This window comes from Solanum lycopersicum, chromosome 11, assembly GCF_036512215.1.
Source record: "Solanum lycopersicum chromosome 11, SLM_r2.1".
Taxonomy (NCBI): Eukaryota; Viridiplantae; Streptophyta; class Magnoliopsida; order Solanales; family Solanaceae; genus Solanum; species Solanum lycopersicum.
The window spans coordinates 5,265,242-5,393,669 of NC_090810.1; the positions used below are offsets into that span (position 1 = coordinate 5,265,242).

At 31.2% G+C, this 128,428-nt stretch overlaps 30 protein-coding genes, 2 long non-coding RNA genes and 1 pseudogene across 33 annotated transcripts; 17 read left to right on the plus strand and 16 right to left on the minus strand.

Annotated features, from left to right (window-relative positions):
• Nucleotides 1-8,976: 8,976 nt before the first annotated feature.
• On the minus strand, nt 8,977-10,665 carry LOC101266179 (putative GEM-like protein 8). The gene is made up of 4 exons (XM_004250164.5): nt 10,311-10,665; nt 10,150-10,224; nt 9,439-9,713; nt 8,977-9,355 (listed from the first exon to the last, which is right to left on the minus strand). Exons 1-4 carry the CDS (start codon nt 10,462-10,464, stop codon nt 9,173-9,175), a joined length of 687 nt encoding a protein of 228 aa, XP_004250212.1. The 5' UTR covers nt 10,465-10,665; the 3' UTR covers nt 8,977-9,172.
• A 1,760-nt stretch (nt 10,666-12,425) lies between these two features.
• On the minus strand, nt 12,426-14,186 carry LOC138337003 (putative GEM-like protein 8). Its single transcript, XM_010314419.4, has 4 exons — nt 13,822-14,186; nt 13,638-13,712; nt 12,924-13,198; nt 12,426-12,840 (listed from the first exon to the last, which is right to left on the minus strand). The coding sequence occupies exons 1-4, from the start codon at nt 13,973-13,975 to the stop codon at nt 12,658-12,660; spliced, it is 687 nt and encodes a 228-aa protein (XP_010312721.2). The 5' UTR covers nt 13,976-14,186; the 3' UTR covers nt 12,426-12,657.
• Nucleotides 14,187-16,117: 1,931 nt separating this feature from the next.
• LOC101245420 (putative GEM-like protein 8) lies at nt 16,118-17,022 on the minus strand (annotated as a pseudogene).
• A 3,369-nt stretch (nt 17,023-20,391) lies between these two features.
• LOC138339669 (auxin-responsive protein SAUR21-like) lies at nt 20,392-29,728 on the minus strand. Its single transcript, XM_069291539.1, has 2 exons — nt 29,543-29,728; nt 20,392-20,490 (listed from the first exon to the last, which is right to left on the minus strand). Exons 1-2 carry the CDS (start codon nt 29,726-29,728, stop codon nt 20,392-20,394), a joined length of 285 nt encoding a protein of 94 aa, XP_069147640.1.
• A 132-nt stretch (nt 29,729-29,860) lies between these two features.
• LOC138339670 (auxin-responsive protein SAUR68-like) lies at nt 29,861-30,276 on the plus strand. The gene is made up of 2 exons (XM_069291540.1): nt 29,861-29,972; nt 30,023-30,276. The coding sequence occupies exons 1-2, from the start codon at nt 29,861-29,863 to the stop codon at nt 30,274-30,276; spliced, it is 366 nt and encodes a 121-aa protein (XP_069147641.1).
• Nucleotides 30,273-34,839, minus strand: LOC101266473 (peroxynitrite isomerase Rv2717c). The gene is made up of 5 exons (XM_069291141.1): nt 34,112-34,839; nt 32,640-33,458; nt 31,685-31,825; nt 31,017-31,085; nt 30,273-30,651 (listed from the first exon to the last, which is right to left on the minus strand). The coding sequence occupies exons 2-5, from the start codon at nt 32,802-32,804 to the stop codon at nt 30,532-30,534; spliced, it is 495 nt and encodes a 164-aa protein (XP_069147242.1). The 5' UTR covers nt 32,805-33,458; nt 34,112-34,839; the 3' UTR covers nt 30,273-30,531.
• Nucleotides 34,840-35,983: 1,144 nt separating this feature from the next.
• On the minus strand, nt 35,984-41,953 carry LOC101266781 (peroxynitrite isomerase Rv2717c-like). Its single transcript, XM_004250166.5, has 4 exons — nt 41,507-41,953; nt 37,020-37,160; nt 36,688-36,756; nt 35,984-36,316 (listed from the first exon to the last, which is right to left on the minus strand). The coding sequence occupies exons 1-4, from the start codon at nt 41,669-41,671 to the stop codon at nt 36,014-36,016; spliced, it is 678 nt and encodes a 225-aa protein (XP_004250214.2). The 5' UTR covers nt 41,672-41,953; the 3' UTR covers nt 35,984-36,013.
• Nucleotides 41,954-43,204: 1,251 nt separating this feature from the next.
• LOC101267078 (auxin-responsive protein SAUR68-like) lies at nt 43,205-43,651 on the plus strand. Its single transcript, XM_004250167.5, has one exon. It carries the CDS (start codon nt 43,205-43,207, stop codon nt 43,649-43,651), a length of 447 nt encoding a protein of 148 aa, XP_004250215.1.
• A 1,239-nt stretch (nt 43,652-44,890) lies between these two features.
• LOC101267371 (auxin-responsive protein SAUR68-like) lies at nt 44,891-45,551 on the plus strand. Its single transcript, XM_004250168.5, has one exon. The coding sequence runs from the start codon at nt 44,989-44,991 to the stop codon at nt 45,433-45,435; it is 447 nt and encodes a 148-aa protein (XP_004250216.2). The 5' UTR covers nt 44,891-44,988; the 3' UTR covers nt 45,436-45,551.
• Nucleotides 45,552-46,214: 663 nt separating this feature from the next.
• LOC101267669 (auxin-responsive protein SAUR21-like) lies at nt 46,215-46,810 on the minus strand. The gene has a single exon (XM_004250169.5). The coding sequence runs from the start codon at nt 46,783-46,785 to the stop codon at nt 46,387-46,389; it is 399 nt and encodes a 132-aa protein (XP_004250217.3). The 5' UTR covers nt 46,786-46,810; the 3' UTR covers nt 46,215-46,386.
• A 380-nt stretch (nt 46,811-47,190) lies between these two features.
• Nucleotides 47,191-47,637, plus strand: LOC101267955 (auxin-responsive protein SAUR68-like). The gene has a single exon (XM_004250170.3). It carries the CDS (start codon nt 47,191-47,193, stop codon nt 47,635-47,637), a length of 447 nt encoding a protein of 148 aa, XP_004250218.1.
• An 864-nt stretch (nt 47,638-48,501) lies between these two features.
• LOC138339498 (auxin-responsive protein SAUR21-like) lies at nt 48,502-49,060 on the minus strand. Its single transcript, XM_069291142.1, has one exon. It carries the CDS (start codon nt 49,054-49,056, stop codon nt 48,679-48,681), a length of 378 nt encoding a protein of 125 aa, XP_069147243.1. The 5' UTR covers nt 49,057-49,060; the 3' UTR covers nt 48,502-48,678.
• A 392-nt stretch (nt 49,061-49,452) lies between these two features.
• Nucleotides 49,453-50,104, plus strand: LOC101244143 (auxin-responsive protein SAUR68-like). The gene has a single exon (XM_019210976.3). It carries the CDS (start codon nt 49,540-49,542, stop codon nt 49,984-49,986), a length of 447 nt encoding a protein of 148 aa, XP_019066521.2. The 5' UTR covers nt 49,453-49,539; the 3' UTR covers nt 49,987-50,104.
• An 846-nt stretch (nt 50,105-50,950) lies between these two features.
• Nucleotides 50,951-51,635, minus strand: LOC138339499 (auxin-responsive protein SAUR21-like). The gene has a single exon (XM_069291143.1). It carries the CDS (start codon nt 51,588-51,590, stop codon nt 51,114-51,116), a length of 477 nt encoding a protein of 158 aa, XP_069147244.1. The 5' UTR covers nt 51,591-51,635; the 3' UTR covers nt 50,951-51,113.
• Nucleotides 51,636-51,898: 263 nt separating this feature from the next.
• On the plus strand, nt 51,899-52,576 carry LOC101268825 (auxin-responsive protein SAUR68-like). Its single transcript, XM_004250173.5, has one exon. It carries the CDS (start codon nt 52,010-52,012, stop codon nt 52,454-52,456), a length of 447 nt encoding a protein of 148 aa, XP_004250221.2. The 5' UTR covers nt 51,899-52,009; the 3' UTR covers nt 52,457-52,576.
• Nucleotides 52,577-54,135: 1,559 nt separating this feature from the next.
• Nucleotides 54,136-54,570, plus strand: LOC101268244 (auxin-responsive protein SAUR68-like). The gene has a single exon (XM_004250171.5). It carries the CDS (start codon nt 54,136-54,138, stop codon nt 54,568-54,570), a length of 435 nt encoding a protein of 144 aa, XP_004250219.1.
• Nucleotides 54,571-55,782: 1,212 nt separating this feature from the next.
• Nucleotides 55,783-56,427, minus strand: LOC138339502 (auxin-responsive protein SAUR68-like). Its single transcript, XM_069291146.1, has one exon. It carries the CDS (start codon nt 56,344-56,346, stop codon nt 55,900-55,902), a length of 447 nt encoding a protein of 148 aa, XP_069147247.1. The 5' UTR covers nt 56,347-56,427; the 3' UTR covers nt 55,783-55,899.
• Nucleotides 56,428-56,926: 499 nt separating this feature from the next.
• LOC138339672 (auxin-responsive protein SAUR21-like) lies at nt 56,927-57,205 on the plus strand. Its single transcript, XM_069291543.1, has one exon. It carries the CDS (start codon nt 56,927-56,929, stop codon nt 57,203-57,205), a length of 279 nt encoding a protein of 92 aa, XP_069147644.1.
• Nucleotides 57,206-58,233: 1,028 nt separating this feature from the next.
• LOC138339673 (auxin-responsive protein SAUR68-like) lies at nt 58,234-58,668 on the minus strand. The gene has a single exon (XM_069291544.1). It carries the CDS (start codon nt 58,666-58,668, stop codon nt 58,234-58,236), a length of 435 nt encoding a protein of 144 aa, XP_069147645.1.
• A 1,559-nt stretch (nt 58,669-60,227) lies between these two features.
• LOC138339501 (auxin-responsive protein SAUR68-like) lies at nt 60,228-60,900 on the minus strand. Its single transcript, XM_069291145.1, has one exon. The coding sequence runs from the start codon at nt 60,792-60,794 to the stop codon at nt 60,348-60,350; it is 447 nt and encodes a 148-aa protein (XP_069147246.1). The 5' UTR covers nt 60,795-60,900; the 3' UTR covers nt 60,228-60,347.
• Nucleotides 60,901-61,168: 268 nt separating this feature from the next.
• On the plus strand, nt 61,169-61,853 carry LOC101243847 (auxin-responsive protein SAUR21-like). Its single transcript, XM_010314421.4, has one exon. It carries the CDS (start codon nt 61,214-61,216, stop codon nt 61,688-61,690), a length of 477 nt encoding a protein of 158 aa, XP_010312723.3. The 5' UTR covers nt 61,169-61,213; the 3' UTR covers nt 61,691-61,853.
• Nucleotides 61,854-62,699: 846 nt separating this feature from the next.
• LOC138339500 (auxin-responsive protein SAUR68-like) lies at nt 62,700-63,331 on the minus strand. The gene has a single exon (XM_069291144.1). It carries the CDS (start codon nt 63,262-63,264, stop codon nt 62,818-62,820), a length of 447 nt encoding a protein of 148 aa, XP_069147245.1. The 5' UTR covers nt 63,265-63,331; the 3' UTR covers nt 62,700-62,817.
• Nucleotides 63,332-63,731: 400 nt separating this feature from the next.
• On the plus strand, nt 63,732-64,297 carry LOC101244440 (auxin-responsive protein SAUR21-like). The gene has a single exon (XM_004250176.5). The coding sequence runs from the start codon at nt 63,748-63,750 to the stop codon at nt 64,123-64,125; it is 378 nt and encodes a 125-aa protein (XP_004250224.3). The 5' UTR covers nt 63,732-63,747; the 3' UTR covers nt 64,126-64,297.
• Nucleotides 64,298-64,952: 655 nt separating this feature from the next.
• Nucleotides 64,953-65,577, minus strand: LOC101244732 (auxin-responsive protein SAUR68). The gene has a single exon (XM_004250177.5). The coding sequence runs from the start codon at nt 65,514-65,516 to the stop codon at nt 65,070-65,072; it is 447 nt and encodes a 148-aa protein (XP_004250225.2). The 5' UTR covers nt 65,517-65,577; the 3' UTR covers nt 64,953-65,069.
• A 519-nt stretch (nt 65,578-66,096) lies between these two features.
• On the plus strand, nt 66,097-66,375 carry LOC112940306 (auxin-responsive protein SAUR21-like). Its single transcript, XM_069291545.1, has one exon. The coding sequence runs from the start codon at nt 66,097-66,099 to the stop codon at nt 66,373-66,375; it is 279 nt and encodes a 92-aa protein (XP_069147646.1).
• Nucleotides 66,376-67,197: 822 nt separating this feature from the next.
• LOC101245313 (auxin-responsive protein SAUR68-like) lies at nt 67,198-67,880 on the minus strand. Its single transcript, XM_004250179.5, has one exon. It carries the CDS (start codon nt 67,779-67,781, stop codon nt 67,335-67,337), a length of 447 nt encoding a protein of 148 aa, XP_004250227.2. The 5' UTR covers nt 67,782-67,880; the 3' UTR covers nt 67,198-67,334.
• A 3,577-nt stretch (nt 67,881-71,457) lies between these two features.
• ERF-C7 (ethylene response factor C.7) lies at nt 71,458-71,988 on the plus strand. Its single transcript, NM_001368227.1, is given in 1 exon segment — nt 71,458-71,988. A coding segment is annotated over 1 exon segment (531 nt).
• Nucleotides 71,989-75,608: 3,620 nt separating this feature from the next.
• On the plus strand, nt 75,609-76,127 carry LOC101246590 (ethylene-response factor C3-like). Its single transcript, XM_004250498.4, has one exon. The coding sequence runs from the start codon at nt 75,609-75,611 to the stop codon at nt 76,125-76,127; it is 519 nt and encodes a 172-aa protein (XP_004250546.2).
• A 1,064-nt stretch (nt 76,128-77,191) lies between these two features.
• LOC138339504 (uncharacterized) lies at nt 77,192-77,936 on the plus strand. Its single transcript, XR_011212286.1, has 2 exons — nt 77,192-77,305; nt 77,563-77,936. It is a non-coding gene; the product is annotated as an uncharacterized lncRNA (long non-coding RNA).
• Nucleotides 77,937-84,172: 6,236 nt separating this feature from the next.
• Nucleotides 84,173-85,521, plus strand: ERF-C8 (ethylene response factor C.8). The gene has a single exon (XM_004250181.5). It carries the CDS (start codon nt 84,683-84,685, stop codon nt 85,181-85,183), a length of 501 nt encoding a protein of 166 aa, XP_004250229.1. The 5' UTR covers nt 84,173-84,682; the 3' UTR covers nt 85,184-85,521.
• A 1,888-nt stretch (nt 85,522-87,409) lies between these two features.
• LOC138339503 (uncharacterized) lies at nt 87,410-87,932 on the plus strand. The gene is made up of 3 exons (XR_011212285.1): nt 87,410-87,549; nt 87,649-87,737; nt 87,844-87,932. It is a non-coding gene; the product is annotated as an uncharacterized lncRNA (long non-coding RNA).
• A 15,981-nt stretch (nt 87,933-103,913) lies between these two features.
• On the plus strand, nt 103,914-109,920 carry LOC101246202 (uncharacterized). Its single transcript, XM_069291147.1, has 3 exons — nt 103,914-104,354; nt 108,199-108,436; nt 109,387-109,920. Exons 1-3 carry the CDS (start codon nt 104,022-104,024, stop codon nt 109,524-109,526), a joined length of 711 nt encoding a protein of 236 aa, XP_069147248.1. The 5' UTR covers nt 103,914-104,021; the 3' UTR covers nt 109,527-109,920.
• Nucleotides 109,921-112,386: 2,466 nt separating this feature from the next.
• On the minus strand, nt 112,387-119,263 carry LOC101246493 (transcription repressor KAN1). Of its 2 annotated transcripts, none has more exons than XM_004250183.5 (6): nt 117,865-119,263; nt 117,522-117,598; nt 116,392-116,437; nt 115,630-115,804; nt 113,015-113,114; nt 112,387-112,829 (listed from the first exon to the last, which is right to left on the minus strand). In XM_004250183.5, the coding sequence occupies exons 1-6, from the start codon at nt 118,733-118,735 to the stop codon at nt 112,710-112,712; spliced, it is 1,389 nt and encodes a 462-aa protein (XP_004250231.2). In that variant the 5' UTR covers nt 118,736-119,263; the 3' UTR covers nt 112,387-112,709. The 2 variants fall into 2 exon arrangements, with proteins under 2 accessions (XP_004250231.2, XP_010312726.2); XM_010314424.4 differs by having other exon boundaries at nt 115,630-115,795; nt 117,865-119,224.
• Nucleotides 119,264-128,428: the final 9,165 nt, after the last annotated feature.

Below are 128,428 nucleotides of genomic sequence, written 5' to 3' on the forward strand. Positions count from 1 at the left end.
GCAATACTTATCCATTGGCCTCGCCTGCATTCTGTTATTTCTTATAAAAGTAAACCTCAAGGAGAACATCGAAGATGACAACAAAAGAAACATCAATATCGCATCAACATTTATTTATTTATTTTAGCATCAAATGAAGAATACACTGAAGATTTTATTTACAAAGCACAAGGCATAAGCTTTATTTGCTAAACGTCAGACCGATCGAGTCGACGTCAAGTATGGAGGAGAACAATGAAGTGTTGACATGGTAAAAGACACTGTCTCCCATCCTAATTGCATTTTAAACTGACGAGTTTTATCTCAGTCTTTGTCGAGAGCATCCGAAAAGGATGAATTCTCCAAAACCACAGGTGCGGACGACATCAAAAAGGATGCAGCACAACGTGGAACTTTTCTAAGCAGCGAACTGGGGCATAGTCCGGAGAGGAATGTCAAACTCTTAGGACGCGAGCAGAGGAGCGACTTCCACCACGATCGAACCACCCTCTCGAGGCATGTAAGTCTTTCTTTAAGTTCCGTCAGTTTCCATCTCGCATCCGGAAGTTTCGAGCTAGCGAAAGCAAGTTTCCAATCTGAGTGACAATGCGCCAAGAGCTTTGAAAATTATGTCTGTGTAAGTTCTTACCTATGGATATGAAGAGCTCCACATTCATGGCTAAGAGGTTACAAGCCTCCGTTTCATACTCGTTAATTTGTCACTTGTCCAAAACCAAAGGTTATCTAGCATAATAGATTTCCTGTTCCGCCGATCGAGTCGAACTACACACAGCCTGATTCCGAAGGTCTAAGGATATGTAGGCGGATTCTATGTCAAAAACTCGGCTATATTCCAACATTCGCTCTCAAATTATATTCTCGAGCATTTCGATACCTTCATAATTCGGTATCGAGGTGGCTCTTGATCCCTTCAAACCGTGCGGCAAATCAAGCTTATCGAACTACAAGTGGCCTGAATTCTCATATAGCCTGAGATATGTAGGAGACCCGTGTTCAAGGGTTCGGCCATGGTTCCTAAACCCTTTGTCGAATCCTTCCTTTAAAACGAATGAGGTTGGTCAAAATTGGTTTGGTCAATTTCATTTTCCTTGAGTTGCTTGCATCAACCCAAGAAAAATGAGGGACAGTTGTTGACACCCAATTTTTGACCCACGTTGGTAAATTAGTTATCGAACTTCGTGAGTTTTTCAAATTACTTTAAGTTAATTAGTTTTAAATCTTGCGAATATATATATATCCTAACGTTGGATAGTATATATATTATGTAATTGTGTATATAGTTTGTATAATATATATATATATATATATATATATATATATACACACACATATTATACATATATGTATATGTATACATGTATATCCTAAGTCTACTCCTAATTTCCTGGCGGCCCGTTTCTCTCCTTCTTTCTAATCTCAACCCCTTTTTACTCCAGCCCAACACCTAGGCCCACTCCATTTTAGACAACCATCCAATTTCCCAGCCCAACACGAATTGATCCCAAGCCCATTCTGTTAACCCAATTCCTTTCCCTACCCAACCCACTAACTTAAAATACCCGCCCAATACTTGACCCGACCCAATACCCTCTCCCTTCTTCCCCTCACCCACGCCATTCCCAAAACGAAAAACCTCCAGACACACCAGAAAACGCAGAAAAAGCAAAAACAGACCTCCCAAAACGGAAACCTCCCTCCCCAGACGCGACCTCTCCCAGCGTCTCCCCCTTACGCTCTCTCCCTTCCTCTATCCCCTACTCGTTTTCCCTCCCCCACGCAATGCCCCCAACGTTCCCAGGAAAGAACGAACAATTCCCAGAAACAGAAAAAATGCAGAGAAACAGACACCCCCGAAGCAGAAATCCCTTCCCTTCACGCGACCCCATCCCCCAAGCGCGACCCCTCTCCCTCTCTCCCCACGCTACTTCTGCCTCCCCCAACGTCTCTTTCTTCAACACTGTACCGTGTACAGTGCTTTTCGGCAAGCAGACCTGCATTTTCGTCCTTGAGACGGGAGATGAGGACACGTCGCATCGCCTAGGACACCCAACTGATCTCGACCATCTCTCCTTCCTTCCTCGTTCGGAACGGAGTCGAATTTGCAGGAAAAGTGTGTTTCTCCTTTAAGGGAAAGGATTCGAATTTCAAATTCGAATCCGAAATGGGTCAAGAAATTCGTAATCCCTCCCTCCCTCTTCCGAAAACCCTAATATCCCCCTATATAAACCCCTTCATTCCTCGAGAAAAGGGGTTAGAGATTTTCATCGAAAAATTCGGAAAAGCAGAACTTAGGTTGGACATTTTTCGGTTTAAGAAATTTTCAAAGGGTTAGAAATTTTAGTGAGAATTTTGAGCCTTGGGATTCCTGAAAGGAAAATTTTCTAAAAAAAAAAAAGAGGAAGCTTTTTGTGTTTGTTTTTTGTCTGTTATAGCAGAGCAGTCGAGATTTCTTGGAGGATTTTTCTAAAATTTGGAGAGTGCTATCAAAGGCTTAAGACGAATTCGGGGAAGATATTTTGTCTCCCTTTCTGTTTTGTCGAAGAAGGACAGTTGGGTTAGAACTTTTGTCGAGAATTTTAGACGAGAACAGAGGAGAAGTGAGAGTAGAACGCAGACCTGCGTTTCAGCTTCGACCGCGATATCGGTTTTCTCGTTCCGGCGACGCTAGTCCCTTTAGGCAACTGTTCGAAACATTAAGTTCGTGGTGGAATAGCCCGCACCAGCTCGTCCTCGTCTCGTTCGCTGCCTCTAAAAGGTAATGTCTACCCCCCTTTATGTCTCGTTTTCGATTTTAAATCTTTGTGTGTGCGTGAAGAACTTTGTGTGTTTAGTGTTATTTCATTCACAGCATGTTTTGATGCATATATATATGTATGTATACTTCCCATAATCCTCCTGCTCCTCGTGATTTATTTTTTTGTTTTTTTGTTGTTCTGTTTCGAAAATGATGTCTCCTGTTGCATCGAAGATCTGTAGCGCTGTAAGTTACGAAGTTTCGAACAGATGTTTGATGCAACTGGCACGTTAACCCCCCCTTATCAGTGTCCGTCCGTTAGAATATGCCTAGATTGTTCGTGTTTTGTATGTTCAAAGATGATTTTCTCATGCTTTCATTTACCTCATCTTAAGCTCATTTTGCTGTCTCACTTGTTTGTGCTCAGTCTAGATTGAACTGGTAGATATTATAAGGTGTTTGCTCTGACTGTATAGTCTGTTTCTTTAGCACCTTGGAATGGTTTCGTTTCTTTCTTTTCCTCTATTTTCTTTTCGTTTTATCTTCGAAGACAAACCACTGTTTCTTTTGAATATAATCCAGCGTCATTTATCAAAACTCTCGCTAAATCTATAGTTTAAGGGGTCGTGCTCCTCTTGTAGCAGTATTTATAGTTGGTTTGCCGGATGTTAAGATGACAATGCGATCTATTTTGTTTGTCCGATGTAACTGCTTACTCAGGAATAACTTTAGTTCAGTTTCAAATGATTGTGTGTTGCTTCACATGGTGTAATCCCTTCAAAGTTAAGTGAGGGATGTTCAAATGTTTGAAGCACAAATGATTAGTTGATATTTAATCGTAGGATGTTTTCAATGGCGTTTCGTTCTCTATTCCTTGCTAAAGTGTTAGAGTTGCGTGTTGTTTGTTTCTCTTCTGACATATGCCTACTATTAAGTTTAAGTAACTACAAAGTATGTCTTGCTTATTTTATTCTCTTTGTTTACGTTAGCTGGATCATGTATTAATTCCATTGATATATTCTGTTGCATGTGAAACACGTTCGAGGTCATTGTGGACCTCCGCATACCCTCTCTTTGCATTTTCGAGAAAGCCATAAAGGCTTAATTCCCTCTATCAAGTCAAGCCACAAATTAGGAGGACAGATTCTCGAAGTGGAGCTAGTTTAAAGAAGTGAAGGATTCGAAGATGTTTTTTGCTTTATTTTTATATTTTGTATTTTATTTTGTAATGGGCATAAGCCCTCTTGTCGTTTTTATTTTCTTATTTTATTTTGTGCGTTTAGATTAGGACAGGTACAAAAATGGGTTGAAACCCAAAAGCAAGTGGGTCCGAGTTTCGGTCAAGGCGAACAGAACCGAAGTCGGACCCAAATCTCTCCCCCCCCCCTCTCTCTCTCTCTCCTTTACTCTTTGTTTACGTGCTTTTGCTCGAATATCGTTAGTCTAGGATTAGAAACTCCAAACCCCGTCGACGCCTTTTTTGTTTTATCAAACTTGGAAATTTTAAAATCAAGCTTAGAAGCGATAATATTTCAAAATTCATAAAGTTTGTTTAGATAAAACTTCAAGGAAGTTAAGTTTCGAATAGCTTCACAAAAGTTGCAAAATAAACTATGAATATTTCCAACCTTGAAAATTTGCCTAAGTAAATGTCTAATAAGTTTAATAACAAAAGATTCGCAAAAGTTAAAACAAAATAGTCAAATAAGTTAATCGTTGGAAAACCGTAAGTTAGCGGAGTGTCTTAGGTGCCTTAAATATTTTCAAAACGATTTTTTCTGTTTAAATTGTTTTGAGAATGAGTTTTCTTAATTCTTCTTAAAAATTAAGTGGCGACTCCTAAAAGTCGAAAATACTTCTAAAAATAAACAAACTCTTTTCGAAATCACATTTTTCGATAAACAATTTGTATCATTTGAAAATGTTTCATATTGAATAGCATGAAATATCATTTGAAAATGTTTCATATTGAATAACATGAAATGCACGTGCAACATACATGTTCGAGAACTAATATTATTAAAAATACAAAGCTCTAACATGTAAAATTGAATTATCGTTTTGCCCCTATATTAAACTAATAATATTACAAATTATTTAACCAATCATTAAATAATAAATCATGTATCATGTTACAAGTGGAAAAGCCTCAAGGAAAAGTTACATTACAATAAAATGATCAATAATAATTTCACATTTTTTGTATTTTTTTCACAATTTTTATTATGAATATTTATTGCCTACATGACTAAATAAAATCCTCACAGCATAAATGTTAGAAGTAAATTCCACATAGCCTCCGAGACAAAAGAACAAATAACCACTTAATATCACATATAATACTAATTAAATTGGTTTGTATATAAATTCAATTAGGAGTTTTTTTTCTTGGGAAAAGGGTCTGATATATCCCTCAACTTTGTCATTTGGAGCTGATATACCCCTCGTTATAAAAGTGGCTCATATATGCCCTTACCATTATACAAACAGCTCACATATACCCCTGCCGTTACAAAATGGCTCACATCTAACCTTCATTTAACGGAAGTTAAAAAATTAGTTTTAAATTTATATTTATTACTTCTAATTTTCTTAAAAAAATTATTTAGGGGTATATATGATTCTTCTAATCAAAGTTCAAGGTATATTTTAATTTTTTTCATACATAAATTATTTTTTGACTTCTTTTATTATAATTATTTGAATTTCTTATTCTTATTTTATTTTTTTCTTTCATGTGTATTGTAATTTAATTTCGTATTCAAAGAAAAAATTTGGTCATCTACAATAAGTTTTACAAGAATATTAGCGAAACATAAATAAATTTGATTATCAAAATAATAATTATAAATTAGTCATTGAAACAAAAAAAGTCAAAAAAAAAAATGTTTGACGAGGATTAAATTTACTCATATGGGATTATATTTTTTAGAAAAAAATAATAAAAATTTAGATTAAATTTATCATTTTTTTCATTTTCGTTAGAGGAAAAGGGTATATGTGAGCCATTTGTTTACAAGTAGGGGTATATATGAGTCACTTTCATAACAAGGGTATATCAGCTCTAAATGACAAAGTTGAGGGGTATATCAGCTCTAAATGACAAAGTTGAGGGGTATATCAGACCCTTTTCCCTAAAAAAAAATATTGTTTTCTCTCACGAGCAGATGTGTTTGTTCAATTTAAGCCATTCAAATGTTAGAAACTAACTGGAATGACATTTTGTGTGGACAAGAGACGCTCATACATGCTTTTCCTGTATTATATAGTGTTGTTCATCTTATATTCCAAACACATTTAGAACAAAACTTTGAACATCTTTGTAAGACAACAAAGTTTAAGAACATTTTCACAACTAGAGAATTAAAACTAGTTGCGAAACTAGAATCAGAAACAGATTTAAAAAAGTAGGGAAAAGAGTCTGATATACCTCTCAACTTTGTAATTTGGAGCTGATACACCTCTCGTTATAAAAGTGGCTCATATATGCCCTTACCGTTATACAAACGGCTCACATATACCCCTGCCGTTACAAAATGGCTCACATATACCCTTCATTTAACGGAATTTTAAATAATTAGTTTTAATTTTATATTTATTACTTATAATTTTTTAAAAAAAATTATTTAGTGGTTTATATGATTCTTCTATAAAAGTTCAAGGTATATTTTAATTTTTTTCATACATAAATTATTTTTTGACTTCTTTTATTATAATTATTTGAGTTTCTTATTCTTATTTTATTTTTTTCTTTCATTCCTTTGTTTAAAGAGAAAAAATTAAACTATCTTTTTGTGTGTATTGTAATTTAATTTCGTATTCGAAAAAAAATTTGGTCATCTACAATAAGTTTTACAAGAATATTAGTGAAACATAAATAAATTTGATTATCAAAATAATAACTATAAATAAGTCATTGAAACAAAAAATAATCAAAAAAATATGTTTAACGAGGACTAAATTTACTCATATGGGATTATATTTTTTAGAAAAAATTAATAAAAATTTAGATTGAAAATTATTATTTTTTTCATTTCCGTTAGAGGAAAATGGTATATGTGAGTCATTTGTTTACAAATAGGGGTATATACGAGTTACTTTCGTAACAAGGGGTATATCAGCTCTAAATGACAAAGTTGAGGGGTATATCAGACCCTTTTCCCAAAAAAGTATATGAACTATTTTTCTTAATGAAGAATTGTTGTTAATGTGTCTAAAGAATCTTACTGATTCTAATAAACTTTGCAGAAACACGAATTTATCAAGTTTAATGAACCAGTGAAGAACAAAAGAATAGAAGAACTGAAATTGATTCACAAATCTAAAATTTGTAAAACACGTACCAGAATCTAGAAAATTTTTAATAGGAAAAAGATCAAGTTCACTGAACTTACAGTGTCCCCTTAAGGAATTTATTCCCCTCTAGTATCCGAGGTTTGATTTGGAATATGACCTCCCAGGGTAAAATGATCTCAATCACCAGAATATAGATACCAAAAACTCTGGTGTCAGCGAACCACTCAACGACAGTAAAGTACACTTAGAATACTAGATTTAGTAGTTGAAGAAGAAGTCTATGAATTCTTTTTTATATTAAAATGAGAGGAAATCCTTCAATTTATAGAAAACAAATGATAGTGTGAAAAGGTTAGTATTGTGCCTTACCGGAAAGGTCACAAACCTTTAGAAAAGTCACAATCTTTCAGAAAGGTCGTCAACTTTCATAAAAGTCACAACTTTCCATAAAAATCACAATCTTTCATAAAAGGCGCAACTTTTCTTAAAAGTCACAACTTTTCATAATAGTCGCAACATTTCATAAAAGTCACAACTCTTTCATTTTCCATTCACACCTTTTTTAAAACCCAACGGCAGAATTAACCTGTCTCTGAGAAGGAAACTAAATGATTGGGAAATGACAACATAGCAAGATTTCTTTGACACGATGAATATGGCTACCGTTCTGATAGAAGAGGAAGATAGACTATAGTGTGGAAGGGGAGAATTCACAGTAAAATCTGCATACAGAGAACTCAATTCTTCTGAAGTACAGCAAGCAGGATAGCCCTGGAGGATGGTTTGGAGAACGGAAGTTCCCTACAAGGTTAATTACTTCAGATGGATTTTGGCAAAGGAGGCAATCTTGACACATGAGAACTTGAACAAGAGGAAATTCAGTCTACATTCAAGATGCTATCTATGTGAAGAACCGGCGGAGACGACTCCATCTTGTTTTACACTTCAAATGGACAGATCAATTGTGACAGATGTTCATCCATAAGAGGAAGATCAAGTGGATGAAATCTAAAAGAATTATAGAAGTCCTACAATGCTGAACAAGGATGGAAATGCAAGAAAAAAGGAGAAGAGATGGCTGATTGCCTCAACTTGCATTTGGTCGACAATTTGGAAGGAAAGGAATCAAAGATGTTTTGAAGGAAACAGAACAATATTCATAAGATAAAGACAAACCGCCTACGGCTTTACTATTTTTGGTGTAAACAAGTAGTGATAGGAGATACTGAAGACGTGTTTAATGTTATTGATTGGCTGTAATTAGAAGATCTTAGGAACGATGTAAGTAAAACTTTTTGGAGGGGGACTACACTTTGATATGGTATACCTGTGGATATATAGAAGTAAACTTTACCTTTCTCAAGAAGAAAAAAAAACAAATCCCCCAATAATTTGTCATATATCTTGTAAAATCATACATTGTATAGATTTGAACTTTCCATTAGTGTAAAACTTTTAAAGATTGACTTAGTAGATGGTATCCTAAGATTTGAATGTTTTATCTTATCAAGCTGGGAGTATCACAAGCGTAATAATATTTAGTAGCGGACTAACCAGCATTTGCTCTTAGCACTTTTAAGACCATCTACTCAATCTTGATCCCGTTAATTTTTACAAAACCGACCTTTTAGATCTTATTTGAAGCGGTACTACTTCAATATTTATATAAGTGGAGTTAGTTATTATGTCCCCCGCTACTCTAGACATTTACTAATCCTTTACCAACTTTTTCTGGTAACAGTTTGCATTATAGAGTTTGTCACTTATTTAACAATACCTTAGCTCCTTACAGTCATTTTCTATCAGAGGGATAAGTTCTTTAACAACAAAAAGTACCTTATAATTAGTCATTGAACTTGTTATGTTAGACTGTACACTACCTCATTTGGGTTCCCGTAATGATCTGCTACTCAAATGGTCAAATAGGAAGTGATGGCTATGCCAAGTCCCAAAAGATGAATCTGACTGCATTAATGTTACAATAAGTTTATACATTTGTGTTGGCAGCTATGACTCAAAAAGCCTAAAAACTCTAAAGCATCAATTAAGGAATGGAGCTAGTTACATGTTTGAAGAGATCTGTACATTCATTGATGAATGGGCGTATTAGGAAACAAAATGAAAAAAAAAAGTTTTATCGTCTTAGCTGCTTGAAGTGCTTGAAATTGCGTGGTGCAGATATCTCAGAGTCTTTTGATGATTAAGGAATCCCATGAACCAGAACTCAAAATCATCCTCTGTAATTACTTGTATATACTTCTGTGATGGCTTTTCTCTATTTTCACTCTCTTTTGCTTTCATTGTTTTACTTATTGGGATCGATACCTGCAATTGTGAACCATCTTATTAGATTATGCTTACGTGGATACAGAATTAAGAGTTGGAAGAAAAATGGAGCAGAGTGGTACCTTATAGTACATTCTAAGAAACTTTCCAGTTGGAGATAAGAACTTTATTGATCTCTCACTGCAGAAAGCAATCTTATCGGTAGAGATGAAGAGGAGGCCTGCTATTGGACCAGCGGTAGTTGATAAATAGCATTGACAAACACTCAATAGCTTTTCATCATCGTTAACACTAAATTTCTGCTTGAATATTTTCTCCAACCCTCCTACTTGAAGAATTTTCGCTCCAAGGCTTAATTTTCCCTTCACAGTTTCTGTTATTTTCGGGCTAAGGCTCACTGCACAATTTAAGTTGAAACATTAAGGACTTCACATCAGTACTTTCTTTCATACATATTATTAGTGCTTATTGCACAAAATTTTGTACATCTAGACTCCCTTTATCTGTTGTTCATGAGATTTACACTTGTGTATGGCCATGATTTGGCTTGCCAAAACTGATGTCATTATTTTCAAATTGATGTTTGGCGCCATATTTATAACTATTGAACTTCAGTATTTGAAATAGCGATGAAAGTAATAAAAAAAACTTGTGTAAGGAGTTTTTCTAGTGGGATGATGGTTTTCATTCACAATACTTCAACTTTTTTCGTTTCCTCCTTATTCCGTACACAATTTTAACTTCGAAATACTAATTTTCGACTTAAACAAATGATTGTTTCTGTAAATTTTTTTTGTTATTTTTAAGTGTTCATCATGAATATAAGTGCTCACCATGCTCACGGATCCCTTGTGCAAGACAGTCCATCCTTTCTCCAAGTTTGTTCATCTTACTAATTACAGATTTTCCTGCATATTCAACAATATTTAATTTTAATGATCTCTTCTAACAAATAAAAGAACAAGTCGATTACTCTTCGAGGGAAGATACTCACTTTGCTTTATTTTAGGTAAGTGTTTTGAAGTTGCACATGTAAGATGGTCTTGGCAGGCAGATAGAGACAGTAGTCTTTTTGGCTGCCGTTCAAATGAGTATACTGCTGAACTCATGGGAACACTCACCTCGTTTCTACCGAGTAAGTTCTTCATTGTGACTTGTGATTTTGAAGAGAATTGATGTATTGTGAAGGTAACTGAGATATTATTATGTTTTCGGTTGATCGATTAAGAACATTCCTTGCAGCATTTTATATAGACACACAGCAGTTTGGGACAAGTTGATGATCTTTTAACTACTAGTGGTGCATGAGTCAGCTAGGGTCATCAAAGTAGAATATTTCTCAATTTGCTGCAGAGGTTTTTAAAATGTCTTCTTTTATTTGTCTTTTTAATTACAGTAAACTATCTCATGCTGTCTTATTTTATTATCAAGATTTGGGTGCACATGTGGTGTTGTCAACTTTTGAGTCAGAAGATTTGCTTTCTGATGTAAGCTACTTTTACAAGTTGAGTAAAAGTAAGAGAAGGCTTTTGGTGCATAGTAAAATTATCCCAAGTTAGCTTTATTAGTCTTGTATGATCAAGGTTGACAAGATAATAACACGGATTTATGACATTAAAGTTTAAGTAGTGGTTGTTGATCATGAATGAGTTATCTATGAACTTTGATTTGTTGCTTAATATATCAGGCAAAAGGGAAAAGTAGACATTCAAATATTTCAACCTGTTGCATAGGTCCAAATCTTCTAGATTATATTAATTTCTCTTTTATGCAGTTACATTAGCTTACCCTTTTTTTTTTCCATCTCATCGTCTTGAGCTGTAAAGGCAGGTTTTGTAGGCCATTTCTGATTTTATGAGGAACACACTATACATGCATGACAAATGATATAATTTTTTTTTTGAGTAATTTAACCTATCTTCTTCTTGACCAACTGTTGCCTTTGAAAAATCATGAAAGAAACGTCAAGTATATTTTAGAAGGTATATTTAAGAACAGAAAGTGCTTGTATTTTCTGTTTAGAGAAATAAGAAACAACATTGAAAAAGAAAGTGCCTAGTATGTTGCAATCTATTTTACAAGAACTTTCTGGAAAAGTTATTCTCTTAATAGAGAAATGTGTGTTCAGTTTAAGCCCTTCACGTATTACCAACTTACTCAGAAGCCATTCATCTTGTGAGTTGACTAGAGGAGAAGTATTGGAACGGAGAGGGACTTACATATGGTGTCTATTGACCTAGAAAAGGACCAAGACTAAGTCCCGAGGGAAGTCATGTGTAGATGTTGGGAGGCTAAAAGTGTCTTGGGGGATTACATTAAGGCGATGAAGGACATGTTTATTAGAGCCAAGACTCGGGTAAGAAAAGTGGGAGACACGTCGCTTAAAGTTGAATTTCCATGCTTTTATCGGATATCTTGTCAAAGGGAGGAGGTAGCCAACAGATGTCCCCGGGGACAAGCAGAATAATATTTTGGGATTTGAGGTTCAGGAGAGCTTTCCAGGATTGGGAGGTGAATGAGTTTGAAAGGATGCTACTGTTACTCTGTCAGCATTGTGAGGCAGTTGACTGAACCCATTCGATAAGATGGAGGTGGGGAAACAATGGTGTTTTTCCTATCATGTCTTCGGTGAGAGGCTTTTAGTGAGGGTTGAGGAGGGTTTTCCTGTTAAGTCTAGACGGGTGATCTTGACGACAAAGAACCTTCAGGAAAACAAAAGTTATTTGCATCAGCTGGTATAACTTATGCAATGAGGTGGGACGAAGACGTAGATGATTTTCTGCTACATTGTAGCTTGGCCACGAGACCCTGGTAAGACATGTTAAGCTGGTTTACTGGAAAGCTGGAAGAAGCAGGGCCTAGAATGTTGTTCCTAGGGCGTTGATGTGGATCGTCTGAGAGAGAAATTTGAGGTCTTTCAAAGGTGAAGAAATGAGTTTTTGGTGCGGGTTGTATAGAGGATTGGATGTCCCTTGTAAAGAACCATATCTTTGTGTAGGTCCTTTACTGGTTGGTATACCTCTTGTATATGGCCTTTTTCGGCCTTGTTAATAATGAAAATATTTACCTGATAAAATGAATAAAATTTATATCAAATCACAATGCCAAGTCCCAAAAATTGAAATAGCCTTCGACTGCATTACTTTTACAATAAGCCTATATATACATTCGTGTTAACAGCTACAGTTCAAAGCCTAAAACACCTAATCTCTCCTTTGAGCGATGGAGCTAATTACAAGATTGAACAAATCTGTACATTGGTTTTGCATCAACATTTTACATTGATGAATGGGTATAATAAGAAAAAAAAATTAAAAAAGAAAGATAAATATGCTGTCTTCTTAGCTGCTTGAAGTACTTGAAATTGCATGGTGCAGATATCTCAACGTCTTTTGATGATTAAGGAATCCCATAAACCAGAACTCAAAATCATCCTCTGTGATTACTTGTATATACTTCTGTGATGGCTTTTCCCTATTTTCACTCTCTTTTGCTTTCATCGTCTTACTTATTGGGATCGATACCTGCAATTGTGAACCGGCTTATTCTATTATTGTTTATGTGGACACAAAATTAAGAAATCGAAGAAAATGGAGCAGAGTAGTACCTTATAGTACATTCTAAGCAACTTTCCAGTTGGAGATAAGAACTTTATTGATCTCTCACTGCAGAAAGCAATCTTATCGGTAGAGATGAAGAGAAGGCCTGCTATTGGACCAGCTGTCGTTGATAAATAGCATTGAGAAACATTCAATAGCTTTTCATCATCTCTAACACTGAACTTCTGCCTGAATATTTTCTCCAACCCTCCTAGTTGAAGGATTTTTGCTCCAAGGCTCAATTTTCCCTTCACAGTTTCCGTTAGCTTCGGACTAAGGCTCACTGCAGAATTAAAGTTAAAAATTAAGGACTTTACGATCGGTACTTTTTGTCATACATATTAATAGTGCTTATTGCACAAAATTTTGTACATCTAGACTCCCTTTATCTGTTGTTCATGAGATTTACACTTGTGTATGGCCATGATTTGGTTTTGCCAAAACTGATGTCATTATTTGCAACTTGATGTTTGGCGCCATATTTATAAATATTGAACTTCAGTATTTGAAGCAGTCTTAAATTATTTAAAAACTTATTTTTGGAGTTTTTCTAGAGAGATAATGGTTTTCATTCACAGTACTTCAACTTAGTCTTTTCTAAGTAAACTCATGTCTGCACTCAATTTCAACTTCAAAATAGTAGTTTTTAACTTAAATAAAATTTGTCTTGGTAAATTTTTTATTGTTCTTTTTAAGTCTTCATCATGAATAGAAGTGCTCACCGTGCTCGCGGATGCCTTGTGCAAGACAGTCCATCCTTTCTCCAAGTTTGTTCATCTTACTAATTACAGATTTTCCTGCATATTCAACAATATTTGATTTAATGATCTTTTCGTAGAGGGTCATTAATATTCTTTATAACTAATAAAAGAACAGGTCGATTATTCTTCGAGGAAAAATACTCACTTTGCTTTATTTTAGGCAAATGTTTTGAAGTTGCAGATGGAAGATGGTCTTGGCAAGCAGATAGAGACAGTAGCCTTTTTGGCTGCCGTCCGAATGAGTATACCACTGAACTCATGGAAACACCAACCTCATTTCTACCGAGTAAGTTCTTCATTGTGACTTCTGATTTTAGAGAGAATTGCTATATTGTGAAGGTAACTGAGATATTATTATGTTTTGGTTAATGGTTTAATAACATTCCTTGCTGCACTATATATATATATATATATACACAGCAGTTTGGGCAAAGTTGATAAATCTTTTAACTACCAACTGTTGCATGAGTCAGCTGTGGGTCATCAATATAGAATATTTCTCAATTTTCTGCAGATCTTTTCAAAATGTCTTCTTTTATCTGTCGTTTTAATTACAGTAAACTATGTCATGCCGTCTTAGTTTATTTTCAAGATTTGTGTTGCACATGTGGTGTTGTCAACTTTTGAGTTGGCAGATTTGCTTTCTGATGTAAGCTGCTTTTACAAGTTGAGTAAAAGTAAGAGAAGCTTTTGGTGCATAGTAAAATTATCTCAAGTTAGCTTTATTAGTCTTGTATGATCAAGGTTGACAACATAATGACACGGATTTATATATGACATTAAAGTTAAGTAGTGGTTGTTGATCATGAATGAGTCATCCGTGAACTTTGATTTGTTGCCTAATAAATCAGGCAAGAGTGAAAAAGTAGCCATTCAAATATTTCAACCTGTTACCTTATCTTACCTTTTTTTTTTACTCATCTTGAGGTGTAAAGACAGAATTTGTAGGCCATATCTCTGACTTTATGTATAACATACCATACATGCATACATTTTTTTTAGTGAATTAACTTATTTCTTCTTGACCAACTTTTTCCTTCGAAAAATCATGAGAGAAATGTCAAGTATTTTTAGAAGGTAATTTAAGAATAAAAAGTGATTGTATTTTCTGTGAGAAAAATAGGAAGCAACATTGAAAAATGAAAGAGTGCTAACTTTTCGGAGAAGTCAATCTTCTTCTCAGACAAATGTTTTTTCAATTTAAGCCCTCCAAATATTACAAACTTACTCAGAAACCATTCATCTTATGAGTTGACTAGTGGAGAAGTACAGAGAATGGTAACGGGACTTACATATGGTGTCTACTAACTTAGAAAAGACATAAGATAAAATCTCGAGGGAAGTCCTATGTAGATGTCGGGAGGCCAAAAGTGTACTAGTGACTTTACATTAGGGTGATGGAGGACATAAATAATAGAGCCAAGATTCGGGTAAGAACAGTGGGAGCAGTCTCAGAGCACTTTCAAGTCGAGATGGCGTTGCACCAGGGATCAACACTTTAACTCGTTTCTATTTTCCTTGGTGACTGATGAATTGATGCAGCATATTCATGGTGAGGTGTGATGATGTATATTATTGGTATATGACATAGTACTGATATGAGACTCGTGGCCGAGTAAACATTTGGTTGGAGGTGTAGGGACAAACTCTGGAGTGTTAAGGGCCCATGTTGTTGGAACAAAATTGAATATTTCGGGTGTGAATTCAGTGATGCAGCGCATTAGGCAAGCACGGAACTGAGGCTTGATATACAGGCTATCCCCAAGAGAGAGAAATTTGAAGTATTTTGGGTCTTTTATTTAAGGAAACGGGGAGATCGACAATGATGTCACACATCATACTGATGCGATGGGGAAGATATTGAGGTTTGCCTCCAGAGACTTGTGTGATGAAAAGGTACAATCAAAACTTAAAGGTAAGTTCTATAGAGTGGTGGTTAGACTGACTTTGTTGTATGGGTAGCTTTTTGGTCAGTCAAGAACTCTCATGCTAAGAAGATGCAAGTTGCGGAAATGAGAATGTTGAGATGGATGTGTGAGAATATTATGAGAAGTTGGATATAGTGGGTTTGAAAAGAGGTAGAGGTAGATCAAAGAAGTATTAGGGAGAGGTGATCAGATAGAACATAGTGCAACTTCAACTTACTGAAAACACGACCTTAGATAGAAGGGTATGAAGGTCGCAGATTAGGGTTAAAGGTTAGTAGGTAGTGGAGTGTTATTTTGATATTCGATAGGATTAGGCTTGGTGATGGTCTGGAGCACCATGTCCGTCGTAGTATTAGTCTTATTCATGTAGATTGTTGCTTTTGTTATCTGTTATTTATTGTGTTCGTATTATCAAGGGGCACTCCCTTTGTTGGGAACTTGCCATAATATTTTAAATATTTCTTTCGAGGAGCATTACGATCTGCTAGGAAGTGATGACTATGCCAAGTACAAAAAGATGAATTAGCCTTCTGACTGCGTTACTATTACAATAAGTATATACATTTGTGTTAACAACTATGGCTCAAACACTTAGAAACCTAAAATCTCCTTTGAACAATGAAACTAATTAAAAGTTTGAAGAGATCTGTACATTCATTTTGCATCAACATTTGACATTGATGAACGGGTGTAATAAGAAAAAAAAATGAAAAAAGAAAGTAAAATATGTGGTCTTCTTAGCTGCTTGAAGTACTTGAAATTGCGTGGTGCAGATATCTCAGAGTCTTTTGATGATTAAGGAATCCCATAAACCAGAACTCAAAATCATCCTCTGTGATAACTTGTATATACTTTTGTGATGGCTTTTCCCTATTTTCACTCTCTTTTGCTTTCATCGTCTTACTTATTGGGATCGATACCTGCAATTGTGAACCGGCTTATTAGATTATGCTTTATGTGGACACAAAATTAAGAATTGGAAGAAAAATGGAGCAGAGTAGTACCTTATAGTACATTCTAAGCAACTTTCCAGTTGGAGATGAGAACTTTATTGATCTCTCACTGCAGAAAGCAATTTTTTCGGTAGAGATGAAGAGGAGGCCTGCTATTGGACCAGCTGTCGTTGATAAATAGCATTGACAAACATTCAATAGCTTTTCATCATCTTAAGTACTAAACTTCTGCTTGAATATTTTCTCCAACCCTCCTAGTTGAAGCATTTTTGCTCCAAGGCTCAATTTTCCCTTCACAGTTTCCGTTAGCTTTGGACTAAGGCTCACCGCATAATTAAAAGTGGAAACATTAAGGACTTTACAATCAGTACTTCCTGTCATACATATTAATAGTGCTTATTGCACAAAATTTTGTACATCTAGACTCCCTTTCTCTGTTGTTCATGAGATTTACACTTGTGTATGCCCATGATTTGACTTGCAAAAACTATTGTCACTATTTGCAAGTTGATTTTTTGGCGCCATATTTGTAAATATTGAACTTCTGTATTTTAAATAGTCATGAACTTAAGTCCATCCTTTCTCCAAGTTTGTTCATCTTACTAATTACAGATTTTCCTGCATAATCAGACATATTTAATTTTAATGATCTCTTCTTAGTGGTCATTAATACTCTTTGTAACTAATACAAGAACAAGTCGATTATTCCTCGAGGAAAATACTCACTTTGCTTTATTTTAGACAAGAAGTGTTTTGAAGTTGCAGATGGAAGATGGTCTTGGCAAGCAGATAGAGACAGTAGTCTTTTTGGCTGCCGTTCAAATGAGTATACCGCTGAACTCATGGAAACACCAACCTCAGTAAGTTCTTCATTGTGACTTCTGGTTTTGAAGAGAATTGATATAGATATTATGATGCTTGGGTTTGATGGTTTAAGAACATTCCTTGCAGCACTATATATATATATGCATAGCAGTTTGTGACAAGTTGATGAATCTTTTAACAACTAACTGGTGCATGAGTCAGCTATGGGTCATCAAAATAGAATATTTCTCAATTTTCTGCAAAGATTTTTGAAAGTTTCTTCTTTTTTCAGTCTTTTTAATTAGAGTAAACTGCCTTATTTTATTATCAAGATTTGTGTGCACATATGTGATGTAGTCAAACGGCTCACATATATATCCCTGCCGTTACAAAATGGCTCACATATACCTTTCATTTAACGGAAGTTAAAAGATTAGTTTTAAATTTACTTCTAATTTTTATAAAAAAATTATTTAGGGGTATATATGATTCTTCTATCAAAGCTCAAGGTATATTTTAATTTTTTCATACATAAATTATTTTTTGACTTCTTTTATTATAATTATTTGAGTTTCTTATTCTTATTTTGTTTTTTTCTTTCATTCCTTAGTTTAAAGAAAAAGAAATTAAACTATTTTTTTGTGTGTATTGTAATTTAATTTCGTATTCGAAGAAAAAATTTGGTCATCTACAATAAGTTTTACAAGAACATAAATAAATTTGATTATCAAAATAATAATTACAAATTAGTCATTGAAACAAAAAAAAAGTCAAAAAATATGTTTGACGAGGATTAAATTTACTCATATGAGATTATATTTTTTAGAAAGAAAATAATAAAAATTTAGATTAAAATTATTATTTTTTTCATTTCCGTTAGAGGAAAAGGATATATGTGAGCCATTTGTTTACAAGTAGGGGTATATCAGACCCTTTTCCCTTTTTTCTTTTGATACAAAATGAAAATTTTGCATGTGCAGTAAAAGAATTGTATCGTATGATTTTAGTTATTCTATTTAATCATACAATTTGGTATATTAATCCTTTTATTTATATTATATCATATTATATTATGTGCAACTTATTTTTTCATCGATATATTAATTTGATATTTTATTTTACCCATCAAGTTATTCAAATAATCAAAATTTTAGACTAAATATAGAAGCTACAATTATACTCTCATAATTTAGTTTAGAGTACATCAGATTGCCACATCTGATGTAGGTTGTGAAAATAAAAAATTTCATCAAAGTATATTTTTGGGTTCATATATGTATTTTGATCAAAGAAATTTATTATAAGTAGTATCAAAATTTCGTTAATTAATATTTCAACAAAATTGTATTTTTAATGTACTTCAATTTCTAAAATATACTTAATATAAAACTGTTATTTATTTTTTGAGATAATGCAATCTATGCCTGAAATCTCAGAGACACACTTATACTATACTATTACCGTGAATTTATTTTATTAATAAGATATACGTGTGTGCACAAAATTTGTGTAAGAAAAAGAAATTCTCCTAGATTCAAAGCACCTTGAAATTATAAACTTGTTGAATTCAATTAAATTACAGCAGTTGTATTGAAAACAACTTCTCATGGTGTTGGCAAGTCATAGCGGCAAATAGGGCAATAATGGCTGGTGTCTAACCATCTTTATGAAACCTATGAGAGCAAGGCATGCAAATGATCGTGCGAGTTGCTCAAGACAGATAACACATTCAATATCCTTTAAACATTGATCATCATCGATCTCCATTCTCTGTGGCAACTCCATTACTGAAGTCTTAGTAGCAGGCACCATACCCCATTCAAGCGCCACGGTATTCCTCACATCCTCTCATCCAAAACATATTCCAATTTCAGAGGAATATCAAGAAAAAACTACAAGTATTTACAATTAGTATTACCACCCCTTTTCGATACACATTCATTAATTTTATCTATCTGAAGTATTATTCGTTTAATGACATAGTCATCAGAAACCTATCCCAATTTGTGAGATGTTCTTTAAGAACGCTGAAAAAACACGTCGTGTGACTTGTATTGAGAAGGGCATAGTTTAACCTCACATGATCTTGTCTCAAATTTATAAAATTCATTCAAATATATGAGCTATGAGGGTTGATTTACAGGTGATTTACGCCAAGCCTCTTGGCGAGCAAAAAGAGTAAACTGAAGCACTAAAGTAGGTAAATCACTCTTGATATTACCATTTCTATTACTATAGTGATGCAAGTTTAATTTTGGTCGAGAACGGAAGATAACTTTGAGATGCGAACTGGTCGCTTCTCTCCGAAATTAACCATTGAAACTGAAATTAAATCAAACAAGGTTTTTTTAGAAACAAAGTATACACCACTGAGGAACATGTAGATAAAGTTCTAAGGACTCTTCTTAGATCATGGGAAATAAAAGTTACTGCAATCAGAGAAGCCAAGGATCAAATCAACATGACTTTGGATGAATTAGTAGGAAATCTCAAAACTTATGAGATGACAAAAGAGGTGAAGAAAACAAAGAGAAAAATCTTGGATCTAAAGCAACTGAAAGTGATGAATCAGATATAGATAATGATGATTTGACACAGATAAGAAGAAACTTCAAGAAATTCTTAAAAAGGGGATTGAATTCTAGAAAGAAAACGTCACCTACGAAAGAAAAAATTGTTGAGAGACCACAAGACGGAGGTTGTATCAAATGTGGTAAAATAGATCATCAGATTAAGGATTATCCTATGTGGGAAGTAGAATGGAAAAAGGAAAGAGCCGAAAAAGAGAAGAAGAAACTTCTCAACAAAAAGAATTATTTTATTGTGTTGTTTGAATTGATTATCGTTAAGTTTCAAACAAACAGAAACACGTAGTCTGTACGTGTTCCTGTGAAGAATTCAGGAGGGTCGAATTCCAACAAGAACCAATGCCGCTAAAGACTTTAGGAACATATAAAAAGAGTGTTAATTGCCGCTAAAAATACATTTTTAACAGACAATTAATTCTTAATTGCCGCTAATGATAATTTTTTATGTAGTGTCATGATCTCCACAGTGGGAAGTATGATTAACAAACACATCCTCTTTGCAAGGTATTGCGAGACCACCCATTGGATGATCGAAGCCAAACTCTTCTTCAGCTCGAGTTAACAAGTCTTAAAATAAAGGCTGGCTCAAGTATGATTCTGAATCTCTCCTACATACACTGCACAATGCCCGTTTGGAACACCTTCTTAAGAACCGATTAGCCCAAATAAATGGATACCAATTGATCAAAGGCGCTTCGTGATTCCCTTGGCTTATCTTAAAAATGAGGTTATTAATTAGGCAACTTTTATTCATATCTGAACAAGAGTTTTGTCTGTCAAGTTGTGTCCCTATGACATTACCCTGTGATTCAGCCTTCATAAACTATATTGTTTCACTAATCAAGAACGGTATAGCTGCAGGAAATCTTCACAACGCGTTGCTTCTTCTGTCAATTCCTTCATGTTTTTGGTTGGATTTGGACAGTGAGTTGAAAAAATGGAGGGTCTGACAACTGGATATAGTGAACTGTAGGGGTGGTGCTCAGGATGATGACGGTGAAAGGATGGTTTCATGTGATATATGTGAGAAATGGAAGCATACCCGCTGCTGTGGCATTGATGATTCTGAGGTTGTGCCACCATTATTTGTGTGTGGGGTTTGATACACTTCACTTGCACCACCAAGAGCACAGAGCAGCTTGGAGTTTGGTCATTATTGTGTTATTTTGGCCTATGTCTGAAGTTTTGATGATTCAACAAACTCTGGACCTGATCCCAAATGAAACTGTGTGTTGCGTACAGGTAAACTACAGATGTCCTAAAGCCTGCAAAATCTGTGGTGGTTGGTATGCGACTCCCACTGCGGAACAGGCCCTCAGCCAATGAGATTGCTTTTTGTGTTTGTGCTCATTCTATAATATGTTTTAGTCTTTCTCATCACACAAGCTTTTTGAAAATCAAAATTTCACAATCACTCAAGGAAATATTCTCTCAAGATAAGCAGGAGACCTGATAGAGTTATCATGGCTTTTAGTCGTTGTTTGGGTTTATATTTCATTGCTCAATATTGTATGATCTATACCTATGTTATAAAGGAACTAGATCGTTTGTCGAAGATTCCATGTCCTAGCTAGAGTTAGGCAGGTCGGGTTGTTAAAAGTCTATATCAGCTAGAGTTAGTTGGTTTAGTAGGCAACATGGTTATTGCTTAGTGCAGTAACTTGTTCATTTTCCGATCCTTGAGATTTGAGTTGGTGGCTATAGTTCGCCTTTGGTTCTCTTGAAGTCTAGATCGGCTAGAGTTAGTTGGTTTAGTGGGTAGTAGAGTTATTGCTTAGTTCTTTTACTGTTAGTAGAGTTGCTACAGCAAGGGGAGGAAAGATTAACACTTTAATTTCTAGGTTACAAGAGGTTGTATCTGAATCTTTGCTTCGTTTAGAGTGAATAGAGTTGGGTTGGACTTCTGTAAGTACAAGTCGTGATTTTTTCTTCCCTTGAGCAAGGGGATTTCCACATAAAATTGTTGTGTGTGTTTTACTTCTAGTTGTTTACTTTTTTTTTTTCAAGGAAAAATGCACAAGTATCCCCTTAAACTATGACCGAAATCTCAGAGATATACCTCAACTAAACTAAGGTCCTATTACCTCATGAACTTATTTTTTTTCTGGTAATTTTGTGCACTTTTTAGCTTATGGGACATCCAAATATCTCCACGCGTCTCAATTGCATAGAGTCACAGAATATGTCACGTAAGACGAAAGGTGCAAAAAATTACAAAAAAAAAAATTCAGAAGTAATAGGACCTTAATTTAATTAAGGTGTGCCTCTGAAATTTCAATCTTAGTCTAGAAATAATTATGCATTTTCCTTTTTCCAAAGACAAACACAATAATCAATGTTGATACATATAGCTTGCGTGTTCCCCTACTTCTCTACACATATGTTTCAGAATTTATTGACTTTAAAAATGAGAAAAGAAACAACGCTCAACATGTAACTTTGACTTACAATCATTTGTACTTATATTTTTACTAGTAAACTTAGTCGCGCTATGCGCGGTGTCTAAAAGTTTTCATTTTTATTTAATTTTTAAATTCAAATAGATTAGTTAATAAATTTTATCATTTAATTTTATAATTTCAACTCAATATATGAATTAATTTTATCAAAAAATAAATACATGTACGGTCAAATATCTATACTTTTTTTTAGTTGAATAGTACCTATTATTTTATGTTAGTTATAATATATAATTAAGAATTTATGACTTCATTATCCATTTGAATGAGTTCTCAAAATTAAATATGGTTAACTTTGATGTTTTGCTAAAAATTTAAAGTGAGATTTTTAGTCTTTTAAATTTTTTAAAAAATATTAAAAGAATTAAAATAGTAATAAATTCAAAAACAAACTTAGAAATATGAAAAATTATTCGTAATAGATAAGCTACCTATAATTTGAAGACTTAAAAAAAGTAATTCAATATTTATATATTAAAATATAAAGTTCTCTGTATATTGATTCTCTGAAAGAAAATGGGTGATACATGATTTTAGTTTGGTAAAATAATTTTTAGTGATATAAAATTAACATAAAAATAATATATTACTGTTAAAATGCATAATAAAATAAGTAATAAATGAACAATTATAGATGAATGATAAAAGGTTTTATGTTAAGATTAAAAAAAAAACTTAGGGAAAAGGGTCTGATATACCCCTCAACTTTGTCATTTGGAGCTGATATACCCCTCGTTATAAAAGTGGCTCATATATGCCCTTACCGTTATACAAACGGCTCACATATACCTCTGCCGTTACAAAATGGCTCACATATACCCTTCATTTAACGGAAGTTAAAAAATTAGTTTTAAATTTATATTTATTACTTCTTTTTTTTTTTAGAAATTATTTAGGGGTATATATGATTCTTCTATCAAAGCTCAAGGTATATTTTAATTTTTTTCATACATAAATTATTTTTTGACTTTTTTTATTATAATTATTTGAATTTCTTATTCTTATTTTTTTTCCTTTCATTCCTTAGTTGAAAGAATAATAAATTAAACTATTTTTTTTGTGTGTATTGTAATTCAATTTCGTATTCGAAGAAAAAATTTGATCATCTATAATAAGTTTTACAAGAATATTAGTGAAACATAAATAAATTTGATTATCAAAATAATAATTATAAATTAGTCATTGAAACAAAAAAAAAAGTCAAAAAAAATATGTTTGACGAGAATTAAATTTACCCATGTGGGATTATATTTTTTAGAAAAAAATAATAAAAATTTAGACTAAAATTATTATTTTTTTCATTTCCGTTAGAGGAAAAGGGTATATGTGAGCCATTTGTTTACAAGTAGGGGTATATATAAGCCACTTTCATAACAAGGGGTATATCAGCTCTAAATGACAAAGTTGAGGGGTATATCAGACCCTTTAACTTATATATCTACTAAAAACTTATAATTAGACTCTTGAATTTTTTTGAATAAAGTAAACATAAAGAAACTGTTCACAAATAATATGAATATTTAAAATTATTAACAGTAAATAATATTTTCTTATAATTAAAGTGTAGGATAAAAAGTTAAGTAAATTTTTAGAATCATTATAATGGAGGATGAATGGTTAAGTAATAAGTATATTTGAAATGATTATCTGTACTAATTTTTTCCTTGATAAAATTTCTTCTATAATTCTAAGTTTTTTTAAAAAAAATTTATTTCAACGCTATTTTTAGTCTCCCTTTTTTCTTTTATTTTTTTATTTTTTAGTCTTTACTTATTTAATTCTATTAAGAAAACATAAACAATTAGCATCGTAATTAAGAGAATGAAGTTTGCTCGTCTTTACTATTTTTACTAATTTATATATATTTTTGTAAAACAGTAACAATTACATCAAATTTTAACATAATCAAGTTAGCTTGTCTTAAGCTTTTTATTAATTTAAGCAAAATGTTTAAATGAATTCTCTTAATTAATTTTTATTATATTTTTCATGATTCATATTTTATTTAAAATTTAAAAATAATTTCATAATAATTTTGATTATCTCCCGCCGCTAAGCGTATCTACAAATACATTTTAATGTTTTCAAGAATTGTTTTTGTCTTACTTTTAGTAATGATCTTGCTCTTATAATTTCATGCAAAAAAATAAATCAATTATTCTCTTTTATATATCTTATTTTGTATCATTCTTATTAGAAGTAAAAATAATTATACAAAGAAGTCTTTGTCGATAGATTTTGCATTACAAGATTAAAGTATAGGACAGTTAAGCTAAACATAAATATATTTGGTTAGAAATATTTTTTGATGTGATTTTAAGATGTCACAAATTTTAAAATTAAGTAATTTGGGGTTATGAAGGTATAAAGTTGGAAGTTATAGGTATTACTAATAAGTATTAATTAAGTATAGAGGTTTTGAAAGATGAAGAGGTGTGAGTTTATGATAAAAATTAAATTAAAAATAAATATATAAAAATAAGAGAAAAAGGTAAAAAAAAAAAAGTGACATTTTTTTAATAAACAAAAATATGTTTAAGGAAAATCCTCCACCATTTTTATGATTTATTTTATTGTATGACATATTTTTTTTTACCTCATTTTAGAAATTTCAAATTATTAAAAGTCTCCAAATATGCTTCTAATAACAAACATTATTTTTAGTAATTACTATTATTTTGAACAATATATACTTTTTCTCTTATTTTATATTATAGGAGAGATATCTATTAAGAGAAAAATTAATTAAAAATAAATTTGAAAAGGGACACAAAATTAAAAAGTTAGTCAAAAGGAATAGAATTTTTTTTTGAAATTATATAAAAAAAAAAAGTAATCGTACGAATGTTTTAAAATAAAATTAAAAAATATTTAATTTTTTGCTGATTAAATTCTCAAAATTATGAAATATTTGGCCTATAAATAATAATTATATATGAATAATATAAAAAATAATGCAACGTTAAAATTATGTATTTTTACCATATCATTGTTATGTGATTGTGAGATACGAAACTATAACATGAATCGATTTATTTGATTCTTAGCTATATAATATTTGAATTTAATATTTAGTATTTTATTTACTTTATATTGAGATATGATATATTACTTTTTTTATTAATTATATTCATTATATATTTGTATAACATTTTTATAGCTAGTGAGGAGGATGATATTGTTAGACGAAATCAAAAATAAGATATATTGGCGTTTTTTTCAATTAACTAATTAATCTGACAAGGAACCAATCAACTCTTGTTACATCAGTGGTTTAACCGGAGAACTATGAACAATCCTACAATAATACCAACAAACATACATAAAATTAATTAACTAATCAAGCAAAAATATTTAAAATATACGATTCTTCAAATTTTACAAAGTGAATAAAGACAATCAGTGTCAGTAGAAACTACAAGATTAAGAAAAAAAATCTCAAAAAACTACAAAGAGAAGCAAAAAAAATAAAAATGAACAAATTATTTTTTCTATAAAAAATCATGATTTGTATCATCAACAACTCAACTTAATAATATCAAATATATATATGTAATTACAACAGAACAAAGTGATAATGATAATTAGACATATTAAATCATTTTACCTCACAAAATCAAAATATGCAAAATATATAACATTTGTCATTATACATCCCTCTCTTGCAAAAATCAGATAAAAGAAGACAAAAAAAAAATTAACAAATCAAAGGTATAAAAAATGAAGAATAAGGAAAATAACAATAAAATGACCATCATGGAATATCTCAAAGTGGGTTTTTATAGGTGTAATATTTAGGAGTTATAATTTTTATATTAAATATTTTGAAGGTTATGAATATGAAAGGTTACGAGTTAGGAGGTGTGTGTGTGTGTATATATATATATATATATATATATATATAATATTATTGTGTAAAAAACAATAATCTAAAATGCCTTTTTTTAAAAAAAATATATATTTTTCTCATCATTGAGGCATGCCACATAGGCTGATTGAAGATCCTCATTTATATATATATTGATTTGTTATGTTGTATTTTTTGAAAATCGATGTGTTCAATTTTCAAAGATAACTTAGATTATGTTAATTTAATATTTTAAACAAAAAATTTAGATATTTAAAAATTATACGAAAAATAGTATATATTACACCTTTTTATATATCATTATAATGAAAAAATATATATTATAAATGTTAATCAAAATTTTTATAATTTAACTCTAACAATGAAAAGTATATATGACCTACCGGAGGGAGTAGTATATAATATTCATATGCAAATGAATTGTACAAAATAAGTAGTATATCACTCTTAGTCATGTTGTTTTTATGATTTTTTTTTAATAACAATTTAGCTTTTCATCAATACTTATAAGTATTTATGATAAGAACCAAGTGGTTGTGACTATCAACTATCTACCGGATAACGATTAAAATTTATTCTAATCTGCTAATTATTTTGCTTGACTATATCTATTTCTAGTTTTAACAAAATAAGTATAATTGTGTAGTTTTGTGCTTGACTCTATTTATACAAGGGGTTTATTCCTCGATAGCATTGGGTAAAACATAATGCACAAATACACAACCCGTTGATTAATGTTTGCTATACTCAGAAGACTACTGTCTTGTGTTCAATTTTCTTGAAATCTTTATAAACCGAAATGACAATCAATTAGTAAGAAATTGCATGTATTTTAACTTATCATCCACACACAAATATTCAAGAAATCATCTATATAGAAAATTAGAAAGAATAGTACCATTATAACTTTTTGCTCATTTTGAGAATTTTTTATACAATTTCAACTGATATGTTAGATACTAAAATAGAAATCAAAATATATGAAAATATAAATTTCTAAGCATGAAGAATTGCATTAAAAATGAAATGTAATATTTTCAGAGTTGAAATATAAATTAAAGTAATTTTGATACTATTTATAATAGTTACTTTATATTATATATGCATATATGTCACCTTATGATGTTAAAGAATACAATATTTCTTTAAAGAAATATTTTTTTAGAACATTCTATATAACTTTTATATTAGATTTGAAATGTATTTGTCTATGTAAATAATAATTTACACGTAAATGTTCCCTCCCCCCAAAAAGATAAATTTTATATCCAATCATATTTTTGCATGTGTATCAATATACATATATGAACACAAAAATATAACCTAATAAAAAAATTCATTTTCGCAACCTAGACAATCTGGTATATATACTCAACTAAATTATGAGACTATAACTATAGCTTCTACATTTAATCTCAAATTTAAAAGGGAAAAGGGTCTGGTATACCCCTCAACTTTGTCATTTAGAGTTGATATACCCCTCGTTATAAAAGTGGCTCATATATGCCCTTACCGTTATACAAACGGCTCACATATACCCCTGCCGTTACAAAATGGCTCACATAAACCCTTCATTTAACGGAAGTTAAAAAATTAGTTTTAAATTTATATTTATTACTTCTAATTTTTTTAAAAAAAATTATTTAGGGGTATATATGATTCTTCTATCAAAGTTCAAGGTATATTTTATTTTTTTCATACATAAATTATTTTTTGACTTTTTTTATTATAATTATTTGAATTTCTTATTCTTATTTTTTTTCCTTTCATTCCTTAGTTTAAAGAATAATAAATTAAACTATTTTTTTTGTGTGTATTGTAATTCAATTTCGTATTCGAAGAAAAAATTTGATCATCTATAATAAGTTTTACAAGAATATTAGTGAAACATAAATAAATTTGATTATCAAAATAATAATTATAAATTAGTCATTGAAACAAAAAAAAAGTCAAAAAAAAATATGTTTGACGAGAATTAAATTTACCCATGTGGGATTATATTTTTTAGAAAAAAATAATAAAAATTTAGACTAAAATTATTATTTTTTTCATTTCCGTTAGAGGAAAAGGGTATATGTGAGCCATTTGTTTACAAGTAGGGGTATATATAAGCCACTTTCATAACAAGGGGTATATCAGCTCTAAATGACAAAGTTGAGGGGTATATCAGACTCTTTACCCAATTTAGAATATTTGCATAATTTGATGTGTAAAATATAATACCAAATTAAAATACTGATGACGAAATAAATTGCACATATATAAAACAAAAGAAATAAAAGGATTACAATATCAAATAATTATATGGTTATATAGAATAATTAAATTATTTGGTGCAAATATCCAAAATTTTCATAAAAAATTCATAATATAGAAGTTACAAAATTATAACTATAGAAATGCTTAAATTCATTATAAAATGCATAGTCTCGATCATTATTACAAAAATAAATAAAGTGAGTATCTAAACAATGCTTAAATTTGACTATAAAACTCTGATGATTTACCAATTCTTGAACATCCCAAAAAGTGTACCTTGTTCAGCCTCTTCTTTGTAGCAAGAAAATTGAAACCTAAATGACATGAAAATTGAAAAAAAAATATGTATGGGGTCTGGTGTAAACAAGCGCGATCTAGGTAAGGTAAAGTCTAGACAATTTCCCAATTCTACCAGCGTCATACACAAGGGTTGAAATACTCGCTCAAAAGAGGATTACTAATGTAAACTGAAGTATTTATATCATACATATTAGTCTATCACAACATTGAATCCAATACATGAACCAATTATTCTAAATAGATAGGTCTTTTAGAGCGGCGATTACAAAAATCATTAAGAATTTTCAAGTTCAAGAAGTTGATTCATCAATTATTAATTGTTATAAGTAAGACTTTTTGAAAGTTTGACCAATCACAATTATAACGGGTTAGAAGTTAAGCGAGGTAATAAATTTTGAAATTAAGCATAATACATTGACCTTAGCTAGCTGACAAGTAAGTTTAATTAACTTTGAGAATGCAAATCTAAACACATTGACTTTGGGTCTGAACTAACAACTCTAAACACTCCAACTTGTCCTCGTTGTATCTCATGGACACATGATGTTGATGTGCCACACAAATTTTTAGAGGTGTTTAGATGATTGTTTGCAAGTCGGAGTGTTCAACTGGTACAGTTGAGACGAGTTGAGTTGTTTGAACGTACATATTCAAAGTTGGGGGTGTTTACTTGCCAACTGAGGCCAAACTGTTGGATGATCAAAGACAAACTCTTCTTCAGCTTGAGCTAAAAAGTCTTGAAATAAAGGCTGGCTCAGGTATGATATTGGCACGACGAATTTCTTCTTCTGGCTCTCTCCTACATATACTACACAATGCCCTTTTGGAACACCTGTTGAAAATCTCCTTAGGATTCGATTAGCTTGAATAAAAGGAGTCACTTTGATACCCATTATCTCAAGAAATATGATGTATTTCTAAATGATGAGTATAAACAACAAGAACTTTGAGAACTACACAGAAAATGAGAAGTCTTTTGAATGTCAGATACTTGTGTTTTTGTTTCCAGTTCCAGAGATACGAAGATGGTCAGTACAAAGAAACTCATCAACATGGCCAAGAGATGGCAGAACTTTGCAGCCAAGCAGAGGAAGAGGATTTCATTTCCGAGAAATGGAAGTGAAGCAAAGGGCTACAGTATATCCTCACCTCTAGAGTTGAAAGGGGTCATTTTCTGGTATATACAGCTGATCAAGCACGGTTTGTCCTTCCGTTGACTTACCTTGAAAATGAGGCTGTTGCACAACTTTTAAACATGTCTGAAGAAGAGTTTGGGCTACCGAGTGGTGGCCATATTACATTACCCTGTGATTTAGGCTTCATGAACTACATCATTTATCAAGAAAAGTGTAGCTGCTGGAGATCTTCAGAGGGCGTTGCTCCTCTCAATTCCTTCGTGTTGCAGTTCAACTTTAATTTCTCTTTGCACCAAAAAAATTAGAAACCAACAGATTCTTGTTTATTGAGTCAGGAAATGATCATGTTTTGTAAATGATAGCTCAATACAGATAGTATAGCACTTGAAAAATAGGCAACTGTAATCTTGTATTATTACAGAAGGGAATAGAGTTTCATCTTGCAATTAACATTCAATATCATACTTCTGGTAAAATGTCAATACACAAACATTAGTTAACAAGTGTGTCAGAGATGTAGTATAGATACTGACATCACCGGTCATGAACGTGCTGCCTGCCTAGAGCTTCTTAAGAGAGGCTCTGAGATGAGGCTGAAGATCAGTTAGACTGGTGGCCATCTCCACAACATATGATAGTTCACAATTCTCCACTTTAAAAACTCGAGTTATCTCCTTGACCTGTTCATCAGGTAAGCGAAGGATCACATTATTAGTCAAACTACACCAATCTCCACCAACAATCAAAGGCCTTTTTTCCCTAAACTTTAATACGATATTTAAAAGTTGAAACCATTTCGACAAACATCATCTTGCAAGATGATACTTGTAGAAAATGCTAACTTTACTTTTTCTTTGTAACTTTCTTCATGTCAAATCCGACACATATATATTATAAGAGTTCAGTTTCTACTTTAACTTTACATCCTAGAAAACATAAGGGAGATGAAAACTCGTAACTCTATTATAAAGGTGGACAAGTGCATTTAAAGGTCAAAGATGAAGGTAGAAAAAAAACCCAGATAAAACTTGCTAGAGGAGATTACCTTGGAAGCATTGCCAACCAGTTCGCTTTTAAGCTTCACAACTCCCTCTTTCATGTCAAATGTTCCTTTCTGTAGAATGAAAGTAGAAATATTATGTTTTATGGTCAACCAAAATGGATAAACAAACTTAACACGCCGACATATACAATTGACCTCCCAGATTGTCAACGAGTCTTGTTTTTTTAACATCAAATTTACTTCGAATTACCATCTCAAAATTAGAATCGCAGACTCAAACAAGGAAAAAACAAGGCATAATACATAAATATACCCTTTAACTTGGCTTCGAATTACATTTATGCCCTTCAACTTTGGGTGTGCACAAGTAGATACTTAAACTTGTATAAAGTTGAACAAATAGACACACATGTCCTACATGTCATTTTTTGTCCCACGTGTATCGTGTCATGTAGGACTCATGTGTTTATTTATTTAAAAGTTGGATAGTTAAAGTGTCTGTTCGTGCATTATGAAAGTTGGAGGTCAAAGTTAAAATTTGAAGCCAAGTTTAGGGTCCAATATATATATTATGCCAAAAAACAACATGTCCTTAGCACATCTAAAAAGCAGATAACATGAAATTCAGAGGCATGACTCTTGAATCATACACATGATTTAACTTATCATTCACTGACAATGTAAAACGTTTCTACTCATAAGTAAATCACCTGGACTTCAACAAGACCAGTGCTCTGAGCGATGACGACTTCAATGGTCCCATCGGGTTTAGGTCTCCAGTATCCGCTCTCAGAATGCATAGGTTGTCCAGATTTCAAGTTCCATGTCTTTTGAGAATAAGCTATCACAGGCTGATAAAAAGAACAAAAATTTAGGCAAAAAAGATCATCGCATGTATAGTGACAGCGCCAGTAATTCTAATAAAGGGATTCGGAAAAAAAAAATGCAAGAATGCAACACTTGGAGGTTGAACATGCCACTTAACACAATTTTGTGAACCCCATTTGTTACAAGATTCCCTTTTTTTTAGGGAGACTCAAACAATGTATATATATATATTACCCTCTCCGTCCCATTTTTATAACATCATTTGACTAGGCATAGAGTTTTAAGAAACAAATTTGAAACTTATGATCCAAACAAGCCATAAATATTTATGTGACGGTGTCAAGAGTTCATCGGGTTAAAAAGGACTCACTAAATCATTAACTAATCACGTACTAATACTAAAAGAACCATCTTTTCCGTATACTTCTCCTCCTACTCATCTAGAAATCTAAAGTTAAATTATTACTAAATATGACAATCTGCCCTTTTACATAAACATACCAAAAGGGAACCACAGAAACTAGGACAGAGGAAGTGTAATTAAAAAAAAAAGAATCACTAAAATTTCAACTAAATACCGATAAAAAGATCACTAACAAATTTTAAACAGATACTCTCTCAGTTTCAATTTATTTATCTTACTTATCTTTTTAGTTCGTTTAAAAAATACACCTTTCCTTTCTGGACAACTCTTTAATTCTAACTTTACACCTACATTCTATGTATTCGTAATTTAAAACTACAACATTCCTAAAATCTTGTTCAATTTCTTAGATTCCGTATCAAAATCAAAATCAGACAAACAAATTGAAACGGAGGAACTATTCGGAACCTAACCTTTTTCGAAGAGTGAGTAAATTGGAGTTCTTCGGAGTAATTGAAGGAAGAAATTGTAGGAAAAAAGCCTTCGCCTTCACCTTTCCATGTACCAAGCAGGTCAGATAAAGGTTTTACGGCCGGATGCACCATTTTTTCCGATAGATTTGCCGTGCCGGCGGCCATTTTTCCGATTGGTTCTTATTTTATTTCTCGTTTTTCAGCTCAATTTGAAGATTATATTTTCTTTTGACTAAAAAGTAAATACTATTTGGGCGGCTGCTTATAATCAATTACATGCGTTGACTAAGTAAATTTTTCCTTTACGATATACTTTGATTTAAGATACAATTTTTTTTAAAAAAAAAATACTATATTTTTGTAGTATTAAATTCAAATACTAGGTAAAAATATATCCGAAGCATGAGGTTTTTTTTTTGTGAATTTTTAACGTGAACTATGAAGTGTAAAAATTTTTTACTTGAATTATTTATTAAAGAAAAAAAAACAAGCCTGGTATATAATAAGTCAATTGTAATGTGGATGAAATTTTTAAGGCATAATATATAAATAAACATATCATTTAACTTAATTTTATTTTATATTTATGTCTTTCAACTTTAAATATGCGGTGTATAAAGTTAAACAAATAGACGAACATGGGTTCTGCTTCATCCAAAAAATTTAGGCCCCATATGATCATAGCCAACAGGCATCAGCACATGACTTTGTTTGACAAGCTTATTAGCTCAACTTGTATACATAAGCCCTCTTTCATGAGCCTTTTCATCATCAAGCACAAGCATTAAGTTCAGCCATCAAAAGTTTCGTGAATTAAAACTGTCGAGAAATATAATGGATAATATCATATAATTATTATTTAATATTTTATTAATTAGTTTTTCAATAATAACACTTGATCTACCAAACTCAATTTAGAATATCAGTCATTTATTTTATCTAGAAATATAATGCCATATATTAATTATTTAATATTTTACTAATTAATTTTTAAATAATATTTAAATTTAGTGAAGGGTAAAATCATAATCCAACTTTGAAGTTAAAATCTTCGCAACTATTTTTAAATTTTACAATTCCTTCTAGTTGCGAACATGGTCTTGAGCTAAAGAAGAAACAAGGAGAAAAGAAAATAAAATCTAATAAGGAACAAAATAATAAACTTTTAATTTTATTATATACTTAAAAGTTTTATTGTTTCCTATTTATTATTTTTCAGGGAGTAATATTTTTTGTAATTATTGGAAAGCCCTAATATTCTTTTTATGTTATATTACATATCCAAATTTTAGTTGGATTTGCTTCTCTTCTCACCTCTACCTCTATATAAGAGGCCGGGGTTAACAAATTTTAACAATTTCAATTTTTCGCAGAGAGGCGTCACCACTTTGCCACTAAAACAGCCTTCTTTTTTCGACCAGAATTAAGATGGTATAACGATAATAACGATGGTAATATTAGAGGTGATTTACCTAATATAGTCCTTCAGTATAACCTTTTTGCTCAACAAGACGCTTGGCGTAAATCAACCTTCAAAACTCATATATTTAGATGAATTTCATGAATTTGAGACAAGATCATTTGAACTCAAACTATGCCCTTCTCAATACACATCACACGACGTGTTTTTCAGTATTCTTAAAGAACATCTCACCAATTGGGGTGACTATTATGATGTTTGTGATGACTATCTCATCAAACGAATGATATTTTATATGGATAAAATTATTGAAGATGGATTGAAAAAGGGTCGTGCTACTAGTTGTCAGATTTTTGTTGATATGACTTTGAAAATGGAATATGTTTTGGATCGGAGAGTACCGTGGCGATTGAGTGGGGGTATGGTACCTGCTAGTAAGACATCAATAATGGAGATTGATGATGATCAAGGTTTGAAGGATATTGACTGTGTCATCTGTCTTGAACAACTTGTTTTGGAGGGTCGAAATATCGTTTGTATGCCTTGCTCTCATATGTTTCATAGAGATTGTATTATAACCTGGTTGGACAGGAGTCATTGTTGCCCTATTTGCCGCTATGACTTGCCAACACCATGAGAGCTAAATCATTTTGAATAACTCGTGTTTTTTTGTTTTTTTTTACATTAGTTGATGTAATGAATTGAATTCAACAACTTTAGAATTCCAAATTCATGACGCGTTGTTGTTTATTTATTTGATATAAACACGTCTCTTGACTTGTTCATTAATTTTCTATAGTGAAAATCTCATTATGGTCCATTGACTTTTATTTGGAAAAAAAATGCAAATTACAACTCATTTGATGAGTTTTGTTAGATTAAAATGCTTCCTTAAAAAAATTGATGAGTTAGCTACAGTGGGACAAGTATTTGGACATAATTAGACTTTTGCTACTTCCTTTGTCCCTATTATTTTACAACACGGTACATAATCTTAAGTTTATTGCAAATGAGTTGTACAAAGTAAGAAATATATCACTCTTAGGGTGTATTTAGTATGAAAGGAAAATATTTTCCTATTTTCCAACTTGACTTAAACGTTTTGGAAAATATTTTTTAAATCAACTCATTTTTCTCAAATTTAAGGAAAATGATTTTCCTTCAAAAATTAAAGAAACATTTTCCGAAACTCTCTTCCAACTTTAAATTACAATTTTTGTTACCAAAATAATCAATTTATTTTGTCTCTACCCTCAAAACCAGCTCTTCCCACAACCCCCCCCCCCCCCCTCCCTCAAAAAAAAAACTTAAAGCTTATTTTTAAAAACTATTTTTGGCTTCAACTTTTTATTTTTTTACCTCACCCGTACCCCCTAGCCCACTACCACCCCCTCTCAAAAAATAAATTAATTAAAATTTATTTTTAAATGATATTTTCAATTTCATTTTATTTTTATTTTTTTACCCCACCCTCTACTCTCGACCCCGTCAAGCCCCCCACCCCCTCCCAAAAAAAAAATTAAGTTTGTTTTCCAAAAATATTTTCAACTTCAAAATTTATTCACCCCTATTCTCAACCTACAGTACATCCTCATCCTCTAGAGTTGCAAAGGGTCATTTTGTGATATATACAGCTGATCAAGCACGGTTTATCATTCCGTTGGCTTACCTTGAAATGAGGCCATTGCACAACTTTCAAACAAGTCAGAAGAAAAGAGTTTGGGCTGGCCATATTACATTACCCTGTGATTCAGGCTTCATGAACTGCATCATTTCACTAATCAAGAAAGGTGTAGCTGCTGGAGATCTTCAGAGGGCGTTGCTCCTCTCAATTCCTTCATGTTGCAGTTCAACTTTCTCTTTGCACCAAAACAGTCGAAACCACCAGATTCTTGTTTATTGAGTCATGAAATTAATGATCATGTTTTGTAAATGATAGCTCAATATAGATATACTATAGCAAGTGAAAAATAGGAAACCGAAATCTTGTATTATTACAGAAATAGAGTTTTATCTTGCAATTAACATTCAGTATCATACTTCTGGTAAAATGTAAACACACACAAACATTTGTTAAGAAGTGCGCCTGGGATGTAGTATAGGTAGTTATATCGCCGGTTATGAGGTGACAGCCTAGAGCTTGCTTCTTAAGAGAGGCTGTGAGATGAGGCTGAAGATCAGTTAGACTGGTAGCCATCTCCACAGCATACGATAGTTCACAATTCTCCACTTTAAAAACTCGAGTTATCTCCTTGACCTGTCCATCAGGTAAGCGAAGGATCACATTATTAGTCAAACTACACCAATCTCCACCAACAATTAAAGGGCTTTTTCCCCTAAACGTAAATATGATACTTGCTTTTAAGAAAAACTTAAAAGTTGAAACCATTTCCACAAACATCATCTTGCAAGACAATACTTGTAGAATATGCTAACATTTACTTTTTCTTTGTAACTTTCTTCACGTCAAATCCGACACATATATGTTTCAAGACTTCAGTTTCTACTTTAACTTAACATCCTAGAAAACATGAAAACTTGTAACTCTATTATACAGGTGTACAAGCGCATAAAAGGGTCAAAGATGAAGGTAGAAAAAAACAGATAAAATGTTCTAGAGGAGATTACCTTGGAAGCATTGCCAACCAGTTCGCTTTTAAGCTTCACAACTCCCTCTTTCATGTCATATGTTCCTTTCTGTAAGTAGAAATATTATGTTTTATGGTGAACCAAAATGGATAAACACGCCGACATATACAATTGACCTCCCAGATTGTCAATGAGTCTTGTTTTTTTAACATCAAATTACCATCTCAACACTAGAATCGCGGACCAAAACAAGGAAAAACCAATGTAAAACTGATAACATGAAATTCAGAGGCATGACTCATGAATCATAGAAATGATTTAACTTATTGTTCACTGGTAATGTAAAACTGTTCTAATAATAAGTTGATCACCTGGACTTCAACAAGACCGGTGCTCTGAGCAATGACGACTTCAATGGTCCCATCGGGTTTAGGTCTCCAGTATCCGCTCTCAGAATGCATAGGTTGTCCAGATTTCAAGTTCCATGTCTTTTGAGAATAAGCTATCACAGGCTGATAAAAAGAAGCAAAATTTAGGCAAAAAAATCATCGCTTGTATAGTGACAGCCAGTAATTCTAATAACAGGATTCGAAAAAAGAAATGCAAGAATGCAACACTTGGAACTTGAAAATGTGAGTTAACACAATTTTACGAAGCCCATTTGTTACAAGATTCCCTTTTTTAGGGAGACTCAAACAATGTATATCATATATCATCATATATTATTATAAGCATGAAGCTCAAAACTTAAAAGTTGAATTACTATTTTATCTTACACTAAATAAAATTATTATAAAAATATTAATTAAATATTCTATCATTAATGAAGAAAATCATCATATTCAATACTACACCATAATGTCCAAATACATGGCATATTTAAATTTTAATAAAAATCAATTAAGTATTTGGGCATACAAAGAGGTGAATTAATATGCTTTCAATTGTCATTTATTTCAGCATTTTCAATACTTTAAAATAACTTTTCATCTTACTAAATTAATTCAATGTTTGTAAGGTCTTTTCAACTTCCAACTATAGTTATAGAATTTTATAAATAGTCACTTTAGTACATGAATTAACCATTTATGCACTTTTAGTCAATTTTATAATTAAGGATTTGCGTTTTTTTTATTAGGATGATATATGAACTTTCAATTGTAAAAACAATGATTTTTTTAGTAAATACCAATAAAATTGAAGTGGAGAAAATATGTCATTCACAAAACAAAATTTATATAAAATATTTGGGATAAACGTGCAACACACGTTTCTGAAACTAGTATATTATTATAAGCATGAAGCTCAAAACTTAAAAGTTGAATACTATTTTGCCCCTCTAATAAATTAAAACTTTTATAATTTTCATATATATAATCTTTTTATTCTCATTCCATAATCTTGACCTTTCAAATTTCTAACACAAACACAAATGTAAATAAAATAAAAATGAGTAATTATTCCTTATAGACAAGGAATTAAAGTAGATTCATGTATCTTTAAAATTAAATTTCATCTCTATCTTTTTTATATTTATTTTAACAAAGTAGATTCATGTATCTTTAAAATTAAATTTCATCTCTATCTTTTTTATATTTATTTTAACAATAATTCATGTGACTTTTCATGTTTCCATAATTTTGTTCTATAAATTTAACTTTTTCAAGAAAAACTTTTATTTACCACTCCTACAATTCTTGTATGTAGGAACTCTAAACATGTGAAATAATGTCCCAATTTGAGGTGAAAGTTGTGAGATTCCCTTGTGCAGTTACGAGAATAGATAAGAATTTAATTACTGAAGCATCGGAGCTTGATGTGTTAGTTTTATACTTATTTGTAGTAAGAATTATAATAAGACTTTTTTGTGTCTCTTCTATATAGTTGAATTCTTGTTTTATTAGCAAGTTGCTCTAAATTCATATTTGTATTTTGTATGCTCAAATGTTCAATTTCACTATAGAGACAAACAAAATGAAATGCCTAATTATCTTGCTCATGTGTACCTTTTTTTTCTTTCTTTTCTCCGTACTTATAATTTTTACATATACATTAATTTTCATCTTTAAGAATGAATGTGATAAAATAGGATGTTTACTCTTTTCTTTTCTTTTTATGGGAAAAAAAAAAGGTGAAACATATAATATTAGATTAATGGTAGATAAGTTATGTATGACAGAATTAAATTTTATATAAAAATAGTAGTTATTCATAAATATCCTGATTTTTAAAATATAAATGTTAAAACTTTTTACATCTTAGTTTTAAATATTTATAGTTAACTAATTAGTTTAAAGTGTTTGTGAATAAAAATTTAATACAATACTTAAACACATTCATTAAAAAAGTTAAAAGGTTTTGTTTTCCTTCACTCAAAGTTAATCTTACACTATTTAGCATTATTCTACCAATAAAACGGAACTATCAAGAAATTTAATTTAGATAGTTGTTATTTTTTCTCTTAGCTTTACAAACTTATTTTTTGAATTACAAACAAAGTTTATTTTATTAATTTCTCATATTATTATCTCGATGCATTCACTTGAAGGTTAGAAAATTGGAGTGTCACAATTAGTAGTAAAACAAAGTAAGAAATCTTAATTAGACATATTTTATTATTTAATAGTATTATCTTGTAAGAAATAATACATTCATGGGTTACACGCGCAAAGCGCGTGCCCGGAAACTAGTATTATTATAAGTGGAAGCTCCTAACCTCAAAGTTGAATTACCATTTTACCCTTATTTTACCTCTAAAATAAATTAATATTAATATCTATTTAATTAATTAAATATTAAGTAAAAGTTATATTTAAATTCATGCATCAAATAAGATCTTAATGCATCATATATTCATGTACTACATATATTCATGTACTAATTAAATGTAGATAATGAAGAGTCTAATAACCTTTCAATTTTAATTTGTAAGATAAGTGGGGTAAGTGAAGAGTTTATCAAACATACTCACACCACATTATTTATATTCCTTGTGTTATTCAAGTTTGTAATCATCTTGCATTCTACAGTAGGTTAGTCTACATCCCTTGTAAAATTTTCATTACCAAGTTTGTAATTATAAGAATTCTTACTATTTTATTTATTTGTATTCTTTAAAATTTCATGCATATTCATCTTCTTTTTGTTGAGAAATATGTAAATTATGATAGTTACAAGATGAATATACTCCAATATGAAGTTGTAAGTAAACATTTATTTTTCATATCTCCATCGTTTTGAGTTCTTAAATATAACTTCGTAGTTGATTACTGTATTTTTGTATTCAACTTTTCTTCTATTTTTAGGATATATATAGTAAAGCTAATCACATTTTGTATTTATCATTAATTATTTTGAGGGTAAACATGTTAAATCTCATAGAATAATAATTATGTTTTTTTCATTATTTTATAATCATTTATCTTTTTAAACCAACATATTTGTACTTTTTCCTTTTTATATGTAATCTCAAATGTTTAAAAATTTCATGTACTTAACAGAGAGGTAGAAAAATAAGTGCAAAAGTAAAAATAAAATAAAAAATAATGTATAGTAAAAAAATGACTAAATGATACATTGAATAATATTGTTTTAGAATTCATTCTATATATATATATAGAGAGAGAGAGAGAGAGAGAGAGAGTTTATCTTTATTCTTAACATATTCATGCCTTCTTTTCTTTTTGTCTTATTTATTATTATTATTATTATATGATTATAGTTTTTTATGCATATGGTATGTTTCGTCTAGAGTAAGTCGTGTTTTGTGTAGAGTAAGTCTACTTTTAACAAAATGTAATTCAATTAGTATGAAAATATTTGTCTATATATTTTAATGTGATGTCTTTTATTATGGATGTCATGTCTTTATTTACTTCTTCTTTTTTCGTTTGAAATTGTAATTTTTTCTATAAATTTGATGGTATACCGCCCAAATATTTTGTAATATTTTTCTTTATACGTTATCTTTTTTTATAGACAATTTCTTTTTTGATTATTAAAACTTATGTGTTTAGCTATTAATTTATATTAATTCATCTGATACAATAAAATATTTATTTTTCATGAAGTATTTAATATATCAAACCTCTAATATCTAACACAATATTTTCATGTTATATTTTGTGCAGAGTTATATTCTTATGTTAAACTTACATATGAAACGACTTAGATTTAAACTTAGCTATATAAATTAAAGTTTTCTAATATCAATTAGGGGACAAACGTGCGATGCACGTTCCGAGAACTAGTATACATATAATACTCCCTCCGTCCCATTTTTATAACACCATTTGACTAGGCATAGAGTTTTAACAAACAAATTAGAAACTTATGATCTAAAACAAGCCATAAACAATTATGTGACGGTGCCAAGAGTTCATCGGGCTAAAAAGAACTCACTAAATCATTACCTAATCACTTGCTGATACTAAAAGAACCGTCTTTTCTGTATACATTCCCCCTTCTAGTACTAAAACGAGAAATTTAAAGTTAAATTATTTCTAAATATAACAATCTTCCCTTTTCCATAAACATACGAAAACGGAACCACACAAATTAGGACATAGGAAGTGTAGATAAAAAAAAATCACTAAAATTTCTACAATATAATCACTAAAAATTTTCAATGAAATACTCTTTCGATTTTAATTTATTTTCTTTTTTCCATTTAAAAAATATATCTTTCCTTTCTTGACAACTCTTTAAATTTAACTTTACCCGCACATTCCATTATATTCTACGTAATTTTAATTTATAGACTACAAAACTCAAAAAATCTTTGTTCAATTTCTTAAATTTCGTATCAAATCAAAATCAGACAGATAAATTAAAATGGAGGAATTATTCGGAACCTAACCTTGTTCGGAGAGTGAGTAAATTGGAGTTCTTCGGAGTAATTGAAGGAAGAAATTGTAGGGAAAAAGCCTTCGCCTTCACCTTTCCAAGTACCAATCAGGTCAGATAAAGGTTTTACGGCCGGATGCACCATTTTTTCCGATAGCTTCTCTGTGCCGGCGGCCATTTTTCCGATTGCTTCTTTTTTTTTTCTCCTTTTTCAGCTCAATTTGAAGATTATATTTTCTTTTCGACTAAAAAGTAAATACTATGCATTTGGGCGGCCGCTTATAATTAATTACATGCGTTGACTAAGTAAATTTTTGCTTTACAATATAGTTTGAGTAAAGATACAAAAAAAAATACTACATAAATACAAATAATAGGTAAAGTAAAAAGTATATCTAAAGTATGATTTTTTTTTGGTGAGTTTTTAATGTGAACTATAAAGTGTTTGCATTTTCTACTTAAAATTATTTATATACATATATATATATATATATATATATATAAAAAGCCTTATATATAATAAGCAAGTTGTCACGTGGATAATTTTTTTAATAAACATATCATTTAACTTATTATTATTTTATATTTATGCTCTCCATCTTTAAATGTGCACAAATAAAGACTTAAACTTGTATTAAGTTGAACAAATAGATACATGAGTTCTATGTGTCACATAGGACATAAATTTTGTGTAGGATGTCATGTAAGATGTTTGTGACTATTTATTCAATTTTATACAAGTTTAAATGTCTAATTCTGTACACTCAAAGGTAGAGGATATTAATGTAAAATGAGGTCAAGTGCAAAGGTATATTATGTATTATGCCAATTTTTAAGGGCTAATTAAGTTTTAGCATGCCTTTTAGCAATTGTATTCAATATTTGATTTATTCAGCTTTGAGGTGTGTTTCGATAAATCGTGATGATAGTTTCAGATAGAAAACACAAACGATTAGTAATTAAAATATGTAACTCACCAAAAATATAATATTTTAAGTGTGTATTTTTATTATCATTATAGTTTTGTACTTGAAACTTTAAAGTGATGTCATGTAAGACGTTTGTGTCTATTTGTTCAATTTTATACAAGTTTAACAATTTACTTGTGCATACACAAAGTTGAAGGGCATAAATATGAAATGAGATCAAGTTAAAGAGGATATTTTTGTATTAAATAATTTTTAAGGGATAATTAAGTTGTGGCATGCCTTTTAGCAATTGTATTAAATATTTAGTTTAGTCAGCTTTGTAACTTAAAAAAATTATACAAAGACCTAAAGAAAGAATGGAGACCAGTGTGCATATATATACAAGTTTCATATCCAAATATTTAGTGGTAGTCAAAAAAATTGGTGACAAAGGCACATGCTTTTGTAGCCAAGTTGGAAATCTAAAGGTCACCTATCTACATGACAAAGATTGAGAACAGAACATGGTTTTGCTTCTATTGGCATTGCTGAGTTAGAAAGAGAAAACTTTATCATCTTTTACTTTCAAACTTAGCTTCATCCACAAAATTTAGGCCCCATATGATCATAGCCAACAGGCATCAGCACATGACTTTGTTTGACAAGCTTATTAGCTCAACTTGTATAAATAAGCCCTCTTTCATGAGCCTTTTCATCATCAAGCACAAGCATTATAAGTTCAGCCATCAAAAGTTTCTAAATTTGTTATTTACTTTCTGGTTTTCAATCTTCCGGAAAAGAAAATGGCGATAATTAGTACCAAGAAACTCATCAAAATGGCTAGGAAATGGCAGAAGTTCGCAGCAATGCAGAGGAAGAGGATTTCATTTGTAAGGAATGTTAGCGATGCAGATAGTTGTAGTACGTCTTCATCGTCTATAGTTGAAAAAGGACATTTTGTAGTATACACAGCCGATCAAACACGCTTTGTCATTCCATTGGCTTACCTTGAAAATGAAGTCATTAGGCAACTCTTGAAAATGTCCGAAGAAGAATTTGGGCTGCCGAGTGGTGGTCCTATTACATTGCCTTGTGATTCAGCCTTCATGGACTATATCATTTCGTTAATGAGCAGAGGCGTAACTGCAGGAGATCTTCACAAAGCATTGGTCCTATCAATTCCTACTAGTTGCTGTTCGACTTCTTCTTTGTACCGAGAAAGTGGAAACCAGCAGCTTCTTGTTTGTTGAGTCATAAAACATGCTATCTGTAAATAGATTTTTAGATAGGGCATACACTGATGAGCATTATTGTAAAGCACATCATACAGTTTGATGAATATTATTTAATCAGAGAAAATTTACCATATCCACAGCTTTCTCTTTTACATTTGGTTATGACAAGACTTAACAATCTAATCTTCGTTTGGTACCTCTTATGTATTAACACCACTAAGATATCGACTCTTCATTCAAAGTGGATTAATTTTGATTCTCATTCATTCAAGATATGTTCTTTTAATTCTAAATGATGAACTAAGAACATACAAAAAAAGCAATTATTTTGAGAAATACACAGAAAAGGAAAGCTTCTTGCATTGTGTTCTGCTAAAATATTTTGTATATGCTAGTTAATGGAGAATCTCACATCAAGAAGTTTATCTGTCAAGAAAAAAATTAAGTATTCAAACGTTTAACGGTGAAACTTGTTGAAGAACAATAGTAGGTGGCCTCGTTGCTTCTCGTGACTTAGAATCAAGGACACCCTTAAGTAGTTAAGCAATTTAACCATATCTACATTGTTTTCTGCTCAACTATTTAGTATATGTAATTTACTGTTAGTTAGTGCAACTGTCAATTCTTATTCCGCTAAATGACACTTTCTTGGATTGCATACAGGTGTTTAATTACTTGCCTAAAAAACTTTTTTCTGTCTCCTACATATACTGTACAATGACCTTTGGCAACATCTCCAGAATTTGAAAACCTCAAGATTCTAGTATGGGAAATCATTTTGGTACCCATAGACAGCAACCGAGACTTGTGTATTGCATAAAAACTTTCTTTATATATGTATACAAACAAATTTAGTGGTAAGTTTCATATCCAAATTTAATGATGAAGAGAATTTGGTGGCCACTGGTGAGAGACAATGGCACATGAAACTTCACATGGTTTTGCTTACTCTATCATTATCAACAGTAAATATGTAGAAGAACAACATTAGGCCCCGCGTTTATTTGAAATAAAATCCACAAGGATTGATGAAGTCACCTATCTACATGACAAAGAAGAGAGCACAACATGGTTTTTTCTAAGAAATACCAAGTAGGCCTAGTTGATTAAAGATAACAAAGGAAGAAACTTATCATCTTTTATTTTCAACTTAGATTCATCCACAAATTTAAGGCCCCATATGAACGTGGCGAACAGGCATCAGCACATGGATTTGCCTAACGAACTTATCAGTTCAACTTGTATAAATAATCCCTCTTTCTTGAACCCTTTCATCATCAAACACAAGCATTATCAATTCAGCCATCAAACGTCTCTAATTAATTTCTTGTTTTCATCTTCTAGAAAAGAAAATGACAATGATTAGTACCAAGAAACTCATCAAAATGGCTAGGAAATGGCAGAAATTTGCAGCCATGCAGAGGAAGAGGATTTCGTTTCCAAGAAATGTTAGCGATGCAGACAGTTGCAGTACGGCTTCATCTTCTACAGTTGAAAAAGGCCATTTTGTAGTATATACAGTCGATCAAGCACGATTTGTCATTCCATTGGTTTACCTTGAAAATGAGATCATTAGGCAACTCTTGAAAATGTCTGAAGAAGAATTTGGGCTGCCGAGTGGTGGTCCTATTACATTACCCTGTGATTCAGCCTTCATGGACTACATCATTTCGCTAATCAAGAAAGGCATAACTGCTGGAGATCTTCACAAAGCTTTGCTCCTATCAATTCCTTCTTCTTGCTGTTCGACTTCTTCTTTGCACCGAGAAAATGGAAACCAACAGCTTCTTGTTTGTTGAGTCATAATACATGCTAGCTGAAAATAGTTTTTTAGATAGGGCATACACTGATGAACACAATTGTAAAGCTGTTCATACAGATTGAATATTATTTTATCAAGAGAAAATTTACCATATAGACAGCTTTCACTTTTACATTTGTTCATGAGAAGACTTTAACAATCTAATCCTCCATTGGTACCTCTTATGTATTAACACTACTTTTTGTATCGCACGCATTTCACTTACTGCAGTACCTCCTTGATCCAATGAGGTCTAAATGATCAATCAATCAAATATGCCTCCTTTTATGTATATGCATTAGTATCTTAAGTATCGCAGGGCTTGTCTTCAAAGTTAGCATCCGGTGTAAAAAATTTGTTGTATTTTCAGAACCAATTAGGTGACATCCAATATGAGCTAACAAATGTTGAAATATAAAGGAAGACTCAAGTATGATATTGGAACAACTGCAGACGTTCTTTCAAGATATGATTTTTGAGAAATGCACAGAAAAGGGAAGTTTTTGCAGTGTGTATGAACAAGTTTATGAACAAGTCTTACACTATACTTGTTGAATACTAGGCCTCATTGCTTCTCAATTCTCATAACTTGGAATCAAGGACATCCTAAAAAATTTTAGAACCTCAAGTATAGATAAAGCTGATGACTTGGTTCAGCTACGTAATTTCTTGTTACTTATCACAAACGATACTTTCTAATATGTGATAGTTTGATCCACACAGTGCATTTTTAAATGAATAACAGCATTGTTTTAGAAAATGTAAACAAAATAGTGATAATAAGAAAAAACACTTCTGCTATTCATAAATTGATCATGGAAACAAATTCTATTGATTTTGTGTTTCTAAACTATACAGTAAAACTTCCACTTTAAATCTCCTATTTCTAGTATCTAAGTCTACTAATTTACAAAATTTCTATTCAAGAGACTTTGCACTTTGATACTACTCATGATCTCAAGCGGGATGTGAGATCAACAAACACGTCTTCCTTGCAAGGTATTGTTAGACCACCCATTGGATGATCGAAGCCAAACTGGTCTTCAGCTTGAGTTAACAAGTCTTGAAATAAAGGTTGGCTCAAGTAAGATATTGGCACGACGAATCTCTTCTTCTGGCTCTCTCCTACATATACTGCACAATGACCTTTAGGAACACCTAAGGAATTTGAAAATCTCCTCAAGAGTCTTGTACCTTGAATAAGGGGACTCATTTTGATACCCATAGTGAGACTCTTTTGTAACTTCAAAAGATGACTTGAAAGATTTTGAGAAATACACAGCAAGTGAAACTTTCTATGTGTGTGTATATATACGAAGAGGATTTGGTGGCCACCAGTGAGAGACATTGGCACATGAAGCTTCACATGGTTTTGCTTACTCTATTATATATCATCAAGTATTCAGACAGGAAATGTGTAGAAGAATGACATTAGGCCCCTCTTTTATTTGAAATAAAATCCACAAGAATCGATGAGTTGATGCCGAGATGGAAATCTAAAGGTCACCAATCTACATGACAAATAAGAGAGCAGAACATGGTTTTGTTTCTCAAATTATTGCCATTGCTGAGAAATACCAAGTAGGCCAACAGGCATCAGCACATGGTTTTGCTTAACAAACTTATCAGCTCAACTTGTATAAATAAGCCCTCTTTCATGAGCCTTTTCATCATCAAGCACAAGCATTATAAGTTCAGCCATCAAAAGCCTCTCTAAATAGCTTTCTTTTTTCTGATCTTCCAAACAAAAAAAATGGCAATAATCAGTACTAAGAAACTCATCAAAATGGTTAAGAAATGGCAGAAGTTTGCAGCCACGCAGAGGAAGAGGATTTCATTTCCAAGAAATAGTAGTGATGCAGACAGTTGCAGTACATCCACATCCTCTATTGTTGAAAAAGGCCATTTTGTATTATATACAGTCGATCAAGTACGCTTCGTGATTCCCTTGGCTTATCTTGAATATGAGTCCATTCAGCAACTTTTAAACATGTCCGAAGAAGAATTTGGGCTGCCGACTGGTGGTCCTATTACATTACCTTGTGATTCAGCCTTCATGGACTACATCATTTCGCTAGTTAAAAAATGTGTAACTGCAGGAGATCTTCACAAAGCGTTGCTCCTCTCAATTCCTTCATGTTGCTATTCAACTTCATATTCACACCTAGAAAGTGGAAACAAACTACTTCTTGTTTGTTGAGTCATAATCAACATGCTAGCTCAAAATAGTGTTTAGATAGGGCATAGACTGAAGAACACAATTGTTAAGCACATCATACAGATTGAATATTATTCTATCAGAAAATTTACCATATATATCCACAGTTTTCACTTTTATATTTGGTTATCAGTAGAATTAACAATCTGATCCTGAATTGGTACCACTTATGTATTACACCTCTTTGTTTATCACAAGCATTTCACTTACTGTGGTACCTCCTTCATCAAATAAGGTCTAAATGATCAATCAATCAACTATGCCTAATTTTATGTATGTTGTAATCAGGCTTTGATAAAGTATCGCGGGGCTTGTCTTCTAAGTTAGCATCCTGTGTGAACATTTTATGGTATCTTCAGAAGCAATTAGGTGATAAAACACTATGAGCTAAATTTGAAATCTAGGGGAAGACTCAAGTATGATACTGAAACAACTGTGGACGTCCTTAACGCTAACTGATGTTAAAAGAATGAATAAGTAACACATAATCTTGAGAAATGCACAGAAGAGGAAAGTTTTATGGCAAGTCTTACATCTAAAAGTTTATGGCAAGTCTTACATCTAAGAGTTTATCCAAATATACAGACACTAAACTTGTTGAACAGTAGCCCTCATTGCTTCTCAATTCTTATAACTCGGAATCAAGGACATCCTAAAAATTTAAAGCATCAAGTATTGATAAAGCTGATGACTTGGTTCCGCTACGTAATTTCTTGTTACTTATCACAGTTATCATTCTCATTCCGCTAAAACGATACTTTCTTGGATGGGCTAGTTTGCTCCACATGACAGTGCAATTCTAAATGAATAACAGCATTGTTTTAGAAAATATAAGCAAAGTAGAGATTATAAGAAAAAGCACTTCTGCTATTCATAAATGATCATGGAAACAATTTCTATTGATTTTGTGTTTCTGAACTATACAGTAAATTAAACTTCCTCTCTAAATCTCCTCTTTCTAAAATCTAAAGTCTACTAATCTACAAAATTTCTTGTGCAAGAGAATTTTCACTTTGATACGATTCATGATCTCAAACGAGATGTGAGATCAACAAACACGTCTTCCTTGCAAGGTATTGTTAGACCACCCATTGGATGATCGAAGCCAAACTGTTCTTCAGCTTGAGTTAACAAGTCTTGAAATAAAGGCTGGCTCAAGTAAGATATTGGCACGATGAATCTCTTCTTCTGGCTCTCTCCCACATATACTGCACAATGACCTTTAGGAACACCCATGGAATTTGAAAATCTCCTCAAGATTCTTGTACCTTGAATAAGGGGACTCATTTTGATACCCATAGTGAGACTCTTTTGTAACTTCAAATGATGACTTTGAAGAAAGAATGAAGGATTTTGAGAAATACACAGCAAGTGAGACTTGTGTTTTGCATAAAAAAGCATTCTATGTGTGTGTATATATACAAAGTTAGTGGTAAATTTCATATCCAAGTTTAATGGTGAAGAGGAATTGGTGGCCACTAGTGAGAGACATTGGCACATGAAGCTTCACATGGTTTTGCTTACTCTATTATCATTAAGTATTCAGACAGGAATGTGTAGAAGAATGACATTAGGCCCCTCTTTTATTTGAAATAAAATCCACAAGAATCGATGAGTTGATGCCTAGATGGAAATCTAAATGTCACCAATCTACATGACAAAGAAGAGAGAAGAACATGGTTTTGTTTCTCAAATTATTGCCATTGCTGAGAAATACCAAGTAGGCCAACAGACATCAGCACATGGCTTTGCCTAACAAACTTATCAGCTCAACTTGTATAAATAAGCCTTCTTTCTTGAGCCTTTTCATCATCAAACACAAGTGTTATCAATTCAGCCACCAAACGTCTCTAAATTTCTTATTTCCAATCTTCCGAAAAGAAAATGGCAATGATTAGTACCAAGAAACTCATCAAAATGGTTAGGAAATGGCAGAAGTTTGCAGCTATGCAGAGGAAGAGGATTTCATTTTCAAGAAATGGCAGTGAAGCAGATTATTGTGGTACGTCTTCATCGTCTATAGTTGAAAAAGGACATTTTGCAGTATATACAGCTGATCAAAAGCGTTTCATGATTCCCTTGGTTTATCTTGAAAATGAGATCATTAGGCAACTTTTAAACATGTCTGAAGAAGAATTTGGTCTTCCGAGTGGTGCTCCTATTACATTACCTTGTGACTCAGCCTTCATGGACTATATCATTTCGCTAATAAGGAAAAGCGTAACTTCCGGAGATCTTCACAAAGCATTGATCCTATCAATTCCTTCATTTTGTTGTTCGACTTCTTCTTTGCACCGAGAAAGTGGAAACCAACAGCTTCTTGTTTGTTGAGTCATAATCAACATTTAGCAAAATGTTGTTTTAGATAGGGCATAGAATGAAGAACACAATTGTAAAGCGCATCATACAGATTGAATATATTTACCATATCCATGGCTTCACTTTTCAATTTGGTTATTAGAAGTCCTAACAATGTGTATCTACTTTGTTCTAATCACATCCGTTTTATCTTTCAACTGAAATAAGTTCTCTAGAACTAGTACACTTGCTAAATCTCGCTTTTTATCTTAAAACAGTCATACAAATTTTTAACTATATAAGGACAATTGACAAAAACCAGAAGTAATGTTGAGTGTAACAACAACACAACTAAATCTTAGTCTTATCTAATCAATATTACATTATACGGATCTTTTTCGTTCATTTTTCATTTTCACGGCTAAGTTCTCCAACAGATTGTTTAATGGAAGGACCAAGCACTTCAACATCAAGTTTTATTTCTTGAGGGAAGTGCAGAAGAATGATGAAGTGGTTTTACTCTGTTGCAAATCAGAGATTTAAGCGGCGAACATTTATACCAAGTCATTTCGTATCAGCAGATTCAAATTTCTTAGAGAAAAATTGGGAGTTTGCAGCTCGTGATCTAGGAGAAGATGTTCCTTTATTTATTTAATCAGCTTGAAGATCAATAAACTGTGTTCTTCCGGTTTAGTTCATCTTGCTATTTTAATATCAAACAACAACAAGAAACAAATAATCTTGAAAAAAGAACAGAAAAGGAAATATTTTGGCACAATACATGTTATGGTAAGTCTCACATCCAAAAGTTCAGTAGTCGAGACTCGAGACAAATTAGGTGGAGCTGGTGAGAAAAAATTCAAATAACATTCTTATTCCGCTAAATGGTACTTTTTTCGATGTGCTAGTTTGTGCCACATACTGCAACTGTTGCAAGCTGGGGCTTAATTATTTTGTTTGCGCCGAATTGTTATAGAAAATACTACCACAATAGTGATTATCAGAACCAGTACTTTTTCTATTCATGAATTGATCATTGAAGAAATTTCTAGTTTCTTGTGTTTCTGAACTATACAGTGGATTTTACTCTTTCTAATATCTAAGTCCTACTACTACTTTACAAAATTTCTTGTGCAAGAGAATTTGCACTTTGATACGATTCATGATCTCAAGCGGGATGTGAGATCAACAAACACGTCTTCTTTGCAAGGTATTGTGAGACCGCCCATTGGATGATCGAAGCCAAACTGCTCTTCAGCTTGACTTAACAAGTCTTGAAATAAAGGCTTGCTCAAGTAAGATATTGGTACAACAAATCTCTTCTTCTGGCTCTCTCCTACATATACAGCACAATGTCCTTTGGGAACACCTCTGGAATTTGAAAACCTCCTCAAGATTCTAGTACCTTGAACAAGGGGACTCATTTTGATACCCATTGCGAGATACTTTTGTAACGTCAAATGATGAGTGAAAAAGAAAAGGAATGAAGTATTTTGAGTAATACTCAGCAAGTGAGACTTGTGTTTTGCATAGAAAAACTTTCTATGTGTATATACAAAATTAGTGGTAAGTTTGATATTCAAATAAAATGTGAAAGAGAATTTGGTGGCCACTGGTGATGAGAGACAATAGCACATGAAGCTTCACATGGCTTTGCTTACCATGTTATTGTCAAGTGTTCAAACAATAAATTAGGCCCCAATTTTATTTTACAGAAACCCTCAAAATAAAATCGATAAGGATTGATGAATTTGATGCAACGATGGAAATCTAAGGGTCACCTATCTACATGACAAAGAAGAGAGAAGAACATGGTTTTGCTTCTCACCAGCAATGAAGAAACTTATCGTCTTTTGTATTCAAACTTAGTTTCATCCACAAACTCAAGGCCCCATCAGCACATGGCTTTGCCTAACAAACTTATCAGCTCCTCTTGTATAAATAATCCAACTTTCATGAGCCTTTTCATCACCAAGCACAAGCAATATCAATTTAGCCATCAAAAATCTCTAAATTTGTTATTCACTTTCTTGGTTTTAATCTTCTAGAAAAGAAAATGACGATGCTTAGTACTAAGAAACTCATCAAAATGGCTAGGAAATGGCAGAAATTTGCATCCATGCAGAGGAAGAGGATTTCATTTCCAAGAAATGTTATTGACGCAGATAGTTGCAGTATGTCTTCATCGTCTACAGTTGAAAAAGGCCATTTTGTAGTATATACAGTCGATCAAGCCCGATTTGTCATTCCATTGGTTTACCTTGAAAATGAGATCATTAGGCAACTCTTGAACATGTCTGAAGAAGAATTTGGGCTGCCGAGTGGCGGTCCTATTACATTACCCTGTGATTCAGCCTTCATGGACTACATCATTTTGCTAATCAAGAAAGGCATAACTGCTGGAGATCTTCACAAAGCTTTGCTCCAATCAATTCCTTCTTCTTGCTGTTCGACTTCTTCTTTGCACCAAGAAAGTGGAATCCAACAGCTTCTTGTTTGTTGAGTCATAATCAACATGCTAGCTGAAAATAGTTTTTTAGATAGGGCATACACTGATGAACATTATTGTAAAGCACATCATACAGTTTAATGAATATTATTTTATCACAGAAAATTTACCATATCCACTGCTTTCACTTTTACATTTGGTTATGAGAAGACTTGACAATATAATCCTCTATTGGTACCTCTTATATATATTAACACCACTTTGTTTATGGCAAGTATTTCACTTACAACAGTACCTTTTTGATTGAATAAGGTCTAAATGATCAATAAATCAACTATACATACTGTTAACTGTACCAGCTGAAACTAGTACATTCTATAAAAACCAGAATTTACTGCAACACAAGACGTACTGTTAATTATACCAGCTAAACCTTATCACTTAAGTACGCATTGGCTCTAAGAGTTTAATTTTGACAACTCTGTTTCATGTTTGGTTTAACAGTTATACTTGTTGAAGAACAATACAGGCGGCCTCGTTGCTTCTCATGACTTGGAATCAAGGAGACCCTTAAATGATAGGCAATTTAAGCATATGTACATTATGTAATTTCCAGTGAGTTATTGCAACTGTTGATCTTAGTTACTTTGCTCAGCATAAAGATTAGAAAGAATTGTTTAGGAAAATATTATGAAAAAGGATTAATCAGAAGTAGAACTTTTGCTATTCATAAATTGATCATGAAATATTTTTCTTGGTTCTTGTGTTTCTGCGCTATACAGTGAATTTTCCTATTTCTAATATCTAAGTCCTATAACTACTTTGCAAAATTTAATGTGCAGGAGAATTCATGATCTCCTCAAGTGGGAAGTGAGATGAACGAACACGTCCTCTTTGCAAGGTATTGTGAGACCACCCATTGGATGATCGAACCCAAAATGTTCTTCAGCTTGAGCTAACAATTCTTTAAATAAAGGCTGGCTCAAGTATGATATTGGTACAACGAATCTCTTCTTCTGGCTCTCTCCTACATATACTGCACAATGTCCTTTGGGAACACCTCCGGAATTTGAAAGCCTCCTCAAGATTCTAGTACCTTGAATAAGGGGACTCATTTTGATACCCATAGTGAGATACTTTTGTAACTTCAAATGATGACTTAAAAGAAAGAATAAAGGACTTTGAGAAATACACAGCAGTTGAGATTTGTGTTTTGTGTAAAAATCTCTCTGTGTATATATACAAAGTTAGTGGTATGTTTCATATCCATTTTTAATGGTGAAGAGAATTTGGTGGCCAATTGTGAGAAACATTGGCACATGGTTTTGCTTACTCTATTATTATCATCAAGTATTCACACAATAAATTTGTAGAAGAACGACATTAGACCCCGCTTATATTTGAAATAAAATCCACAAGAATCAATGAAGGTCACCTATCTACATGACAAAGAAGAGAGCAGAACATGGTTTTGCTTCTTACCAGTAGGCCTAGTTGATTAAAGGAAGAGACTTATCTTCTTTTATTTTCAAACTTAGCTTCATCCACAAAATTTAGGCCCCATATGATCATGGCCAACAGGCATCAGCACATGACTTTGTTTGACAAGCTTATTCGCTCAACTTGTATAAATAAGCCCTCTTTCATGAGCCTTTTCATCATCAAACACAAGCATTATCAATTCAGCCATCAAAGGTCTCTAAATTTCTTGTTTTCAATCTTCCGAAAAGAAAATGGCAATGATCAGTACCAAGAAACTCATCAAAATGGTCAGGAGATGGCAGAAGTTTGCAGCCATGCAGAGGAAGAGGATTTTATTTCCAAGAGATGACAGTTGTAGTTCATCCTCATCGTCTATAATTGAAAAAGGACATTTTGTAGTCTATACAATTGATCAAAGGCGCTTCATGATTCCCTTGGTTTACCTAGAAAATGAAGTCATTAGGCAACTGTTGAACATGTCTGAAGAAGAATTTGGGCTTCCGAGTAGTGGCCCTATTACATTACCTTGTGATTCAGCCTTCATGGACTACATCATTTCACTAATCAAGAAAGGCGTAGCTGCTGGAGATCTTCACAAAGCATTGCTCCTCTCAATTCCTTCAACTTGCTGTTCAACTTCTTCTTTGCACCAAAAAAGTGGAAACCAACAGCTTCTTGTTTGTTGAGTCATAATCAACATGCTAGCTCAAAATAGTGTTAGATAGGGCATAGACTGAAGAACACAATTGTAAAGCACATCATACAGATTGAATGTTATTTTTTACCATATCTGCAGCTTCCACTTCTACAATTGGTTATGAGATGACTTAACAATCTAATCCTCGATTAACAACACTTTTTGTTTATTTCAAGCATTTCACTTACTGCTGTACCTCCTTGATCAAATAATGTTTAAGTGATTGAAATTTTGACTCTAAGGAGATCAATCAATCAACTATTCTAATCAAAGTATCAAACTTAGCTGAAGTATTGCAGGGCTTGTTTTTTAATTAAGTTATCATCCAGTGTGAAGCAATTAGGTGATAAAACAATATGAGCTAACAAGTCTTGAAATCTAAAGGCAGACACAAGTATGATATTAGAACAACTAAACACATCCTTAAAATTCCTCTTCTTGAAAAATGTACATAAAAAGGAAAGCTTTTTGCGCTGTGTTCTGCTCAAATACTTTGTGTGTGTGTGTATACAAGTTTATCGCAGGTTTCACATCCAAAAGTTTAGTAGTCAAGACAAGTAAAGATGTGCTATTAGTATCCTAGTATTTAAACAGTAAACTTGTTAAGTATTAGGCCCCATTACTTCTCATAACTTGGTATCAAGGACATCCTAAAAAATTTAAAGCCTGAAGAACAGATAAAGCTGATGAGAAACTTGGTTCCGCTACGTAATTTCTTGTTACTTATCACCGATGCCATTCTTATTCTGCTAAATTATACTTTCTTGGATGTGCTAGTTTGCACCACACAAGTGAAACTGTTGTATATGGAGGCTTAATTATTTTGTTTAGCAGATAAGCTTTAAAAAAAATAAGGGAGAGATTAATTAGAAATAACACTTCTGCTATTCATAAATTGATCATGGAAACAACTTCTATAGATTCTTGTGTTTCTGAACTATACAATAAAAGTTCTCTCCAAGTCCTACTACTACTTTACAAGGTATTGTTAGACCACCCATTGGATGATCGAACCCAAAATGTTCTTCAGCTTGAGCTAACAATTCTTGAAATAAAGGCTGGCTCAAGTATGATCAAGGAGGTACTGCAGTAAGTGAAATGCGTGGGATAAAAAAAGTAGTGTTAATACATAAGAGGTACCAATGGAGGATTAGATTGTTTAAGTCTTCTCATCATCAAATGTAAAAAAGAAAGCTGTGGATATGATAAATTTTCTCTTGATAAAATAATATTCAATCTGTATGAACAGCTTTACAATTGTGTTCATCAGTGTATGCCCTATCTAAAAAAACTATTTTCAGCTAGCATGTATTATGACTCAACAGACAAAAAGCTGTTGGTTTCCACTTTCTCGGTGCAAAGAAGAAGTCGAACAGCAAGAAGAAGGAATTGATAGGAGCAATGCATTGTGAAGATCTCCAGCAGTTATGCCTTTCTTGATTAGCAAAATGATGTAGTCCATGAAGGCTGAATCACAGGGTAATGTAATAGGACCACCATTCAGCAGCCCAAATTCTTCTTCAGACATGTTCAAGAGTTGCCTAATGATCTCATTTTCAAGGTAAACCAATGGAATGACAAAACGTGCTTGATCGACTGTATATACTACAAAATGGCCTTTTTCAACCGTAGACGATGGAGACATACTGCAACTATCTGCGTCGCTGACATTTCTTGGAAATGAAATCCTCTTCCTCTGCATGGCTGCAAATTTCTGCCATTTCCTAGCCATTTTGATGAGTTTCTTGGTACTAATCATTGTCATTTTCTTTCTAGAAGATTGGAAATAAGAAATTTAGAGACCTTTGATGGTTGAATTGATAATGCTTGTGTTTGATGATGAAAAGGCTCATGAAAGAGGGCTTATTTATACAAGAAGATCTGATAAGTTTGTTAGGCAAAACCATGTTAGATGCCTGTTAGCCATGTTGATATGGGGCCTAAAATTTGTGGATGAAGCTAAGTTTGAAAACAAAAGAAGATAAGTTTATAAATGGTATTTCTCAGCAATGCCATATTATTTGAGACAATTAAATGAACAATTGCAGGTGAGAAGCAAAACCATGTTCTTCTCTCTTCTTTGTCATGTAGATAGGTGACCTTTAGATTTCCATCTTTGCATCAACTCCATTGGGGCCTAGTGTTGTTCTTCAACAAAGCCATGTGGAACTTCATGTGCCATTGTCTCTCACCAGTGGCCATTAAATTTTGAGATGAAACTTACCACTAACTTCGTATATATACACATATATAGAAATCATTTTATGCATAACACAAGTCTCATTGGTGTGTGCTTCTCAAAATCCTTTGAACTCATCATTTGAAGTTAAATAAAGTATCTCACTATGGCTATCAAACTGATCAGTCCCCTTGTTCAAGGTACTAGAATATTGAGGAGGTTTTCAAATTCCGGAGGTGTTCCAAAAGGACATTGTGCAGTATATGTAGGAGAGAGCCAGAAGAAGAGATTCATCGTGCCTATATCATACTTGAGCCAGCCTTCGTTTCAAGACTTGTTAACTCAAGCTGAAGAACAGTGTGGCTTCGATCATCCAATGGGCGGTCTAACAATACCTTGCAAAGAAGATGTGTTTGTTGATCTCACATCCCGCTTGAGACGATGAATTGTATCAAACTGCAAATTCTCTTGCACAGAAATTTTGTAAAGTAGTAGTAGGACTTAGAGAGAACTTTTATTGTATAGTTCAGAAACACAAGAATCTATAGAAGTTGTTTCCATGATCAATTTATGAATAGCAGAAGTGTTATTTCTAATTAATCTCTCCCTTATTTTTTTTAAAGCTTATCTGCTAAACAAAATAATTAAGCCTCCATATACAACAGTTTCACTTGTGTGGTGCAAACTAGCACATCCAAGAAAGTATAATTTAGCAGAATAAGAATGGCATCGGTGATAAGTAACAAGAAATTACGTAGCGGAACCAAGTTTCTCATCAGCTTTATCTGTTCTTCAGGCTTTAAATTTTTTAGGATGTCCTTGATACCAAGTTATGAGAAGTAATGGGGCCTAATACTTAACAAGTTTACTGTTTAAATACTAGGATACTAATAGCACATCTTTACTTGTCTTGACTACTAAACTTTTGGATGTGAAACCTGCGATAAACTTGTATACACACACACACAAAGTATTTGAGCAGAACACAGCGCAAAAAGCTTTCCTTTTTATGTACATTTTTCAAGAAGAGGAATTTTAAGGATGTGTTTAGTTGTTCTAATATCATACTTGTGTCTGCCTTTAGATTTCAAGACTTGTTAGCTCATATTGTTTTATCACCTAATTGCTTCACACTGGATGATAACTTAATTAAAAAACAAGCCCTGCAATACTTCAGCTAAGTTTGATACTTTGATTAGAATAGTTGATTGATTGATCTCCTTAGAGTCAAAATTTCAATCACTTAAACATTATTTGATCAAGGAGGTACAGCAGTAAGTGAAATGCTTGAAATAAACAAAAAGTGTTGTTAATCGAGGATTAGATTGTTAAGTCATCTCATAACCAATTGTAGAAGTGGAAGCTGCAGATATGGTAAAAAATAACATTCAATCTGTATGATGTGCTTTACAATTGTGTTCTTCAGTCTATGCCCTATCTAACACTATTTTGAGCTAGCATGTTGATTATGACTCAACAAACAAGAAGCTGTTGGTTTCCACTTTTTTGGTGCAAAGAAGAAGTTGAACAGCAAGTTGAAGGAATTGAGAGGAGCAATGCTTTGTGAAGATCTCCAGCAGCTACGCCTTTCTTGATTAGTGAAATGATGTAGTCCATGAAGGCTGAATCACAAGGTAATGTAATAGGGCCACTACTCGGAAGCCCAAATTCTTCTTCAGACATGTTCAACAGTTGCCTAATGACTTCATTTTCTAGGTAAACCAAGGGAATCATGAAGCGCCTTTGATCAATTGTATAGACTACAAAATGTCCTTTTTCAATTATAGACGATGAGGATGAACTACAACTGTCATCTCTTGGAAATAAAATCCTCTTCCTCTGCATGGCTGCAAACTTCTGCCATCTCCTGACCATTTTGATGAGTTTCTTGGTACTGATCATTGCCATTTTCTTTTCGGAAGATTGAAAACAAGAAATTTAGAGACCTTTGATGGCTGAATTGATAATGCTTGTGTTTGATGATGAAAAGGCTCATGAAAGAGGGCTTATTTATACAAGTTGAGCGAATAAGCTTGTCAAACAAAGTCATGTGCTGATGCCTGTTGGCCATGATCATATGGGGCCTAAATTTTGTGGATGAAGCTAAGTTTGAAAATAAAAGAAGATAAGTCTCTTCCTTTAATCAACTAGGCCTACTGGTAAGAAGCAAAACCATGTTCTGCTCTCTTCTTTGTCATGTAGATAGGTGACCTTCATTGATTCTTGTGGATTTTATTTCAAATATAAGCGGGGTCTAATGTCGTTCTTCTACAAATTTATTGTGTGAATACTTGATGATAATAATAGAGTAAGCAAAACCATGTGCCAATGTTTCTCACAATTGGCCACCAAATTCTCTTCACCATTAAAAATGGATATGAAACATACCACTAACTTTGTATATATACACAGAGAGATTTTTACACAAAACACAAATCTCAACTGCTGTGTATTTCTCAAAGTCCTTTATTCTTTCTTTTAAGTCATCATTTGAAGTTACAAAAGTATCTCACTATGGGTATCAAAATGAGTCCCCTTATTCAAGGTACTAGAATCTTGAGGAGGCTTTCAAATTCCGGAGGTGTTCCCAAAGGACATTGTGCAGTATATGTAGGAGAGAGCCAGAAGAAGAGATTCGTTGTACCAATATCATACTTGAGCCAGCCTTTATTTAAAGAATTGTTAGCTCAAGCTGAAGAACATTTTGGGTTCGATCATCCAATGGGTGGTCTCACAATACCTTGCAAAGAGGACGTGTTCGTTCATCTCACTTCCCACTTGAGGAGATCATGAATTCTCCTGCACATTAAATTTTGCAAAGTAGTTATAGGACTTAGATATTAGAAATAGGAAAATTCACTGTATAGCGCAGAAACACAAGAACCAAGAAAAATATTTCATGATCAATTTATGAATAGCAAAAGTTCTACTTCTGATTAATCCTTTTTCATAATATTTTCCTAAACAATTCTTTCTAATCTTTATGCTGAGCAAAGTAACTAAGATCAACAGTTGCAATAACTCACTGGAAATTACATAATGTACATATGCTTAAATTGCCTATCATTTAAGGGTCTCCTTGATTCCAAGTCATGAGAAGCAACGAGGCCGCCTGTATTGTTCTTCAACAAGTATAACTGTTAAACCAAACATGAAACAGAGTTGTCAAAATTAAACTCTTAGAGCCAATGCGTACTTAAGTGATAAGGTTTAGCTGGTATAATTAACAGTACGTCTTGTGTTGCAGTAAATTCTGGTTTTTATAGAATGTACTAGTTTCAGCTGGTACAGTTAACAGTATGTATAGTTGATTTATTGATCATTTAGACCTTATTCAATCAAAAAGGTACTGTTGTAAGTGAAATACTTGCCATAAACAAAGTGGTGTTAATATATATAAGAGGTACCAATAGAGGATTATATTGTCAAGTCTTCTCATAACCAAATGTAAAAGTGAAAGCAGTGGATATGGTAAATTTTCTGTGATAAAATAATATTCATTAAACTGTATGATGTGCTTTACAATAATGTTCATCAGTGTATGCCCTATCTAAAAAACTATTTTCAGCTAGCATGTTGATTATGACTCAACAAACAAGAAGCTGTTGGATTCCACTTTCTTGGTGCAAAGAAGAAGTCGAACAGCAAGAAGAAGGAATTGATTGGAGCAAAGCTTTGTGAAGATCTCCAGCAGTTATGCCTTTCTTGATTAGCAAAATGATGTAGTCCATGAAGGCTGAATCACAGGGTAATGTAATAGGACCGCCACTCGGCAGCCCAAATTCTTCTTCAGACATGTTCAAGAGTTGCCTAATGATCTCATTTTCAAGGTAAACCAATGGAATGACAAATCGGGCTTGATCGACTGTATATACTACAAAATGGCCTTTTTCAACTGTAGACGATGAAGACATACTGCAACTATCTGCGTCAATAACATTTCTTGGAAATGAAATCCTCTTCCTCTGCATGGATGCAAATTTCTGCCATTTCCTAGCCATTTTGATGAGTTTCTTAGTACTAAGCATCGTCATTTTCTTTTCTAGAAGATTAAAACCAAGAAAGTGAATAACAAATTTAGAGATTTTTGATGGCTAAATTGATATTGCTTGTGCTTGGTGATGAAAAGGCTCATGAAAGTTGGATTATTTATACAAGAGGAGCTGATAAGTTTGTTAGGCAAAGCCATGTGCTGATGGGGCCTTGAGTTTGTGGATGAAACTAAGTTTGAATACAAAAGACGATAAGTTTCTTCATTGCTGGTGAGAAGCAAAACCATGTTCTTCTCTCTTCTTTGTCATGTAGATAGGTGACCCTTAGATTTCCATCGTTGCATCAAATTCATCAATCCTTATCGATTTTATTTTGAGGGTTTCTGTAAAATAAAATTGGGGCCTAATTTATTGTTTGAACACTTGACAATAACATGGTAAGCAAAGCCATGTGAAGCTTCATGTGCTATTGTCTCTCATCACCAGTGGCCACCAAATTCTCTTTCACATTTTATTTGAATATCAAACTTACCACTAATTTTGTATATACACATAGAAAGTTTTTCTATGCAAAACACAAGTCTCACTTGCTGAGTATTACTCAAAATACTTCATTCCTTTTCTTTTTCACTCATCATTTGACGTTACAAAAGTATCTCGCAATGGGTATCAAAATGAGTCCCCTTGTTCAAGGTACTAGAATCTTGAGGAGGTTTTCAAATTCCAGAGGTGTTCCCAAAGGACATTGTGCTGTATATGTAGGAGAGAGCCAGAAGAAGAGATTTGTTGTACCAATATCTTACTTGAGCAAGCCTTTATTTCAAGACTTGTTAAGTCAAGCTGAAGAGCAGTTTGGCTTCGATCATCCAATGGGCGGTCTCACAATACCTTGCAAAGAAGACGTGTTTGTTGATCTCACATCCCGCTTGAGATCATGAATCGTATCAAAGTGCAAATTCTCTTGCACAAGAAATTTTGTAAAGTAGTAGTAGGACTTAGATATTAGAAAGAGTAAAATCCACTGTATAGTTCAGAAACACAAGAAACTAGAAATTTCTTCAATGATCAATTCATGAATAGAAAAAGTACTGGTTCTGATAATCACTATTGTGGTAGTATTTTCTATAACAATTCGGCGCAAACAAAATAATTAAGCCCCAGCTTGCAACAGTTGCAGTATGTGGCACAAACTAGCACATCGAAAAAAGTACCATTTAGCGGAATAAGAATGTTATTTGAATTTTTTCTCACCAGCTCCACCTAATTTGTCTCGAGTCTCGACTACTGAACTTTTGGATGTGAGACTTACCATAACATGTATTGTGCCAAAATATTTCCTTTTCTGTTCTTTTTTCAAGATTATTTGTTTCTTGTTGTTGTTTGATATTAAAATAGCAAGATGAACTAAACCGGAAGAACACAGTTTATTGATCTTCAAGCTGATTAAATAAATAAAGGAACATCTTCTCCTAGATCACGAGCTGCAAACTCCCAATTTTTCTCTAAGAAATTTGAATCTGCTGATACGAAATGACTTGGTATAAATGTTCGCCGCTTAAATCTCTGATTTGCAACAGAGTAAAACCACTTCATCATTCTTCTGCACTTCCCTCAAGAAATAAAACTTGATGTTGAAGTGCTTGGTCCTTCCATTAAACAATCTGTTGGAGAACTTAGCCGTGAAAATGAAAAATGAACGAAAAAGATCCGTATAATGTAATATTGATTAGATAAGACTAAGATTTAGTTGTGTTGTTGTTACACTCAACATTACTTCTGGTTTTTGTCAATTGTCCTTATATAGTTAAAAATTTGTATGACTGTTTTAAGATAAAAAGCGAGATTTAGCAAGTGTACTAGTTCTAGAGAACTTATTTCAGTTGAAAGATAAAACGGATGTGATTAGAACAAAGTAGATACACATTGTTAGGACTTCTAATAACCAAATTGAAAAGTGAAGCCATGGATATGGTAAATATATTCAATCTGTATGATGCGCTTTACAATTGTGTTCTTCATTCTATGCCCTATCTAAAACAACATTTTGCTAAATGTTGATTATGACTCAACAAACAAGAAGCTGTTGGTTTCCACTTTCTCGGTGCAAAGAAGAAGTCGAACAACAAAATGAAGGAATTGATAGGATCAATGCTTTGTGAAGATCTCCGGAAGTTACGCTTTTCCTTATTAGCGAAATGATATAGTCCATGAAGGCTGAGTCACAAGGTAATGTAATAGGAGCACCACTCGGAAGACCAAATTCTTCTTCAGACATGTTTAAAAGTTGCCTAATGATCTCATTTTCAAGATAAACCAAGGGAATCATGAAACGCTTTTGATCAGCTGTATATACTGCAAAATGTCCTTTTTCAACTATAGACGATGAAGACGTACCACAATAATCTGCTTCACTGCCATTTCTTGAAAATGAAATCCTCTTCCTCTGCATAGCTGCAAACTTCTGCCATTTCCTAACCATTTTGATGAGTTTCTTGGTACTAATCATTGCCATTTTCTTTTCGGAAGATTGGAAATAAGAAATTTAGAGACGTTTGGTGGCTGAATTGATAACACTTGTGTTTGATGATGAAAAGGCTCAAGAAAGAAGGCTTATTTATACAAGTTGAGCTGATAAGTTTGTTAGGCAAAGCCATGTGCTGATGCCTGTTGGCCTACTTGGTATTTCTCAGCAATGGCAATAATTTGAGAAACAAAACCATGTTCTGCTCTCTTCTTTGTCATGTAGATTGGTGACATTTAGATTTCCATCTAGGCATCAAATCATCGATTCTTGTGGATTTTATTTCAAATAAAAGAGGGGCCTAATGTCATTCTTCTACACATTCCTGTCTGAATACTTAATGATAATAGAGTAAGCAAAACCATGTGAAGCTTCATGTGCCAATGTCTCTCACTAGTGGCCACCAATTCCTCTTCATCATTAAACTTGGATATGAAATTTACCACTAACTTTGTATATATACACACACATAGAATGCTTTTTTATGCAAAACACAAGTCTCACTTGCTGTGTATTTCTCAAAATCCTTCATTCTTTCTTCAAAGTCATCATTTGAAGTTACAAAAGAGTCTCACTATGGGTATCAAAATGAGTCCCCTTATTCAAGGTACAAGAATCTTGAGGAGATTTTCAAATTCCATGGGTGTTCCTAAAGGTCATTGTGCAGTATATGTGGGAGAGAGCCAGAAGAAGAGATTCATCGTGCCAATATCTTACTTGAGCCAGCCTTTATTTCAAGACTTGTTAACTCAAGCTGAAGAACAGTTTGGCTTCGATCATCCAATGGGTGGTCTAACAATACCTTGCAAGGAAGACGTGTTTGTTGATCTCACATCCCGCTTGAGATCATGAGTAGTATCAAAGTGCAAAGTCTCTTGCATAGAAATTTTGTAAATTAGTAGACTTAGATACTACAAATAGGAGATTTAAAGAGGAAGTTTTACTGTATAGTTTAGAAACACAAAATCAATAGAATTTGTTTCCATGATCAATTTATGAATAGCAGAAGTGTTTTTTCTTATTATCACTATTTTGTTTACATTTTCTAAAACAATGCTGTTATTCATTAAAAATTGCACTGTGTGGATCAAACTATCGCATCTTAGAAAGTATCGTTTGTGATAAGTAACAAGAAATTACTTAGCTGAACCAAGTCATCAGCTTTATCTATACTTGAGGTTTTAAATTTTTAGGATGTCCTTGATTCCAAGTTATGAGAATTGAGAAGCAATGAGGCCTAGTATTCAACCAGTATAGTGTAAGACTTGTTCATCAACTTGTTCATGCACACTGCAAAAACTTCATTTTTCTGTGCATTTCTCGAAAATCATATCTTGAAAGAACGTCTGCAGTTAATATTATACTTGAGTCTTCCTTTATATTTCAAGATTTGTTAGCTCATATTGTATGTCACCTGACTGGTTCTGAAAATACAACAAAATTTTTACACCGGATGCAAACTTTGAAGACAAGCCCTGCTATACTTAAGATACTAATGCATATACATAAAAGGAGGCATATTTGATTGATTGATCATTAGACCTCATTCGATCAAGGAGGTACTGCAGTAAGTGAAATGCGTGGGATAAAAAAAGTAGTGTTAATACATAAGAGGTACCAATGGAGGATTAGATTGTTTAAGTCTTCTCATCACCAAATGTAAAAAAGAAAGCTGTGGATATGATAAATTTTCTCTTGATAAAATAATATTCAATTTGTATGAACAGCTTTACAATTGTGTTCATCAGTGTATGCCCTATCTAAAAAAACTATTTTCAGCTAGCATGTATTATGACTCAACAGACAAAAAGCTGTTGGTTTCCACTTTCTCGGTGCAAAGAAGAAGTCGAACAGCAAGAAGAAGGAATTGATAGGAGCAATGCATTGTGAAGATCTCCAGCAGTTATGCCTTTCTTGATTAGCAAAATGATGTAGTCCATGAAGGCTGAATCACAGGGTAATGTAATAGGACCACCATTCAGCAGCCCAAATTCTTCTTCAGACATGTTCAAGAGTTGCCTAATGATCTCATTTTCAAGGTAAACCAATGGAATGACAAAACGTGCTTGATCGACTGTATATACTACAAAATGGCCTTTTTCAACCGTAGACGATGGAGACATACTGCAACTATCTGCGTCGCTGACATTTCTTGGAAATGAAATCCTCTTCCTCTGCATGGCTGCAAATTTCTGCCATTTCCTAGCCATTTTGATGAGTTTCTTGGTACTAATCATTGTCATTTTCTTTCTAGAAGATTGGAAATAAGAAATTTAGAGACCTTTGATGGTTGAATTGATAATGCTTGTGTTTGATGATGAAAAGGCTCATGAAAGAGGGCTTATTTATACAAGAAGATCTGATAAGTTTGTTAGGCAAAACCATGTTAGATGCCTGTTAGCCATGTTGATATGGGGCCTAAAATTTGTGGATGAAGCTAAGTTTGAAAACAAAAGAAGATAAGTTTATAAATGGTATTTCTCAGCAATGCCATATTATTTGAAACAATTAAATGAACAATTGCAGGTGAGAAGCAAAACCATGTTCTTCTCTCTTCTTTGTCATGTAGATAGGTGACCTTTAGATTTCCATCTTTGCATCAACTCCATTGGGGCCTAGTGTTGTTCTTCAACAAAGCCATGTGGAACTTCATGTGCCATTGTCTCTCACCAGTGGCCATTAAATTTTGAGATGAAACTTACCACTAACTTCGTATATTTACACATATATAGAAATCATTTTATGCAAAACACAAGTCTCATTGGTGTGTGCTTCTCAAAATCCTTTGAACTCATCATCTGAAGTTAAATAAAGTATCTCACTATGGCTATCAAACTGATCAGTCCCCTTGTTCAAGGTACTAGAATATTGAGGAGGTTTTCAAATTCCGGAGGTGTTCCAAAAGGACATTGTGCAGTATATGTAGGAGAGAGCCAGAAGAAGAGATTCATCGTGCCTATATCATACTTGAGCCAGCCTTCGTTTCAAGACTTGTTAACTCAAGCTGAAGAACAGTGTGGCTTCGATCATCCAATGGGCGGTCTAACAATACCTTGCAAAGAAGATGTGTTTGTTGATCTCACATCCCGCTTGAGACGATGAATTGTATCAAACTGCAAATTCTCTTGCACAGAAATTTTGTAAAGTAGTAGTAGGACTTAGAGAGAACTTTTATTGTATAGTTCAGAAACACAAGAATCTATAGAAGTTGTTTCCATGATCAATTTATGAATAGCAGAAGTGTTATTTCTAATTAATCTCTCCCTTATTTTTTTAAAGTTTATCTACTAAAATAATTAAGCCTCCATATACAACAGTTTCACAGTGTTGTGCAAACTAGCACATCCAAGAAAGTATAATTTAGCTGAATAAGAATGGCATCTGTGATAAGTAACGGAACGAAGTCATCTGCTTTATCATAGACTTGAGGCATTAAATTTTGTAGGATGCCCTTAATTCCAAGTATGAGAAGCAATGAGGCCTAATATATACTTGTATAAACTTTTGGATTCATAAACTTATATATACACAGTGCAAAAAGTTTTCCTTTTTCTGTGCATTTCTCAAGATTATGTGTTACTTGTTCATTCTTATATCATCATCTAGAGTTAAGTATGTCTTTAGTTGTTCTAATATCATACTTGAGTCTTCATTTTAGATTTCAAGACTTGTTTTATCACCTAATTGCTTCTGAAGATACCACAAAATGTTCACACAGGATGCTAACTTAGAAGACAAGCCCTGCAATACTTCAGATGCCGTTGTCTCTCATCTCTGCCACCCTAATGCAGATACTTCAGCAAAGCCTGATTAGAACATACTCATGCATATACATAGAAGGAGGCATAGTTTAGTGAAATGCTTGCAATAATAAAAGTGGTACCAATTCAGGATTAGATTTTCAAGTCTTCTCATAACCAAATGTAAAAGTGAAAACAGTGGATATATTCAATTTTCTCTGATAAAATAATATTCAATCTGTACGATGTGCTTTACAATTGTGTTCTTCATTCTATGCCCTATCTAAACTAGAATGTAATTAAAAAAATGTTGATTATGACTTAACAAACAAGAAGCTGTTGGTTTCCACTTTCTCGGTGCAAAGAAGATGCCGAACAGCAACTAGAAGGAATTGATAGGAGCAATGCTTTGTGAAGATCTCCTGCAGTTACGCCTCTGCTTATTAACGAAATGATATAGTCCATGAAGGCTGAATCACAAGGTAATGTAATAGGACCACCACAAGGAATCCCAAATTCTTCTTCAGACATGTTCAAGAGTTGCCTAATGACTTCATTTTCAAGGTAAGCCAATGGAATGACAAAGCGTGCTTGATCAGCTGTATATACTACAAAATGACCTTTTTCAACTATAGACGATGAAGACGTACTACAACTGTCTGCATCAATACCATTTCTTGGAAATGAAATCCTTTTCCTCTGCATGGCTGCAAACTTCTGCCATTTCTTAGCCATTTTGATGAGTTTTTTAGTACTAATCATTGCCATTTTCTTTTCCAGAAGATTGAAAACAAGAAACTAAATAACAAATTTAGAGACGTTTGATGGCTGAATATATAATGCTTGTGCTTGATGATGAAAGGCTCATGAAAGAGGGCTTATTTATACAAGTTGAGCTGATAAGATTGTTAGGCAAAGCCATATGCTGATGCCTGTTGGTCATGTTCATATGGGGCCTTCAAAATTTGTGGACAAAAGAAGGTAAGTTTCTTCCTTTCTTCTCTTTAATCAACAAACGATTAGCTATGACATCAGCTCGTATTTGCTACTTCCCACCAAACGCCAATAATTTGAAACCATTAAATGAACTAGTACTGGTATGAAACAGAATCATGTTCTGCTCTCTTCTTTGTCATGTAGATAGGTGACCTTATCAAAACCATGATGCATTTTTTTTTCTCCGTTTTTCGCAGGATAACAACAAATAGGGCTATATAAACATATATGTGGTATTGTTTTCCACCAATATTATAAGTATCTATCAAAGATCTTATAAGGCAATACCATGTGATGCATCATATGGTATTGTCTTTTTTTCACTTGTGCTCAACTTGAATGAAGTTGACAAACTTCACTAACATTGTTTCGTATTCACTTGACAGTGAAATCTTCTGAGATCATTTGGTAGAAGGCACCAGTACTGTTGTATCAAACAATATGGTCAAAATTTATAAATACTTGACCATTCATTCTATGACTTATCAGCTATCGAGTTCATTATGGAGAGGAACTCTTCATTTATCTCATTTCGCGCTTCATTAGGACACCAGAGGTGAAACAAATCTCTGTTTTGGGCAGCTCTACTTTGTAAAACAACGTGAATTTCATACAGAGCTGATGGAACGTTGTCTGAAATCGGAGTTCCTGAGGGAATGTGCGTTGCAAACAGTTGTAACGAGTACAATTTTGACGTAGTTCCAATGACAACGCCATCAAAATAGTACAATTTCGATGGATTTTCAATGAAAACGCCATCAAAATAGTACAATTTTGACGTATATCCAATGAAAATGCCATCAAAATAGTACAATTTTGACGTATATCCAATGAAAACGCCATCAAAATAGTACAATTTTGATGGATTTTCAATGAAAGAACCATAAAAAATTCGCGTATTTCTAGTAGTGCAAGTTATCACATCAACAAATGCAGAACCAAGATATAAGTTATTGCAAACATTTAGTCAATACATCGTCCCATTTCATCGATAGATAAGTATATAGAAGTAAAATGGAAGGCATATTATTTTCATCAAAATCTACGTATTTTCGTTGAATAATAGTGTATTATTCGACGGAGATCAAACTTCTAATAAGAACATGTTCTCTTTACTTGATTTTGTACATTGTGAATTTGAATTAACAAGTTGTAAGATGAAGAAATTTCAGATAGAGAGCACGTCATTCGCGTTAATAAGTTATGTTACGTAAATTTGAATAAATGAATTATATAAAAAGATCAAAAAAAAAACAGAATTATAAAAGGGGATGCATTTTATTTTTTCAATTATTACCTACTATTTATGTAAACTATTAGATATAAAATTTGGACCACTTTGACATGATGTATGCTATTTCTTTGAATTGAAATCATTCCTAAAACCTAGCTACATGCTACAAAAAAAAAATGGACCACTTTGACCAGATTTATGCCATTATTTACCTATTTTAATTCAATCAAAAAAATGACAGGCGTTTTAAATTCAATATTTTTTTTACGGTTATAAAAAATAAATAATATAACATAGCATAAAAGATCGATTTCACATAAATAAGATTGTTACTGTGAAATATTGTTACAAAAAAGAGATTGTTATAGATTGCTTATTTTTTCTGAATACTAATAATAGTAATTGTTAAATGAGGAAGATAATTTATAAGTAATATAATTAAACAAATTTTAGATTTATTATTATTCTTCATTTCCTGCACACAAGCTAAGTCTTAAAAGTCAATATAATTCGTATGTGATAGTAATAAAAAATTTAGCAATGCTAATAAGAATTCTCTTAAATTCAAAATTATATTGAAATTGAAACTTCTTATTGGACCATTTATAGCTAGTTAATTAAATGATTGACTTTATAGACATGTTTATTCATTCTAGTGACATCAATTATAAGTATTTATAGATAAATAATGTTTCTTGGATATTATATATATTTAATTAGTACTTATTCACAATTATTAGTATAAAAGTAATAATTTTAGGATTACTTAATAATATCACATACCCAAGAATCTCGTAACATTCACAAAAATTAAAAATTCTTTCCAAAGACTCTACTAATTAAGGTTTGGTGGAATGATAGGTTTTTGTATTTTTAATTTTTAATCAGACGTCTTAAATTTAATTTGGTAAATGAAATTTAAAGGTTAAAATTAGGAAAAATTATAAAATATGGCAAACATTAATATACATTTAAAAGAAATAGCTATAATTCATTTTTTTATGTTATATGGACATAATTACACAATAAATAGCAAAGTTAATAATATATAAAATAATTACACACCTAATTTATTATGTCTAAGCATGTTTTTATGTGATTGGTTTCCCATGTTTACCCTCACTAATACTTTTTCTTTCATCAATTTTTCTATCTATATTACAAAATTTATGTATTTTTCTCTCAAATTTCTTTCAATTTAAGATCTTTTTGATGACTTTAGGAGCAATTTTTGTAATTTGTATTCATCAGATATTATTTGATTGATTTTCTCCTCATTTTTATGAAGATCATAGTTATATACATATATGTAGCATCTATTTTTATAGGCTTTCGATTGACTTGTTTCTACATTACAATTACTATAGTTATAAAATAAAAATAAAAATGCACAATACCCCCTCAACCTATGCCTGAAATCTCAGAGATACACTTATACTATACAAAAGTTCTATTACCCCTGAACTTATTTTATAAGTAATTTTCTAGCCATTTTTGATCTACGACACTAGCTTGGAAAAAAAAGTAAACCAGCGTTGGGCCCACAAGATAGTGGAGAAATTATTACTCAAATATATGTTTTATGTTTTCCTTATTTTCCATATTCCCTTTGATTTTTAAAAATCTCTAAAATCCTCTTATTTCTCTCCTAACGTATTTAATATATTCGAGCTACATATTATGTATCTGATTTATTTTATGATGTATTGGAGCTAGTTTTTAATGTATCGAACTCTAATAAACCTCACATAATAGACGTTTTACTATACAAATTCAGATTAATCAATCTAGTAACCAATTCAATAAATACATCATACAGTAAAATCTATTTATAACAATTGATCTCTGCTAAATAAAAATCTCATATAACGAATTTAAATTTCTTTGAATCAATTAGTATAATTTTTTTTATAACAACCTATTGTAGCCCAGTTAAAAATATTTGAATAACTAATGTAAAAATTTAATAAATGAAAAACTTATTAAATAAATCACATCAATCAAATCTAATGCCATATATTGGCATCCTAGTTGTCAAAGAATCTTGCAACTTTTTTTTTTCCATTTTCTATGATCCAAAATGGCCCTTCCATTTTCCATTTCTTCATCACAAAAACATCTATTAAAGCTATAATTTGTTAAGATCTTATCATTTCTACAATTTTTTTTCTTCATAATCATAAAAAATAAAATAAAAACTCATCCAAATCAAAGATGAATCATTCTTTTTCAATAGAAACAAGTTGTTATGAAGAGATCAAAATCAAAGATGAAGAAGAGATTATTATAAATTTCGATAATAATATTCAAGATGAAGAAAATACACAAAAGGGTAAACAATACATTGGAGTTCGAAAACGTCCATGGGGAAAATATGCAGCTGAAATTAGGGATTCGACGCGAAATGGAATTAGGGTTTGGCTAGGTACGTTTGATACTGCTGAAGAAGCTGCTTTAGCTTACGACCAAGCTGCACTCTCAATGCGTGGTCCTACAACATGTCTTAATTTTGGAGTCGAGATAGTTCAAGAATCGTTAAGAGGATTTAAATATACGAGTCAAGAGGGTTCAACATCGTCTCCTGCTCAAGTTATAAAGGAAAAACACAAGAAGAGAAATAGTAAAGGTAAAAAAACAATAAAATCGAATAACCAAAAAAATAATAACAATGTATTGGTCCTTGAAGATTTAGGTACTGATTTATTAGATCAACTTTTATCTACTAAGTGTTCTACTTCTGAATAAATTTAAATTTTTCCTATTTTTTATTATTTTCCCTAATGTTTTTGGTCGAATTTCATATTATTTATCCGTTTAATCGAAACCCTAATATCAATTTTACCTGACTTACAATTTAATGAGAATTTTTCGATATAATAGATGTAAGTTCAATTTTCACCGTCCTAAATTTTATTTTCCCCTATCTTTGATGACTCTTCATTGTAATAGAAGAAAAAAGTTTTATATCATTTTTTGTAAAATAAGACTAAAGGACCTTAGTTAATTTATAATTTGATAAATGTATATATATACTTGTTTTAATTTGGTGCTAAATTGTTTATCATAGGTATGTTTTTTTTAGGGATGAATCTACTGTATTGGTTAAATGCTACATATTCACTTGAACTCAGTAATTTTTTTCTTTTTTTACGTTTAACGTGTAAATTTGAGGTCCGTTTTTCATATAATGTTAAAGTAATAAGTAAAAAGCTACAAAAATGAAAAGAGACATGTTTTCTTAAAACAAAATTAAAAGAAAAAGTAAAGAACAGACTAATAACTTTTAGAATTGAATTTGTGATTTTAAATATATCATATTATATATATATATATATATATATACGGTTATTATTAAACTATTTAAATTTATGGTCTTAAAAATCTTATAAAATGTATATCACTAAAATCTTAGTTTTGTATAAAGCAAAAAATGAAAAAGACTCATTCTTTTGAAATAAATTAAAAAGATAACTGATTTGTTCAATTGATCGAAAAAATTAAAAAATAATTTTCTAATTCTTTAAAAATGTGAAAAATATTTTATCTAATGAAAATAGAAAAAAAAAACCCGCAATAAACAATGTTTCATATTGATTTTTTGTTGCCCATCCTCGTTACCTCTCATAATATTTTTCTAAATTATATATAAATATTTTTAAAATAATACATTTTCAATTTACATAACATACCAAACATTATAATAAATAAATAAATTGAAAAATATTTTTCTGTGTATGGCAACCATCTACCCTAATTTTAACCAGCTATAAAAAAATAAAATGAAAAACATAATATTAGTTGTCGTATTTAATGGACGTTTATTTAAATTAGAGGGAAAAAAAGTACCTTGTGGGGTATCTATCAGCCGACGGAAAAAGACAAAATCTGATATGTGAGGCTAATATTTAATTATGAAAGTAACAAATTAATTAAATATTACAAAATTAAATTTGGAAAAAAAATGATTTTTTTTATTTATCAACTTAATTGAGTTAAAATTTCAAATTTATAAATTTCAAATTATTAAAATTAATTATTGAGATATATATAAAGTGAATTTTTAATATTTATAATACGAAATTTTTATCAAAATTATTGAATTATGTGAGCTTCGATTTTTATTTATCCACGTAATTCATTGTGTATAGGATTCCTATTATTTTATTTTGTTAATTGTGACATCATTGACTGCATCATCTTGGACCTTATGATGATCTCATCATGCTCTGGTAACAGTTTCAATGAACGTTGTTTTTTTCTAAAAATAAATAAATTAGGATAATGTTTAGTTAATTGATTTTCTAGGAGAAATAAATAAATTAAAAATGAGGTTCAAGTATTTATGAAAAATGTTTTTGACTTGTTTTCTCAAAAAGTTCTTATCTTCTTTTTTAAATGTTAAATACATTTTTAATTACAATTTCAATTTTCAAATATAATTTTTAAATTTGTTTAAGATATTACATTTTTTTTGATGTCCAAACGTCGACTAACACAAGTTAATTCTTTATCCCCAAAAAACAATATAAATTGATTAGAAAAGTTAAAAGATACCAACTATTTGTACGTTTTAAAATTCAATAACTTTAATAAATATCATAAGAAATACCTGTAATATGTTCATTTTTATATTAATAATAAAAAAAAGAAATTTTGTCTATTTCTCTTGTTTAGTTGAACGTATTCATGGCTTATTGTATGAATCTCAATTATTTTATAAAGAAGTTAATCAAGTAGCTGACAGAGCTGACCGTCCAGCTAGCGAAATAAAGATAAAAGATAAAGACTTTTAGGAAACGTTGTGCTATCACCTACTTTAATTTATTTATTTATCTTCTAAAAAGACTTACATGGACCATTTTTTGTTCCTAGAAACGTGAAATATTCATAAAAAAAAAACTTTGGATACTTTTTAGAAAAGAAAAGGGAGAACTTTAATTAATTAAGGGTGTGGTTATAATTAAGAGGTGAGTTTTTTTTTCCTCAAGAAGACATATTTTATATAAAAATTAATTAGCTATATAAGATGTGACATTTCTCGTGATAATTTGATTTAAAGCATCATTAATATAATAGTTATATACAAATCAAGGCGAAAACGAAAAACATAGTAATAAGATAATAAAATAAATGTTATGACATATGACCTCTGATCAATGTTATTTCGAGCTTGAGTTTTGAGATTTTATTTTAATGAAACATTTCTTAAATTTTACTATTTTCATGAATTAGCTAGGGCTCGAATAATGTTAAAGTTGAAATAGATTTCTATCGATTCCAATTTATTAATTATAATGTAGTTCAATAGTTTTTATTTTTCAATTTAAAGAAACAAAAAAAATTGGGGAGATTTCTATTTAATTTTTTTTTATTTTTCAATTAAAAGAAACAAAAAAAAAATTGGGGACATTTCTATTTAAATTTTATTTCTATTGGGTTTTAATTTTAATACACATATTTTTAGTGGTGGAGAGTTGGGTGGTAGACAGCCAGATGATTTATGTTAATAAAATAAAATAAATAAATAAAAGAATAAAACATTATAATAAAACCAAAATAATTTATTAAACAACCTCTTAATTATCCTTATCCAGCTCGAATCAAACAGTTATAGCAAGTAAATCATGATCAATTGCTAATTAATCCTTGTCCTAATCTTACTTATAGACAAACCACAATATATATATATAACTTCTAAATCTAGTACAGATGCCACAGCATTAATCCAACTTGTCAAATAATTATCTCCACTTGTTCACTAATTAAATTAAATATCCTAATAATGGGAAGGAAATTATTTCTCAACCGCGTGTTCGATACTCCTAGTATATTTTGACTAGTCTGAATTTACACATAACAAGTTTATTTTTAAAGGTGACACTTTCAACAAGAATTTTTAATGTATTTAGAGTTCAAACACAAGACCTCTGAATCAACTATAAAATACGAATTTGCACATATATAACTTTCTGTATGATATATATATATTAAAAATTCTTCAACTTTCTACAAGCCTAAGTTGTTCGGACTAACCAAAAATGTTTATGCATATGTGTTGGATCTCCAAAAATACATAAAGTATTTCGTAAGGATCTGACACGTCGATGACATTTTTGAAGAGTTCAAGCAACATACTCTATAAATATATGATCATGATGTTCATTAACTTAGGTATTATTGTTTATTAATTTAAACGCCGCCTCTGAAATTTTATTGATGTTATAAAAAGTTCTTTCTATCGTCAGTCAGTGAATACAATTTAAATATAATCACTAAACATGTCATAATTAAGTTTGGTCCACTCATTTTTAGATCATCAACAAGAAGAGAGATCAAAGAAGAAAACAAATAATCTCCAACACAAAATGGATTTGAAGATTGAAGATGAGAAAATAACTTCAATTATTTCTCATGAAGTTAAAGTTGAAGCTCAATCAAATGAAGTATTAGAAGTTGATTATAACTTCCATAATATTGCAAAAAAGCCCCACAAGTTTGTAGGTGTTCGAAAACGTCCTTGGGGAAAATATGCAGCTGAAATTAGGGATTCAACAAGGAATGGAATTAGGGTTTGGCTAGGTACGTTTGATACCGCTGAAGAAGCTGCTTTGGCTTATGACCAAGCCGCGTTTTGCACAAGAGGTCCTTCAATTTGCTTGAATTTTCCAGTGGAAAAAGTGCGCGATTCGCTAACAAAAATGGAATGTAGTTACTTGTTGCAAGATGGATTGATGTCACCAGCTGAAGCCCTAAAAGAAAAACACAAGAAGAGATCAAGAAAAATGAAAAATGTTAAAGAAGAAGAAAATGTGTTGATATTTGAAGATTTAGGTGCTGATTTATTAGATGAATTATTATCTGAATACTCTTCAAGTTCAAATTAATGTACAAATTTCTACATCTAGTAAATCTCAAAAAAAAGAAAAAAATTGAAAGTACGTTTGTTCCTTGTTCATGCTTTCCCATTTTTTTTTTCAATTGTTTTTCTATTGAAACGATATAGAAAAGATTAGAATTGTATGCAAGTATGACATGTACAAAATCGATTGAGAAATGAAGTTTATAGATCGAATGAGATGTGAAAATTCTTTATCTCAAACTTATTTGGAATTAACCCTAGAGAGGGTTACTTGTTATCTTCTTTTTTTTTTTTTTTAATTTTTCGCTTTGATGGATGAATTCAGAATTTAATATTAAGAGTTTTACTTCTGTATATTGAATTATGATTACACAATTATATACTTTGTGTTTTTATGTATAAATTCATCATGTCAAAAAATATCAAGTTCAGTTGAATGTGTTAAAGAATGACAAAAGTCCCAGATCGGTGATTAATGAGATGGGTGGACTCCTTGTGAGGCTGGGTAGTCCTCCTCCTCTGAGCTAGCTTTTAGGGTGTGAGTTAGGCCTAAGACCTAATTTCCACAGAATGATTTTTTTTTGTTTAATTGTTTGTTCCTTCTAGCAATTATTCTAAAGTTTGCTTTTATTCTATTTTTATATATTAGATTTTACTAACATTGATAGCGATAAAATTTTTGTATATTTAATTATCTTTTTCAAAATTTATTTGTGAAGTTATATCAAATATATTATTATTGTTGTTGTAGATTTTTCTGACATAACCATAATCACGTATTTTCAGCTAAAGATTGCAATCTTCAAAAATTAGGAAGTCACTATCATTTCTTTTGACTTTAGGTTCCAAAATAACTAAAGTACTTCAATCAAACTAATTATATATTATGAGTTTAACTGCTATCCATCGACGGTGGACAAAAAAATTACACGGATATTTTATTTTTGGAAATATTTAATTTTTTTAATTAATATATTTTAATATTATTAATATTAAAATAAAAATAATAACATAGTGTTATATGGTAACTTGAATTATAAATTAATTGTACAAATTTAATTAGGATTCTTATTTGTCTTACCAAAAATAAAAAATACATAATTTCTTGTGTTTTCTTAGTTGGATTAACGTTCTTCTTTTTCTACATAAACCATTGAAGCAACCAACTATCCACCATTGAAGCAATTTGAAACAATTATCATGGTAGCGTTTTCCTCGTATATCTTTTTTTACATAACTTATTAAGTCTTTTTCGCAACATGAATAAACGTTTCAAAGAAATATTCTTGTTTTAATGTATGAAGAAATTTATGTTTTGTAGTGATGAAGATATTTAAAGAATACGTTTAAGAACTTTTTAGCAAATTGAAGAAGTTCAATACATTAGCCATGAAAAATATTTAAAAATTTTAAAGCTAACTTACCCTATCAGTCTAATATCTAATAATTGTGTATTGCAGGAAACTTTTGAAATCTCTAATTTAGAAGAGCAAAATGCAGAAGGAATTGAAGATTCCTTGGAGGATATAGAAAGCAACATGAATGCAGTTGTATCTTTTGTTCCTCAACTAGGTGAGCAAGAATTAAGAGAGCCTTACATCGGTATGGAATTTCAATCACTTGATACTGGATTTAAATTTTATCTTGATTATGCTCATCGTAATGGTTTTAGTGTGCGCAAAAATCGAATTAGTAGATCAAGAAAAGATAAATCCATTATTGGTCAAGAGTTTGTTTGTTCAAAAGAAGGATTTCGTTTAAAAAAATGTAACCAAGCATGCAATTGTGATTAAATCATGGGCCGTATTTAATAGTGTTTGATTTTGTTTGCTTACTCTTATAAGTTTGAATATGTTGATTTTGTTGCACTTTATGTTTCTGGAATAGTTTCATATTAATATTTTGCTAGCATTGCTTCAATGGCAACAAGTACCGGTTCTTATAAAAAAAAAATAATATGTTGGCAATGATTTTCTTTGAAGGATTGAAGTGCTTTCCAATAAGAAAACACAAGAAATTTTGTATTTTTTATTTTTGGTAAGACAAATAAGAATCCTAATTAAATTTGTACAATTAATTTATAATTCAAGTTACCATATAACACTCTGTTATTATTTTTATTTTAATATTAATAATATTAAAATATATTAATTAAAAAAATTAAATATTTCCAAAAATAATATGCCCGTGTAATTTTTTGTCCACCATCGGTGGATAGTAGTTAAACTCAAATATTATTAGTATTCATTAATTTATGATTTTGCAAAAATAAATTTTGAATTATTTGGATGTTTCTTTTGGTTCATAATATGGTCCTTCAAATAGTAAAAGTTGACAATTAGGATCATTATTCCAACAACAAGAATGATATCACTTGCTAGTCAATTTATTATAATATCTATTCATATATGTTTTCTTATTCCCACTTCAACGACCTCTTTCTTATGGCCTTTTCACCTATGATGTATCATTAATGTCTAACTAAAAATAATTAAAAGATTGGAGAAATAGACATTTTGAGTTGTTAATCACTTCCCATGCATAAACGAATCCAGAATTTTGATTTGATCGATAATTAGATTTTAAAGTACCAACAGATAGATAATTATAATTTTAGAATTTTAGAGAGTCTTAGCAACATAAGACGGCTTATAAGCATGTAATGAATTGATTCCTCTTCTCTTTGAAGTTCACATTTTTGTTGTAGTTGGAAATTATGAATAAGTTGAGCCAAACAAGCCTCAAGGCCCAAATATTATCTTTGTATCTGAAACTCACGGACTATATTAATTTAGATTCACATGAAGTTCTCCTTATTGAAATTTTTTCCATTTCTAAAGTTCGATAAGAGTTATACAATATAACCTTAGGATGGCATTCAAAATTAAAGGTTCTATAATAATTATATATTTAAAGAAAAATTAAATTTAACAAGGATCGTACATGTTAATTGTGACCCACATTTTAATCCTTTTAGTCAAAATAATTTTTGAAAAAATATGCAACTCAACTTATTTTAATTCATTCATCGCATAAGAAATATTTTATATCAATTAAAGTAGTATCATTCGTTGCATAAGAAATATTTTATATCAATTAAAATAGTTTATCGATTTATTATTACAACAAGTTGTCTTGTTAATTAGCAGGTGTATTTATGTGGTAGCTAATGTTACATGACACCCCTTATTTTTTATTATTTTAAAAAAGTGTCTCCATCACTGCTTGAAGAAAAAAATATGGAATTAACAAATTATATTTTTGTTAGGTTGATTTTTATGATTAATTAAATTATGGAGAACAAACAAAACAAGCAAATTAAATGAAACTTAATTTTGAGCCCAAATTTAAAAAATCAATTTTGATTTTTGAGTACGTTATTTGACCCCAAGCAAAACCTAGATCATTTCAATTTTTTTTTTTAATCTTAGATTATTTGTTATGTTCTTTTACATGTTTTTTAATAATAAAATATTAATTAGAATATATTTTAATTAACTTATTTTTATTTATGTCTTAAGATATAATCTCTCTTCATTAAATATTTACGAAGTATTTATCGTCTTCAAAAACAATTACATAGTAGTCCAGGGCCGGCTCTATGCCTTGAGAAATAAGGTTTTTGTCTTAGGCCCTCAAATATCGGGCCCCCCAAATTTTATCAACGCTTTGTTAAAATTTCTATAAAAGATTAATTATTTATGATAAAGTATAATTTTTTTAAAATATATTATTTTACCACTTTAACATATTTTGTACTTTGTTAAAAATAAGAACTAATAGCGAAAAGTGTTGAACAAAGTGAATTATAATTTTTTTTTCTTTTTAAATTTTAGTTTCAAGCATTAATACAAGCATATTAAAATGGGGTATACCAAATCATCAATTTCTTGCATCGAATTCTATGATTCTAACTCTTATCTTTATTTAGTATTTATCAATTGAAAGGATGTTTTCAATGTTGAGTATAAAATTTTAAACTAATAAATGAAAAAACAATATTAAAATACTAATAATTTTCATCTAAATAATGTAAGAAAAATAAACTTTGAATAAATACATATATGAAGTTTATTTATATTTTAAATTCCAAATTAAAATTTTTCTTTAGATTTTCAATCACGTTAAGCCGCCTCCTGAATACTGCTACTGAGGATAAGATAGAATAAAAAAGAAAGTTTGTCTTAAACTTTTAAAACAACTTAAAATTTGAGAAAGATATTTTTTAAAATTACGATAGATAATGAAACAAAAATTATACACGAACCCAATTTTTAAAAATTTAAAAACTCTTCGAGACGACAGTAAAAGACAAACCAGGGTGCAATTCAATGTGTTATGTTGCACGCTGGAATTTGAAAATAAAAATAATAAAAATTGATGATCAGATTTCATCAATTATTTATCTATTTACAGGTATGAAAATGTGAAAATGACAAATATATAATATCCAAAAAGAAAGGAGGTTTGTAAAAAATTTATTGAATCGAGTTATTTAATATTCGTATATATTAGCAAAACGTAAACGTAAAAGTTGGTTCGAAAGTAATAATTATAATATATATCACTTTAATGTATAAAAATATTCGATAAATAATTTGATATAAACTACTAATTATAATATATATCACTTCAATCTATAATAATATTTGATAAATAATTTATATATATATATATATATATAATATATATATAAAATTCACGATTATTGTTACATTTCATAAGTGAACAATGAACATATACATAATTAAAATTTCTATTCCTTTTCTTTCTTATCGTTTAATTTAATTATAATTTTTAACAATCATTATGTCTGTCAATTAATATTTGATTACACACCTAATTTTAAACACTTTAAAAGTGCCCACTTTATTAATTAGTTTATAATACTTTAATTAATTACCAATAATTCTCTCTTATACTTTAATTAATTACCAATAATTCTCTCTTACATTGTAAATCATAATCTTGCATAGATTTTGCAACTATCAAATATTAATATTTAATTTAAGGCCAGAATTTGGCCAGAAATTAAAAAAAAATCTATATACTTTTTTTATTTTAAAATATTTTTTTTTCGTTTTATAATTAAAAAAATATCAAAGTTAAAAAGATAAAAATATTTTAAAGGTAAAATAACACACGTAAAATATTATTCGGGCCAAAAGAATTTTTCTTAATTTGATTAACTAAATATGACACTATGCTTTACCTATTAATTTTATATTCTTTTGGTAAGAAGAGTTTAGTTTAACCAGAATTGAACTAAATTCGAATTAGTTTAATTACTTAAATGCATAAAATAAATGTATTATTCAGCAAAATAATCAAGTTAAGCAGAGACAACTAGTAGCATATTTTTGACTTTGAATTTGACTTAATTAGTTCACAAGTGTAGATCCTATATTAGATGAGCCAAGCTAATAAATTTCGAGCTTAAAGAAAAAATATATCATTCAACAAAAATTCGAGTTTAAGCAAAAATAGCTTAATCAAGTCAAACCTTAATTTATCTAGCTTCAACTTTGTTAATAAGTATCCACTATAACACGTTCAAAATGGTCCTTTCTTAGATGAATCGAGTCAATTCAAATCGAGCCAATATATCAGAGATTTAGTTAATTTAGATAGGTGCATAGAATTAAAATTAACTACACATTTAATATTATTGTTCAATGCACTAAGTATTCCGCACTCATATAAAATATAATTTGCCGACATGCATGTGATCAATGTTACAAACTTGATTTTATGATTCGAACTAATAATTTATAATGAATACAAAAATAATTTTATCATTGCTCTACGAAGGTAAAAAATAAATTTTATAAATCTAGAAATATTTAGGGTTTCACTAGTGTTGTTGTCATTTAATGTAATGTTTTTACTTTTAATAATTAGAAAATAAGTGGTTGTGGGGTATATATACAGCCGACGGAAAAAGACAAAATTTTCCAAACGTAAGGCCCAAAGTTTTTGCCTCACAAATATTTTTATTATAATAATAAGAAGATTTAAATTTATATGCGTCGATAGATATAATAAAATTTTATATATTATTATGATTTATGTACGTATGCTTAAAATTTGTTATTTTTTATTTTAATTTAATAAGGAGAATATATTTATATTTATTTTTAATTAAAAAATTTAAAATTAAAAAAATTACTGAAAAAAAGGGAAGACATTTTTTATTTTAATTTTATTTTTAAATTAAAATAAATATATACTTTTTAAATTTCACATTTTTTAAGTTGAATTCAAAATTATAAATTTCCAAAAATAGGAAAGAGAAGACATAAAAGAGGGCGATCTTGAATGGACTAGAAAAGGAGTGGCAAATTAAATTCCTTGAATGGACTGTAGGACAATAATAAAGCATTAAATAAAATATCGATACTTTTCATGCATTTAATTAAGTTATCTATTTCAACTATAGTACCAATAATATAGTTTTCTGTTCATAAAATTAAACAGAAATACGACAAAATTGTATACATACATGCCATATTTATGATTAAAAAAACTAGGTACGTTTTATTTTTTACACGATATCTGACGTTCAGTTGAAATTTAACTCATAAGAATTCGAGCTAGAAAAATAAAATAATTTCTATTCAAAAGTGATTTATTTCCATTATTCAAACTTAATTATAACTTAGTGATTAAATAGAAAAACGAACCTCCCAATAAAAGAGTCGTATTATAACCAACTTAAAGCATAGTAGATAAATTGAATACTCGATAAAAATATAATAAATAATACTTTAAAATGATTTTGTTGTCATGATCCAGTAAAATTTGGTCATGCTGAGGAATAATTAGGAGAAGTGTCACCTCTTTGTAAAGGTGTAAATTGACTAATGGAACCTAGGTACCTTTGATTTTAATTATTAATTAACAAGTTAGATATATTTTACATTATGTAATATATATATATATATATATATATATATATATATATATATATATATATATATATAACTAGATTATGATAAGACAGTGTCAAACATAGGAAAATTGGAATTACTGCTTAAATTAATTCAACATATAGATCATCAGCTAAATCATACGAATCAAAATCAATCGAGTTAATAAATAAATCGATCATTAATTAAATTTGTATAACGTTTAGATGAACTGAATATCCATTAAATTCATGAATAAATTGATATTTAAATTAGACGAATTGAACAGATTATATTTTCAACGATTTTTTTTGTCCTTCTCCCTTTTTTCTAGATGATTTATACATATATAGTCCATCTTATCAATTCTATTAGGTTTTGATAAATTTGCAATTCTCTATTAATGGAAAGGCTGCTGTGTAATTTTGGCCATAATTTATTCTAGGGCCTACTAATAGGTAATTATTTAATTTAATTATATATTTAACTAATGTGCAATGAAATTCTTTTCATTTTACTTTTAACTACATAATTAGATACCTAAATTTGAATTTTATGAATTATATATAAAGTTCTACTTGAAGGAAAATATTATGAAGGTTTCAAATTGGTTTAGCATCTACCGATCAAATTACTTAAAAGATAATTATTATGATAGTATATAATAAGAGGATTTATTAATCTGAAAAACAATGTAAATAGCGTGAACATATCAAATTAATTATAAATTAATTACCCATAGTATTTAAAAAAATTTAAAGCAGCCAAAAATGTAGGGTATATATATAGACTCCAAAAAATAAAATGTAAACTTTCATTTATAGATTATTTGCATTTTCTGTCCTTTTTTTATTTTTTATTTTATAGGTAGGGGAGCAAGTTGTGGTGGTGGGGGAGGCCTAGATCATATTAATCAAATAATTATCATTAACATTAATTAATTATTTTATTAATCTCTTAATGAGCATTATACAGCTCAATATTAGCAATTAAAGCAAGTGGATCAGTTGTAAATCTTTTTTCCTAGTCTCACTAATAGACAAAACCCTAGAAGAATCTCTTAAAATAATTTTTCACACATACATATTTATTATCTATATCAATTTATCAGTTAGTACTTATAAAAAAAATTGCCTGTATTTCCTAATAAATTACCTTATTATGTAACTATTATTTACATTGACAGTGTATATATAAAGAATTTAATAAAACTCGTCCAAATCTGAGTTTAAATTTCATAATACATTATCGATCCTTACAATTAATATTTTACACTATCTAACCATTCAAAGGATATAACAGGAAAACACTTACCCGCATCGAGCGTTCACATCAAATCAATGCAATTTTTATTATTACGTGATTTAATGAAATAAAATGAACTATAAATCTAAACACATGACATGCATGTATTAGCTTGGTGTATACATTCGGTGCGGATAAATTTGCCCGATATAACATGCTAAAATTTGAAATAAATAAAAACAAGTTGGTATTATAACTTTCCAATAATATCCTTGTATATATTTAAGGGCAATCAGTAGAAAACATATATAGTTGTTCCACTCATTATTAGTCCATACTTTATACTAAAAATATCTACATAATATAAATTATATATTATACATATTATATCAAAAGATAACAGCACATAAAGTAACTCCATTTATAGATGGATTTGAAGATTGAAGATCATGATGAAAAACTAATTTCAAACATTAAAGTCGAAGTTGAAGTTGAAGTTGAAGATAAGAAAAAACATTATATAGGTGTTCGAAAAAGGCCATGGGGAAAGTATGCAGCTGAAATTAGGGATTCAACAAGGAATGGAATTAGGGTTTGGCTTGGAACGTTTGATACTGCTGAAGAAGCTGCATTGACTTATGACCAAGCTGCGTTTTGCATGAGAGGTCCTTTAACTTGTTTGAATTTTTCAGTAGATAAAGTGCGCGAATCGCTAACAAAAATGGAATTTATCAATAGTAAAGATGGATTGTTTATGTCAAGTCCAGCTGCAGCCCTAAAAGAGAAACACAAGAAGAGAAATGGTACTACTTCATCAAGAAAAAAGAAGAATAGTATTAAAGAAGAAAATGTGTTGATATTTGAAGATTTAGGTCCTGATCTATTAGATGAACTCTTATCATCTGAGTACTCATCTTGTTCAAATTAATCTACAAAAATTTTCACATTTGTAAGTAAATCTTGTACTTTTTTTTTTCTTTTCGTGGTTTTAATTCTATGTTGCTCGGACACTTCAAATTAATATTGTTGTATTCGTGTCAGATTTTTTAAAAAATACACTATTTTTAGAGGATTCAACACGTATTTGACTATATTTTATGAGACCGAGCAACATAGGATTAATTTACCTTTCTTTTTGCATCCTTCAGTCGTCAATATACTGTTTGTGGTAATTACAACAACATATCCAGTTTAATCTTACGAGTGAAATTTGTTTACTTTTTTTTTTCAATTAATACAAAGGATTTAAGATCCAATAGTTCACAATATTCGTCTATGTTTTAAACATGAATTTCACTTGGAAAAATATATATATGTCTGAATGTTTTGTAAGGTGAAAGTGTTATTTTACCAGAAATACAACTCAAATAATTTCTTCATAATTTATCAAATAATGATGTATAGAGAAAAAATAAATAATGTAGTTTATTTTGTGAATAGTGATGCCATTATTTCGAACTACTGAAATTCACTATTTTATTTTCTTGTTCGAATTCCCTAAAAATATTATCGCACACGATTCTTCAAAAGAGCACGATCATGAAGAATTTGATATGAATTTGACCACATTTTAAAAAAATCCGAGCAATATAAATTTGATGAATTTCAAAAGAAGGAAAACAAAAGAAGAAGATGCACTACCTTTTCTATAAAGTTTTGGCATAGTATTAATACTGTTTTTGTGACACAAATTTAGACATATACTAATGTATTGTTATTATTACATATAGAAAAAATTGTGATCTCCAGGAATTTGGAAGTCACTATCATCTACTTTTGACTTGAGGCTCCCACATATACTAGTTATATATAAATTATTAATTCTTTAAAATAAAATAATGTAATGATATAGCATATCATATATATGTTGATTTATTTTTTAAAGAAAAATGTCATGAATAGGTATATATATTATCATTGATACTTTTTACATAATTAAATCATTGAAGATAATTACATGTAATTGTTCATAATCAGGGGTATGTGTCAAGTACTTTATGTTCGCGGAGGAAATGAGTTGTTATCTTCTTATAGAAGGGAATTTTTCAACTTAGGATTTAGTTTTGAAAATTAAAAATTTGGTCACAATAGAATGTTTATTTCTTATTATAGTATCAGAGTTTGTAAGTCCATTTCTATTTCTTGGTTATTTATTATGTATTGGTTCTTAATGTTATATTGTCCACACTCCAGTTATTCAGTCTTGAGGGGGTGTGAGGATATGTTACATACATAAATATTGATGGAGGAAATGGATCGATTTGGCAATCGTAATACTTTAAGCTAGTTTTTGAGATTGAGTTATGTCTAACGTTTATTCATCATGGTATCAGTCTGTTAGACTCAGACTTGTTCCTATGTTTTGGTTATTTACTAAATGTTTTATATCAATATTATGTTTGTCCACGCCCCAGATGTTTAGTCCTTGGCGTACTTACAGAAAGTGTTAATGTCACACATATTGCTCGAGGAAATGAATCGTTATCTCCTTATAATGGTTTCGTGCAATCATAATCTTTTAAGCTAACTTTTGAGGTTGAGTTAGGTTCAACGTTCATTTCTTATTGATAAAGGGGATATATGCTATGTTATCTCGAGTGAGTATCTTATAGCTCAACATAATTAGCTTTTGGAAATGGATTTAGTATAGTGTGTTGTTCAACATACTACTCTCCTTATATTCTACTCGTGGGATTACACGGGGTATGTTGTTGTTGTGGCATGGTGTCAGTGTATCTGAGCCTGCATTTTCAAGAACAATATCAAATCAGCAACTTCTTCCAGATTTAATAGAAGTATTGGATGATTTGATATTCCTCGTATCAAACTTATTCATTGTAAGTACATATCGTTGCCTAGTAATGTTGTTTCGTTTGTATAGACAAGTGCAACTTCAGGTATATTCATGTTGTTCAGTCACTAACGTGGTGCAGATATCTTGAAACCTTACTAACACGAAATGGTGAATAAAGTAGTCGTGTTTCTACAGGTAATTTCACATTTACCAAATCTACAACATGTTTATTCGTTCACGTGTATATGAGTAAATGACATAAGCTTTTATCTGTCATATCTTGTTTCATCACAAGTACTTTACTTTCCGGGGTTCAATATGAGCATTTTTTTTGGTTTTAAATCTCTGGTGTTCTCGACATAAACTTCATTTGCTGATCAGGACACTGCAGAGGACTCTGCATACGTATATGATTCGATAATGTTTTTATCTGAAAGCTAATCTCGGTAACTGCTACTGAAGATACAAGTCGAATGCATTGCCTTGATTATGTTGAAGAGGTGAATAAAGTTTCTATCTTTACGTCTCCTTTAAGCAGGCATCGTATACTTATACTGTTTCCTGGAGCTGTCGATTAACTAACTAACTGGACTTTTTAGACTTCTGGTTTATGCAGGTTGTTAATGCTTTTGTTCCGAATCTTTACCTTTGAACACAGCAAAGAAGTAAGAAATGGCTGTTGTTTCTGGTAAATATTCTACGTTGTGTCTTCTTCTCATCATTCATTTCCGCGCTATAAACCAACTGTGATGTTTTCTTATTGCCTTTATTCCTTTTCTTACTGTTAAATTCAGTTTCTTGTGCTACGAAAAAAGGAGTCCTGTAACAGACTGTGGCAAGTCCCAGCTTAGCTTGACGCGTTAAAATAAGGTAATTAACCTTGTATTGCATCATAAGTTTAATCAATATTTCTACATCTTGTATAATGTACTACTTTTGTTGAAGGAGTCGAAGGTAAAACTTCAAGCAAGACTATTGGAGGCGTTCAACGAAAGTATTGATCATGTCAATAACTCTTTCGTCTTCTGTATAGTCGTAGAAATTAGGTCTTAGTCCTAACTCACACCCCAGAAGCTAGCTCAAAGGGAGTAGGATTGCCCAAGCCTTATAAGGAATCCACCCATCTCATTAACCACCGATGTGAGACTATTGTCATTCTTTAACGATAGTCCTTGTGTTTTTGCCCTCGAGTTTCTTTGTCTGTGCACTAAAAAGTATGTGCTCACAGACTCCGGTTTCACGTCTAAGTAAACACAAGGCTGAAAATTTTGTTGATGGAATATCAAAATGTTTGTGTAAACTTGCTCATACCACAAAAACAGACACAAGTTTTTGCCTTATGTATGCACTTATGTTGCTAAGTTTTTGCTACTCCCTCTGTTTGAACGTCACTTTTCCTTTAAAACAACTCTTTAGTTTCTAACGTTCCACGTAACATGTTCAAGACACAAAAACCAGACAGTCAAATTGAAACGAAGGGACAAATTTTTCTATGGTTTCTTTGACCTTACACATTCCCTTTTCACTTTTCTATGTATTTCTGTACAGAGTAATGACAGAACAACAGAGGCAAAGAAGAATCATACTGCACTTTTTCCGCGATATTGCTCAGAAGAAGTACTCAGGCAAGTTTTACGCGATTTTGAATGTGTTATTAGTCATGATCATAAGCACATTTGAGTTAACTGAATGTCGTTGTTGATTATTAGGCTTAGCTGAACCTCGTTAAAAAACTGTAACGCAGCATTGTAATGCCACAGACCGGGCAACATGATCATGGCTTGCGAGGACACCTGAGGTAGAACATTGAACACATAACAAACACTCGATAAAAATTTGACATTTATCGAATGACATAGTATAAACATTCTTGTTCAATGATGAAGAGGTAAGTATTCCTCGTAGGCTATAGCGATAAGCAATCAATAATTATCAAAACATCAACATTTCTTATAGTACATGTTGTTTGTCACCAATAATTATCAAAACATCAACATTTCTTATAGTACATGTTGTTTGTCACCAATGATTATCAAAACTCAATTTAGAGACATGGCTATTTGTCACACCATATCAATTTGAAATTGAGTCACTAATAGAACAAAGGTGGATGCAGAGTAATCGTATCAGGTTCATCTAAACTCAATATGTTAAGGTTGTGTAGACCATATCCCTTGATCAAAAGTGTAGCCTATGATCAAAAGTTACATTTGTATTAAACTACATTGTCACGTAAAAAACAAAAGCACGAAAATTCCAAAATCGATAAATAAATGCAAGATCTTATTTTTTTTTCAAGCTATAAACTAAATATTATTAAAGTACGAATGGCCCCTTTTCCCCGTTATTTTCGGCATAATTATTGCAAGCATAGCAAATACCAATATTATTAATGATAGTATTACTAATACGTTATATTTAGCATTTTTCTTATATACCCTACTTTTCTAGACGCTTGTTGGTAGTATTTTTTTTATAAAAATTGCCCCTATCAGTTAGAGCTAGTGACACTTTTTTCTAATTAGTTTCCGAAATGTGCGTCGCACATTTGCCTCATACAATTATTATAAAGTTTGAATTATTATATAATGTTGAAATTAGAAATATTAGTTTTACCAATTTATATTTTATTTATTAAATAAAATTCATAATAATCGAATAGTACATTGACCATCAAGCAAGAAATATAAAAAAATAATTATATTATTATAGCATCTAATAATATGAATATATCTATATGACTTATTCTTAATAATCTCTCATTACTCTCCATATTAGTAAGTACACAAATGTGTAGCTACTTAAAGAAACTATATTAGTAAGGAAAGATAAAAGTAAATAAATATTATAAAAGTACATTTAAAAATGAATCTAAATGTCATAAATTAGTAATTTCAGCACTAATAAAAACAGACTTATAACATTCATAATTTCATAGAAGATTATATTAAAGAAGTATAATCGGTAAAGAATACAAAAAAATTAAACATATAAGAATACATACAACATTCATATCCTTCTTAAGACTTTTATTATAACAATATATATAGTAAAAGAAATACACAAGGAGTAAATTTTTTTTCTCCCGTAACAAAAAAAAAATCTAAAATAGTAAAGATAAAATTTATGATTCAAAATATCATTCTAATGAGGATCAACAAATATTAATATTTCAAAAAAAAAGTACCTGTAAATTGCCTAATAATTCACATCAACACGAGGCAAATGGTAAAGAACAATTATTTTTAAATGATACATATATATAGCTAAAGATTCATTGGTGTCACGACCCAAAAATGGGTGTGATGGCACTCGTCTTATCCCACCAAGACAAGTCAGCCTAAAACCAAATATCTAACAAAGTGCGGAAGTAAAGACAATTCAACAACAATTTCTGTTATGAAACCAAGTCATATTAATTCAATTCCCAAAACCAGGTTGTCACGTGCACAAGCCTCTAATGTAAATATTAGAATTGAAATAAAATAGGAGTCTAAAATGAAGTTGTCTTTCAAGTAAAAACAAAATCATAAACTGGAGTAGGAAAGTTCGCTGAGATGACAAGCAGCTACCTCACAACCCTCCACAAGATGCCTCGGAAACGAAAAGAATGACAGGTATCAAGAAGATCCAGGCTCGTAACCTACAAAAATTTGTAGAAGCAAGGGGTGAGTACCAAACCACGCGGTACCCAACAAGCAAACCTCTAAACACAAGTTAAGTGAACAAAATACGGGCACTCCTTACACCATATCTAACCTCCACGCTACAGTCTAATAGTTTACAGTTTACCAAACACACAACTCAATAACCACACTCTATCAGTTTACACATTCTCAATAACAACTCAATATTCAACAGTCACAAGCTTCACAGAGAAACACTCACAAGATCAACAAAACACGTGTTCAAGTTCATCAATAATAAGTATGTGCAATGCAATGGAATGCAATGTCAAGTATAGTGATGCATGTCTTCCCTAACGATACACACCCGCTGTCTCTCAGTCCGGGACCCATGGGGGACATATCTGTCCATGCATCTGTCGCGGCGCACGACACGACCCTCGATAAGTAGTAACCTTCGCGGCGCGCGATACGTCCCTCGAAATATAATATCCATCGCGGCGCGCGATACGACCCTCGAAAATAGTACACCATCCTCTTACCACAACCATGTCTCAGATACAATGCAAATGACATGCTCAAATAAAAAGGAGGAGATAACCATTTGATAACAAAGCACAATTTACAACAAGAAATACAACACCAACAAATAAACAACAAGTCTCCAAATCATTCTCAACATCACACAAGGAAATACACGAATTTCGTACGCTTAACAAGAGTTTAGAAATCCACTTGCCTTAGCCAATCAAATAATCACTCTATGACTTGAGTCTTTCTTTTCTGTTGAGCTTCCGAATCGATGCAACCTATTCAAGTATATATATTCACAATAAGATTTCGAAACTAACAACACCCATCTTATTATGTGTTTGACATTCACCTTAAAAATTCACCCAAATTTATAAGCAAGTTTGTAATTTTTTGATGCCCATTAACTTGTGAATTCTTCCAATTCCTTCAAATATCGAAGATCTAATGACATTCCCCCAGAATACGATACATCTAATATTTAGTTACCTATTTTTATGTATAAAAGCTAAAATTACAAGGTCATGATAACATAACAAATTGTAAATTTTTACAATTACTGGTCATTAACTCAATGGTAAAAATCAATAAACCCAAAGGCCTTAATGTACAATGTAACAGTCTAAACCATGTAGTAAGCATTCAACTTAATTATTATTTGAAATTGTTGGTAGCACGTATGAAAATTATACACTTATATAAATTCCTAACCAACCAATTCCCTTATCGACCAATTGATATCCAATAATTTTATACTAATACTAGTAACGTTAACACTGTCCTTTGTCCCTAAGTTTACAAGTATCATCACCACTGCCACCTTCACTTTATCATATGTACCACATTAATTTAATAATAATAAAATAAAACAATGGTGACCTTACTACAACTTCAACAATTTGATTGGCCATGACCATATTGATATAAGATCTGCCAAATTCTTTAATGCTATTATAATATTATTGTATACATATATAGGTAGCATTTAATGAAAGCAAAATCATTATGAAGAGGAATTAATTCAATTGCATGCACGGAGAGATTAAAATTTCTTACCTTCAGCAATCTGTAGTCGGCTATAAACCCTTCCTCCGTTCTATCTGTAAATCCTTCGTTCGTTCTATCTTTCTTTTTTTTTTTTTTCCTTTTCTGAATTAATTAAGTACTAATTGTGATAGGTTTTACCCACATATTTTATTAAATAAAGGCTAAATAGTATAGGGTCTTAAATAAATTATCACTTTAGCCCAAAAACTATCGATTAATTAACTCAAGTTACACTAATATTTAAAATTTCCAAAAATGACCTTCCGGGTCATTACATTATCCACCACTAAAAATCATGTTCGTCCTCGAACATAAAGTAAAAGAAAGTACCTGATGCTTCAAAAAGTTGAGGATATCTGGCACGCATGTCAGACTCTGTCTCCCAAGTTGCCTCTCCCACTGATCGGTGCTTCCATTGCACCTTCACTGAAGCAATCTCTTTGGTCCTAAGCTTTCGAATTTGCCTATCCAAAATAGCTATGGGCTCCTCCTCAAATGTCAAGTCTGGACCCAGCTCCACAGAATCGAGTGAAATCACATGAGATTCATCCGGAATATACTTCCGAAGCATAGAGACATGGAAAACAGGATGAACTGCCGACAAACTAGGTGGCAAGGCCAACTTATAGGCCACCTCTCCCACTCGGCTCAAAATCTCAAAAGGTCCAATGAACCTAGGGCTAAGCTTGCCCTTCTTTCCAAACCTCATTACACCCTTCATGGGTGATACTCGAAGCCAAACATGATCACCCTCCATAAACACCAAGGCTCTAACTCTCCGGTCTGCATAACTCTTTTGTCGACTCTGAGCTGTCAATAATCTATACTGAATCATACGAACTTGCTCCATAGCATCTCTAAGCAAGTCTGTATCCAAAGAGTCCATCTCCGCCGAATCAAACCAACCAATAGGAGATCTACACCGTCTACCATATAATGCCTCAAATGGGGCCATTTGGATACTAGAGTGATAACTGTTATTATAGGCAAACTCCGCTAAGGGTAAATGTCGATCCCATCTTGCACCAAAATCGATCACACACGCTCGAAGCATATCTTCCAATACCTGAATGGTCCGCTCAGATTGACCATCTGTCTGAGGGTGAAATGCCGTACTCATATCTAACTGAGTACCCAGACCATGTTGTAATGCCTTCCAGAAGTGAGAAGTAAATAGTGAACCTCGATCTGATATGATAGAAAGAGGAACTCCATGTAGTCGCACAATCTGACTGATATATAGTTCGGCTAACTTTTCTGCTGTATACTTTACCCGAACCGGGATGAAGTGGGCAGACTTGGTCAGTCTATCAACAACAACCCAAATAGAGTCATAACCACCCACTGTGGTAGGCAAACCCACAACAAAGTCCATAGTAATCCGCTCCCACTTCCAAGTAGGAATAGGCATCCTCTGAGATACACCCCCTGGCCGCTGGTGCTCACATTTGACCTGCTGGCAAGTCAAACACCTAGAAACAAAGTCTGAAATATCTCTCTTCATCCCACACCACCAGTAATGCTGACTCAGATCATGATACATCTTTGCCGCTCCCGGATGGATGGAATACCGAGTACAATGGGCCTCCTCAAGAATCAATCTAATCAAATCGCCTGTCCTGGGCACACAAATTCTGCCTCCGATCCGCAAGACACCATCAGAATCAAGGACAGCCTCCTTAGCTTCCCCTCTCAATACTTTGTCTCGAATGAGACATAATTTTTCGTCATCAAATTGGTGTGCACGAATTTGCTCGACTAAAGAAGACCGAGCCTCAATAAAAGCAATCATCCCATCACTCTCTTCTGAAATCTGCAAGCGGACAAGACTGTTAGCTAATATCTGCACATCTCTAGCCAATGGTCTCTCCATAATACTAAGCGCTGCAAGACTCCCCATGCTAGGAGTCTTCCTACTCAGAGCATCGGCCACAACATTGGCCTTTCCTGGATGATACAGAATGGTCACATCATAGTCCTTCAACAACTCAAGCCATCTCCGTTGCCTCAAGTTCAAATCCCTCTGGCTAAAGATATATTGAAGACTCCGATGATCAGTGAAGATCTCACAATGCACCCCATACAAATAATGACGCCATAACTTAAGTACAAATACCACAGCCGCCAACTCCAAATCATGAGTAGGGTAGTTTTTCTCATGGGATTTCAATTGCCTAGAAGCATAAGCAATCACTTTCCCCTTCTGCATCAACACACCACCCAAACCAACTCCTGAAGCATCACAATACACAGTAAAGTCTACACCTTCCTCAGGTAGAGTCAACACAGGAGCAGAAGTCAACAAAGTCTTGAGTTTTTGAAAGCTCTCCTCACACTCATCAGACCACTGAAAACTCACATCCTGTCGAGTCAATCTAGTCAATGGAGCTGCAATAGTAGAGAAACTCTGAACAAATCGTCGATAATAGCCTGCCAATCCCACAAAACTCCTAATCTCAGTAGGTGAGGTAGGTCGCGTCCAGCCTCTAACTGCCTCAATTTTGGCTGGATCTACTCTAATACCCTCCTTGGACACCACGTGCCCCAAGAATGTCACAGAAGTAAGCCAGAACTCACACTTTGAGAACTTGGCATACAACTTCTCTTCTCTCAACCTCTGGAGTACAATCCTCAGGTGTCGGACATGGTCCTCCTCAGTCTTAGAGTAAACCAAGATGTCATCGATGAAAACAATCACAAAAGAATCAAGGTATGGTCGAAACACCCCATTCATCAACTCCATGAATGCTGCAGGGGCATTAGTCAATCCGAAGGACATCACTAGAAACTCATAATGCCCATACCGGGTCCGAAAAGCTGTCTTAGGGATATCTGATGCCCTAATTTTCAACTGATGATACCCAGACCTCAAATCAATCTTAGAGAACAATGATGCTCCCTGTAACTGATCAAATAAGTCATCAATACGCGGAAGAGGATACTTATTCTTAATTGTTACCTTGTTCAACTGTCTGTAATCAATACACATTCTCATAGTCCCATCCTTTTTCTTCACAAACAATACAGGGGCACCCCAAGGTGATACACTAGGGCGAATAAAACCCCTACTCAATAAATCTTGCAACTGATCCTTTAATTCTTTCAACTCTGCTGGGGCCATACGATATGGAGGTATAGAAATAGGCTTAGTGCCTGGCTCCAAATCAATAGCAAAATCAATGTCCCTATCGGGAGGAACACCTGGAAGATCAGAAGGAAATACATCGAGAAACTCCTGAACCACGGGAACAGAGTCCATGGAAGGTGGTTCAACACTAGTATCCCGAATAAAAGCTAAGTAAGACAAACACCCCCTCTCCACCAATCTCTGAGCACGGATAAAAGAGATGACCTTTCTAGGATAAGAACCACTAACACTCTTCCACTCAACCCTCGGAACATCAGGCATTGCTAAAGTCACAGTCTTAGCATTACAATCAAGGACAGCATGATAAGGAGAAAGCCAATCCATACCCAAGATAACATCAAAGTCCACCATCCCCAGAATGATTAAGTCTACCCAAGTGTCATACCCAGCCAAAGAAACAAGACAGGATCGATACACTCGATCCACCACTAGGGGCTTACCCACGGGTGTAGAAACACGAATAGGTACAGTCATGCTATCACATATCATATCAAATTTAGCAGCAAAATACGTAGACACATAAGAGAATGTAGAACCTGGATCAAACAACACAGACGCAGGTCGATGGCATACTGGGATGATACCTGTAATAACCGCATCTGAGGTCTCCGCCTCAGGTCTCCCGGGGAAAGCATAGCAGTGGCCTCCTCGTCCACCTCCATCCTGGGTGGTACCTCTACCCCCACTCTGTTGAGCTGCAACACCACTACTGGAAACTCTATCACCTCTACCTGACTGAACTCTGCCACGACCTCTACCCTGTGGTGCTGGTGGTCTAGTCTGGAATGAAGAATTTGGTCGAGGCCCACCACGACCCCTTTGAGAAGTACACTGCCGCATTAGATGATCGGGATCTCCACAAGTAAAACAAATCTCTGACCTGGGAACTGTTGTGTGGACCCTGAAAACCCACTATAATTTCCTCGCCCTGTAGGTCGCTGTTGGGAACCGTACGAGCCCTGACCTGGGCCATAAGAACCTCTAGATGTCTGGCCACCCTCAAATGTCGGCATAGATGCATGAATAGGTCCCCGCTGCTGAAAAGAACCACTCGTTCTCTGTGATCCCCTACCTCCAGATGAGGCACCCTGAAACTGGCCTGATATACGAGCTCTTTTAGGGTTCCCAAACTCTTCTCTCTCCATCAATTCCGCCTCTTTGGCGGCGCTCACAATGGACTGGAAAGAAGTCCCCTCCCTAGATGTCCGAAACACAGCTGACCTGATAGAGAAAGTCAATCCCCTCACAAATCTGCGGATCCTCTCTGTCTCATTTGGAATAATGGCCAACGCATGCCTAGACAACTGGCAAAAACGCGCCTCATACTCTGTAACCGATAAACCATCCTGTCTCAGACTCTCAAACCTCAAGCGACTTTCCTCTCTCACGCTCCATGGGATAAAACGATCTTGGAATGCGCTAGCAAACTGCTCCCAAGTCACTGGAGGAGATCCAACTGGCAAACATCCCGAATAAGTCCTCCACCAGTCTCTCGCTGGTCCACGAAGCTGGAGTGTAGCATATCTAACCCCATGTGACTCAGCTAATCCAACCACCTCTAGTAATTCTCGGCAGGTAGTTAGAAACTCATGAGCGTCCTCGCTCTTCCCACCCTGAAACTGAGGTGGGTCCATCTTTCGAAACCTCTCATACCTACGCTGCTCATCCTCTGTCAGAACAACCATCGATGCAACTTGACCCCCAACTGCTGGTGCAATATCATTCTGAACCGCGGGATCTACTGGTAGTTGCCCCACCGCATCCTGAACAACCGGAGCTTGTTGCTGCTCTTGGGTCTGAGCCGCCTCTCTAGTACGAGAGTCATGTGGTGTGGTAGTTGCACCACCACCCTGAGAAAAGCCCTCTAGCACACTTAACACCCTCAATAGCGTATCCTGAAGCAAAGGTGTGACTACGGGATCTGGAGGAACCTGGTCCTCTCTGTCATCAATCTGAGGTTCGGTAGAGACCTCTCTAGCACTACCTCTCAATGGTGCTGCTCCACGTCCACGACCTCTGGCTACTGTCGTACTACTAGCACGACCCCTAGCTCGAGATCTACCCCTACCCCTAGCTGGGGCCTCAACAACTGCCTCGGGAAGTGCCTCTCCTCTACCACCAGTAACATTAGTTCTAGTCCTCGTCATCTGTCAAAAGAGTATACAACAACTCAGTACTAAAGAAGGTGACTACGCACGATGAGAAAGAATGAACAAAAAGATGTTTTCCTAGTAATCCTTGTAGCCTCTCAAAGATAAGTACAGACGTCTCCGTACTGATCATTGAGACTCTACGCAGACTCGGCTTGTATACACGTGAGACCTATGAACCTGGGGCTTTGATACCATTTTGTCACGACCCAAAAATGGGTGTGATGGCACTCGTCTTATCCCACCAAGACAAGTCAGCCTAAAACCAAATATCTAACAAAGTGCGGAAGTAAAGACAATTCAACAACAATTTCTGTTATGAAACCAAGTCATATTAATTCAATTCCCAAAACCAGGTTGTCACGTGCACAAGCCTCTAATGTAAATATTAGAATTGAAATAAAATAGGAGTCTAAAATGAAGTTGTCTTTCAAGTAAAAACAAAATCATAAACTGGAGTAGGAAAGTTCGCTGAGATGACAAGCAGCTACCTCACAACCCTCCACAAGATGCCTCGGAAACGAAAAGAATGACAGGTATCAAGAAGATCCAGGCTCGTAACCTACAAAAATTTGTAGAAGCAAGGGGTGAGTACCAAACCACGCGGTACCCAACAAGCAAACCTCTAAACACAAGTTAAGTGAACAAAATACGGGCACTCCTTACACCATATCTAACCTCCACGCTACAGTCTAATAGTTTACAGTTTACCAAACACACAACTCAATAACCACACTCTATCAGTTTACACATTCTCAATAACAACTCAATATTCAACAGTCACAAGCTTCACAGAGAAACACTCACAAGATCAACAAAACACGTGTTCAAGTTCATCAATAATAAGTATGTGCAATGCAATGGAATGCAATGTCAAGTATAGTGATGCATGTCTTCCCTAACGATACACACCCGCTGTCTCTCAGTCCGGGACCCATGGGGGACATATCTGTCCATGCATCTGTCGCGGCGCACGACACGACCCTCGATAAGTAGTAACCTTCGCGGCGCGCGATACGTCCCTCGAAATATAATATCCATCGCGGCGCGCGATACGACCCTCGAAAATAGTACACCATCCTCTTACCACAACCATGTCTCAGATACAATGCAAATGACATGCTCAAATAAAAAGGAGGAGATAACCATTTGATAACAAAGCACAATTTACAACAAGAAATACAACACCAACAAATAAACAACAAGTCTCCAAATCATTCTCAACATCACACAAGGAAATACACGAATTTCGTACGCTTAACAAGAGTTTAGAAATCCACTTGCCTTAGCCAATCAAATAATCACTCTATGACTTGAGTCTTTCTTTTCTGTTGAGCTTCCGAATCGATGCAACCTATTCAAGTATATATATTCACAATAAGATTTCGAAACTAACAACACCCATCTTATTATGTGTTTGACATTCACCTTAAAAATTCACCCAAATTTATAAGCAAGTTTGTAATTTTTTGATGCCCATTAACTTGTGAATTCTTCCAATTCCTTCAAATATCGAAGATCTAATGACATTCCCCCAGAATACGATACATCTAATATTTAGTTACCTATTTTTATGTATAAAAGCTAAAATTACAAGGTCATGATAACATAACAAATTGTAAATTTTTACAATTACTGGTCATTAACTCAATGGTAAAAATCAATAAACCCAAAGGCCTTAATGTACAATGTAACAGTCTAAACCATGTAGTAAGCATTCAACTTAATTATTATTTGAAATTGTTGGTAGCACGTATGAAAATTATACACTTATATAAATTCCTAACCAACCAATTCCCTTATCGACCAATTGATATCCAATAATTTTATACTAATACTAGTAACGTTAACACTGTCCTTTGTCCCTAAGTTTACAAGTATCATCACCACTGCCACCTTCACTTTATCATATGTACCACATTAATTTAATAATAATAAAATAAAACAATGGTGACCTTACTACAACTTCAACAATTTGATTGGCCATGACCATATTGATATAAGATCTGCCAAATTCTTTAATGCTATTATAATATTATTGTATACATATATAGGTAGCATTTAATGAAAGCAAAATCATTATGAAGAGGAATTAATTCAATTGCATGCACGGAGAGATTAAAATTTCTTACCTTCAGCAATCTGTAGTCGGCTATAAACCCTTCCTCCGTTCTATCTGTAAATCCTTCGTTCGTTCTATCTTTCTTTTTTTTTTTTTTCCTTTTCTGAATTAATTAAGTACTAATTGTGATAGGTTTTACCCACATATTTTATTAAATAAAGGCTAAATAGTATAGGGTCTTAAATAAATTATCACTTTAGCCCAAAAACTATCGATTAATTAACTCAAGTTACACTAATATTTAAAATTTCCAAAAATGACCTTCCGGGTCATTACAATTGGATAAGATGAAAAGGTGAAGAGTTGTTTAAGTTAATTTCAGAAGTTGAATGATCTTAGACATGCGGTAGAGGAAATGTGATTGTTTTTACTAATAATTCAATACATTTAATTATACTAACTACAGAGAGAGGATAACAAATTTAATCATTTAACCACATTAATTATAGAGAAAGAATTAATAACTTTTATTTTTTTTTTAAAAAAAAGTAATTCTTAACAATTTCCTATGAAATAATTTCTAACAATTTTCTATAAAATATTTTTGTCTTTCAAAGTTTGACCTTACACCTTCTTAGTTTTAGTATAATATAATTATTACTTAGTATATGTAAATAATTAGAATTTAAACTATTGTGTCTAGATGCATGTATTTAAATATGATTATTTAATATTAAATTAATTATATATTAATATTTAATTTAGTTTAGGGATAAAATAAGGGCAAAATGGTAATTCAACTTTTAAGTTAAGAGCTTCCCACTTATAATAATAAGAATATATGTTATATCATCAAAAAAAAAATCATCTACCAGGCTAAGTACAAATATGTCATAAATATTTTCTTGGGATAGCTTAATATATATAGGTTGTAGACTACTGAATGTGAATATAATCAAAGACATCTATAATCTTTTTCAACACGTCACATTAGTACCAATTTATACTCTATCAATAGTTATTTCTCCAAACTCAAAAGAGAATTTAAAAAAAATTATAAAAATATTGAGCCAATGATTTCTATAATCTGGCCATGTACAAAATTACACTAATAACTTATCTTTTAAGTCTAGCAGGGCACTCTTATAATCAAAGGTTCTGATACCATCATTCTGCTATCGAAAAAGAAAAGCATATCAAAGAAATCATAAGAGTTTTCAGAATGTTCATTTATGTATTTTTCTTTGTACCAACAAAATTAGAATATGCAAAGATGAAACAAAATGAAAAGAAATAATACATACTTACTGGAATATCTCCGATGAACATATGAAATTAGGAAGATGGTAGATTAGATATTTGAATGATTAACATAGAATACACACAATATATTATAGTAAATGAGACTCTTTGTTTCCCATGTCTGTTATGCCTTTTCAGTTGCATCATTTAAATATGTCTTCATTATTATATGATAGAATTACTGAAGGCTGAAACTAAAAATTATACATTGTAATTAAGATACTATAAATTAAAAGTTTTATATTTAATATTAAAAAATAACTCCAAGAAATTAAAAAAATTACAAAAAATAAAATAAAATTTCTCATTAAAATAATTTTCTCACCTATTTAAAGCATCAAATAAGAATTAAGGAAACTAAATCAACACATGTAAACAAATTAACAATTAATTAATTTATAAATAGTCAAAGAGATAAACTTCAAAAAATTTAAACTATTTTTAAAAAAATAATAACAGAAAAACGTGTCTTTAAGATAATTAAACTTTATTATATACTTTATATACTAATATTTTACTAATAACCAATTAGATGATTTTTACTATTTCAATGTAAGGATAGGGGTAAGAATTTTCAAATTTAAAAATTAAGAGTAATTAAATTAAGACTATAAAATAATTAGCAATTTATTTACTAATATTTAATTACTTTAATTATAATTTAGTACAGGAGCAAAATAGTAATTTAACTTTTGCCTAACATTCTTCCCACTTATAATAATATATGATATGATATATATATATAGTATAAATTACGAATGGGAGCCTTGTGGTAATAATAAAAATAGTTATATGATTAGGAGGTCACATATTTAGCCCTTCCCTAATATATATTCAACAACACATATTTTCTATTGAAAATTTCTTATAACTCAAACTCGAAAATATTAAGCAAAAGTAAATAGACCTAATTGTACAACCCTACTATTGATGGATCATAGACATTTTCTATCAAATAAATAATACAAAATTAAATCTGAATAGATGTAAGCGTGGTGCTTTGCAAATATGAAATTTTGCATCTTAGAAGATCTTGCTTATTAATCCATATTAAAATTCGATTAATTTAAAATTTACACAATTAAATTTTATTCGGAAAGAACGCTCCCGGCTTATAAAGACTTTAATTTAAAAAATTCAGATGCGTGTACAAAAAATGCATTAAAATGTGTTGGTGTTCGTTGAACCGTAATGCATGCAAGCGGTGCACTAATTAAATCCAACATAAAATTTCTATTCATGTTAAAAATTTCTTATTAAAAAAAAATGCTTTTTAATAAAAATAATTTCATACAATGAAAATTTAAATTTAAGATATTTAAAAAGGAAAGAATTACTTACTATTTCATGGTAACCATGATAGTCAGTCAAGTCCTTGGTTAGCAATTAGTCTCACATTTTGACCAACGAAAAATGACAAAACTAATTTAAGTCTCTATTCCCAATTACCTGTTTCACCGATTAATATTAAAAATGTCAGAAATTATATTAAAAAGAGAAGGATAGAATTTTTTAAATTGGATTTTGAGTGGTAGCTCTAAAATATCTTTATAATAAACATTTTTCTTAAGTTAGGCTGAGTCTATGGAAAATTATGTTTGATATATTGGTTGAGAATATAATCAAATAATAAAATTATATTTTCTTTAGTAATTTAAGCTTTTAGATAAAGATAGTCATATACTTTATTATGGTATTAGAGCAAACAGAGATCCTGAGATCAAATCTTATCGTCACTCAAAAACTAAAAAAAAGTTTCGCATGTTTGACTCACGAAAGAAAATTAGACTCACATATAAGAGGCATGTTGACAATATAATTAAATAAAAGAATCAGACTCGCACATAAAAAACATATTGAAAATATAATCAGATAATAAAAATACATTTTTTTTAACAATTTAAATTTTAAATAAGTACTCATAATCTCAAAATGAATATCGAATAATGGGCCACTTGTTACTTAAGTTGTTTCGACAAAATCTAAGTTGATAATAATACAATTGGATTGATATATACTTCCACTTTTTTGCACAATCAATGTGCAAGCAAATTTCTACACGTATATAATTTTTTAAGAATATATTGTCCACTTGTCCGTTTGATAATCTGTCATTATTATATATAACTTCCTTCGTCTGAATTATTTGTCATGATTTCTATTTTATAATTAAATATAAAAAATTTAATTAATTTTTTAAGAATGTATATTTTTATCATAATAATATGTGAATTTTTTATTTAAAATATCTAATTAATATAATTAAATTTAACTTTAAAATTTATCAAATTAACTTTTAAAAAACATAATATGATTAATAATATCGAACAGACGATATAGCTCCTAGTCTTAATTTCATAACAAGAAACAAATTCGATAGTACATTCCAACAATAGGTGGCTAAATAATATTGATCACGAAATATGATAGATATAAATTATAGACGATTTTGATGATTGATGTTGTCCGAACTTTTTAAAAATATTAAAGCATATATGTTAGATTTTTTAAATATAATATTTTATCAATTTTATTTTATATGATATATTTTTATATATATAATCACACTTCTATTTTCAAATATTCATTTTATTCTTTAATAAAATAATTTAAAGTCACAAAAATTTCTATGCGAAAAATAATATCATAAATTCACTTTTAGATAAATATAAATACGAAAAAGTGAAAATTTCGCACAATTTAATTGTCTACGCCTATCAAGAATTTAAGTTTATTGATTTTCAAAAAAAAACTTTCATCACCATCAAACTAATATTGCAATAATAATTTTCATTATAAGTAGTAATAATAAATTAAATCATTATCTCTAATCTACACCTCTTCAAATACCTACCATGATGTAAAATAGGATAAAAAACACAACTTTCTTAAATCTTAACCATCAAAATTAGGACAAAATTGTACCTTTAATCAAGATCCAAATACACTCTTTATATATATATATATATATATATATATATATATATATATATATATATATATATATATATATATATATATATATATATATATATATATATATATATATAATAATGATGACCAAGTGAGTTTTGTACAGTTTTTGAGATATTCAATCCCTTAAGCCATGGCAAACACTACTGAAAAGTCTAATGGAGAATTTCAAGAGAAATTTGATGATGGTGAAACTATAGATTCAACAAATTTCAAGAAATCATCAAAAGGGGTGAATCAAGAAAAAGAAGAAGAAGAAGGGGTTACTCTTGTTGATATTTTCAATCGTTTTGTGTCAGCAATTTTTTCTTCTGATAGTAATAATAATGGTCAATTAACTCAGAGGATTAAAGGGTGTGTTTCTGAGAATGTTCCTTTGCTTCATCAAGCTTCAAAAAATACTGCTCATCATGTATACAATTGGACTCGTAAAGGAAGCCCTCTACGTGCCCTTCTTGTTGCTTCTGTAAGTTTAGTTTATGTTTTGTTTTGAGATGATTTTGTGTTAAACATTCAATTTTTGAGTGTTAATTTGATGTGGGGTTGGCTTGTTTTGCTAGTATCTCCATGTTGTTTTGAGATAATTTTGTTAAAGATTCAATTTTTGAGAGTTAATTTGATGTGGGTTTGGCTTGTTTTGCTAGATTTCCATGTTGTTTTTGAGATAATTTTGTTAAAGATTCAATTTTTGAGAGTTAATTTGATGTGGGGTTGGCTTGTTTTGCTAGTATTTCCATGTTGTTTTGAGATAATTTTGTTAAAGATTCAATTTTGAGTGTTAATTTGATGTGGGGTTGGCATTGATTGGCTTATTTTACTGATATTTCCATTTAGGTTGGTTATGGTTATGTTAAGGATTCAGTTTTTGAGTGTCAATTTGATGTAGGGTTGGCTTTGATTGTCTTATTTTACTGATATATACCTTTAGTTTGTTATGATTATGTTAAAGATTCAGTTTTTGTGAGTAAATTTGATCTAGGGTTTGCTCTGATTGGCCTATTTTGCTAGTTTTGCTATTAGCTGATCAAAAAAGAAAATAGACTCTGCATGCTCTCTTTGTTCTTTCTGTAAGTTAAATTTCTGTATGTTTGGGATGATTTTATATCAAATATCCAATTTTTGGGTGTTAATTTGATGCGGTGTTGGCTTATTTTATTAATTATCAAGGTGTTTATGGATTTTAAATTATTGTATATTTACGCTTTGTAACTGGACTGATGACAAGAAAAAACAAATAGACTAACTGAATGAGCCCCTTGCATGCACTGCATGTTGTTTCTGTAATTCAATTGCAGTTTGTTTTGGGATACTTATATTGAAGATTCAGTTTTTGAGAGTAAATTTGATCTGGGATTTGCTCTAATTGGCTTATTTTGCTAGTTTGTAAATAGTCTATGGATTTTAAGTTATTGTATCCAAGTTTTTTAGTTAGACTGACTGGAAAAAAAAACAAATAGACTAGCTGAGGGAGCCCTCTCCATGCTCTCCTTTTTGTTTCTCCAGTTTGTTTTGTTTTTGGGGTAATGAATATGTAAAAGGTTTAGTTCATTATACCAGAGCTTCAATTTTTGGGAGTTGATTTGATATGGGGTTCTTCTGATTGGCTTATTTTCTAGTTTTCGATGTAGTTCGTGGATTTATAGTTATAAAGGCATTAGAGACCTCAAACTATAATTAGAGGGAAACAAGAAGGTACAAATTTCATAGGAGACCGTTCGTCTGGTGATTTCTTTTGACAAAAGGTATAATGTTTATAATCATTTTCTTGGTAGTTTTAGAAGTAGCTGATTCGACATGCATTCCCTTTGATCCAACTCCAATCGAACTGCTGGAATAACTTGGGGACTACTAACTGCACCTGGAAAGGTATAGGCGCAATGGCGTTTATAACTGGTAGAGTTTTCCATATGATCAGGAGAGCATGAGTTCGTGCTGTGGAAACAGTCAGCCTCATGCAGAACTGTAGGGTAAGGCTGCATATAGTAGACCCTTGTGGTCTGGCCCTTCCCGGACCCCGCACATTGTGGGAGCTTAGTGCACTGGGCTGACTCTATTGTTAAATTTTCTTAGAGATCTCAATTTTACACCAAAATAAAGGATGTTAGGACATGGCTTGCTCTGTCAAGTGGTAAGCGGAAGTAATAATAATGGACCATTATTCTACATCATTTTCATCTCTTTTTCATTCTAAGCATATTGCTCCTGGACTGACCCTATAGATATCGCAGCCTTCATTAACATTCTCCTACCGTATCCACACTCAACAATAGAAAATCCTTCTCGGGTTTCTGGCCATTCTAAATATGCAATCGTGGAACACAGGATTAGAGACCTTAACTCCTATTTCCGTGTATTTCATTTCAGAGAATACCCTTTCTCTTTCCTTCTAACATTTAACTTGTCTCATCTGATTTATATTTAATCTACTTTGTATCATGCCAAGGTAGCATATGAAAGCCATTAGTTTTCTTTGAATACTAGTAGGACCAAACCACTTAAGGACCTGTTCATGAAGCAGAAGAGAAACGTGGAAAGTTTTTATTGTAAGCTGTATTGGGTTTCTTAGACTGTCTGTCGAGACAGCGAATGCTCTGAAAGGCTTTTCACTTTGTCTCTTTGAATATAGCATGGCAAGAATTGTGGATATTAGGGATCTTGGTTACAAATTTTGGTGAATACTGGGAATTAAAGAACTTTTACTAAAAGATGACCTACTCTTATGCCGGCTCAACACATTACAATGTTTACGGTGGGAACTATATTTTTTACTTTTTTAAATTTAAATGTGACGTTTCCTTTGAATTCAAATACAGAAATGAGTCATAACTCATAACTATGTTCGTCGGCATAAGGATAATCATTCAAACTACCCTATAGGAGTTGTTTCCTTTGAGCTGAGGATCTATTGGGAAACAGCCTTTCTTCACCAAAAGGTAGGGGTAAGGTTTGCATACATACTACCCTTTTGGGATTACACTATGCATGTTGTTGTTGTTGTTAGTTTATAGGAGTTCCTCTGCGCATGTCCTAATCTTTTTTCGTGTTCCATTCTCTGGATAATTTTGTCGAACATGTTGATAATGTGCAATTCTGTGTGTTTGTTTATTATTGTTGAACTTAGTCATTTAGATAAAGCGGAATGCACATACTTATTAAAAGTTGGGTTTGGGGGGGGGGGGGGGGGGAGGAGGATACACATTCAGTGAACTGCAGAGAGAAGTCGAATGCTTATTAATGTCTTGACTAGTTATGACCTTTTTTTTTGTTATAAAAAAATAAGATGTAACTAGTCAAGACATTAGTATTATATTTATACAAATCCAAGTTCATGGAACCCCATCTCCCACTTCACACCTTGGGTCAATTGCATTAAGTAAAATTTGAAGGGAGTCCATCCTCTTTCGTAATCACCCATTAAGAACCAGTTGCATCAACTAAAATTTGAAAGTTTTCTTTGTTTTGGGATATGACAAGATCTATGCATTGGCTAGATAGCATCCTTTAATAAGAGTAGTCATTTCCATGGGAATTGAAAAGAAGAGCTGAATCGTTGATTTGTATAGTAGGCGTTCCAGAACTATGGACCTAGCTGGATATCATTTGATTTAAAACCGACTCAAAGTGTATTGTACTGTATTTTCTTTTAATGCATGTGTGAGCTTTCTGTTTTCTGCCGAAGCTTTTACATGTTAAACTTGGCATCCCCTATGAGATTTATTGTCAAATGAAACAAAGTATTATAATAAAGCAAGTGATACTGCTATCTTTTCTACCCATGTTAGACATTTTACATTATATGAAGATGAAAACCAAGGAGAATGAGAAGGGAGTGTGTACCAAGAACCCAAAAATCTCTCCTTGCCTTGTTTCAGTTAATACTTAATGTCATTCCAGTAGCTTCTTTTTAGGCACAAATTTTAGAAAATCATTTATCGGTTACGTGAAAAAAATGAGTATGTTTAGGGTGTTTTGCACCCTTATGAACTGAGTACAAGTATGCAATGAATCCTTGTTCTAACGGTGTCGAGTAAGTGAATAGATTCTAACTCAATTTTGAAGTCATTTCTTTTACGTTTATAAGTTAGCAACTTTTCAATTGGTTCATCGTTAAAGCTGTGCTTTGAAGAACTTGAAGTCTGAGTCTCTTGTTATGTCTCTAAACTACAGGGTCAAACATTCATAGACTTTTTTCTGCTCAGCCTCCTTTTGCTAGCTGTTTTATTATGAATATTGATCAAGGTTATTTTTCTTCCTGAACTTTTAAGTTTGTGAGACTAAACTGTTTCTTCAACTGCTAATTATTTATGTAGGTGGGGACAATTGCTCTTCTTGCTTTGACAGGATTGCTAGTCTTTATGGTCTTCTTAGTCGCGGCAACTGTCAACGCCATTATTATCTCTCTTCTCATGTCGTTAGCAGCTGCAGGAGGATTCTTGGCTCTTTTCTTTGGCTGCCTAACTGCAATTTATATTGGGGCTCTATCAGTTGCTGTATTTGTCGTTTCCACTACGACAATTGTAGCAATTTTTGCTGTGATTGTGGCTACAGGTATACAGAAGGGAGTTCGTTTTCTGCTTCAGTTAAAGCACCTTCCTTTTGTTTTTCACGTGTTTTGCTTTCGTATATCTTATGTTTTCCCATACATGAGAGTTTGTCTTCAGCGAGTATGAATTTACTCGTTGCTTATACATCATACTTTTGTACCACGTCATTTACACCCATATTCCAGATTGTTACCTCTCACGGTGCCCAGCTAGAAAAGGATAACGTAAGAGAAGTTAAGGAAATACTAAGTTCCATAAGACCATATATTAATGGTCAAGAACATACCTGAAGTATCACGTTTTTTGCGAGTTTCCTACTTGATAGTCATCCACTATTTATCAAACCACACGTCAACTATTAGTTGTTCACTTTTCCTACATGAGATACCATCTTCATTCAGGTTGGAAGCTCGCAAAAACATGATACTTTAGGTGTGTTTTTACCATTATCTCTATTCTTTACCTTAAACGTATAGGTTCAGAAGTGAAGGTTCAGACTTAAGACTAAGGTAGCGAGTGCCATATAACACATCATTGTTATGTTTTCGGTCTCGTTGAATAAAATGCAAAACGAAATGACTTTCTAGCCACAGTATATCCCCGACACTACCTACATTCACAAACGATAGTTGTTTAGAAATTAAAAAAAAAAAATGAGACAGTGTTCAATGGATTAATGTAAACATGAAGTTCTAGAAAACTTTGGTTTTGCAGGGGTGCCATGTTCAGCCATGTCATTCGATCGAGAATAGCTCATTTTTTGTCGGGCAAACTAGTGGAAATTTGATGTTCTCTGTTTTCTTATGTACTTGTCCTTGCTTTTGGAGTTCACTTAACGTGTACTGTCCGCCCTCATAAATGTGTTATCTAGTGACGCTGGAGAACACTAAGTGTGTTGCTTTCTCTACGTTGTTACATCTCTGTGTGTCTTATCTCGTGTTACTTGTGCTTCAGGTTGGATTGGGTTCTTCTGGACTATATGGCTAGCAACAAAGAAAAGTGCAAGTCTTGCCAAACGTTCATTGAACGCGACAGGATCAGCACTATCCGCGTACTCTTCCCCCAGATATGTGCGACCAAACCATGACGCATGATGAACCATGCTTACAATCAAGAAAATGAGAAGGCCACTTCTATGAATAAGTCTTGAATGATGAATAGTACCAACTACCAATATGTATTTAGGCTTTCGTGCTTTAACGCCTTTCGTGATGATATATAAATATATCGTTGGTATTTAAGCTCGTCGTGCATCATCCGTATGCGCGGAGACTAGTGAGCTAAGTTCCATGGGGCCTTTTGTTGTGGTTGGAAACTGGCTTGTAGATTGTGTTCTTGAGAAAATAGATGTTATTGCCAGTTAGTAAGTATTAGTAGTATGTGTTTTTGAATATGTTGAATGAGAATGTAATTTCCTGTTTGTTGAATTTGTGTAATGATGGTTGAAATTATATTACTTTTCCAATATAGAAGAATCTTTTATGTTAATTTTTTTGTGTTGTCAATTCGAATTTCAATCCTCTAACATCCTGTTACTCGTGTTGTTTCACGATCAGTATAATATGAATGGTGGATTTTCGTATCATTTTCTTGAAAAAGAGGGGCTCCCAAAGAGAATCACCCGAATCAACCAACAAATGATACTCATTCATTACCGGTTCATTCAAATTAAATAATTTTAATCTAAATTTTATATAAGTATTAGAAAAAAACATTGAATTCATATGCCTTATAACCTTAAAGAATCAGAAATATAAATCTATAAAATTCTAAAAATCTTTTCACCTCACAAGAAAACTCTCTTCTATAATTTTATTGTCTTAACTTAATTGGTATGAAATGTAAAAAAAGATACACATAAAAAAACGGAAAAGGGTCTAAAATATCTTTGAAGTATTGAAAATGGTATAAAATTACCTTTCATCCACCTATTGGCTTCAAAATGCCCTTTCCATCCACTTATTCGCTCCAAAATACCCTTGTCATCCACCTTTGAGTTCAAAATTGACCACTTATTTAATAATTTTAAATTTAAACTATTTAAATATTTTTAAAATACTTGATGCTCAACTATTGGTTATAATTTAATTTATTTGTATTATTTATAAATCAACTCACTACCCACCCATTACTAACTGAATCCCACCCAATTAATAATCCAACTATAATATCAAAATCGTTATAAACACTACTAAAACACGATAAAATTATAGATTAATGAAAATGACATCTAAAATTATTCGAGTCCGAATCGAAGCCCCAATTAAATTTATGTTGAGCCACTTATTTAGGAGGACACTTTCAATTTGATTCTCTTTCAAGATTGAAATTTATGATTAAAAGTAAAGAAGTAATACATCCCGAATTAATTCATGCACTTTTTTAAAATATAATTTTATAAATATTTATGATTTGTTTTAAAATTTTTAATATATTATTTTGAAAAAAAGTTACCTGTGAAGTAACATCACATAATTGAGACGTAAGAATAATTAAGATGAACATAGTCAGACTTTTAAATTTATCGGTAATTATTATTTAGATATTTGAATGTATGATAATTTACTTCTATAGATATTTTCATCTCAAATTTTTAAAACCACTCAATTGGTAGTAGCTAATCTGTTGTTGCATTAATAATATGAGTGATTTATTAATTTGGAGGATTTAATTAGTAATGGATGAGTAGTAGTGATTTATAAATTATACTAATAAGTTAAAATTATAACAAATAGTTGAGCGCCATATATTTAAAAAAATAGTTAAATAGTTTAAATATAAAACCGTTAAATAAGTGGTCAATTTTTGAACCAAAAGGTGGATGACAAGGGTATTTTGGACCCAATAGGTGGGTGAGAAGAGTATTTTGGAGCCAATAGGTGGACGTAGGGTAATTTTGTACCATTTCCAATAATTTGAGGGTATTTTAAACTCTTTTCCGTAAAAAAAGAAAAATAGACAACTAAAAGAAATTTAAAAAATTAATGAATTTAAAAGTACATATTGAAATTTAGGTCAAAAAGGAGTATTAATTTAAAGGACTAATGTTTGACCTTTATATTGAGTCAAAATGTGGTCCCTTTTGACTATTCCAAAATAGTCAAAAAGTGAGTCAGAAATTTTTCTAAAATTATCAATTTTAGACCCCAAACTATACTAAAAGTGTATATCAAGCTCGTTTCAAATTCAAGAGTTTCATATTCATACATATTTAGTCCAAAAATAACAAATTTACTTGAAAAAGGAGTTCTTTTCATTTTCAATGTGGTCCTGAAATTATCCAAAAAAGGAAAATAAAGAGAGAATAATTTATAATATTAAAAAAATATATATTTTTACCATCGCAATTTTTGAGTTATTTTTTCAAAAAAAATATATGAAAAATCTGAGTTTTTATATGTTACTTTTGATCCGTTAATATCCTGGTCATTATAATAAATCGTCTCGTATTTGTTATGACATTAAATAATTTTAGTGTGAAATGTACGAAAAAAGACCCAAATTTATCTCTTATAGATCTTCGACTAAAGCTCATAAACAAAAAAGTTTAACATCGAGCAAAACTTGCTTAATTTTAGTGTAATTGGACATAAACATGGTAATAATATATCAAACAAAACGTTAAAACTACATTAGAAAAGTTATCGCGCAAAATATCAAACTCTTTCCAAAATATCAAAAAACCAAAGATTAACAATACCAACCAAAATAAAGTTATATTAGTTTTCTTTTGATCCATTAATATCGTGGTCATTAACAAATCATCTTGTATTTGTCACGACATTAAGTAGCTCGTAATTGTGTATAATGTAATGATATATCACAATTATAACATTAAACTACATTGATAATATATATATATATATATATATATATATATATATATATATAAGAAGTTATAAAAAAATACCTTTTTTCTTTTGGAAAATACCAACCTAACTCGATCATGTATTTAAAAAAAAACATATGTTAACCACTTTGGATAAAATATGCATAAGAAACCTAAAGAAAAATTCAATAATACATCACTTTTTTTTTTCTCTCTCTCTCTCTCTTTTTTTTTTTTTGGCTTTCTTTTATATATAACCTCTTAATATTTTCATATTCATAATGCCTTCTCTCCCATTACAAAATTACAAAAAAAAATAAAAAAATAAATAATGATCTACTAAATCAAGACCAAATTAATTAACTAAAGTTATAATTTCAACGATTTAGTTTTGTCCGTCTTAATAGCAGATGCACATGCTTTGACTCGAACAAGTCGTATTTTTTCTTCATTCATGATCCTTTTCAATCCAATCTGGTCTTCCTAATGTGAATTCCAAGCTTGGATTTTTTTGATGATCCAAATTGGAACCTATATTATAGCTTTTTGGCTTTGATGAATTACATTCCTGCAATATAATGCAATGATAATTAAGTGAGACGTTTACGAAAGATAAATATTGATAGTATTGACTATTACTCTTACATTTAGGACAATTAAAATGTCTGTCCAAAAATCTTGAAAGACAGATAATATGTTCGACAAAACGTTTGTCAATTAATAAAAGAAAAGTTTGTGGGAAAAATTAAATACCTCTATTTGGTGACTTGATCTTTGTTGAGATGGAAAACTATGTGATCTCATAAGGACATTTGCATCATTGGAGTTAGCTTGCAACCATCCTTCTCTACTACTGCAAAAATATTTCAATCAATGTGAGACACTCTAACACCTCTCGATTACCTCGTATGTCCAAGTTTGAACAACTGAAGCGTGGATAATATACCTAAGGCTCTAGAAAGGCAGATCCAAGAGTTGAATAATATTTATATTTATTTAGTAGATATTTTAACATACACATAAAGTCTGAGCCAAAATTATTAGGTTCGAATTAACCTAAAGTTTGTGGGAAACAATGGAGTGCATTGTTACTAATATTTGGGGTATAGAGTAAATACAAAGTCAATACTAATCTTTACCATCTTATGATGAAATTGAAAATCTACCAGATTGACCATCTATACAATTATGAGCATAAAGAAATTAAAAAGACACTTCAATATACAAAATATCTCGTATATACGTAAGATTTGAGAAAAGGCTACACTCAAAAGGTATCACAAATAACTTATCCTAATACAAATACCAATAATTACTTCCACCGAGCGAATCTATGACTTATAAATTATACAAATACAATTTTATTGTTACTTCAAAACTTCCGAACGTTTAAAATTGAAGTGCTTATCAATATGTTGAACTTTCTTTCTTTATATATGTAAAATTATTGTAGACTGGTCAAAGTAAAACTTTTTCAACCTATAGGACAAATAAAAGTCCCTTCTTCCAACTACTCATTTTTTTAAAAAATGTACAAAATCCTCTTTTAAAAAATCTGCAGATATGGTATCCAATGTTTATTTTGTGGGGATTATATTTTACCCCTAAGTTATTTCCATAATAAAAATAGCAAAAATCATCGATCGAGAAATTTTATAGCTAAACAGAAAATTCATCGCTTATCTTGTATAGTAATAGATTAGCCTTGCATTGTTCTAAAATTATGATAGCTACAAAGTTATTATTGACAAAATTCACAGCTAATTTCAAATGTTTTTGTATTAGTAACTCGATCATAATAAGATATGATTTTTTTCTACTTTTAGTAAAATGTAAAAAAAAAACAAAAAAAAAAGAAGACAAACACACGTCCACAAAATTAAATAAATATTTCTTTGAGAAAAGCAAAGCACTTAAGTCAATATATTTGTCTTTATTTTCTTGGACTTATTTGCCTCGTGAAGAGAATAACAATAAAGCTAAAAAGAAAAAAAAAGTTAGTTTATTACTCTTTAATAAAAAATAAAAATAAAAAGAAACTCTAAAAATCAACAAAAGCAAAAGAATAAAGAAAAGAAAAGAAAAAAGTGCACAGTAATATAATCTTTGCTTTCTTATCAAAATCCTAATTAAATTACCAATTGAGTACTGTCTTCTCTCTCTGTAATGTATGCTAATGGTGTAAAAAAAAAATTATAATAGCTTTTGTTAAGAAATTAACAAACGTTTATGAATAACGACTATAAAACTAATTATTATTATAACATTGACTTGATGTCAAAATAAAAAAAAATTACAAACTCAGATATTTTACGATTAACTATCTTTTCTAGAATATAATAATTGATAACTAAAAATCCATAGTTTCACTTCTACTATCAAATCATCTCTGCCTACTCATTTTGAAGATTATAAATTTCATTTTTTCATATAATGTTACTTAATATCATAAAATGACATAATAATATAAATATTTTTTATAATATTACTATATATAAGTTAAATCTTTAAGGCAAAATAAAGAAAATAGATAGTACTCTAATTAATATCATAAATTATGTAACATTTTAAATTTATCTAAGACCACAAATTACATAACTTTTTATTTAAAACATAAAATATCAAATTAAATTGTGTCACATAAATTAAAACAGATGAAATACAAAATATGCGATTAGAATTGGAATAAATTAAAGGAGTTTGAAAGTTGAAAAAGAGGGAAAATGAAACATAACAAAAGCAAAAGCTGCCACAAGAAGTCTTTTTATTCTTTAGAAAAAAATGATGGACGTGGGTTTTGCATATATATATATTTATAAGATTCATGCAAAAGAAAAAAGAAACTTATCTTCCTTTATCAATGTAACTCATTACTTCATCATTACTCCAAAAGTCCTACCCTACATATTACTCATTCTATTTTTCATTTCGTATTCGATATTCATATCGAGAACTGATAAAATTTATCATGTTAAAGTGTTTTATATTAAAAATAAGATATTTTCTAACAAAGATAACTATGTATATAACATTAGCTTACGTAATATATCTATCAGTAAAAAAATTATCTTTGATAGACTTTTCATCAAAAATCCTGTATCGACTATCCAATTTCCAATGGGACATATCCAATGAAAATTCAAGTTATCAGTCTGACTAATTTGGAATTCACATCGTTGAAGCATCACTAGGGGAAGATCTCACTGATCTGACTAATTTAAATCCATATCGTAAAAACATACTATGGAAAGAAAAAAAACCAACTATATAAAAGGGTTAAAAGGTCAACCTTCGGGCTCAAATCAAAAACTTCTAGATAAAGATCGAAATGTATATATATGAGAACAATTTTATGTATGTGAATGTACCTTGAAGAGTTACTCCAAAGAGTATTGGTTGCAGTAGACGGGTAATCGGGTTCGGGTTGTAACGACCCATCGGATCCTCCTCTCTGATCCATAAACCGGCCTAGACCTGCCCGGTCACCGCCACCGGTGCTCCCTATTGTTGTGAGATCATCTTCTCCTGATCCATCTGATTGTCCTTCAAGAAAATAACAATGTGAAAATTATATCATTAGATCGTATAAAAGATAACTATAAAGAATCGTTGTTCTTAAAAGAATGTAATTTACTACTTTAAAAATATATCATCTAACTAATTACATGTTATAATAGGTTAAAATATACATGTAGATCTCAATATCAATCAAAGATAGTTTCTTGTATCTCATTTATTTTCTAATAAAAAAAGAATTTCATATATGGATGCACCTTGTTTCTTTATATCCTAATCATATACATTTTGCTGCACCTTGTTTCTTTTTCGAAAATAAAAGAATTATCAAAATTATAAATTGTATCTTATCGTTTAAATCAAAATACAAGAAAGAATGAGTGTAGTACTTTATTAATCATATTTTTACGTCTATCATCTATTTTCTCATTCATAGAATATAATAACTTACATGCCTGAACATGAAATAGTCAAATAGATGAAAAATCATACATATTATAGACATCTTAGTGTGTAAAATGAGTCTACTAAAACATTATTATTATTATTATTATTATTTATGAAGAAAAAAAGGGAAGAAAAGTAAAAAAAAAACTTAAAAGGAAGAAACTTACCAGAGGATACTGCGGGTTTGTCAGTGGTTTTAACAGTGCGATACATCTGCATTGGGAAAGGAATGAATATTATTTTCAAATGTTAAAAGACAAAATATTTCAAGAAAATAAAAATTTTACATTTAACTCTCGTGAAATAATATTAGAACAATTCAATACGTAAAACATTCATAATCGAAATAGGACCACATCTTAAGAAGTAATATGGGAGTTGTATTTGACTTATAAATAGTTACACACAAATAACTTTACTATTAGTCCAACTACAAGACTCTCCTTCTTGTGAAACAATTTGGTACAAGAGGTGTTCACATTTACATAAGATCAATCGGAGAAGGACCACAACTCAAGAAGTATGACGCAGTCAGGCATATCAAACTTATAAGTGGTTACACAAAAATAACATTATCATTGCTCCAATTACGAGACTCTCCTTCTTGTGAAATAATGTTAGAACAATTCAGTACACAAAATATTCACATTTACACATAAAACTCGATCGGAGAAGGACCACACCTCAAAAAATGTAACTTAGCCAGTCATATCTAACTTATAATCAATTACATGAAAATAACGGCATCACTACTCTAACAACGAGACTCCTCTTCTACTGAAATAGTATCCACATTTACACATTAGAGAAGGACTACACCTCAAGAAGGTCATATTCAACTTAGAAATTATATGAAAATAACTTTATCAGTGCTCTAATTACAACTACTAGTTTTTTGGGTTTTTTTTAATTTTCTTAGAGTCAAAATGCTTCTTTCTTGGAATTGTGTCATTAATCACGAGGCATTTTGTATTATTGAATAATGATGACTTACTTTTGTCTAGTACACATAACCCCTAGTACAACACCCCCACCCCCCTAATTTTTACCCCAAAGTATATTTAATTATTTTTTTCTTATGTCTGATAGTATCAGAAAGATCAGACTTGTTTCTTTAATTCATTCACTCAGTCATTCACTGTATTTTCATTGGCTACTGTGCCGGAGGAATTCATCCTGAGCTAGGGACCTTTGACACAGAAAAATAAAAATTACTCGCTTCGTTTCAATTTACGTAATACTATTTGATTTTTGGATATAAAATTTACATAATTTATTCGTTGAATAAATTAAGTACCTGTAAATGGCTTTTGACATGAGCTAGAGTAAGATCTTTCACATCCATTAGCTCCAACACTGATTTTGGTGTTGCCCCTACAAAAATCAAGAAAAAAAAAATTAAGATTAGACATTTTTCATCATTTCCCACACTTCAAATAAACCCCCAAAAACGCACAAAATAAAAATAAATAACTAACATATAGATTCGTCTGAGCTCAGTATTTTAAGATTAACTCAAATTACAAACAATTGAAACTCGACTATAGACGCGAATGTAGTCCCTATACGAAAAAATATAAAAATGTTGAATCGGTCAATATTAAATTTTTGAATCCGACTCTGATTAAATTATAACTTACTTTCATGTCCACCAAGTAGCTCCACAGCATGAACAAATCTAGCATGAAGTGTACTAGTCCATCTCATTCTTGGTGCTCTCATACTTCTTTTAGCTGGGAGTTTAGGTAAAAATCTTGATCTCATCAAACTATGAGAATTTGCAATATTTTCATGATGAGAATTATGTATTAAATGACCATATTGACTATGATGATGATGATGATATTGAAGAGGATGATGATGTGGCACGTGATGATAAGACGAGGATGATATCCCATTAAACCTATTATTAAAATAAGGCGAAGGCGAAGAAGGAGAAGGAGAAGAAGGAGGAGGAGGAGATGATGATGGGTAAAAACACATCTTTGGATCTTTCTCCTTGTCTATATTTGTTGCCAAAAAAGGAAATGAACGGTTGTGATTGTACACGGGGATACCCTTGATAGGGCGTAAACCGTCAGATACATCTAAAGATGAAACCCCATGATTTATTTGGTTCATTGGTTGAACCAAATGACTATAATTTTGACTCTGGTGTTGGTGTTGGTACTGATGCTGATAATGATGATTGTTGTAATAAGGGTTTCTTGGTAAGTGGTCTAAAAAACCCCTTCTAGTTGTCGTGTCATCATTGATGACGGTGTTGGTGTTGGCGATGGTTGTGGTAGTAGTGGTGGTAATGTTAGTGGGATGAGCTAACGAGAGTTCAGTAAGACAATTTCCTGTCTTACTGAACTCTGGTAATAATCTCTCGTGATTTTCACTCACTTCAGTAACACATCGGCGACCGGAAAGGTCTAAACTAGTTGGAGGGCTAATATTGAGAGAAAGATCAGGAATTTGCTTTGTAGATGAAGATGGGGTTTCAATGAAAACCCCTTCTAAGGGCATCTTTATGGATTTTATTTTTTTAAAAAAAAAAAAATCTAAAACAATAACAACAAGATTTCTAAACTTTTTCCTCTTTATTGTTGTTGTGTTGGTTGTTGCTTTAACTTTAACATCAAAACACCAAAAACCCCAAATTTATGATAATAATATGCCTAGAGAATAGAGCAAAAAGTTGCACAAAAACACAAGAAAGAAAAAGATGGACAAACTTCAAGTTTGATTTTGGGAAGAAAAAAAAAGTTCTTTTATTTTCTTTTAATAGTGGATATGTTAAGATTATGAACAAGAAGAAGTGATGTGAAGGAAAATTTAAAATAAAAAAGGAATATTTTTTTTTAATAAAAAGCAAAAAAGAATTGAAGAAAAGGTAATGGATGAAATTGAAAAAGAAAAAAAGAAGAAGAAGAGAAGAAGAAGGGGGGAATTTGGGAGTAATAGTGTTAAAAATTCCTTGGGAGTATATCTTGGAAAATGACACTAGAATAAGGTGAGGCTATTTTCTTAATTTTCTCTCTCTTTTCTATTGTCAAATTGTAGAAAATACAAAACAAAAGAAAGAAGATGTTAAATAAAATGACAATAATAATAATAATAATAAGTGTAAATAATATATAATCTAAAGATTTTTGCTTCTTTTGTTTTAATTTAACTGTCTTAGTTTGACGAGAGACACGATATTTAAGAAGAAAAAAGAGATTTTTTAAAATTTCGTTAGTTTAAGTTAAAGATATGTTTAATGTCAAAGTATCTCAAAATTTTATTAGCTTAAATATGTCTAGTAGAATTGAATAGTTACCAAATATAGAAAAAAAACATTCTTTTTAAATAGATTAAAATAAAAAGCAAAATAAAAGAAGTTGCTCAATACACTAAACACTAGCTATGTGGAAGATCGGAGAAAGAACTGTACTTACCGTGAGATTATTTTCACATTTTGAACTCCTTACTTTCTATTTACATGACAAAAATAAAACACACTTAAATTGAAATAAATAAAATATTATCTAATTCAACATAATTAAACTACAATAGGATACTTAAGTAGAAAGACTTAAATTTTTATACACAAACACATATAATAACTTATAAAGTAAAATAATAACCACATAAGTTTACAATATAAAAATATGTTATATCGTGAGTATACATCACTTTAATCTACATTTAAAAAAAATAGATTAATAAATATTTAGATAAATAATTTTTTTTAATTAATTAGAATCCAAAAAAAGATAAATAATGACTTTTTTGATTGATTTTCTTTTCCAGCAGATAACTGGTTTAAAATCCCCTGGTGATTCTTTTCCCCCCACTCTCTACGCTTCGACTTCTTGTCTTTTCTGTTTTCATTTTCTCTTTCATATTATATAGTTTTTTATTTTATTTTTTATTCAGTAATTTAATTATAATATTATTTTTATAATAATAACATGTAAAGACAAATGTATTCAAGATAATGTAATCTGGAGCTTTCTACTTGGTTTTTACTTTTACTTTTCAGTATTTTTTTTACCCATTCTTGAAATAGTGGCGAATATCACTCGATATTTGATTGTGAACTCAATCATTTATGTATATATTAATTTTTAGTCGTAAAAATTTGTAAATCTTGATTTAGGGGTAAAGTTGAAAAGATATGTATAAAATTAGTCGAACTCAATAATTTTAGTCTAAAAATTTATGTTTGTATTAAGAGATCGATAAATATGTACAATAACTAAATTCAGAATTCAAATTATCATAAAATTTAAAACTCATAAAGTTCAAATTCTGACTTCGACTTTATCTTTATGTTAGATTCGCCTCAACTTTGTCAACTTGAAACAAGGTGTGGGTTAGAGGGTTGAGGTCATATATCTTACACTTACTTGTTTGTTATATAAGTTAAATTCCCGATACTTGTTACAGTTGAAGTGTAGCATTTACATTATTACACTATATAAATAATGAAGTTCTTTTTTCAAACTTTGCCTATAAGATTGCTAGCTAAAGGTACGATCTGCATATAATGTATTATCTCCGGGTCTCAGATTATGAAATTATACCAATGTTATATAGGTATAGTATAATGAAGTAAGTATTTAATATGTACACGAATACATATGTAATGAACATAAAAGTACAAAAGAGGCATTGACTTAAAGAGAGGAAAAAAGGGGTGTTTGTTTGGTAGTAGGCATAAATGGGGATAAACCTAAATAAAAACACACACATTACCTTCTAATTCCCCTTTCATACTCCCAAATATTCCCTTCTAATCTTTCAACAACTGTCTGGCATCTTCCCATTTTATTATATCTTCCTTCATATGATATACACATATATATATATATATATATATGGACCATCAAAAATATGAATAATATCCACTCCCCCACCCCTAAACTCATTTTCTAACTATTAAAAAATAACAGAATTTAACGACAGATAAATTGTATATTAGATAACAAAATCTATCGCTGATCTTATTTATCAATGTATTTGTTTTAACTATGAGCAAATTAGAGACGAAATGTATAGCTAATTTCACTTCTTCTTTTTTTTGAAAATTGATATTCGATACTTATTGATCTAACTAATTGAATTTACACTTGCTGACACATTAATAAGGTAAGTGCTCTTTAACAAGTAAAGATAATCTATATAAGATGATAGAATGCTTAGGTGAAAATCTTGTCTATGTTGCCATCTAAGACCTCTTATTAAGAGTCTTACAAAAATCTCATTTATTTCATTAATGGACGAAACCTCTAAGGTGGAGCTAGATTATGAAATACGAGTTTATAAGAATTTAACAATTTTAATTAGACGACTTATAATAGGAAAATCAATACCTAAGAGATCGACCTATGAGTGCTTTGCGAGTTTAGAAATTATAAAATTTAAATTCTGACTTTAATTTCAGACAAGCTACCATCTAAGTGTTGAGATTTTCAAAAACCAAGGCTAAATCAAAGGGGTTTGAATTAATTTTTTTTTTATTGTACTCTTCTTATTTATTTATTCATTTCATTTATTATTTGATTTTGAAAGCATATTGGGAAGTAACTTCTCTAGCACTTTTAATGCTTTTACTAGAGATTAACAAAACTATGGTCTAGAAATTGCAAACATCTTTGTGGTCATATTTTATAAAAATTATTTATTTATTTTATAATTTTTTTATTTATTTATTTGACACCCTCTCCAATGTCTACACTAAATGACACAAGTCCATAGGTGGTGTTTGGCTGGAGCATTAAATGCTATACAGATATGGTCATTTTGCTCTCTCTATGCATTATATTGTTTTTGTTTACATTTTTAGGTTTCCAATATTTTTCAAAAAATAGACAGATTTGGAAAAAAAAATACTCTATTGATAATTTTGAAAACAAATTACCAAGTCTTAAAAATTACTGACGTGTACACTTTGAACTAGACAAATCTAAAGTGAGTTCTATAAATTTAACAAAATATATTATTTTCAACTCGAATTATATTTTTATTTTCGAAAAAAATCAATATATAATTTTTTTCCCTTATCCTTATACATTTTAATGGGCATAGATTGATAAGAATGTAACATAGAGGATATATGGAATACCTTATGATACTTTCATATAGTTTTAAAAATATTATTTGATTATAATTCTATATACCATACAAAAATATGCTCATTCCCTATCAATTACAACCATTTGATAATTAATGGGTCCCAATAAAAAATATAAAACTTTTTTTTGGGAAAATGAAAGTGAAAAAGAAAAGGAAGTCCAATTAATAAATAATAATTATTTCCTATCAACCATAATTCTCATGGGGCAAAAAGAAATGGAGTTGAAAAAATATATATTTGATTAATTTTTCAATTAATGTAGATTTTATAATTCGAGTTAAAGATATAGTTGGTAATTTCTTCACCCATTGATTAACAAGTTCTATTTTTAAAAGTTCTCACCAACTTCTGATATTTATTTTGAGATTTTGATTAATTAAATGCATATTGTGTAAAATTAATTTTATTATTTTTGAATTTTCTTTTTTATATTATTCTTATTTACGCCCATGTCTTTTTTTTATTTATTTTCTCCCGACAAGAGCAGGGAATGGTAGGATCATTTTAACCAAATAAATAAATAAAAAGTTATTTTAATGACTAAGATCTTACTACAATGAAGCTGGATTTTTGTGTGCAATTAATTCAACTTTGGGGTCCATAAGAAATAAAGTTTTCTTTTCTTTTTCATTAATTGTATATTGGAAAATCCTTTTCGCCAGAAAATATAATCAGAATTTAATCAGAATAATATTTTATTTATATTATTTTATTTTTTAAAATGTTTTTATCATTTTAATTTTAATATTTTTTAACTAAAAAATAAAAATAAAATTAGTGAATTTTAAAATTAAAAAATTATTATAAATTTTTAAATTTTCTAATCAAATTTTTTGATCAATTAACATTACCCTCTTTTATTTTTCATGTGACTTATATCACATAGAAAGAGAAAAAAAAAACAAGTAATCTAATTATTGAGGTTCATAATTGACATATGTTTTTGGAAGGATTAGGTGAAGTTCGAGATATTGGCAGATTAACAACTTACCTAAGCTAACATGTTACAAAATTTACTATAGTTTATTTTAATAATAACAATAATCGTGATATTTGATTATTTTACACATATCTTAATCATTAATTTTCACAAATATATATTCATCTAGATATCAGATTATTTTGTTTATCAAAGCTAAAACATTTAGAAAGATATCACCTAATAACATTTTTATCAATATCAAAATTTAAATTTGAGACCTCATTATTAGACCACTCCTTGGTGCCTATCTATATATATTTGGTCCCAAATTGGGATAAATTAGCTGATAAGTTAAAAAGGTACTTGTATTAGTCATTAATTACATAGAAGAATGCTTGTAACATTATTAATTGTGTTGGGTTGGATTTATTCTATACTTAGAATATGTATGTGTAAAAAGTAGTTTTATAAACTCCTTATTTTTTTTCTAATACGACGATTGGAGAATTTATTTTATAAATTTTACATCTTTTATGTATTTGGTACGATCCTTCAATTTTGAATCGTGACATATAGCTCGTAAACTTGTTTGATTTTTATTTTTATTTTTAGAGGAAGGAGCTCAATTCTTAAAAGAAATTACACATGCACAATTGCACATTGAGTAGTCATTACATTACACATTTATATGCCATCACATAAATGTTGATTTTAAAAGTCCATCTAACTTAAAAATAGGTATAGGTAAAGATACCACCATATTTTTATGTAACTACTTGCCTTTTAGAGCTTTATTCATGGGTGACCAAATCACTTGTTAGAACTCCTCTAAGAGGAAATAAACTTTTTACAATAATACGAGTTTAAGTTTTATACATCATCGTAAGAAAAGAAAAAATATCATCAAGTCATCAGAAAATATTTATAGATATATCTTTTACAAATAAAAAATATTACCTATTACGATAAATAAAGAAAATTAGATAGTATAAAATTTTCTTATAGTAATGATATATATAATGTAAATTAGTGGACTTCTATGATCTTTCAATTAACTTTATTTTAATTTGTCGGTTAAGGACTGTGATAAGATATAATAGATAGAATTTCTTTCATCTTTGATTAGAGATTTCGTGTTCGAATATTCCGAAGTAAAAGTATAAAAGAAAAAAGTATATAAGGAGCGTTTACTCCTTAAATAGACCTTACATTATGCGAAACATATCATAATATGAAAAACCAAAAAAGATGTATTTCGATTTTTCATATCTCCCTTTGTAAGCATTATATTATAGCTTGAAAAAGGGTTAAGCTTTGAAAGGGGATTATGATTAGACATTTCTTTTATAACAAAAGTTGATGGTGGCACGTAATTGGAAAAGTTTAAAGAAATTAAAATTCTTTTGCTTTATATTTGGAATAAGAAAAAAATAGAAAAAGAAGTCGAAATGAAAATGACATTAGCTATTTTGTTATAAATAAATTGGTATCGTTTGACGTAAATATTCTTAAATCATACGCATAATATGATATACTTCATTAAGCGAATAATTCAACTATTAAGAGATCACGAGTTGAACCGTAATATAAAAGTTTGTTGTTATTGGCACTTTTTATAACATCTTAAAACTATTTCCCTTTCAATGAAGACATAAGTTAGGTACCATTTAAAATATTTAAGAAAAACCTAATTTTCTGCCCATCTAATTTATAAAAGTTTTCTTCAATATGATTCACTTATTACTAATATATACATTTCATTTTTCTCTATTAACTTTACAACATAAATTTAAATAAAAAAATACCGCTCATTATTCTAAATAGTCTCAAATACGATAAATAGTTGCTCATATTTAATGTACATTCTGACTAATAAAATTAAGCTCAATATTCACTATAAAGAAGATTGATCAATAGTTTAATGACACAAAATTTTATTTATGAATTCTTAAAATGATTACAAGCATCATAAGGGGAATGATGGAACAGTAAAAAAAAATTTACTCGTAAATTTGCTACGAGTTTATAATCTTAAAAACGAAATCATCTTTAATAGAAAATATCTCAATTTTTAATTGACTTCTCATGCCATAAATTTGGAATTAGAAGCACCCTAGCAAAGCTTTATTTTCTTAAAAAGAATTAACCCTTTTAGTCTCTCGATTATTGATAAATTCTGATTTTGGTCCTTGTAATGTCTTATTAGGTATATTTAATCTGCAATTATTTTAGATGTGCACTTTTTGTTTCTTTGACTATGAATCTTCACAAACTATAATGATATTTTAAGTGCTAAGCCTTCTAAATAATTCTAATTGGTTTTGGGTAATATAGCTTTGATAATATTCTAAATATTAAATATTCCATTTACAAAGGGCCAAAAACACATATTTTAGTTAATTAATGATTCAATGTTCTTATTCATACATTATAAGGATCAAAATAAAAAGTTCACAATAATTGAGGGACCAAAAATATAATTATTTCTTTTGTATATAAGTTATAAAGTTTAGTCAATACAATATCATAATCGGTGTAATATCACAAGTTAAATTTAAAAAAGAAAAAATGTACATGTAGACCTTTTCGTTATCTTGTGCAATGTACACTTACTATACATTGAATATATTGAATATATACCAACAATAACTCCAAACTATATTATATTAGACGAGTAAAAAGTAAAACTTTATCGATCGACTAAAAATATATTAAGATCTTTATCATCTTTTCACCCGCTCGTACCCCTCCAAAAAAAATTATTGTTGGTCTAAGAAGGGTACTAATCCCCCACCTTAGGGCCCCATTAATGAATATTGTACTATTTCCTCAAGGTTACACCATGGATATTCCTAAGAAATGATGGTGAAATCTCAAAATTGAAAATGTCAAAATGCTTCAAAAAGGACAATTCTGAATTATTATGAAACAAATATTGATAAAAAAATGTGAAACTTAAAACTTGTGATAATCAACAAATTAAAACAACAAACAAAAAAGTGAAAGGGACTTGAAATCAAATAAAGTTAGAAGAAAATACCCTTTTTGCTTTTCCTTAAAGTCAATCACATTACATCAAATAATGTTGTGTGGAATTTTATTTTTTGATTTTAGGAGAATTAAGATATACATGCACTTACCTTGATTTTTTTTAGTGTATTCCATTATGTCACATTTGGGAAATTATAATAGACTAGTTACACTAAAATATCATGAATCAATAAAAATAAATTTTATAGCTAACTAGCAAAATTAATCACTAATTCTATTTAACAACGGATATGTGATAGATTCTAAAAAGAAATGCAGCTACATGCTATTGAGTCACGTATTCACATAAAATTTAATAAAACCTCGATTTTAAGAATCATAATTTATCGAGATATTTATGAAAAACTCAGCAAAAGCCTCTTAAAATAAGAAATTTTAAAACAAATGTAATGAACTGTTTTATACTTAATTAACGAACATATATAAAGAAATACTAATAACCTATATCATAATTAATTTGAAGAAATTAGAATACACCAAATTTGTAAGATTCAAATATTCAAAAGACTTTCTAACCGACTTTTTTTATTATAGAAATCGATAAAAACAATGTATGAAAATAAATTGTGATATCGAAAAATAGATAAACGAAATAGATGACTAAAGGTCGATGATCTTTGCAGCTCTTACTAGGATGTGAACCTATAAGACTATAATATAATAAATGTAACAATTTTCATTTCTGAATTTAATATTTTTGAATATTTTTATTTCCCATACTCCTTAATTTGAAAACAAAAAATGAAATTTCATAACCTCAAATAAGATGAATATTGGTAAGTTTTGAAATAATTAGTCAATTATTACAATCTCAATCTAGAATATTCTAAGTACAATTATGAAATTATAGAGAATACCTTTTCACAGAAATAATCCTGGTGGAGATAATTTTGTTCTTGTTTGGCTATTTTTATATAGATACCTAGGTCACAACATCCCAAAATATTTGTTTTTTTGAAAATTTAATATCTCCATAATATTCTATCAAATAATTGTCTATGTCAAGTACCACCAAAGGTTATGACACACCATGATAATTAATTAAGTGTATGTTTTATTTTTAATCAAAAATTTTAAAATAAAACTTAATTTTTGGCGACAATTCAAATTAACCTACTTCAAAACAGATATTATATGTCAAATTTTTCCATTCACATGTTTACAAAATTAAAAGGTGAATGGCTTTGTCTACAATATATTGGTCTCCTCCTATGAGGCACAAAATATATAAGTCAATGTAGCAAAAGCACATTTGACACAAGAAAAAAGTAAGCTTTTGATTTACTTTAGTTAAATTGAAACATCAAATCATGTCACCTATATAAAATAAATAAAATAAAATAAAAAGAAGGAATTAAAATAAACATAATCAAACTTTAAACTCTATCATAATTACCATGAAAAAGGCATTTCATATTTACATGATGAATCAATTGAACTATATTAGAAAATAGAGCAAAACCTAAAAAAATAAATATACAAAAACATATTGGCCAAAGGCAAAAGGCCTATGTAAGAAAAGGCAAAAGCTTAGTGCTTGTATATATATAAAAAAATAATATCCTCATAGACCCCCAATTGCCATATCCTTAAAAAAAAAAAAAAACTTTATTTCAATTATTGATGCAATGATGGTGTCCATTGTTTTAAAGAAAAAAAAAAGTTAGAAACAATAATTTTCCTCTTAGGTTGGACTCATATTTATGTTGGTCTTATCATTATAAATATAAAAATTCCTTAATATTTGGGTAATTTGTTTTGATAGTCTCCATCGAAAACGTTAGTAAAAAATTCTCATTTTTGTTCAAAATATTAAAAACACATAAAATTTAATTAATTATATTGACAGTCCACTTAAAGGAAAACACATAAAAATTGTGTATTTTTTGAGTTCAAACGTTTTTTCTCATGGGCGGAGAGAAAATATGTTTATCGATATATATAAAAGAAAAAAGGAACCAATCACTAGGTTCCGAATAATTTTACCTTCTTCCATTATCAGACGCTCACACATTTCCCTTTTTTCATTCTTTTAAAGCTTTTAAAAAAGTCTTCTTAGCTGGAAAATTTGAAAGCAATATTTAGTATATTGAAAAGTTTCAGCATTAAGTTATTAAATTTT

Bases quoted from the DNA above. Each gene is read 5' to 3' on its own strand.
- ERF-C8 (XM_004250181.5), top strand. From the start codon at position 84,683: ATGGATTTGAAGATTGAAGATCATGATGAAAAACTAATTTCAAACATT.
- LOC101244143 (XM_019210976.3), top strand. From the start codon at position 49,540: ATGGCAATGATTAGTACCAAGAAACTCATCAAAATGGTTAGGAAATGG.
- LOC101267371 (XM_004250168.5), top strand. From the start codon at position 44,989: ATGACAATGATTAGTACCAAGAAACTCATCAAAATGGCTAGGAAATGG.
- LOC112940306 (XM_069291545.1), top strand. From the start codon at position 66,097: ATGGCTATCAAACTGATCAGTCCCCTTGTTCAAGGTACTAGAATATTG.
- LOC101266179 (XM_004250164.5), bottom strand. From the start codon at position 10,464: ATGAAGAACTTACTCGGTAGAAACGAGGTGAGTGTTCCCATGAGTTCA. The intron at 10,225-10,310 runs GTGAGTATCTTC...TTGAATATGCAG, and splicing joins CTTACCTAAAATAAAGCAAA to GAAAATCTGTAATTAGTAAG. The intron at 9,356-9,438 runs GTACCACTCTGC...TCACAATTGCAG, and splicing joins TTCTTAGAATGTACTATAAG to GTATCGATCCCAATAAGTAA.
- LOC138339500 (XM_069291144.1), bottom strand. From the start codon at position 63,264: ATGGCAATGATTAGTACCAAGAAACTCATCAAAATGGTTAGGAAATGG.
- LOC101246590 (XM_004250498.4), top strand. From the start codon at position 75,609: ATGGATTTGAAGATTGAAGATGAGAAAATAACTTCAATTATTTCTCAT.
- LOC101245313 (XM_004250179.5), bottom strand. From the start codon at position 67,781: ATGGCAATGATTAGTACTAAAAAACTCATCAAAATGGCTAAGAAATGG.
- LOC101246202 (XM_069291147.1), top strand. From the start codon at position 104,022: ATGGCAAACACTACTGAAAAGTCTAATGGAGAATTTCAAGAGAAATTT. The intron at 104,355-108,198 runs GTAAGTTTAGTT...TTATTTATGTAG, and splicing joins GTGCCCTTCTTGTTGCTTCT to GTGGGGACAATTGCTCTTCT. The intron at 108,437-109,386 runs GTATACAGAAGG...CTTGTGCTTCAG, and splicing joins TGCTGTGATTGTGGCTACAG to GTTGGATTGGGTTCTTCTGG.
- LOC101266781 (XM_004250166.5), bottom strand. From the start codon at position 41,671: ATGGCCGCCGGCACAGAGAAGCTATCGGAAAAAATGGTGCATCCGGCC. The intron at 36,757-37,019 runs GTGATCAACTTA...TTCTACTTACAG, and splicing joins CCGGTCTTGTTGAAGTCCAG to AAAGGAACATATGACATGAA. The intron at 36,317-36,687 runs GTAATCTCCTCT...CCTGATGGACAG, and splicing joins TGGTTGGCAATGCTTCCAAG to GTCAAGGAGATAACTCGAGT.
- LOC101244440 (XM_004250176.5), top strand. From the start codon at position 63,748: ATGCTTTTTTATGCAAAACACAAGTCTCACTTGCTGTGTATTTCTCAA.
- LOC138339498 (XM_069291142.1), bottom strand. From the start codon at position 49,056: ATGCTTTTTTATGCAAAACACAAGTCTCACTTGCTGTGTATTTCTCAA.
- LOC138339669 (XM_069291539.1), bottom strand. From the start codon at position 29,728: ATGGGTATCAAAGTGACTCCTTTTATTCAAGCTAATCGAATCCTAAGG. The intron at 20,491-29,542 runs GTCTTTGATCAT...GCTGAAGAAGAG, and splicing joins CTCAAGCTGAAGAAGAGTTT to TTTGGCTTCGATCATCCAAT.
- LOC138339670 (XM_069291540.1), top strand. From the start codon at position 29,861: ATGGTCAGTACAAAGAAACTCATCAACATGGCCAAGAGATGGCAGAAC. The intron at 29,973-30,022 runs GTATATCCTCAC...TGGTATATACAG, and splicing joins AAGTGAAGCAAAGGGCTACA to CTGATCAAGCACGGTTTGTC.
- LOC101266473 (XM_069291141.1), bottom strand. From the start codon at position 32,804: ATGGCCGCCGGCACGGCAAATCTATCGGAAAAAATGGTGCATCCGGCC. The intron at 31,086-31,684 runs GTGATTTACTTA...TTCATTCTACAG, and splicing joins CTGGTCTTGTTGAAGTCCAG to AAAGGAACATTTGACATGAA. The intron at 30,652-31,016 runs GTAATCTCCTCT...CCTGATGAACAG, and splicing joins TGGTTGGCAATGCTTCCAAG to GTCAAGGAGATAACTCGAGT.
- LOC101267955 (XM_004250170.3), top strand. From the start codon at position 47,191: ATGGCAATAATCAGTACTAAGAAACTCATCAAAATGGTTAAGAAATGG.
- LOC101268244 (XM_004250171.5), top strand. From the start codon at position 54,136: ATGGCAATGATCAGTACCAAGAAACTCATCAAAATGGTCAGGAGATGG.
- LOC138339672 (XM_069291543.1), top strand. From the start codon at position 56,927: ATGGCTATCAAACTGATCAGTCCCCTTGTTCAAGGTACTAGAATATTG.
- LOC101246493 (XM_004250183.5), bottom strand. From the start codon at position 118,735: ATGCCCTTAGAAGGGGTTTTCATTGAAACCCCATCTTCATCTACAAAG. The intron at 117,599-117,864 runs GTAAGTTATAAT...TGATTTTTGTAG, and splicing joins GCTACTTGGTGGACATGAAA to GGGCAACACCAAAATCAGTG. The intron at 116,438-117,521 runs GTACTTAATTTA...TTCCCAATGCAG, and splicing joins ATGTCAAAAGCCATTTACAG to ATGTATCGCACTGTTAAAAC.
- LOC138339673 (XM_069291544.1), bottom strand. From the start codon at position 58,668: ATGGCAATGATCAGTACCAAGAAACTCATCAAAATGGTCAGGAGATGG.
- LOC101267669 (XM_004250169.5), bottom strand. From the start codon at position 46,785: ATGTCTCTCACTGGTGGCCACCAAATCCTCTTCGTATATATACACACA.
- LOC138339499 (XM_069291143.1), bottom strand. From the start codon at position 51,590: ATGTGCTATTGTCTCTCATCACCAGTGGCCACCAAATTCTCTTTCACA.
- LOC101243847 (XM_010314421.4), top strand. From the start codon at position 61,214: ATGTGCTATTGTCTCTCATCACCAGTGGCCACCAAATTCTCTTTCACA.
- LOC138339501 (XM_069291145.1), bottom strand. From the start codon at position 60,794: ATGACGATGCTTAGTACTAAGAAACTCATCAAAATGGCTAGGAAATGG.
- LOC101244732 (XM_004250177.5), bottom strand. From the start codon at position 65,516: ATGACAATGATTAGTACCAAGAAACTCATCAAAATGGCTAGGAAATGG.
- LOC138339502 (XM_069291146.1), bottom strand. From the start codon at position 56,346: ATGACAATGATTAGTACCAAGAAACTCATCAAAATGGCTAGGAAATGG.
- LOC138337003 (XM_010314419.4), bottom strand. From the start codon at position 13,975: ATGAAGAACTTACTCGGTAGAAATGAGGTTGGTGTTTCCATGAGTTCA. The intron at 13,713-13,821 runs GTGAGTATTTTT...TTGAATATGCAG, and splicing joins TTTGCCTAAAATAAAGCAAA to GAAAATCTGTAATTAGTAAG. The intron at 13,199-13,637 runs GTGAGCACTTCT...TTAATTCTGCAG, and splicing joins ACAAGGCATCCGCGAGCACG to TGAGCCTTAGTCCGAAGCTA.
- LOC101267078 (XM_004250167.5), top strand. From the start codon at position 43,205: ATGGCGATAATTAGTACCAAGAAACTCATCAAAATGGCTAGGAAATGG.
- LOC101268825 (XM_004250173.5), top strand. From the start codon at position 52,010: ATGACGATGCTTAGTACTAAGAAACTCATCAAAATGGCTAGGAAATGG.